Source organism: Rattus norvegicus, chromosome 5 (genome assembly GCF_021556685.1).
Source record: "Rattus norvegicus strain SHRSP/BbbUtx chromosome 5, alternate assembly SHRSP_T2T, whole genome shotgun sequence".
Taxonomy (NCBI): domain Eukaryota; kingdom Metazoa; phylum Chordata; class Mammalia; order Rodentia; family Muridae; genus Rattus; species Rattus norvegicus.
The window spans coordinates 127,212,763-127,326,474 of record NC_141538.1 but is presented as its reverse complement, the minus strand read 5'-3'; the positions used below and the strand labels follow the sequence as shown (position 1 = coordinate 127,326,474).

At 49.0% G+C, this 113,712-nt stretch overlaps 4 protein-coding genes and 1 long non-coding RNA gene across 10 annotated transcripts; 2 read left to right on the top strand and 3 right to left on the bottom strand.

Annotated features, from left to right (window-relative positions):
* Positions 1–1,804: 1,804 nt before the first annotated feature.
* On the bottom strand, positions 1,805–6,866 carry Pars2 (prolyl-tRNA synthetase 2, mitochondrial). Of its 4 annotated transcripts, none has more exon segments than NM_001014064.2 (2): positions 1,805–5,050; positions 6,816–6,861. In NM_001014064.2, a coding segment is annotated over 1 exon segment (1,443 nt). In that variant the 5' UTR covers positions 4,893–5,050; positions 6,816–6,861; the 3' UTR covers positions 1,805–3,449.
* A 7,084-nt stretch (positions 6,867–13,950) lies between these two features.
* LOC148005962 (uncharacterized) lies at positions 13,951–16,585 on the top strand. Its single transcript, XR_015621031.1, has 2 exons — positions 13,951–14,387; positions 16,339–16,585. It is a non-coding gene; the product is annotated as an uncharacterized LOC148005962 (long non-coding RNA).
* Positions 16,586–23,846: 7,261 nt separating this feature from the next.
* Positions 23,847–40,639, bottom strand: Ttc22 (tetratricopeptide repeat domain 22). 2 transcript variants are annotated; one of them, NM_001106671.1, is given in 7 exon segments: positions 23,848–25,120; positions 25,429–25,581; positions 27,115–27,276; positions 27,958–28,076; positions 29,426–29,541; positions 29,703–29,758; positions 39,966–40,639. In NM_001106671.1, coding segments are annotated over 7 exon segments (1,707 nt in total). In that variant the 5' UTR covers positions 40,533–40,639; the 3' UTR covers positions 23,848–24,586.
* Positions 40,640–45,080: 4,441 nt separating this feature from the next.
* Positions 45,081–71,026, top strand: Cimap2 (ciliary microtubule associated protein 2). Of its 2 annotated transcripts, none has more exons than XM_087550534.1 (10): positions 45,081–45,194; positions 46,495–46,582; positions 46,960–47,114; positions 47,286–47,408; positions 48,999–49,136; positions 49,253–49,396; positions 50,714–50,875; positions 51,865–51,990; positions 54,852–54,985; positions 70,241–71,026. In XM_087550534.1, the coding sequence occupies exons 5-10, from the start codon at positions 49,095–49,097 to the stop codon at positions 70,311–70,313; spliced, it is 681 nt and encodes a 226-aa protein (XP_087406660.1). In that variant the 5' UTR covers positions 45,081–45,194; positions 46,495–46,582; positions 46,960–47,114; positions 47,286–47,408; positions 48,999–49,094; the 3' UTR covers positions 70,314–71,026.
* A 4,875-nt stretch (positions 71,027–75,901) lies between these two features.
* On the bottom strand, positions 75,902–102,265 carry Dhcr24 (24-dehydrocholesterol reductase). Its single transcript, NM_001080148.2, is given in 9 exon segments — positions 75,902–78,326; positions 78,416–78,594; positions 78,926–79,123; positions 86,676–86,819; positions 91,024–91,287; positions 92,660–92,778; positions 93,484–93,589; positions 98,742–98,897; positions 101,950–102,265. Coding segments are annotated over 9 exon segments (1,551 nt in total). The 5' UTR covers positions 102,181–102,265; the 3' UTR covers positions 75,902–78,172.
* Positions 102,266–113,712: the final 11,447 nt, after the last annotated feature.

Below are 113,712 nucleotides of genomic sequence, written 5' to 3'. Positions count from 1 at the left end.
TAAGTTTACAAAAATACCTGAAATTATTTCCCCAATAAAACCAAGCCCTTGGAACCAAACAATCCACTAAAACATAGTGGCATTTAACATAGAAATGGACTGCAGGAACTCTGAAGAGCTTGCTATCCAAGCGGGTAAGACAGAGGGGGCGATTTCAGTGTATGTCTGCAAAGTTCCTTTACTGGTGGCCCAGCAGGTGTTTCTTCCATTAAAACCTAGGCTATTAGTGGAGCCCCTGACTTACATGCTAGGCTGATTTACATGATGGGTTTGTTCTGTTCCAGGCTTTGCCCCTAGGATTAATTCAGCTCTTCCCCAGTCAGTTGCCTTTGGACCTCCCCAAGGAATATGCAGTGATTCCAGCCTACACTGAATTACCCAGCCGACATCTCCAGTTCATTAGCTTATGGCAAGAGGGAAAATCCCTGGGTTCAGAAATGAGTAAGCTGTGTGCTGTGTTCGAATGTTCCAAGATGAAGCATTCTGCTGGTGTCCCATTTGTTTGAGTCCCCCAGGAAAGCTGTAGACCTCCATCTCCCCAAAATGAGATCCAGGTCTTAGGCTATCGTTGTGGCAGAGCCAAGCAGGGGGACTTCCTAAGTTAGGGGAATGCATCCTTAGGGGTAATGAGAAGGGTTTCTTGGCTGCACACTAAGAGTTAGTGTTTCACACAAGTGGCTCTGTCAAGCCCACATTGCCCTATGAGGAGGTCGCCATCCCAAGCATCTTACCAAGGAGGTGCAAAAGGACGAATTGTCTTAAGTCACAACTCCTGGGAGTGCTCAGTGGGGATTGTGCCTCTTCAAATCTCTGGTCCACTCACCAGGTCACACTGGCCCTGGCCACCGGAACAGGAGCAAGGTGATCCTGTGGTCCCAATGCCTAACATTCAAGCCTAGCCAGGGTGTACTGTGCTTTGCTCTGAGACAGAGAATGGGTACCAGTTTCAGCAGTCTGTGAGGCTTCGGCAACTCAATGACTGACTGCTACTTACCAGTCAGATGGCATGAGACACTTTGTCCCGCCTCCAGGCTGTTTCCCATCTGTAAACCAAGTACTAGAGAAGTTCCCCTGTCTCAACATGTGGGGATGTGTGGGACTGCAGCTCAGTAGAAAACTGTCTGGCGTGTGTGCAAGCCCCCTTGGTTCAACTCCTGCACCAAAACGGATAAAGAAAACACCTGTGTGTATTTGTTTGTTAGTGACAAGGGTCCCAGGCTGTCTCAGGTTTGCTGTGTAGCAAAGGATAACCTTGAACTTATTCTTCTGCTTCCATATTCTGGGATTACAGATACTACACCACCAGGCCTGGTTTATGCAGTGCTGAGGACCAATCCCAGGACTCCATGCAAGTTCTCTACCAACTGAGCTATTTCCCAGCCCCCGTGTGCATGAATTTTAATTCCTCACAATGCTAATTAGATAGACAGATTTCGTTTTGCTTACTGAAACCACTTTTCTTGGGCAGAAATCAAGCAGTGTAGTAAGAAAGGCTCAGCTTAGGGCCAGCGTCTGAATTCTAGCTGTGATCCTCAACAACCTTGTGCCCGTAGATACTTGGTTGAATGGAGCTGCAGGTTTCTCATCTGTAAAATGTAACAGCACTGGCCTTGCACAGTGTTAAGGTCTGGAAGCAGCATTCCAAGGTACCACACAGCAGTGGCACAAGGGAGGCCCTTAGTAAACTAGACCATTAGACCATTAAAAGCAGAGGGCTGACATCAGCCTGCTGGCCCATGGAATCACTCAAATAACCAACTATAATGTGGGATGGGGGTGGGGGAGATGATCTTACTCCAGCAGCTCTTGGTTCTGACTGCAGCCAGAATCTTCTGGAGGCTTTAATTTGTGTGGTTCAAGGCAACAGCCCCACTGGAACCAACTCTGTAAGGGACTCAGGGATCCCAACTGCAGTAAACTAAGAGCCTCTGTCATGCAGCCTGTCCCGAGCTTGCTCTCAGAACTCCATGTATTGCAAAGGCAGATCACATCTCATGTCACTGAGACCAAAATACCCCAAAGAAACGACCCAAAGAAGCAGTATTTGGGTTTCAGTTCAGTCACCCCGACTTGCACTCGGTTGCAGGAGCATGTGGCTGGAGGTGGCTGTTCACTTGACATCTGGCAGAAGCATGAAGGGGAATACAGGTGCTTAGCCCGCTTTCTCCTCTAAGTCTGTCCAGCTGCTGTGATTCTACAGTAACTCTACCCTTACACACAAACCATAAGGTTCCCAGTGCATATATCTGCCAAGCCCTGAAGGATCCCAGGACCAGCTTTGGAGCCCAGAGACCTTTTTATGAGGATTTACCTTCATTGGCAAGTTTTTGAATTTAGGGTCGACTAGATTTATGAGGCTCACCTCTGGAGGTGTCTCAGAGCCCATCTAGAGTGTCAACCAAGGTGGCAAGACTCACTGTTCCATGGACGAGGGATCTTCCTCATCTAGATGCTGGAGCAATGCTATGGAATCCAGTCATGACTCCGTTTCCCACAGAATCTAGTCAGCTCTCAACCAGTCGCTCTTGTAGCGACGGGAATTCAATTCTGAACCCACAACAAGGTCACTGTGGGGCTGGAGTGTGCTGCTCCTGAAGTCTGGGAGAAACTGTTTAAAGGATTTCCCAGTCCCTGCCCCTCCCCAGTGAGGCAGACGGGGAGAGCAGTCTACTGTGTGTACTACTGAAACTGGTGTTATCTTTGGTTCAAGTTAACACGCACACAAAGTTCACCCCAAAGGCTTGACTTTATTCAATCAGCAGAACATGATCTCAGTGCTGAAGTGACCCAGTACGGTCAAGTATCTGGAGGTAGCTTTGGGCCATCTGGCTTCTGGGGAAGCATAGAGGCATGAGCAACCAGACCCATGTGTCTTGTGGAGCTGCTCAGTGAGAGCCCTAGGACCTTATTGACTTAACTCCATCACCATGTTCAGATGGGAATCCCAGGCTCCAGTGGGCGTGTGGGGGTGTCAAATCACCAGTGAATTAGCAGCAACCAGGTTCTTGACTCTCTGCAGCTCGGCTCTGCAGCTCGGGGCTTCTCAGGGGAGAAGGGCAGTTAGCCCTGCTCTCTGGAATGAATGAAATGCAAGGCGTGTGCTCAGACTGTGGGTTGGGGTTGGGGAAGCATCTCCCCAGCTTTCAACCATTCTTGTCTTACACCCAGAAACTCAGCTGGAGGGAAAGTGACCTGGGTCTCTTTGTCACCTTTCAGTCCTCCTAACAGAAGTGTCTATTTGTAAAAGATATGGCATATGGTAGCACAACCAGCCCTGGGAGGGCCGAGTTAATGACTAACTATGAACCATCACAAGCAAGGAGTGGTTTTCCTAACATACTCTCACCATCCATGAGAAGCCATTTCTGGAGAAACCAGCCGGGAGGGAAGTGGAGGGAACTACAGTGTTACAGTGGACACCAAGTCTGGGGGCAGGTGTGGTTGGGCACTTAGACAACATGCACGCCAGTCAGCAGTTCCATGACTCCCTCTTTGGTGAGGAAGACCACCTCACCAGTGTTCTGGGACCAAACCTCAAAGTGCGCAGGGTCCTCCAGGGCCCTCTTGCTTGCAATGATCACAAAGGGGTAGCCGAGCTTGTTGGCATCTTTTAGTCTGTTTCCAATGGTCAGGTGGGTCCTGTCATCCAGCAGAACCTCCCCTCGGAGCTGAGGCAGAGCCTCTGTGACGTCATCATATAATCGCTCCACAATCTCTGTGGCTGCTGCCTCCTTGCTACCCTTCTTAGGGGGTATGATGCAGACTTGGTAAGGAGCCAGGAGGCTGGGCCAGCGGATGCAGTCTTCTGTAGAGAGAACTTCGATGGCAGCAGCCAGGATCCGAGTGACTCCCAGGCCGTAGCACCCCATTTCAGCCAGCAAAGATTCCCCGTGGGCATTGGTAAAGTGGGCATTGAAAATGGAAGAGTACTTGGTACCGAGGTAGAATGTGTGCCCCACCTCGATGCCTTTGGTTTCTGTCAGGGGACCCTGGCAGTCAGGGCAGATTTTTTGTGACAAGTCTACTATCTCTGTGTTGGCTGAGAAGTGGCAGCTGGGACAGACCACAAGCCGGTCCTCTCCAATGTCCACTGGCAGCTGGAATTCATGGGACATTGTGCCCCCAATGCTGCCCACATCTGCCCTGGCCTTCATCCATCGCAACCCCAGCCTGTCGAAAAGCCTACAATAAGCATCACACACCAGGCTATAGGTCTCCTGGGCAGCCTCAGAGGAGGAGTCAAAGGTGTACATGTCCTTCATATAGAACTCTCGGCCACGGAGGAGACCAAAACGGGGCCGAGGCTCATCCCGAAACTTCCTTGTAACTTGGTACAGCAGTAAGGGAAGCTGCTTGTAGGACAGTTTCTTCTGGGAGGCAACCAGGGCTGTAACTGCTTCCTCATGAGTTGGTCCCAAGCAGTACTCTTTGCCGTGCCTGTCTTTCAGTCTCAGCAGCTCCCTGCCCATCAGGTCCCAGCGGCCGGTGGCCCGCCACAGCTCAGCTGGGCTGAGGCTGGGCATGTTGATTTTCTGCCCACCGATGGCCTGCATCTCCTGGTCTATCACCCGCACAAGCTTCTCCATGGCACGAACTGTATAGGGCATGAGGTGGTAACAGCCAGGGCTCGCTGGAAGGATCAGGCCCACTTGCAGCATCAGCCGCTGACTCTTACAGGTCAGGTCACTAGCTCTGCCCTCCAGAGAAAGCACCTGGTCTTCCCGGAGGTTCTGAGGCTGGAACATGCGGGATACTACCAAGCGCTGCCCTCTCCCTGGTGCACAGTGGTAACACTTGCGGACGATGCACCTGGAGTGACGGAGGCTGCAGGTAGCCAAGGCAGACAGTGTTCTGCATCTTGTCAGCAAACCTTCCATGACACCCTGGTACATGGAGAAAAATGAGTCAGGTGGGTATGATGGTTATAGCTGGGTTCTCAGCCTGGGCTCCAAGATGTGGATCCTTCCATGTCTATTAGCTCAAGATATCACACTTAAAGAAATTCATCCGGGTATAGTGACATATGCCTTTAATCCCAGCACTCCAGCACCTGGGAGGCAGAAACAGGCAGATCCCTTTGAGTTTAAGGCCAGTCTGGTACATTGTGAGTTCCAGGACAGTAAGGGCTAGGTAGAGACCCTTTTTAAACAAACAAACAAACAAACAAACAAACAAACACAAAAAACTAATAGCAACAACAGAAATTCGTATTCTTCTGCCTACTGTGAGAGAGCATCCAGTTGTCCATGCACAAGCTCCAGATAAGGCAGCCTGGATCCTAAACCAACTTCCCACTGGCCGCTTCCTGCAGCCTGGCACATCTGGGTCTACCCGTGTGTGCTAAACTTTTATCATGACATGATATAACCATCAGATTAGCTTTGTACATTTCCTGCGAGAATTTTTTTAAAGACAGGGGAAATTCTTACAACAGTTTTGTTTTGCCACATGCTATGTGCTTGGTGATGTTTGATATTGTTACTATTTTAGGACATTGGGGAAAGACCCTGAAACTAATCAGTTGTAATCTCACAAGCAACAGCTGAGGGCAGTTTTTGTAAGCCCTTGTCTCGATCCCCACTAAGTCAATACTGCCAGGCACTGTGGCACACCCTGTAATCTCAGCACTTGGGAGCCAGAGGTAGGGGGATCAGCACAAGTTCAAGGCCAGCTAGGTTTGCACACCTGAGTTCCAGGACATCGGAGGAAATGAAAATCTGCCTCAACAAAACTCAGTGTTGTTTTTAACTGTCCTTCTCACCACACATTCCTGGTCAGTTTGCATCTTCACTGTCCAAACTGTCTGTAGAATTTCAGACCTATATATTCTCCCGTCTTGGGAGATCATAGTACACTGCTATTTGAAACTTGGTGAGTCAGAATCTCTTCAATGGTGCCCCTGCAGATTTGCGTATTATCCTGCAAAGTACCCTCTGGTCAAACCGGAAACCTGCCCGCATCTCCTCTGCTCCACAATTCTGTAACATTCTTTGGTCCTCTGGGCCTCTGCCTGCTCCACCCGACCAGCCTGCACCTCAGTCCAAGCTACTATCACCTTTGACTCGGCCTGTTAAAACTGCCATCCACTGGTCTCCTTGCAATGCTTTCACTTTCAACTTTTCAAAATATAGGCAGAGGTAGTGACAGTTTCCTGCTACCTTGGAAGTGTACCACAGATCCCACCGTGAGATGCCTTCCCTTTTCCCGTTTTCTCCCCATCCCAGGCACACAGTACATGAACACACGATCCAGTCAGAAAAGCTGCACACAAAGCGCTTACACTGCCCGGTGCCATAAAGGTTTGTGTATTATGATGCCCAATTCATAGGTTCTGGGCGATAAGTCAATTTGTATAAGGCGACAGCAAAAGGCGCAGGGCCATTTTGGAATGCAGGAATTTGCCTCCAAATACTACCAACGTCAGCGCAACCTAAAACAGCAATGAAACTTCAAACCCCGCTCTAAACTGTCTTGGCCTTTACGAGGGGTTAGCATACTGCGGTCACTTCATTCCTCTTTAAAACCCTAAAGCGGGTGAGCCACCATTCCAAAATGGGTCCTTCTAGGAACTCTGTGACTCTTAGGGCCACGCGAGGATGAGTAGGGCGGAAGTGTTGCCCTCAAACAGCGGGGGTGAGTTAAGGTGAGCAGCGACCAAGCACACGACTATCCAATAGCCTGTGGTTATGACTGACAGGATGCACACGGGAGAGCGGACACCAACCAGATCATGGATGCATGTGTCCAGAAACTGTGCCTAGATTCACCGGGCCCTCCCTAGTCACCCTTCAAGTCCAGCGGCTACCCACGCTCACCAGCAGCACTCTATACCAGCGCCGGCCTCTTCAGTCACGCGAAGCCAATGCGCCTGCGCCGGTTTGGCCCGAGCCCCGCCCCCTGTATTTCTCACCAATCGGAAAGCCACACTCACGGAAGGGGGCGGGATGCTCTGGACCCACCCTCTGGAGGGAGGCGTGAGAGGTTTTCCGGAAAGTAAACCAAAGAGCCAGGCTCTCCCGCCAAGATCAAAGATTGGCCTGTTAGACCACGGTTCCGGAAGTGCTCGCTAGGAATTAGCAGGGTGCAACTCTATGATCAAGTCCTACTTTTAAGGATTTGAGTCTTTTTTTTTTTTTTTAAAACTGCCCATGGTTAGGCCCTGTCTTATTCTTAAAGGAGAACAGGTTCATTGACAACACAAGGAAGCTATGTTTCAAATCTAGGCTATGATTAAACAAGCTACAATTTAAATGAGTTTAGGATTGTAAAACAGTTGCAAAAAGTCACCTCTATTACAATACCCAAGGATACCTTTTTTTAAAAAATGTATGAAGCAGAGATGGGGTTCAATAAAGACATTTTTATATATGCTTAGGCACTGGACTTAAAAGAGGGGAGCTCAGAAACTGGAGAGCACCGATGTGGGTTTCTCAAGACTCCCTGAGCTTGAAGATGAGAATTGAAACATCTGTTACTGTGCTGGTTAAGAGTCACTGCTGCGCTTCGGAGAATCAGTGTTCGGTTCTTGGCACTCACTTCAGACAGCTCACAATCATTCTAACTCCAGCTCCAGGGAAATACAAAACCTGCTGAGCACTGAGGATACCCACTCCCACTCCCACACATACTCACCTAAATGAAAATGAGTCTTTTCTCCATTCTCAAGATGTCCATGTTTTACATAAGTGTGTTGTGTGGTGTGAGTATGTGCTTGTTTGCATGTGTGTAGGAACATATATGTATGTGTGCACTAGTGTGTGGAGGCCCAGGGCTGACAGAGGTGTCTTCCATCTCTCTCCACCTTATATATTGAGGCTCTGAACCCCATTCATGTTTTCATAGCACCCACTGCCCTCACAAAATATTTTCTGAATAATTACAACCTATAAGCTACTGTTGCGGCTGTGGGTGAAGGACCATAGTTCTTACTGAAGTGTAAGAGTTATTAAGAAGCTTGGCCTGGGGATTTAGCTCAGTGGTAGAGAGCTTGCTTAGCAAGCGCAAGGCCCTGGGTTCAGTCACTAGCTCCGGAAAAAAAAAAAAGACAAAAAAAAAAAAGGGGGGGGGGGACAAGAATACCCTTGGGAGGGAATAGGGAGGCAAAGTTTAGAACAGAGGCAGAAGGATCACCCATTCAGAGCCTGCTCCACATGTGGTCCATACATATACAGCCACCAAACTAGATAAGATGGATGAAGCAAAGAAGTGTAGGCCAACAGGAACCGGATATAGATCTCTCCTGAGAGACACAGCCAGAATACAGCAAATACATAGGCGAATGCCAGCAGCAAACCACTGAACTGAGAACGGGATCCCCATTGAAGGAATCAGAGAAAGGACTGAAAGAGCTTGAAGGGGCTTGAGACCCCATTTGAACAACAATGACAACCAACCAGAGCTTCCAGGGACTAAGCCACTACCCAAAGACTATACATGGACTGACCCTGGGCTCCAACCTCATAAGTAGCAATGAATAGCCTAGTAAGGGCACCAGTGGAAGGGGAAGCCCTTGGTCCTGCCAAGACTGAACCCCCAGTGAACGTGACTGTTGGGGGGAGGGCGGTAATGGGGGGAGGATGGGGAGGGGAACACCCATAGAGAAGGGGAGGGAGAGGGGTTAGGGGGATGTTGGCCCAGAAACTGGGAAAGGGAATAACAATCGAAATGTAAATAAGAAATACCCAAGTTAATAAATATTTAAAAAAAAAAAGCTTGGCCTGGTAGAAAGTAGGTAGGTTATCGGGTTCCTGTGAAGGACCCTAGGGGTTTTTGCCAGCCTTACACCCACGTCTCAGGTCAAGATTAGGTCAAGTACGAGCTTCCCACCTCAGGTCAAGGCTAGGCCAAGTTCCATTCTCCACCCACAGTTCTTGGGAGGAACAGGGACATTCTTGAAAAACCACAGAATGTACTCACTGATAGTCACCTGACCCTCTGGTCCCAGATAGAGTTTGAATGTATGTCATATGCTTGCTAGCCAATAGATTCAAAGGTCAATATGCTTAGCCAATATGTTTAAACTGTAACCTTACCTTAACCTGCACCCCTAAAAAATATAAAAACTGCTTGTCATAGCCATTCGGGGTCGCCTTCTAGTCACTTGCCACAAGAGGCTAATTGAAGTTTGACCCCGATGCAACAGAAAATAAACCTCTTGTGTTTGCATCTAACTCTGTTCTTGAGTCTCACTTGTGGGGTCTCCCGGTAGTTAAGACTCACTTCAAGCCTTACATGGGGAAGAAGAGAATACAGTGAAACTTTAGCAGAGCAAGTATCTTACCCAGCTTTCTGTGGCTGTGATAAAGACCTCAACCAAAAACAACTTGGGGAGGAAAGGGTTTGTTTTAGCTTATGGGTTACAGTCCAACATTGGGGTCAGGGTGGGAGGTGAGGAGTCAAGGCAGGAACTCCAGACAGGAACCTGGAGACAGGAATTGAAGCAAACACTATGGAGGAATACCACTTACTGGCTTTTTCCTCATGGCTTGCTCAGCCACTCTTGTACAACCCTGGAACACAGGTGCAGCGGTGGCACCACCCACAATGCACTGGACCCTCCCATGTCAATCATTAATCAATTGACGTTCCTCTTCCCAGATGACTCTAGCTGCGTCAAGTCGACCAAAAAGAAAAAAAAAAAAGAAAGAAAGAAAGAAAAAAAAAGCAGGCAGCCAGGAAAACAAGATTTTGATAAAATTAATTAAAAAAACAAAATTCACACAAAAGCCCATAGAAAGAAATAACCAGTTGCCAGTCAAAGCGTATTAAATGTTCTGAAGACAAGTTAACTTAAAAATAAATGGGGAGGGGGAACTGGATGGCTCATAGGGTGTCCATGGAAAGCCACCAAGAAGGTGGCATTTTAGCAAAGACCTGAAGAAAGGAGGAGGCAGAACTTGTAGCTATCTGGGGGAGAATGTTGCAGGCTTGAAGCAGAATACAGAGGGCCCTGAGCAGAAGCTTCACTCCAGTTAGTCTATTCAACGCTGACTACACTTTATAAACTGCCTCAAGTGTGGGCACCCATGGCAAGGCCAGATGACTCAGATAATGACGCAGACAGCCCTCAGCTCCCCAGGAACTGCGTGGACAGCCTGTGATAAGCAGCAACACTGGGCTCAGCAAAGCCCTGTAGGAATCCAGGGAAGGGGGTGCTTTACTGAGGAAATTGTCTTTACCTGAGAGAAGAATGGTTGGCCAGGCAGAGGGACCAGACACTCAGAGGCCTGAGGCAGAGTGTGATGAGGTATTACATGGGTGACAGGCAGCTCTATGTGAGGGATTTTCCTTGGGGACTGGGGTCCTGCAGGGTTTTTTTTTTTGTTTTTTGGGTTTGTTTTTTTTTTTTTTTTTTGAGCTGAGGACCGAACTCAGGACCTTGCGCTTGCTAGGCAAGTGCTCTACCACTGAGCTAAATCCCCAAACCCAATCCCACAGGTTTTATTGGGGCAATATTCTTCCTGCTGGGAGAGAAATCATGTTCAGAACTTCTTGGGATCCATGTAGCCTTTTCTTCTCCCTCTGCCCTCACACATGGCTATGTCCCCTCCAATCTGGAAAACCTAGGTAGTGTTCTTTGTACCCTGAGGTATTAATTACTTCTCAATTAGCAGTTCCCAGGCTGAAGAGCCCAGGGGTCTGGAGAGGCCTAATGACCTGTAGCATTTGTGCCATCCCACACCTTCACGGCACTTACCAATGGTAACTAATTAAAGTTCATGGGTCCCTTGGGAGGCAGGCAGAGCAGTGCTAGAGCAAGCTGTGAGAGCACTAAGCATCACAGCTTGGAATGGGGACCTGGCCAGACAGCCACAGTCAGAAGAGATTTTTTCCCTGTGAGGAGTCCAGGGTGGCAGAGACCCAGTGTCTGATCTGCCATGCTAGCAAGCTTCCTGGGAGATGTTTCAATCAATAAATAGTAACTTACTGAATGCCTGGATTTATAGCGCACATTGCTAGGTTAGCCCCACAAGTTAGAAAAGTTCACTTTTTTTTGTTTTGTTTTGGTTTGTTTGTTTGTTTGTTTTTTGCTAGTTATCAAAAAGAAAGCAAATGAAAGAAACGAGCAGCTTGCCTTGTCCCACCCTCCTGGGCGCCTCCATGCCTCAGTGGCTTTCCCTGGACACGCTTGGATCCTCTTGAGGACCACAGGTCTGGTTGGTTTGTGGCTTAACCTATCAACCAATAGAGGAAGGGACAGCTTGTCTACCCCTTGGATGGCAAGTCTGACACAAGAGACATCCCTGCATCCAGAGCCCAGGACCTCGAACCAAGAGGGACTCTAAGATGGGCAGAATGAAAGATGAAGTTCATGATCGACTCCCCTTCTGAGGAGATTGCCTTTCAAAGAAGAGAGCACAGTACTTTGCAATGTCCTCGGATGTGACGTTCAAGCATCAGAGAAAACTTTAAACTGAAAGCGTGGTGTGAGTAGTGACCAGAAATGTATTCAGATCATTCTGTGTGATCATCTGTGGAATTAGGTAATGACTTGTAAGTAATTAGTGTGATCGTGTGTGGAGAGTCTTCAAAGGGCAGCAGCACCCAGTGTTTAACGGAATCTTACTTACAGTTAATGCTCCAGTATGGCTCTCCCTGTTGTTTTCCTAGCTGACAGCCACACTCCACACACACACACACAGGATTCACTCCTTCACCTCCTCAGGCCTTTACTTAACGGTCCCCTTTTCAGCCAGGGCATCTTCTTCCCCATGTGGTCCACACCCACCTGAAAGACCCCCTCCCAGAAAGGGAATTGTACAAGCCCAAGGCCCTCAACTATAGAAGTAAAAAATAAGTTTTTAGATATGTGGGACAAGCTGACCCATCATTTAGACGAAACAGACCAGAAAAGAAAACAAAATGCAGAAACTAGACTAAAATATGGACATTGCTCCATGGGCCACCTGGCGGAGAAAAAAGAAAAAGTCCCTGACCCCCCGGAAGCCCTGACCACCATGTACTTTTTGCTAACTCACTGTTATGATTATAGCCAAAATAGGTAACATACACGTATGCCTCATTTACTCCACCAATCACATCCCTGTAACCATGCATCTGCTTCTATAAGCCTGCTTCTGCTCCCCAAAATACTATAAAAAGCCCACCCTGGCTCTGCTAGGCGCGCCAGTCTTCCGAATTGACTGGGACGCCCACAGATACCTGTGTATCCTGATCAATAAAAATCCTCTTGCAGATTACAGCCTGTGGACTCGGTCTGGTCATTGGGCTTGAGGATCTCCCTCCTGAGAGAAGATTCTCTCTGAGAGTCTTACATATGGGGGCTCGTCCGGGATCGGAGATCCTCTGCCTAGAGACCACCGACCACCCACCGGGAGGTAAGCTGGCCAGTGTTAGTCTTGTCCTGTCTTGTCTTGCTTTGTGACTTGTTCTGTAAATGCTTAGTTACTTGGCTTGGGTCTAGACCATTTGTATTTGGGCGGGCCAGAGAAGGAGCTGACGAGCTCGGACTTCTCCCCCGCAGCCCTGGAAGACGTACCAAGGGTGTTTAGAGCCCGGTTTTTCGGGGCTCAGCCTGTATCGGAAGGATACGTGGTTTTGGGTTAGAGGAGAGAGGAGAGAGCCGGATCCACTGAAGGATCCGGACCCTTGTCGCCTCTGTCTGAATTTTTGGTTTCAGTTTGACACCGAAGCCGCGCGGTGCATCTGTCTGTCTGACTGTTGGAATTGTTTGTCTTCTTTGTGTCCTAATTTTCTTTGAACACCTGTGGAAATTGGTTATAGGATGCTTTGTCTTGGTCTTGTTTGTCTGGGTTGTTTTCTGTGGTATTGTTGAGTGTCTTTTTGACTTTTGTTTCATTTTTGAACTTTGGATAGACGACTGTGTTTAAAATCTTGGAATGACACTGTGTTTGAAATCATAAAACTGTTTGCTTTGTTTGTCAAGGAGTTTTACTTGGTCCTCTTGGTGCTTAACTTGAAAATAATTTGCTTGAGAAAAATTGTTTTATCTTTCTCTCTTAGCCTCCTCCCCAAGGAAAGATGCCCCTCCCTTTGCTCCCCTTGTCCAGTCTAGCTGCTGTTAACAGTTGTGTATGAAAAACTCCAGGTTAGTGAGTGACCCTGTCTGAAGCAGGTATTAACAAGAGCCTGAAAGCTTTACCTTAGATCCTGAAGAAAAATTCTCCCTGTTGCTTAAACATTCACAGCTTCTAAGGAAGGGACAGCACAGAGTAGGAAAATGTAGGGGCTGAGGGTGACAAGCATGCAGGCCTGCTAGCAAGCTGCAGGCTGCACGTGGGCAGCGGTGCAGCTCTGGCCAAGTCAGCGTAAGAGGAGTTTCAAGGTGATGAGGCCGGCCGGGGTTGATGCTTTGACAACAAGAAGATAGCGTAGAATTAGTGGTTGTTTTATGAGACTTTTGGCCCTGAAAAAAAATAATAATTCCAGTTGCTGCCTTCAGTGACCAGACCTTCAACACTTGCTCACAGAAGGAGAGTGTTCATTAAGAGAAGTTCTTTAAGGGAGCCTGCCATATCTGCTGGCCCTATTCCAAGAGAGGAGTTGATCTCCAACATTAAATAACCTTCCCTGTTAGTCATCATTGACATGGAGAGTGCCTTTGATCCTATCCCCACAGCAGCCAGTTCCTACCCCTGTGGTCAAAATGCCCCAGGTTTGGGGACAGAGAAGCCCCTAAAATAGTTTCGAAAAGAATCTACAACAAACTGTGAAGAACTTTGTTTTGCCAGTCAAAATTTAGAATTCAGGCTTTGGCTGTGGCCAAGGTCAGGATTAATGTTTTCTTTTCCATGGGCCTTTAGCCCATTGAGACAGTTTGGTAAAGGGCTGCTACTGAGGTCCTAAAAGTCCCAGGTGAACTGGTTACAATTCTTTTGTCAGCCACTTGGTATCTAGCACCCAGGTCTTAACCATCTCTCCATCCTTTTTTTTTTTTTTTTTTTTTTTTTTTTGTTCTTTTTTTCGGAGCTGGGGACCGAACCCAGGGACTTGTGCTTCCTAGGCAAGGGCTCTACCACTGAGCTAAATCCCCAACCCCCCATCTCTCCATCCTTTTGTTATTAGTTCTTAAGTCCAGAGAGATGGTCGGTAACAGATCAGCTCCCTCTGCTTGCCGTTCTGTTTCACAGACACAAAGCTTGTGCTTATTTTTACAACAGCCTTTTTGTCCCAAAAAGTCCTCCTGGTTTAGCTGTGTGACTAAATGCTATTTGTCCTCTTCAGTGGACCTCTATTCTCAAGATTCTCTTGTTTTCTCACCATCCCATTTGAGATGCTTGTTAGTAACTGTTACAGGTCTTCTTTACCACTGAGGAAAGACGGAATCCTACTGGAGGCCAGAAAGAATGTTCCAGACATAGATGGAAGACCCTCACTCTTGACTGTTGACTTGAATACCCCTAAAGGTAGGGAGTGCTCCGGGTCTGCCACCAGGCTCCAAGGGTGGGTCTCTGAGGGGCTGAAAAATGCCCCACCAATCTGGCTAAGATAAGGAAAAGATATAAAGAGAAAAAGTTACAGAAATTTAAAGGGTTAAGCTAAGTTGCTGAGAGTTAGTATAAGTTACAGAAAAAGTAAAGTTGAAGTGTAGTTACATAAGTGGACAGCATCTAATAGCTGTAGAGGAAGATGCAGAAGATATGAGAGAGAGACTGAGGAAGAGAAAGAGGAAAGAAGGTAAAAAGAGCAGGAAGCTAAGAAAGAAAAGAGACAAAAGGAAAAAGAAGCTAGAGAGCTAAAGAGAGATAAAAGACAGGAGAGAAATATATACTGGCCACAGTAGTTAGGGAACCTAGGAAGACAGTACCTGGCAACAGAAGAGAATTCCTAGCTAAAGATCAGTGTGCTTATCACAAGGAAAAAGGACAATGGGTCAGGGACTGCCCCAAGAAGAACAAGAGGGGCCTCTTCAGCAACCCGGAAGGCAAGCCTCTTGGTCCTAGAGTGCTGGCTATGCGCTAAGATAGAAGGGAAGCCCGCCCAGCTGTTTTGTGAATATGGGGGCCCAACACTCTGTGCTCCTACGCCCAAATGGGCTAGTGTCCAGCAAAAGACCTTGAGTACAGGGGACTACCGACAACAAATGATACTCATGGACTACCCGAAGAACAGTGGACCTTGGCGTGGGCCGGGTATCCCACTTGTTCCTTGTGATTCCAGACTGCCCCTACGAGTCTAAACCCTGCAACCCTGCTCCCGGACCCCGACCTAGACACCCCCCTTCATGACTGTCAGCAGGAGCTCACTAAAGGGTGGCATAAAGATCGGACTGATCAGCCAGCAGAGGGGGTAGATGCCATCTGGTTCATAGATGGGAGCAGCTTCTTACAGAAGGAAAAAGATGGGCTGGGGCAGCAGTGGTAGATGGAAACAGAGTCATATGGGCTCAGGCCCTACCAGAAGGCACTTCTACTCAGAGAGTAGAGCTCGCTCCCCTCACCAAAGCCCTTAAACTGAGAAAGAGACTTAACATCTCTGTGGACAGCAGCAGAGGGGCCTGCTGACATCTGAGGGCAAGAAAAAAAGAGATTCTGGCTCTGTTAAGGGCCCTACATGACCCAGCCAGGCCGAGGAAGAGACTCTGGTACACCTCAACGAGAAAGAAGATCCTGCTACAATTTTTACAGGCAGAGGCCATGGTAAAACAAATGCATCAATAGACTCACTTAGGGGTAAGCAAACTCATCCAGACATTTTCAAAAACTAAATATTATGTCACAGGTCTCAAGTATCTCGTGGAACAGATAGTACACTGATGTATACCATGCCAAAAGGTAACTGTTTTCAGGAAAGTTGACTGTGGTAAGAGGCTCCGTGGGGAACGGCCTGGATACTACTGAGAAGTGGACTTCACAGAGATAAAACCAGGAAAATATGGTTATAAATGTCTCCTAGTGTTTATAGATATCTTTTCAAGAATAGATAGAAGCTTTCCCCACCAAACAAGAGACGGCCTCTACAATCATCAAGAAGATACTGGAAGAAATCTTCCCCCGATTTAGAATGCCCAAGGTAATCTGGTCAGACAACAGCCCTACTTTCGTTGCCAAGGTAAGCCAGGGTGTGGCCAGGTATTTAGAGGTTGATTAAAAATTACGTTGTATTTACAGACCTCAAAGTTCAGGACAGATAGAGTAAATAAATGAAATTTTAAAAGAGACCCTGACCAAATTGACCATAGAGACTGGCGTAGACTGGGAGACACTCCTTCCCTCTTGCTCTCTTCAGAGCAAGAAATACCCCTTCCAGATTCAGCTTTACCCCCTTTGAGATCTTATATGGGGCCTCAGCTCCCCTGACTGTATTAGATGATGTTACTGAACCAACATGTCATAGTAATAATGATTTATATGCCAGGCTAAAAGACCTACAGGTGATACAGAAAGAAATTTGCTCACAGCTGACAGCAGCCTATGCCCCGGAGACCCCTGAGACATGTCATCAGTTCCAGGTTAGAGACTACAGCTACACTGAGCCCAGACACTCGAGCCTCGCTGGAAAGGACCGTACCTGGTGCTGCTGACCACCCTGACAGCCGTCAATTCTCAGCCCTCACCAGCAGCGTACTAGCTGTTGGGGCTGAGAGCTGGGACCTAGAGGGACACTCAGATCTTCAAAAAGCTCCCTAGACTTAAGTGACTGAGAGGTTGCTAACAAGAATTTCATGTTTGCCTGTTTGCCCTGGGTTCCCTCGGAATAGGTATAAGGATAGGCTTGATTTTTATTACAAATGATGTAACATTACATATGTTAGTACTCCTAACACTTCTTGGGACTGTGCCTCAGGGATCACAACCTATATAAGTTTAGAAGTTCTAAAAGACCTTGATGTATAGGTTCAGATAGTGTCCAGATTAGAATCCTGATGCTAAAGACTTAATAAGACACAAAAGAGAGTTGAGAATTATTTAAGGCTATCCAGGTGCTACAAGGGCAGCACAAGGACATCTGCTGTTGCCTTACAATGCAAGGCTTATAGAGAATTCAGAACTGCCATTGACTCAGATATAAAAAGAGTAAAAGAGACTTTTTAGCTGACCTCCAAGAATACCTAACCTCCCTCTCAGAGGTAGTCCTTCAAAATAGAAAAAGATTAGACCTGATATTCCTTAAAGAAAGAGTCTGTGTGCTACACTAAAAGAAAAATGTTGTTTCTATAAAGATCAGACAAGAATAATAAGAGATACAGACTTTCAGTCATTCAAACTTTTGTGCTGAGACAACAGTATCAGATGGTGAAAAAAAAAAAAAACAGAGGTACCTAAAACAAGTTGAGTGGAAGATTCCACTCAAAGACAAAAAAAGAAAATGGGGGAATGAAAGACCCCCTCCCAGAAAGGGAATTGTACAAGCCCAAGGCCCTCAACTATAGAAGTAAAAAATAAGTTTTTAGATATGTGGGACAAGCTGACCCATCATTTAGACGAAACAGACCAGAAAAGAAAACAAAATGCAGAAACTAGACTAAAATATGGACATTGCTCCATGGGCCACCTGGCGGAGAAAAAAGAAAAAGTCCCTGACCCCCCGGAAGCCCTGACCACCATGTACTTTTTGCTAACTCACTGTTATGATTATAGCCAAAATAGGTAACATACACGTATGCCTCATTTACTCCACCAATCACATCCCTGTAACCATGCATCTGCTTCTATAAGCCTGCTTCTGTTCCCCAAAATACTATAAAAAGCCCACCATGGCTCTGCTAGGCGCGCCAGTCTTCCGAATTGACTGGGACGCCCACAGATACCTGTGTATCCTGATCAATAAAAATCCTCTTACAGATTACAGCCTGTGGACTCGGTCTGGTCATTGGGCTTGAGGATCTCCCTCCTGAGAGAAGATTCTCTCTGAGAGTCTTACACCACCCACAGCATCAGCTGTCTTCCTCAGTTTTCTCTCTAGGACTTGTCATTGTTTAACCCAGTAGAGACTTTTGCAATTTGGTGGTTCATTTTCCCCCATCCTTCCCTTACCTTCCTCACCAGAGAATACAAGATACAGTAATGCCTGTCCCAGGAGGCACCAAACATTCTCCTTCAATAGCTGAACAGTACACTAAGTACTTAAGGCTCCGCAGGCCAGAGGGCCGTTTTCATAACTATTCAATTAGATCTAAGAGAGGTAGTCATAGGAGAATGTAAACAAATAAGCATGGCTGTGTTTCAATAAAACTTTATTTAAAAAAAAAACTGGTGGCAAGCCAGATTCAGCCTGTAGGCTATAGCTTACCCATCCACTGGGCTGGATCATTGAGTGGCACATTATAAATGCCCGACAAACCTTTGCTGAATGAATTAAACAGTGAATAAAAGAATGCATGGACAGGAGGCAAGTTCTGCAGTGCCTCACACACAGCTGGTATTCAATAAATACTCCAATACCCCTTCCTTCCTGCCTGGCACTTGGGAAATTCAACAAGATAGGTTATGATAGAGAGAGAGGTGCTAAGAAAGTGCTGTGTGAGGATTGGGATGGTGGGGTCCTTCTGAGAAGAAAGGATTTGCAGGGGCATCTGCAGGAGGGTTCTCCGGAGAAACAGAAAATCATAGGCTGTGTGTGTGTGTGTGTGTGTGTGTGTGTGTGTGTGTGTGTGTGTGCATGTGCATGTGCGTGGGGGGGTGCATGTGAGTGCACATGTGTGCATGCCTATGTGAGACATGAGTGCAGTTGGCTCAGAAGATTACAGAAGTCTGTATGCTCAAGACCCATAGACTAGGCCAGCAAGAGTAGCTGGTGTTGCAGTGTTGCAGTTGGAGTCCAAAGGCCTTGCTGAAGGGAAGTCTGTCTTTGTTCTACTTCAGCTGAATAAGGCTACACACATTGGAAGGCCGTCCACTTTACTCAGAGCCAACAGGTGTTAATACTATTCTCCCCTAAATATAGGCTCAGGGAAACATCCAGAATAGTGTCTGACAAAATATTGGGGCTCTCTGGCTAATGTTGCAGTCATCATTCCTGAAGCAAACAAGATTGGTGAAGTGGGGTGAACCCAGACATCCGTACCTCACAAAATGCTTGCGACTGGGTTAATTTCTAATTGTACTTTTTTTTTTTCTTTTTTCTTTTTTTCAGAGCTGGGGACCAAACCCAGGGCCTTGCGCTTGCTAGGCAAGTGCTCTACCGCTGAGCTAAATCCCCAACCCTTCTAATTGTACTTTTAAAAATAATGTATTTATTCTTTTATGTTATTGTTGTCTTCAGACACACCAGAAGAGGGCATCGGACCCCATTACAGATGGTTGTGAGCCACCTTGTGGTTGCTGGGAATTGAACTCAGGACCTTTGGAGGAGCAGTCAGTGCTCTTAACCGCTGAGCCATCTCTCCGGCCCCTAATTGTGCTTTTAAAGATTTGTTTTTTTTTTTTTTTTGAGGTTTATTTTTGATAGTGTGCCTATGTGTCTGTATGTTATTATGTGGAGGTGGGTACAGGGCAGAGGCATCAGATTCCCCCATGGAGCTGGAGTTACAGGCGGTTCAGAGTTGCCCAATACGGGCGCTGGGAACCAAACTCAGGCCCTCTGCAAGAGCAGTACGCGCTTTTACCTGCGAAGCCATTTCTCTGTTTCTGGGATTATTTATTTACGCATGTGTATACACACATGTGTATTTAGTGCATGCATGTGTGAGTCTCCAAGGAGGTTAGAGGAGGACATTGGATCACCTGCTGGAGCTGGAGTTATTCTGAGCCACCCCAGGGGTGCTGGGAACCAGACTCAGTCCTCTGAAAGATCAGTTAGTCTTAGCTGCTGAGTCATCTGGGCAAGTTCTGAAAAGCAGAGCTGTGCCTTACATTCCCGGGGCTGGAAGTCCACTCTCAAAGTACTGGAATTTGATTCTGGGGAAGCAGATTCGCTATTTTTCTCATCACTGTGACCAAATGCCTGAGAGATACAGTTTAAACAAGATATTAGGACGTCCTGCAAGCCAGCTCAAGTATCTATCCCCTAGGTGCCCTGCAAATATCTCCCTCTATCGCCCACCCATACACGTATTATTTTGGGCCGTCAGGGTAGGTGAAGGCAGAGTTGGGTAGTCAGTCTGTGTGCGCCATGCAATGCCATGGGCTCGGGCTTCCCCTGGCAGATAGGTAGCAGATAGCACAGGGCAATGTCACAGACTCACCCCTCACGACCTACTTCCACCATCCAGGTCCCACATCTCACCTACGAGTCCCTTCAAAACAGCACCACAGACTGAGGACTCTGTGTTAAAATAAAACGAGTCTGGTCTTGGGTCAGGGTCCAGTGGTATCCAGATTGATCTTTGCACACTGTGTAGGCCATGAATGCTCTCCAAATCACCAGGCTTTCTGCAAGGAATGTAGCAAGCTGCACTCTCTAAACACAGCCCCCACCTCCTCCACCACTCCACCCACCAGATACTTGCATTCCAGGCAGCCCTGGAGGAGGCTGGCACTAGCTGGGTGGGAGAGTGGAGGCAGAGAGGTGCTAGCTGGGGGTGGGAGTGGGAGTAGCTGTCAGGGGTTGAGGGCAGATTTAGAACAGGTGTGGAACCTGGTGTGAGCAGCTGGGAGTGGCCGAAGTTGAAAGAGGTCATTGTTTCTATTCTCATCAGCAAGCCTGCCAGTGACTTTGACCACTAAGAACTGTGGGAAGTGGGGGGCTCTAGCTGGAAGCTCGTGAGTCCACAGTTCTGGGATCCGTTTCCATCTGCTCATTTTACCGGTGAGCTGTAAAGTGCTAAACGTCAGTACCCTCCCCTTCTCTAAACAAGAGGGAAAAAAAAATTAACAGCAGAGGAGGAGATGTTTCACTTCATTTGGCATCCAGCCACCGCCAACTATGCAGGGTGCTCCCTTGGGGGCTGATTAGGGATAGAGAGAAACCCTGCTCTTCACAGCTTTTGGCTGCTTGCAGCTTCCCCGTGAGCATCCAGGCTAGGGCTGGAGGCTGGAAACCAGGTCAGAGCGCAACCTGACTGGCAATGCTCACCAATGCTCACCACGGCCCTGTAACAGGCGCCATAATAGGAAGAGAAGAGGAGCAGAGGAAAGAGTCTGCTCAAGGCTACTTGGCTTATTATGCTCCTGTGGCCCCAGAAAATGAACTCAAATTGGGGGGGTGAAGTTTCAGGAAAGAGTACAACTCAATAAAAGACAACACCTGTTGAAAAATGAATTGACTTTTTTTCTTGTGGATTTCTTGCTTTATTTTTTCCTTTTTGAAAATTTATTTCTTCTTTCGTTTGTTTGGCTTTCCAGGCGGGCTATCACTCTGTAGCCCTGGAGCTCACTATGTAACCCAGGCTGGTCTTGATCTCAAGCAGCCGTGCTTCGGCATAAGTATGAGCCACGATAGCCGTCTAGCAATTAATTCTTTTGTGATGTGGCAATCTGCCTGTCTGTTGTACGCAATTCTATAGACACTTGGAATATAGAACACACAGTGCTTGGGAGCCTTGCTTTCCATGGGAGGCTAGGGAGGATGAGAACTAGGGTTCTTTACAACTTTAGATCTTTGAAACAGAATCCTGCCCATTTTATAACTTTTGGCATCATTCGTTCATGCCTCTTAGACAGATAGTTGTTCCCAGGTGCTTAGTGGCTGAGACCCAGGAGAGGGTGGGCAATGCAAGGCCTGTAGGTTCTTATGGTTTCATCTGTATGACAGTTGTCCTCCCAGCCACCCAGTGGGCAGAGGATTCTGTGGGGCTCGTTGAAGAGCAGCAGCCAAAAGCCAGGTCCTGGGACAGCACATTCTTTATTGCACTGCAGAGGGGCTAGCTTGGGCTAGCTCGGGCTAGCTCGGGAGTTTTTCAATAACTTCCTAAGGTCTTCAGGAGCTTTGTAGATCTCAAATCCTGAAGGTGGCCCACGAGGTCTTTGCCGTATCTGGTCTAGACTGCTACCTCTCTGAAGGCAAGACAAAGACAGGCCTGGCTCAGGTCCCAAAAGTGTTCTGGAGTTTGGCAATTTGCCTGGCATTCGGCCTGTGCTTGCTAAGTATTTTATGAGAGCAGAAATGGAGGAACAGGGGGTTCTTCTGGCTTTGACAGGAGTAAACTGGACAAGGCAACGTCCCTGAAAGGACCTGAGTAGGGAGGCAGTTTTGAGCTTGACCTTGGACAAGTCTTTGGGTCTCAGTTTTCCATTCATGGAATTGGGCATGATGCCAGGCAGGAGGGAAATCGGCCATGGTTCTGGCTGAACTTTAGGCCTCAAGGGTCCCTGGGCCACAGTCCCGGACACAATATCCATGAATGTCTTGTAGCTGGGCACAGTTACAATCAACTTTCCATGTTGAAAAAGGTGGGGTTCATGAGAGATGGAGGAAAGCAAAGGGTTCCTAGGTTGGGGTGCCTCTGAGCTGAGCGCTGAGGGTGGAAATGACTGGGGAAGCCAGAGATGAAGCAAGATGTGGGAAGGCAAGAGGTTAGACAGTTTGGGAGCAGAAATGGGATCGGCAGGCTCAAAGTGCACCAGGAAAGCCTAACTCCCACCAAGGATGACAAATCTATAAACCTGGGGGTGGGGTGGTGGCTGGCCTGGGAATGGGGCTTGTCAGGCTCAGTCTTGTCTGGGACCTTGTTTGTGTCTGTGTCATCCATGAATTGAGGATGTAATGCCACCTGATCTACGTATAGCACATCATGGGCAGCCCAGGCAATAGATCCTTTTCTTCATTGACTTTGGGTTAACGAGCAGAGAATGGGTGTCTGCTGACCACTTACACAATGTGTGATGAAGTTGCCAGAAAAGTTCTTGAAAAAGCTGTGACACAGTGAGTACTGTGGTTTGAATGAATATGCTTGGCCCAGGGAGCGGCGCTATGAGAAGCTGTGGCCTTGTTGGAGTGGGTGTGGCCTTGTTGGAGTGGGCGTGGCCTTCTTTGAGGGACAGTGTCACTGTGGGGATGGGCAATGAGACCCTCCTCCTAACCTTGTGGGAGACAGTCTTCTCTTAGCTGCCTTGGAAATAAGAGGTGGAACTCTAAGCTCCTCCAGCCCCACATCTGTCTGGATGCTGCCATGCTCCTGCCATGATGTTAATGGACTGAACCTCTGAACCTGTAAGCCAGCCCCAATTAAATGCTGTCCTTATAGGAGTTGCCTTGTTCATGGTGTCTCCTCACAGCAGTAAAACCCTAAGACAATGAAGTATCATAAAGTGATAAAACAAACAAAAAAACCTAAACATGACCTAAACAAGAAAACAAATGTCACCAATTTCCAAGTCTCCGTGAAGCAGAGGGACAGGGGCTCCCGATCTAGGGGAGCCTGTAGTCATGGCCTTGGGTAGAGAAGGGAAGGATGGGTGGTGGAAGAGAAGAGGTTCTGGTCATTTGTGCTGTCCATTGATGAACCACATCCTGGCTTCCACAGCAACGAGGAGAAGAGTGAAGCAGAGAGTGTCACCGTCAAAACTGTGAGCCACCAGGAACCATGCGGTGGGAAGTAGCATGGCGAACATGTGTGACTGGCATGCTTGGAGTCTGACAAGATCTTACTGAAGAATTTTGGGCTAAATCAGCTCTTGTGTGACCCCAGCTGTTCTATGATTTAGAGAAGTGGTTCTCAACTTGTGGGTCATGACCCTCACAGGGGTTGCATTGCAGATATCCTGCATATCAGATATTTTCATTACAATTCATAACAGCAGCAAAATAAAGTGGCAATGAAATCAGGTTGGGGGGATCACAGCATTAGGAAGTTTGAGAACCATTGATTTATAGGCTTTTGGGGGGGTTGGGGAGCAAATTTCTACATTTGCAATGATGATTGTCCATGTGAAAGATTCCTAGATTTCCTCCTGTCGTTCCCAGAAGGTTTATGGCAGAGACAGGTGGAAGCTCCAAAGAGTACATCTGTAAGTCCCACCAAGAGCAAAGAAATCAAGTAAAGGTGTTTCTGATGAGTTTTATTTCAAGGACTTTGGGAAGCCTTTCAAGAAGGCTGACCAAAGCGGGGGCCTGCTGGAAGCTGATGGAGAGGTAAGGACTGTCTCTGAGTGCCTGGGTTTAAGTCAGGACCCTGCCTGCACCCAGGCGCAGTGCCACCTTGGCCTGTTTTAGCCGGGCTTTTCTGGCTGCAGGACTTGAAATCCACTTAGCTAAACTTTCGGTGTGGCCCTTGGGAATCCAGTGGTAGTCACTCAGGCATCGGGGGTAGAAAGTCACTTCTGAGACAGCTATCTTTCCTGTCAGGAGACTTGAGCCATCCTATTTTCTCTGCGTGTTTGTAAAACTCTTTCCCTCCAGTGGCAGTTTTCCAGGGGCCTCCAGGCCTGCTTCCAGACTCCTTTTCCCAGCAGAATTTCCTGCAAGTGCTCACTTTCTGCCCTTTGGGTATTTCAAATTGATAAAACGTTTCAAAATACCCATTCACAATTTTGGGAGGTGGGGGTGTCTGCTTTGATTCCTCTAGCCCCACCCACCATGTGGGAAACCAACCCAGGGCCTCATGCTTACTATGTATGAAAGCCTTCTTTTAAACTATAGCCCCAGTGCAGAAAACATTCTGGCTCTGCTCACCCTGCCGGGTGGCCTGTCTTGAGTACTGTGACGAGATCCAGTCATCCGGGTTGGACCTCTTTAGGATGGAGCCTCTTCGGGATGGTACCTCCATAGAGTATCAGCCCCTGACTCAGGAAGATGCTCGACTTTTGCATGGCACTCCAGCGTCCTCACCCTCATGCTCCATGGTCTCAAAGAGCAGCCGCACCAATGCTGGCCGTCCCTGACCTACTAAGGCCCGAGCCAGGCCCAGGACATCTTCTGTGTGGCCACGCCACACACGCTGCAGCTCTTGGCGCAGGCGTGCTGCCGGATATTTGCTCTGGGCATGTCGCAGCCAGATGTCCACCTCGTACCCCACCTCGTCATCGCTAAGCTGCGCCTGGCTCCACTGGGCAAGCAGTGCCTCGAGCAGGCAGCCGAAGCCCTCAGTATGGCTGGATCCCTCGTCATCCAGTTCTACTGCACGCTTGAAGCAGGTCGCAGCGTTGGCGTCTTCACCCTGGACTCGTAAGCATTTGCCACGCAACAGTTGCAGCTCGGGTAGCGTGTTGCCTAGCTCCAACTCACCAGCCTTCGCCAGGAAGACCAGAGCCTGGTTGAGTGCAGCCTCATCCACTGCCAGCAGCTCCCGCATGGCATCCACGCCCATGTAATAGTAAACCTGGGGGCGGGGAGAGGGACCTGAAAATGACAGGCTGTACAGGGTTCTAATCCCAACCCTCCACACCTAGCCTTACTCCCTTGAACAAGCCCTTCCATGTACAATTATATGTGGTCACCTCTGATAGTCCTTCCCTGAGCACAGCATGGACTGACTGCTAAGATGGGTAGAGAGGGTTGGAGAGGGAGGCTTCTGAACCCATACACACATTATTACATCCACTCCACAGGGCACTGGAGAGGAGGACAGGGTGGTCCCCATTTACTCCATTCTGTCCTTGGAGCCCAGGCAGCCCTTGTCTTTCTTACCTGACTGATATCTAGGTAGGTCCTGAGGCCTGGGCACACCTTGACCACTTCCTCAAGGTCAGCTTTGGCACAGGCCAGGTGGTTCCTGTCAGGCATACCCCCGAGCCCCACCTTGGCACGTTCCAGGTCATGGACATAGGCTCTGATTCGGACCTGCAGCAGAGGGGTAACTTAGAGGAAGCACTCCACACAAGACATCTGCCTTTTATTTTATCTAACGAAGAAGCTGGGTTGCTTCTCAGCAGTGACCAGGGACATCCTGAGTGGCTGCAGAAAGCCTGAGTTCTGTGTGAGCTAGGGTAACCACTCCCCGTTCTGGACCTGTCTCTCTGCTTCTTTAGTGAGGAGCTGGATGGAGAACATTCATTAATTCATCCATTTATTCAGTCCCCCCCTTCCCAATCAGCTGGAGGAAGTTTCGTATCTTCCAAACGTCATTTTCTAAGCTGAAAACTTAGCAATTCACACAACAATATGTCAGTCACTGAGGAGACAGCGGGAAACAAAAGGGCGAAGCTTCTGCTCTGGCCTTGTTGTTAGAAGGGAGAATAATAAGCACAATAAATAGTGAACAGCATGTTATGTGTTAGGAAGGGAAAATAAAACAGGAGGGAACAGAAAATCCTGGCAAGTACTTTGACAATTTCATTAAGAGGTCACTAGAAGGAAGCTGAGGTTGTGTCAGGCCCCTAGGCAGGGCCAACTGGCTATCTCTGAGGAGAGTACTAAGGTGGAGACCCAGGCCAATGAGCTGGAAGAAAGCAAGAGAGTGTTAGGCAGAGCTATCCCGCTAGATCTGGGCTCCTGGGTCACACCACAGGCTGAAGCTTCCACCTTGACCTGTCTATCCCTTCTGTCATATTCCTTCTTGCTCTGGTCATCTGAGTAGCAAGTGTGACCTTGGGAGCCACAGGGAGCAGAGGGAGGAAATATAGCTGTCATGCTCACAAAGTGAATGCCAAACCCGAGGAAGCTGGCTGCCTCCCCCTGCCACGCCGCATCTGCAGACTGGCATTTGTCTTCCCTCCCCGAGGATTCTTGGGAGGGCTAAAGCAGAGCACAGAGTGAAAGGTTTCTAGAGTACTACCTTCTGGCTTTACAGTGAGCGACCTTATGCTCAGTAACAGCTTTATCAACTGCAAGGAAGACCTTTCTGTTTTTCTCCACAGAGACCAGACTAGTAGCCCATTGACTACCAGGTCAGGTGAAAGGTAGTGAAGAAGATGAGGGGTGGGGGTAGGGGGTCCTTACTGACTTGGAGAAAAATGATTTCAAGGCTGCCGATGTGGCCTCAAGCAGCTGGGTTCTGGGGGGCAGGGGGGTGGGGATGCCAGAGGCAGAGCTGGGTCCAGCAAGGAGACCCAAGGGAGGCAACTCTCACCTCAGGGTGTGACTGCCGGCATTGAGGACACGGTGCAGCCCTTCTCTCAAGAGAGTGAAGCTGCTAAATAACCTAATTGGTCAGTCAGAAGAGATCTCGTCAGATGTGCCAGCTTCCATGTTTATGTGCAGCACCAAACTGGAGTCTCTTAGCTCAAAGCATTGTCAGGCGCTAAGACGCTTCCCAAGCCCTCCATCACGAAGGTTCCAGGGTTCTGGCACCAGGGTCTTTGCTACTCCATTTGGCCTCTTATTCCTGATGGCAGGATGGGGTGGCAGGATGGGGTGGGGCTGCAGCTGACTCACCTTGGCCCTGGTGCAGTACGCCTGCCAGTTGAGCTGTGGGTCTGTAAGCACGGCCAGGGCCATGTTGCAGGTTCCTATGGCCATATCCTGTTTTCCCAGGAAGTGGAAGATTTTGGCCAGGCGATTCAGGATGGGAGGCTGGTTCTTGGCGATCTCAATAGCCTAAGAAGGGAGGGAGGGAGGAAGGGATAAGGCATAAAGCTGTGCCACTGCAGCCATAGTTCCCACCCACCCTCGGCCAGCATCCACCTGGTTCAGTCATCCAGCAACCATGGAGGACCCTAGACTTCCAGGCAAGGATACCAGCCCCCAACCCCTTGGAGTCTAGCTCACTGGCACAAGCTCAAGCCTTTCTTCCTCTGTAATGGGGCTGGTAAGGGGTGGGAGCAGGGACAGCCTCTTTCTCTCTCCTCATGCTTATAGGGTTTCTAGCTGAGCCAAGCTCTCCTTGGCAATGTTGGAGTTGATCTAAGTGACTTGTCTCAGGGTTGCTTGGCCTGAGAGCATAGCCAGTAAGGAGACCTAGCATCTCCACTAAGCTGCTGGGGGTGAGAGAGAGGAAACAAGGCCGAGGGAAAGGTGTGGATACAGGCCCCCCAGAGGAACTGTTCTAGGCCCATTTCAAGGCTGGGGGGCAGGGGACAGGCTTTGGCCAGTTAGGCAGAACAGAGCAGGCATGGGAGAACACTTTTGCTTTGGGTAGGGAGAGATGGAGATGGAGGGCTGAAGTCCTTCCTGAGTGGGTCACACAGCGGGGTCAGCCCAGAGGGGTCAGCAGAGGGCTTTGGGGGAGATGTAGGAGATACAGTTTGCAAAGGAAGTGTACCCAGGCCACATACATACCTTGCCAAAGCAGTCCAGGGGCTCCGTGCCCGAGTACCCACATTCATGGACACCCATGGGGGTGGTGGAGAAGGTGTCTTTCCTCTCCAGTAGCATGCCAATATAGCACCAGGCCAGAGCTGGGCGAGGGCAAGAGAGGGTTTTAGGGAGCAGTCGGGGGCTGGGAGAGCCCCGGTATGGATGGGGGATCTCCTCCTCTGCAGGAATTAGCCCCCATGAAGACAAAGGGAAATAGGCAGGGACAAGGAGGAAAAAGGTGCAGGGAGGATGTAGGACACCAAGGGTGTGGCATGATTTGTTCTAGTGTGTACTCTGTGTCCTAGATGTCATACTCACGTAGGAGATGTTATTTCAGGGTTTTAGCTCTCCTGGCCTCTAGTGTGTATGTGTGTGCATATGTGTCTGTGTTTGTATGTGTGTGTCTGTGTGTCTGTCTATGTTTGTGTATGCCTGCATCTGTGTTTGTGTGTGTGTGTGTGTGTGTGTGTGTGTGTGTGTGTGTCTGTGCATGTGTCTGTTTGTGGGTATGGGTGTGTGCCTGTGTGTTTATGTGTGTGTATATATCTGTGTATATGTCTGTGTATATGTCTCTGTGTTTGTGTGTCTGTGTGTGTTCCTGTGATTACTGTTTGGCCTTAGAACAAATGACACACCTGTCTCCAACATAGCCTCTTCCCTAACCACAGGTGGGGGTGGAAGGTGGCAGGCACATGTGCTACACAATCCAAGATACGGGTCCATGTCATGGCCTGCTTGGTGGGTTTGGTTTGGTTTTGTGGCAGACTTACCATGCAGCACAGGCTAGCTTAGCACTCTGGGCCTTCCTGCCTCAGTTTCCTGACTATAGAAGCAAAAGGCTCCAACTAATAGCAAAATCCCTTTACAGTCTAGCCACAACCTTTGCAGCCTGGCCTCGAGTGACCCGTAATGGCTAATCCCCAAAGATTCCAGGGCTCCTCACATCAATGGCCACTCTCAAAAACAACTTACCGTAAAGGTTACCACTAAACCAGATGACACAAGGCACAGCCACTCCACCTACACAGGCTACCCACACAGATGGCTCATGAAACAGGCTGACTAACACACCCCTCAACTGCTAAAAAGAAACTCTCTCTCAGTGGCTAATCTGTCTGGAAGCTTCCCTGCCTTTTCCTTGAAGTATATTTCAATTGGTTCTCTCTGCCCGTTTCCGTGCCAGTGAGTTAGTTGTTTTACTGCTGGCATTCAAGCCTTCTAGATGTTGCTTCACATGCCGCTCGGCACTGGGACCAGAGTCTGGTGTCACACCAGGGACTGATATACCCTGGAGTTGCTTCATTTATTGGGGCAAGGAGCCTGGGCTTCCTTGGGTAAGCAATAGGACTGTGAGGTGAGCCAGGGTGAGGCAAAATGAGAGACAGGGCTAGAGGCAGACAGAACTATTGCCAGGTGCAGGACGGCAGGACTCCCTGCCTGGAGTGCCCACCTTGGTGTCGGGAGTCTGAGGACTTGAGGACTTCCCCAAGCAGGGTCAGAGTCCGGTTGAAGGCTGGCAGCCTCTTCTGCTCCTCACTGCCCATCTCCAGAAAGATGCCATCCAGCCTATGGGCAGGAAAGGGTTGTGGTCCCTATCTGCCCCTCCCAGCCATCCCCAGAATGTTGCAACGATGCCCATAGGTTCCTTGCCATGGGAAGGCCTGCCCACCTCTGCTTCCAGGCCACACCCCTCCCACATCCCCAACCCATCTCCAGTCAGGCCTGACCTGATGAAGAGTGTTGCCATGGTGAAGTACCAGCTCCTTTTCTCTTCTATCGGGATCTAGGAAGCAGAGAATGGCGTGCCACATGGCGGTTATTGAGATACCCAGGTTGTTGTCTGCAAGGCCCTGAGCTTGTGAGCTTGAACTTGAAGAGGCAACAGGTATAGCCAGGAGGCCTTTGACCTTCATCAGCCTGATGACAGTGCCTTGCTGGGCAGCCTTAGGCAAACTGCTTCACCTCTCTGATCAAAGGGCATTGGAGACTAGCCACATGAGTCCCCCAGTGAAGTAGTCATTCCAGAGTGGGTGTGGAATACCGTTTCCCTTCCTCAGCTAGCTCCACCATCCTGGCTCCCCCAGCCTGGGGCTCTGACCAGCTGAGACCTTCCTTCCAGTTATCCCCCACCCCCCTTCCCACACAGGGTCTCAAGAAAGCCTTCCAGGGAATGTTAAGTTGAGTCTGTTCAGCTCAGCCTCACCCGGCCTCCCTGAATATTTTCTCATTATTATTCTTGCCAACTTCACTGTGCATTTAGACTGACTTGGGCACTGGATAAAATATTTATGCTGCTATTTAAGGGAGTAGCTCCTCCTGCCTTGGGAAGGAATTTTAATGAAAACCAATAAAATCCCCAGTGCATAACGGCAACTCTGCCTCTGGCTCTTGACCCTCCCTCCACATTCATCTCCCCATCCCTTCTTCTGCCTTCCCAGCTCAGGAGCTCCCTCCCCCTCACTATCCCTACCCCCACCCCTTTACTCCAGCAGCATTCAAATCAGCTAGCATTTCTGAGTACCTCTGAGGTGCTGTAGGGATGTGGCCTCAAATGACAGTGAACCCTGACAATACCAGGCTCACAAGCTGGCTGGGGACACAGGCTGGGTATGGACAGAGCTGGTGTGTGTGCCAGGGTTCTCATGCAATTGTCTGAATCTCACAGCAAACCCAGGGCCTAGCTGATAGCCCCATTTTACAGGGGAATACAGTGAGGTGCAGAAAGGGAAAGCGATGTGTCCAGGACAGCACAGATGGAGACGGTGGAGCTGGGGATCTGATGTTTGTTTAGCTCCACAGCCCATGCTCTGGTCACCAGGCCACACTGTCAAACCCTGGAGGAGGAGTAGAGTCTGATGAAGGCCCTGAGAGTAGCCCTGGCTGTCCTGGAATTCTCTCTGTAAACCAGGCTGGCCTTGAACTCAGAGATCCACCTGCCTTTGCCTCCCAAATACTGGGATTAAAGGAGTGTGGCATTACTGCCTGGCTGGAGGATATATTTTCAAGCTGGGTTTTGAGAAGGTTGTGGCACTTTAGAGAGTGGGACAGGGACTAGGGTATCTGGTGGGAAGGAGGCTGGCTTGAGCGGATGCATGGGATGTATGGGAATGAGTCACCTGGAGAGCACAAGAACATTGTGTGTGTGTGTATGTGTGTGTGTAGGAGATATCACGAATCTGAGCTCCAGAGTGGTGTGACAACATACTGGATAGCGCCAGGAAACCTAACTCCTAGAGAGGCCTGTGTGTTTCTTAGCTTGTGTTCCCTCTGATTTTTTGCATGGTACAAGGCTGGGCAGTGAAAACAGGAGAGTGAAGGTGGGTCCCATCTTGAAGGAATTTGGCCTGGCAGGGAAGCCAGGTGTAAATACACAATTAGAGTGGAAAGGACATAGGAGCCATGGGAGACTGTGGGAGATATCCTCTCTAACCCAGAAGTTTCTCTAAGAGAAGAGGCACTAGAACAGACTCCTCAAGAAGAGAGGGAGCCATCCAGAGGGATATAGTGAGAAAAACTATTCCAGGCAGATTGAGCATTGTGGGCAGAAGTTCAGAGATGTAGGGGAGTGGTGTGTGGTGTCTACAGTGGCCAGGGCTGGAACCCCCAGCCAGGGAGTTGGGGAATCAGCGGGGAATATCAGGAAGGTCCATAATACCAGGCTTAGAATTCAGAGCTTATCTGTGGGTCAGTGGGGAGCCATAGCAGGGGTTAGAGCTGGGTAGTGCCAGCCCCACACTTCCTTCCATGACCCCGTGATAAGAGATGAGGCCAACACAAGAGCTGATGGGATGGATTCTGGCTTGGAGTGAGCAGATCAGAGGCTGGTGGCTCGCACACCTGAGTGGTCCAACTGGGTGACTCCAGGGATGAATACTTAGGGGCTGCATCCTAACTGCAAAGGAGAATAGTGCTACACACCTGTGGGGCCTGTGAGGGCGGGTCCCTCCTAGGGCAAACACTCATTCCATCTCTCCTAGTGTAGGCTGGCCTGGGGGTGCTTTGTCCAGTGTAATCTGTTTCAATATCCCTAAGAGCCATATGGTTTCAGGGCCTGGAGCCTGATGATATCCCACCTGTCCCTATTCCCCCTTATCTAGGGCTACAAGGCATCTTCCTTACTTCCATAGGACCCCAGTGTTGGGTGTGTTGTCTGTTTTGTTTTGCTTTGCTTTGAGACAGTGTCTCAGTATGTACCCTAGTCCTGGACTTGTGTAGCCCAGGGTAGCTTCAGATGAGTAATCCCAATCCCTGCCTTCGGGCAGAGCTCTTTTTGCTGAGTAGACACTCTTTTCATTGGCATTCAGGTCCAAAAAAAGTTAAACTATTCCCTCAAAGCACATGGTTTGTGAATGGCAGAGCTGAGAGTTAAACTCCTTCCATGGTCCTAGTTCCAGTCTTTCCCACAACACCGTTAGCTCCTTATTCTATATCCAGGGTCACTGAGACCAGAGAGGTGTGGTGACTCCACATGAGTTAATACCAAGGTTTACAAGTCACCGCTTGTAAACCCCACCGCTCTGCTCACTGTCAACCCCATTACTGTTTTCACGATGGAAGCAATATCACCACCTGGTGGTAGGGTCTCTGAATTGCAGGAGCAGCTTCTACGCTTTTTTTTCTCTCCTACACTCCAAATTTGGAGACTAAACTGATTTTCAAAAATGTAGCTAATCTGAATGGCACATGTGAGAGATCTCAAATGTAGCCCTAAGCAGAACATACTTGTGAGTGAACTTCAGGCTGAGGGCGGGCTTTTGAGTTACGGATAGGGTTAGTGGCCATGGGTGGAGGCCTCGGAGTGCCGCTGGGTTTTCAGCTTCTTCTGGATGCTGTTTCCGCCACAGTACAATGCCAGCTTGAAAATAGCCTGTCTCTTTAAAAATCCTGGCTGTTTTGGAAGTAGCAGCTGAAGCTGTTACCAGGGGCAACCTGGCAAGCCACAGTGCATTAAATTAAACAGGCCTGTGACTGCCGGTGTGCTCCTGCCGAGAGGAGGGGCTGCTTGCCTCTCTCCTGCAGCAGAACCTCAGCAGGCGGGCAAGGCGCAGAGCTTCAGGGTTCCCAGCTCCCAGGGGCTGTGGGTTTAGGCAGCCTGGGAGGAGTTTCTGGGACTGCCCGGTATCGGATCTGGGTGGGACACCCTGCACTCAATCATTAGTCCCCTGAAGCTCTGACAGCAGCCAGCCAGCATCAGAGCCTTGGCCACAGGCTGGACTCCATCCTGGGGCAGATTCTCAGGAAGGAATCGCAGGAGACCCAGTCCGCGTGTACAGTCACCCTGGGACTAATGAGGTACACGTGAGAGTGAGATAGACGCTGGGGCTTCCCTGAGCATCAGCCTCATGCTCCTCTGAGTCTCTTGTCATTTTGCTCCTCCTGAGATGGGGGAAGCAGGTGGAAAGCCGTGGAGGCTACAGGTCTCACCTGCTCTATCAGGCCGCTTCTCATTTCAAGTTCACATTTCCCCCACAATATCGAACCAACCGCAAAGAGCTGGGATCCAAACAGTGGCTCCCACTTGCAGAACACACTCAGCTTAGTTAGGGCTGAGTGGATGGGGGAGTGAGATTCATTACCAGCAGATGGGGAAACTGAGGCAAGATAGTGTCCTCAAAGCCTGGACTGAGACTCACTCCTGTCACTATTTAACTCCCCCAGCCCCACCCTGTTTAAGGAGAAAGGGTCTTACTGCACATTCTGGGCTAGCCTAAAGCTTGAACTCCTCCTCCATCTCCTTCAGGATTATAGGGATGCATCACCACACCAGCCTAGCTCTTTATTATATTGATGGTCAAACCAATAAGGAGCATCCCTGACCTATGGCCTCTTCCTCAGCTCCTGCCTCCAGGTTCCTGCTGTTTCAGTTCCTGTCCGGACTTCCTTTGATGCTGAACAGGGTTACGGATGTGTGAACAGAATAAACACTTTCCTCCCCAACTTGCTTTTTGGTCAAGGTGTTTCACAGCAGCGATAGAAACCCTAAGACATTTGATTTATGTTTGTTTGGTTTTTGTTTTGTTTTGAAACAGGGTTTCATACTGTAATCTAGGTTGGCTTCAAACTTGTGGCAATCCTCCTGCCTCAGTCTGGTATACTAGGATCACTGTATGAGCTACCAGGCCTGACTTAGAAAGGCAAACTCTTGACTCACTCCTCTGTGGCTTAGGGGTGTGGCTCAGGGGGCCCTGTGCTTACAGCCCTCTCTACTGTGCTAAGTTTGAAAGCCATTGGCTGGATTGGCAGGGGGTGGAGTGAAAGTGGGATGGCAGGTCTGCCCTTTTTTAATGGGCCAAAGGATCAGACCCTTTCTCCTCCAGGAAGCCTGAAGATCTTGCCTCTGTGGTTCGTGGGTAAGGGACATAGACAGGTGACCTGGCAGTAGGGGAATAGGATTCACTGTCCCAGGGCAGGTTTGTGTTAACTCAGGCCTGTCCATTTGTGGTACCTCAGGGGTCCAGAGACAAAAATGGATTCTGTTGTTTTGTTTTGTTTTTTTTTTCTCACTAACCCCACAGTTTACAGAACCACAGGCTTCTGATTAGAATGGGTGGTCAGCTGGTTTCTCAGATAGTATTTGCCTGGCAGGGTGAACTTTGTCCTGGCAGCTGCTCCTACATTCCAGGGAGGCCCCTGAGCTGACTAATGGTCTCCTGGGAGGGGACTGATGGAACGCTTCCGGGTCACTGGGTACAGTGGTACCTGCTTCTCACAGCAGCCTCAGAAGGTATAGTGTCTTCCTCACAGGAGTTAGAAAACAGCCTAAGAGCCACAGCTCAACACCACAGCCAAGGCAGAAGAGCCAGGATTCAGGTTCTGATCTACCTCTTTCAAAAACCGGTCTTTCAGCTGCTGGAAATAGTTGCAAGGTGTCGGACCTGCCTAGGAATGTGTCCTTTCAGCAGAAGTGGAATGTTTTCCACGGTGACAGACAGGGCCAGAGCATGGGGGACAGGAAGAGGTTCTTCCAGCCCTGCCGGGGTACTAGTGTTCTCATTTCCCTGCCTCAACAGGTATATGGAGTAACAGAAATGTGAGGTCCCCTGCTCCAACTAGGGAACCCAGGTCACTGAGCCAGCCTCTGTATCTGTGAGTGTCTACGAAGCTTGAGGCAGGGGTAGCCAATGGGCTGGTGGGAGAGGTTTAGGATTGGGCGTGATGCCTTGGAATGGGTGTCTGTCATCATCCTGGATTCCCCAGAGAATTGCCCAGGGAGGACTTCAAGCTCCCTGCTCTCCCTTAGTCTGTCAAATCTTCAGGCCCTGTGGGTCGTCTTTGCTTCACAAGGTCCCCACACTGAACTGTGAGGAACCACATTTCTATTTCATTGCTGTGTATCTAAGGCAGACTCCACGGTCTGCAGTGGCTGTGGGCCCGAGCGAGTCCTGTGCCCTCTCAGAGAAGAACTGTAAGCCAACTCTCCCCAGCTCCCCAGTGGCTTCACTGTGGATACCGTTTCTTCTGTCAGACATAATTGAGTCAGATGATGCTGAAAACAACTGACCCCTAGGGTCCTGTGTCTTCGGGACTGTGGAGACCCAGCCCTCAAGGTTACCAGATGGGTGGGAAGAGAAGGCGGCGGCAGCCCCAGGAGCAATGAGCAGCAAAGGTGAGTGACTTTTGCTGTCACTGAGGCAGGAATGCTGTACTCTGAGCCCACACACCTGACTTTGGTCCCTCCCTGTCACTCATGGCTGTGTACCTTTGGGTTAGCCTCCACCTCTCAGAGCCTCTGTTCCCTCATGTATGGAACGGTGCTAATAACATGGCATTGCCAGCATTTCTATGAGATCAAGCGAGATGATGATGCGGAAAACCACAAGCATGCTGTGTACCCAGCTCATCAGCCCCTGGCCTGGCTTCCTCCTCCTCTGTTTCTGAACTGAGTCAGAGCACTCAGAACGGTGGAGGTGCGTGTTCCCAACTGTGGCCAAGTGCACACAGGGGTCCTGTGGAAATGTGTGCGCCAGGGATCCAGTGGAGCTGTGTGTGTGCGCCCAACTGCACCCATGTGCACTAGGGATCCTGTAGAGATGTGTGTGTGTGTGTGTGTGTGTGTGTGTGTGTGTGTGTGTGTGTGTGTGTGTGTAGATGATCTTCAGAAGAAGGCAGGAGTGATAAAAGCTACCCGTCTCTTTATAATTTTGTCAAGAAAGAGGAGCCAGCCTAAGAAAGCTAGCTCATCAGTAGAATACTTTGTCTAATACAGTAGCGAGACCCAGCTTCCATCCCCAGGACCACAACCCCAAACCTCGCGACAGGGAGTGAAGAGCAGAGTGCAGACATCCCAAAGACGCTCCTTCTAACACAGGGTTTATGAGTTGACTGACCAGCCCCGCTGTTTTCCTTTGAAGTAAAGGTCAGTAGATGAGCAGACACCACTTTCCAGCAGTCATTTGTCCTCTGGGCTCAAGGAGCTTCCCACTCACCCTGCCTGTCTGCCACAGCCCCTCTTATCAGCGAGTAAACCTACTGTATTACACTAGCTTCGGTAGCCATGGGCTCCCTCCGCTGCTCCTGCAAATGGTGGTGACTCTTAGAGCTGGGGAGTCCTTCTCTCTACTTACCACCCTGAGTACCTCCATCTCCTACCTTCAGTGATTTTCCCAACAAATGGTACTTGGTACTCGCTTATCTGAGATCTCTCAGCACTCCCCAAACCAGATTTTTGAGAGTGCCCATGAGGGGTCTCCCTCTGCCCTACTTTTCTGATTCCAGAGAAAAGCAAAGGCCTTTAGACAAGTTAGCATGGGACTATTCGACTCCCCCTCACTAGCTCAGTACCCTGAGGCAAAATGCTAGCCATGCAAGCCTCAGCTCCAAGTCCCTCAAGTGAACCACAGGGTTCTGCTCGGATGCAGTTGGAAGGTGCCCAAAGTGGGCGGCTATGTGAGGAGGTTCCCAGAAGCAGGTGACATTAGGGTTCTGATGGATGTATTTGCTTTCTAGGCAGAGGGCGGTCGGACTCTGCAAGGGATAAAGCTACATGGGACATCTGGAGAATTATGTTAGAACTGCCATGAAAATCGTGGGAAAACATGGCTAATATGGAGGGTGGGAGCCAGTTTCAGAGGCCTTGTCAGTAGCTCCTGAATCTTCCTGTGATTGCTACAAAATCTCAGGCTGCCTCTTTCTAGCCCCCTTCTCCTGCCGCAGGCCGACTGTCTCTGAAGTCCTCCTGCTCTGTGGGCTCCTGCTGTCGGGCCTTTGTGGATACCATGCTGGCAGTGCCCTCTGCCTACTCCTGTCCGCAGACTGCCATCTCTTCCAGAAGCTTCCACCAGTTACTTCTGTTGGAAAGTAGTACTTCTCTGGAACTTGCTCACTGCTTCTCTATTCCACAGAACCTGGATTTTCCGGGTCACTACTGATGCCAACACTGGGTCTGCACGTGCCACTGAAGTCCACTTCCATTGTCAGGCCCTGGGGAATTGGTTCTGTTTTAGAAAGTGTGCTCTCCTGTGCTCAGTATTTAGAGACTGTCCTGTGCCATGGGACTGGGACCCTAAGCAGCTGTAGAGACATCACTAATTTATTCCTTTGGCTTCTGCTCCTAGAGGAAGGGCTTGGATAAGGTGATTAATGATGGATCTAACATTTGCTTTCTCTGTTGTTCAGGGTCTTCTTAATGTGAGGGCTTCTTCACACAAGGCCTGGTGCACAGCAGGAACCAGATAAATGCAGAGAAATCCAGGAACCACCTTTTGGGCTCCCCGGGGTCTCTCTATTATTTGACAGGATAACCACAAGACATCTCAGGCAGAGATCCAGATCCAGTACTGGCATCTGTGAAGTCTGCATGGAGGCCAGAGACAAGCAGCTTGCTAAAGCCACGCAGCAAACACCAGTATCAGAGCCTCTTAAGCCCAAGGCCCTGCCTGACTCTGATTGCTGCAATCATCACTGTTATCCTATTTACTGAGCACCTATGCCGTCCCGGGTACCTGTGGTGACTATACAGACAGAGAAGAGCTGGTCTCCGTTTGCTACTCCCAAACCTTTGCCCCCCTGACCACCTCTTCTAGGAAGCCTTCCTTCCCCAAACACCTCCTGAGGTCAGCAAAAGACCTTGGTAGCCATAAGACTCCCTTCCAGTGTTATTCCACAGAAACAGCATTGTGGAGAGAGATCTCCCCTGTGGGTGGCCCTGACACTGAGGTTCTGAGCCTTAAACTCCCTCCAGACCTTTTAAGCACCACACTGTTGCTGTGACCTCTGACCATAACCACACTCAACACGCACAGCACTGGCTATACTACCCATGCCCAGTGGCCTGGCATTTGACTTCAAAACTGGTGGTCCCAGCTCACAGCTGTGTTCATGGCTACACCTAGCTTGTGGGTGGAGGAGGCTTCGTAGGTGAGAAAATGGAGGTTCACCTATGGCTATCTCTGTGCAGGCCCTTTCTAGGAACTTTGTAAGCATTGGCTCTTAATTATGTCATCAACCAAATGGTACCACCATTATACTAACGAGAAAAACCTATGACACACATGACGTCATCGTCTCATTTCCCTGAGAGGGAAAGGGTACTTGGAGAGCCCTGTATCGGTTGAGTGGAGCTGGAGAGCTCAGAGAGCCCTAAGCCCAGACTCCCAGCCTAAGGGCCCTCTTGACTTGTACCCTGCACTGCTGTCCTGAGGTCAAGTCCATGCCCTCCAGTGTGGCCTCGCTAAAGTCACCATACCAACATTTCTCTTTAAAGGACTTGCAGGTTTTGGTGGAAAGACACTCAGAATGTGTGTGGGGGCTTCGTGAATGGTGTCATGCCAGAGCATCTCAAGAGAACAATAACATTCCCACATCACTCCCAGCCTCAGTGACAGGCAGCCTCCAGGATGCCCACAGGGAGCCCACCTGCTGGTATTTCTGACCTGTACAACCCCCTTTCTTGCAGTGTAGGCCAGACACAGCGACATGTTTCTAAGAAACAGAAAACAGCCAAAGTATCAACAACCAACTAGGAACCCTACACTGCTGATTATGAACTGATGTGGCTGGAAATGGTCCCAGTCAGGCCAACCTTCAGAGGACACCGGAGCCCCAAGTACTGAGTAGAGCCACACTTAGATCCCATACCCACGGCGCTGCTCAGTCGTAAGTGCTTATTGTATAAGCCGCTTGAGCATAGGACCCTTCATCTGCAGGATAAAGGACAAGTACGCCAGGATCTATTAAGTGCCAGGACCTTTGAGTATCACTGTGTACCCATGACACTGGTTTACGGTGAGAAATCAGATGACCACTGTGCCCCCTCTCAAAACTGTTGAGACTGAGCCGGAGGGACAGGCTAGAGGGACAATTGGAACACTGCTGGGGAAGCTGAGAGGGTGCTGTGACCAGCCTGGAACCACAGAGGCTTCCTTGGAAGGGAAATTTTGAAGCAAGGTACTGCAGGAAGAGGCAGATAAGACAGAGGAAGGAAGAGAGCTATATGGAGCCTGCCCACAGTGGACGGAGTGGTTGTAGGATGAGGTGAAAGCCTGAATGGAGGATGGAGGGCCTTGGATGTCACTCAAACCTAGGAGTCGGGGGTGGGATGGGGTGGTTGGGAGCCGAGTTGAGGATGTAGTCAGTGAGCTGCAGCGACTGTATCAGCAGCATAGTGAAACATGGGGCAGGAGAGCCGAGCTGAGGGTGACCACAAAGTTCAGGCAGGACGTTTCAGAGGCTGGGCTGGCAGAGGAAGGCTAGGGAGGAGAGGGAAGCTCTTATAAACTGAGGCAGTGGCAAATTTTGGGGACTAAACAGAGAGGAGAGAGGAGGAAGAAAAATCCGCCAAGGTTTTGGTGTCTGATTGTACCTCTTACTTGCTGGCAGAGGAGGGAGAAGAAGGGATGTGTTAGCCTGGTTGGAGGATTTGTCTTGGGGCTGAAACAGAAAGCTAGGTAGGCAGCACCCAGGAACGCAAAGCTACCCGGTGACCTGGGCAGGAAATGGTGGCGGGCATCCCAGCAAAGGAAATGAATGACTACAGTCCTTTCAGCACCCACCTGCTGACCGTAGCCCAGCGCTTTGTCGTAGAGTGCGATGCCCGCCTCCAGCACCTGAGCACGCTCCTCTGGACTGGCACAGCCCACGTCGAAGCCATGTGCATATCCCTGCTCCGCCAGGCAGCGGGCAGCGCGGAGCCGGGGGTCTCGGGCATCCTCGGGGTCCCCTGCCAGGCCCATAAGGCTGGCCAGTCGCCCGGCGGACGCTTCCTCCTCTTCCTCCTGGCCCAGCTGCCCGTAGACGTGTGCCAGATTGGCCCAGGCGTTGAGGTTGCCAGGGTCTTTGCGGGCCACTTCCAGGAAATGCTCGCGGGCATCACCCAGCTCCTCCAGGTAGAAGGAAAAGGCTCCCAAGAGGTGACGCACAGCAGGCAGCTGCGGGGTGGCCACCAGCTCCAGTTCCTGCCGCAGACCCTCTCGCTGGAGCTTCAGGTCCCGGGCGCGCAGCTGGGCGGGTGAGCGCGGCTCGAAGTTGAGCTGCATCTCCAAGTGGAAGTGGCCAGGCAGATAGTCCAGTTCGTCGAGAAGTGTGTCCAGGTCCTCAGCTCCGGCCTCAAGCTCCGTCATGGCTGCCCCTGGCTGCCCTGGCCTCCTCTAACTCCCAAGGACAGTGGATGGGGCAGCCCCGGAGGGAGCCCCGCACGCACGGCGGTCCTGGGCACCTCTTGCAAGTGGGTGGCTCCCAGAGCAGACGAAGGGCTCGCCCTGTAGCTGTTTCCGCTTTCGCTGCTAGACAGCAGCATTGCACAAGCAGGTGTGCCTGAAAAACAGGTGTGGTGCATTGCCAAGTGCGAGGCTCACAAACCCAGTAAGTGGCAAAGGCAGATTTCAGCTACTCAGCAGATGAAGAGAGGTTCAGAAAAGAAAGGTGTCAACGTCACAGAACCAGGTAATGCCCAAGGAGACCTGGAACCTCAGGTTGCCCAGGCCGGCCAAGTCCTTCCTCCATTGGCATTGCTCCACCCTCCACACGGAGCTGTCAGGACAGGCCCTTCCAGCTAAGCAAGCCTTGCTCACTCCAGAGCTGTGTGTGTTCTGGAGCCCTTCTGCCAAGCACAGCGGGCCACCGCCCTCCCGTCTTTCTCCAGACTGTGCATCTGGCTTCTCAACTGAATATCTCGGCTCTCCTCTGCTCAGCAGTGGGCCGAGACTGCAAAACTAAGGCGCCTAGATCTACGTTTGTTTCTCCGTCCCTAATAAAGCACAATCCCTTATACTTCGGCTTTTCCTCCTCTGTGACATGCCACAGTTCCCTGTGAAGGACCAGGAGATACATAGGTAAAACTGATGGATGCCTGCCCTGGATATGCGTGGCTTCACTTGTCTGGATCAGTGCCCAGCTGGTCCCACTCCCTGCTCAGAGACTGCTGTCTTCCTGCTCTATGCTATCTCCCTCAGGGGCCATCTGGCTTCTAGCGTCCAGGTTGAACTGGGGTGCCCTGTAGACTAGGCTTTCCAGCATGTCTGACCTTGGACTCTTCCTAACTCATCCTGAGGCTGGGCTCTTGCGGCACCATCCCCCCAACCCCCCCCCCCCCCAGCTCGTCAGAAGGAGACCGGCGTTTTCACCAGAGAAAATAGAGTCAGTTAGTGAATTTGAAGAAACCATGACTTCAGCAATATTTTCAAGTCAAAACAATTGGATGCTGTTTGTACTGATTTTAAATTTGAATGTAATACATTTAATACTTTTTGAAAGCCTTTTAGAATTTGTTTTGATGGTTCCTTTTTTTTATTTGCATTGGTGTTTCACCTGCATATGTGTCTGCGTGAGGGTGTGTTGGATCCCCTGGAACTAGAATTACAGACAATTGTGAGTTGCCATGTGAGTGCTGGGAAATGAACCAAGGTTCCCCTGGTTCCCAGTGCTCTTAACCGCTGAGCCATTGCTCCAGCCCCCATTTAATAGTTTTGAATGCAAAACTTATCATAAGCTGCTGTCCATATCGAGATGAAGCAACCTCTCATTGCATTGAAGTATCAGGAAGGGATTTCCAGAGAGCTTAACTTTCTGACTTTTTTCAGGCTGTGACAGCATATAGTTAATACAAAAATTTCCATTTTGTCCAAAAAAAAAAACCCCCATATTTATTGTGTGTTTGTGTGGTGGGGGAACATCTTGGCGCCCCTATGTAGATCAGAGGACAACTTTCAGAAGTCAGTTTTCGTCCCGTTGCTTTTTTTTTTTTTTTTTTATGCCTGGCTTATCATTTAGCATAATGACTTAAAGCTTCATCCATGATGTATTGTAAGAACTTCTATTTTTAATTTTGTACTTTTTTTCAGACAGGGTCTCTATGTAGTTCAGTTGGCTTCCTAGTTACTATGTAGCCAGAGCTGGTCTAAAATTCTCCTACTGACTCAGGCAGGCAAGTGTTGGGATCACAATGTACACAACCATTGTTGGACAGCATTTCCTCCTTTTTTTTTTTTCTTTTCTTTTTTGTGGAGCTGGGGACCAAACCCAGGGCCTTGCACTTGCTAGGCAAGCACTCTACCACTGAGCCAAATCCCCAACCCCACATTTCCTCCTTTTTAAAGGGTGAGCAACATCTCAAGGTCTGTATTGTCTGTATCTATCAGTCCTGTTTATCCACCATTTCCCCATGGTAAATGCATGGGTTATGGTTATTGTGAATGATGTTGTTACAAGCAGGGCTACAATATACAAATATGTGTTGGCACATCCTAAGGGGGATTGGTGGGTCCTGTGGTAATTCTACATTTAATTCTTTGAGGACCCCCTGTACTGTTCCATAGCAGTAGAACCATTACATCTTCCCATCACCAAAGCTCAAAGTTTCCAACTTCTCTACATCCTTGCCAAGACAAGTCATTTTCTCTAATTTTGTTCATATTAACCATCCTGGTGGGTGGGCTAAGCCTTTCATCTGACTCTAGGAAGATGAGTAAGGGTTGGGAGGGAAGGGAGTAAGCAGGTGGGCATGCGTATCGCAGAAGCTGGGAAAATTGAAAAGGCCAGCAGTTTCTCAATACAACTTAGGGTATCCCTCGGGTAGGCCAGAGCCGTCCATAGGTGGAGCTCACAGAGAGTGGGAAAGAGGTTGCAAAAGATAAGACCTAAAGGCAGTGGCAAAAGCCCCCTCACAGACTCCATCCTGGCTGAGAAGCTTGCCGTAATTGCATTGACAATGGAGTCTGGGTAAGTTGAGCTCTCTTGGGTGTTGAGTCCTGGGTGGGTTGTGTGACCCCGTGCTTTACTAGATGTGACCAGGACCCTTTAGTCTGTCTGAGTCTTAGATTTCTTTCCTGCAGTAATTAGAGTGGGGACAGAGGGGTTGTGGTAGCACCTACAGAAGAGAATGAATTAGCCAGACAAAGAAGTTCTATGACAGGGAGGAGCTGGACTGCTCATGGCAGATGGCCTCAGTACAGAGCTGACTCACCCTGGCCTACTATGGCTTCTCTTGCAGCCAGGACTCTGGCCCATGGACTTTGGCTTGTGTCTTCCACCACTCCTTCAGCTGTCCTGCAGCCAAGGAGATCACTGTAGAAGAGAAGATACAAACAGCTGCAGGCAGGTCTGTGCCAGCTTCCCAAGACAGTCTGAGGAGACCCAGGCTGGTAGAAGGGCCTCCTGCTTAGGGCGAGGACAGCCACAACTCCATGATATTTCAGTATTGCTCTCCAAGGAAACTCTAGTCACATGTCCTGTTCAAGGTGGGGAAATGAAGGCCTCGAGAGCATACCGTGTCCAGGGTCACCAGCTAGGATCCAGAGAAATCAAGCTTTAAAGTTATGGGCTCCTGACAAATCTTACTACATTCATTTATTCACTCATTTATCACCCAACAAACATTTGCTACAGGTTTGCTATATGGCAAGCACTGTGTCAGGATCCAACAAGACAGGCTCTTTCTGTGGGCCTTTGAGAGGCCCTTTCCAAGGGCCAGGAACTGTCTACTGTAGGCTGTTTAATCCTCCCAGGAGCCTGGAGATAAGAGTATTGTATTGCTTCATTTTCCAGGTAAGCATGCGGGGACTCAGAGAGGAACTACTTTCTCGAGACGCTGGTGCTGGGGAGGGATGGAGGCCACAGCCGATGCCTCTGATCCCCAGCTCAGTGGTGTGCTGTGGGGGCTCTATCGGCTGTGACTATGTGACTACCAGGCCTAGAGCCAGAAGCCTGGCCTTCCATTTAAATACCAACCTTGGTGAGGTTGGCTGTAGGAGGCTGCTGTGCCTCTGGTGTGCTCTGCCCCGGGTTGGATGCAGGACTTAATATATCTTCCATCGGCCTCCAGTTATCTTGTCACAGCAGTGGGGTGTATTGAGATGTCTGTTCTGTTCATCTCTGCTGAAAGCCCTTGGAGGGCTCCGAGGTAGTGAAGGAGACATCAGCACAGTCAGAGGATGCTATCTGTAGGGAAGGGAGGAGGAGGAGGGAGAGCTGGTCATGCCAGGTTGGGGCACACCCTTCCCTCTTTCTTCATCTAGCAAGTGCTTCATTTGGGATTCTGCCTGTCCACAGGCTGGGTCCCACCCCATACACCATCGCTAGCCTGGCTGAGATGGTTGTCAGAGTCGCTTTCCCCACTATGCTCAGAGGACGGGGACCACATTTGGGTTGCAGATTTTCTTCAGTGTCTGCTTGGAGTGGATGGCTGAGGTTCTGATGCCACTGCATCCCCTCAGATGTCCCTGAGTCCCTTCACCTATCTCTCCACTTGTCCTCCACGTTCCACCTTCCTCATTCTCCCCCGCACTCCCCCCCCCCGTTCCATCTAGTAGAAAAGGACCAGAATTCCCAAGTCTGCTCTCCCCTCCATTTCCCTCAGCACAAGATGAACATGAAAGCAATTTCTGAGCCTGGGCTCTCCCTGGTATAAGCAGAAATAAACAGATTCTCAGCAAGTGACAAGAACACTCTTATTAAACCTCAGGGGGATCCTAAGGTCTGCAGGAGCCCCGAAAGGGTCTCAGGCAAGGCAGCATTGGGAATATAAAATGAATGAAAACGTCAGGGGGTAGCCAGCACGCTGGAAAGCTCCCACGTGGCACGAAGCAGGTCTGTACTTGCTGAATCATAACGCCCTGGTTGTGGGTTGCCTTGGCAGCGCGCAGTGTCAAGGGGTTGTTGCGCGGGGGTGGGGGCAGGCTGGAGGCTAGGCTCAGTGAGACCTCGCACCCACGGCGCCCCCTGCACAACAGAATGTCTACCATCCGCAAGTGGTTCAAAGGGGCGCCCTTTGGGGTGCAGAGCCACAGGTGGGGCCCAACTGCTACCTGGCCTGGCACCCAGGATCCAAGGGAGTTCCCATGGGCCCTACCAGCGCATCTGCCTCCACAAGGAAGGCTAACCCAGAGGGCTGGAGCAGGGGGAGGAAGGGAAGAGGGCTGGTTCGCCCATCCCCCACTGCTCACTTCCTCTCTTTCTTCTTCCTCCTCCTCCTTCCTCCTCCTCCTCCTTCCTCCTCTATTCTCCTTCCTCCTCCTTCATTGTCGTCGTCGTCGTCGTCGTCGTAGTCGTCGTAGTCGTCGTCGTCGTCGTCGTCGTCGTCCTCCTCCTCCTCCTCCTCCTCCTCCTCCTCCTCTTCCTCCTCCTCCTCCTCCTTCTCCCCCTTTTCCCCTTTTCCTATGTAGTCCTGGCTGGCATTGAACTCACACCGTTGCTCTCTATGAACTGGGTGGGATTAAAGTCTCCAAGTTCTTTTGTTTTCTGTTCCATTTCTGTAGTAAGTTCTTGCAAACTATTTCCAAACCATCCAATGTAAAGTATTCAGAGAGGCCACACGGTCTGTCCATCCCATGAAACTTAGCTAAAAAGTTCTGAGTAAGTTTGCAGCAGCCCAGATGTCCTCTCTCTCTCTCTCTCTCTCTCTCTCTCTCTCTCTCTCTCTCTCTCTCTCTCTCTCTTTCTCTTCTTTCGAGACAGTCTTTCTCTCTCTCTCCCTCTCTCTCTCTCCCTCCCTCTCTCTCTCTCTCTCTCTCTCTCTCTCTCTCTCTTTCTCTTCTTTCGAGACAGTCTTTCTACATAACCCTAGCTGTATTGAAACCCACTCTGTAGACCAGGCTGGCCTCAAAGTCATAGAGATCCACCTGTCTCTGCCTCCCAAGTGCTAGAATTAAAGGTGTGCACCATTATGCCCAACTGTCGTATTTTTTATGTCCTATTTTGTAATACAATTGCATATGAATGACCTACTAAGTGCCACACATGGTTCTAGGAGCTGAGGTCGTGTGGTGGTCTGGCTAATAGCCCTATATATAGTTAAACGTATATGGAAGAGTGTATGAAGTATCCACCATGTGGTGTAGCATCTATCTGTCTACTTAGAGGTGGGAAGGATAATGGTAAGAATTGAAGAGGATGAAGCTGTGAGGAGAAACAGAGCATAGGGTGTGGAGGCAGAGCACCTCTGGAACCCTCAAAATGATGAAGCAGACCCAAAGTGACTTTCATGGGTCAGCTTCAAAGTCATCTGTCCTGGGACACCAACTGCCTGTCTCCCAAGGCTGCCCCAGTCAGGATCAGATGGGCCCTCACTTGACTGTATACCTCCCTTAGGTTTGATGTCTCTGCTGTCCATCCCAACCAGAAGAAATTCAGCACCTTCACTGAGGCCCCATACTCCAGGCATCATTCCGTGGAACTGGTGAGCCTGCTTCCTGTCAGGTGGTCTGTGTCTCTCCCCTGTACACCCATGCATGCTCCAACCCAAGCTTGCCTCATGCACCACTTCAGATATGTTGAGAAACTCAGGACTGTGGTAAAAACCTAGGAGTTTAAGGGCCGCAAGCTTCTTCGTTCACAGCTCACCCATCGGCCTGACTCTGTTCTGTATTTCCCTGAAGTAGAACAAGGCCAGTCACAGAGTTGATCAGGACTCCATCTTGAGTGCTAAGTCCCTGGGTGTCGGGCTGGGGAAGAGTTTAGTTCCATTCCTAGGCCAGGGGTGACTTGCACATGCAGGGGTCAGGAGTAGGTGGTTATGGCTGACTCAGCTCAGAGCCTGCTCTTAGTCCCACATAGGACCTGGAACCTATAACTCGAAGGAGACCTGCTTCAGCAAGAAGTTCCTGGAACAGAAGTTGGGCGCAGGATGGGCCCGGGCCCAAGAAGCCAGCCGGCTGACCCAACTTCCCCACTTCCATTTCCAGGCCATCAAGAAGGAAAGAGAGCAGCAGGTGAACTCCGGGTCATACCCTTCCCTACCTCCAGGAGCGAGGTTTCCTGTCCACATGGCTATTCCTCCAGAGTCCTAGTGGATATAGCCTCCTCTTGGGGAACACCATCACCTTTGGGCTGGACCTTCCCCAGGTTCCTTTTTCATCCTGCCTTCTTTTCTTTGGGGGCAGGCGAACAAGCGGGGGCCTGGCTCCTACAACATCAAAGACTTCTTGACTGAGCTGCAGAAGAAACCACAGAGCAAACGGGGTCTGCTCAGCTCTGGGGAGACTCGCTTCCGAGGACTCATCGGAGTATGTGATCTTGTCTCTTCCACCCTCTGTCCTTTGAGGGAAGGCTGCTGCCTCTTGGATAGTTTGAAAGGCACCCTTCTCTGAACCTGTCTCCTCCCTAGGTTTGGCCAAGCCTTCCTGGCTTTCTTGTTGACTCTTCTGCTCTCCTGTGTCTCAGCCTTGAGCCCAGTGACTGAGAAGGGATGAGTGTGGTTCATCTCTATGTTTCAGGGGAAACCTAGAGTCTATTAGAAAGCCAACAAACATTCATTTAGTTAGCCCACCAGGAAATAACAATTAAGCAGCAACAGAAAGCTGTGTACTGAGCTAGGCTTTGAGGGAGCTGGGTGTCTGGCAGTGACAAGCCTAAGAGCCGGCATCTTAGTGACACACACCTCAGCATGAAGAAGGAAATGCATATCTCTTCAGAGTTTGAGGGGAAATGGCACAGGGAAGGAGAGTGCTGTGGGGGTGAATTACAGCGAGCAGTCTGGGAAGGCCTCACTGGAACAAGATCTGCAGGTCGAGAGCAAAGGGGACTCATGACTTCTGAGCCATGGAAGGAAGCAAGACCCAGTTTCATTCTTTGGGGGACAGATCTGATCCTCACAGTGGCCTGATTTTCCTAGCACTGGCCCCACCCCCTCTGCCAGGGTCTGGCTCCCCAAAGGTCTGGTTGCAAGACCCAGAGAGGCGGAGGATTGCATTATCTATGGGACAGCAGTGCCCCCATGTGGCTAAAAGGGGCATAGGCACATCAGCCACAGAAATCGGGCCAAGACAACACCCACCTCTCCACACCACAGGTTAGCTATGCTCACGGTACTTCAAAGACCAACTTTGGGTTCAGGCTCTTAGCCACAGTTCTTCTGACCTCAAGATTTCCTGTCACCTCACCCTGATTTGTGTGATGGGACCTACCAAGTGCTGGCCCCTGGGCTTTGCAGACATTCAACTCTACCACTATTCCTTGAAGGAAAGTACTGATATCTTGGTGGAGTCCCGTGGACCATGATGCTCTGAGGCCCGAGTTCCCCCAGCTAGGAAGTAGCAGAGCCAGGGTCCCAACCTAGGATTCCGGTGCTCATTCTTCCCAACCTGTTCACAGTATAGTGAGGAAGTCAGTCAGAGTTGTAGTTGTAAAGAGTAGATCTACAGAGGCTGTGGCGGAACAGCCCGGGAGGAAGGTGGGTCTCAGGAGAGATGGTGTCTGGGGATCTTAGTGGGGTTGTGATTGACAAACCAGAGGGTAGAAAAGGCATGTGAGGGATGGAAGAAATCATTGTAAGCAAGTATGATCAGGGAGACCAGGCTGAATAGGAGGTGCTGAGTCAGAAGTGCTGAGTCAGAGGTACTGAGTCAGAGGTGCTGAGTCAGAAGTGCTGAGTCAGAGGTGCTGGGTCAGAAGTGTAGCTAGCTGGACTTGGAGTTGAAGCAGTGAGCAGTGGAGGAGGTTCACGGGTGATGCTGTGTGGTGGGGTAGGTAACACGCTCAACCCGAAGACCTTGTTTCCCCTCTTGAGATATGAAACCCCAGACGTCCCTTCTTTAGCTGAACCAGCACAAAGACGGAGACTGATAGACTCTGTGTTTCCATCTCCTGCCCTGCAGAATTATTATCCCGGCCCTGGAAATTATGGGGAGAAGGGGAACCCCTACACACAGCTGGAGAAGAATTCCTGGAACCGCTCACACTCCGACGGCCTTATGTGTAGATTGTCCAGCAAGCCACCACCCTTGTCTCATCAGGTACCCCCTCAGCAACCTCATCTTGCATAGTCCTATGGGAAGACCTCAGGGGTAGGGAGGCTGAAACCTCACCTTGGCCACTCCCCTTCAGGCAACCTTACCACTTTTGTCTCTAGGGCAGTGGCCTGGGACCTGGAACCTATACCATCAAAAGCGATATTGAGACCTTTGTGGAAAAGTCCACCGGTACTCGTGGCCCCTACGACATTTTCTCTGGCGAGAGGAGCAGTCCTGTGCCCTATGGGCATTATTCAGTTCAGGTATGTGCCTGGGTGGGGGGAGGTCTAAGTCCCGGCAGGCTAATCGGTGATTAGCCACAGGAATGCAGCCCTGTGTGCCAAGGGCTGCTGGAGAGGGGGTGTACTCTGTGCCCCCGCCAGGGTGGGATGTGGTTCCCTTTGTTAGGTGAGGAACCTGAGGTCGGTCACACAGACGGTGATGGGTCAGAGCCACGGTTTGGACATCGGACTCTGTGGCTATTTCTCTCTGCAGTAACATGAACTGTACTGATACACAGGTGGCCCAACATGCACCACGGGGCCTACGGGGACCCCAAGGGTACAGGTGCAGTGTCTGGCTGTAAACATTTCCCAGCTTCATGGACTCAGCTGTGTTGATGGCCATACCCTGGGTAATGGAGCCCTAAATTGGAAGGGAGGTGGGAGAGGAGACTGGGCAAGAAATTTAGCTTACCAGACTCGTTCTCATCCCGTTAAAATCCTTTACAGGATTCTGTGGCTTTCTCAGCGTTGCTCTCTTCCTGCCTGTGGCTGTGGGGACCAAGTGTGTGTCCAGACTTGTTTGGACAACACCGAGTCACTGCATGAGAGGGATCAGTCCAGTTCACAGTCTAGGTGCAGGGAAATGGACCGTGTGGAATTTCCAGTCTCGGGGAAAGAAAAGTGCAATCAGTGGAATAAAAGCTGCGGTTTTGGGGCTGGGGATTTAGCTCAGTGGTAGAGCGCTTACCTAGGAAGCTCAAGGCCCTGGGTTCGATTCCCAGCTCCGAAAAAAAAGAACCAAAAAAAAAAAAAAAAAAAAAGCTGCGGCTTTAGTGGGAGAGCATTGTGAACGCTGGGGAGAAGGTGGCTGAGGTGGGAGCTACTGGGTAGTCGCTGTCCTATGACTGATCCTAGGGTCTCCTGCCTGCCACTAAGGCCACTGCCCAGCACAGCAGAGGCCCTGGGACCCCCTCCCCATTGTTGGTATCAGGGCTGAACCTCTTCGCTTGAACTTTTTTGTTACAGATTTTATTTTTTTTTAAAGAGCGATTTTAGGTTCTCAGAAGAGCTGAGAGACAAACACAGGAGTTTCTGCATCCGACACTACATACAGATTCTCCCCACTATAAAGCTCTTAAAATTTATATTCTTTTTCTTATTGGGGTGTGCAGGGTTGTTTCGTGGTGTGTTTGTGGAGGACAGAGGAGAGCTCGCAGGAGTCAGCGCTCTCCTTCCACCAGGCAGGGCCTGGGCGCCTCTGTTCATCAAGGTGCCCCATCATACATTTGATTTCCTGTGAGGGCTCGTGAACCTGTGATCCTCCTCAGCAGTTTTTTCTCTCTTCCTGTTCCTCAGAAAAAGAAGCCCAGGGAATTGACGAGTTTCAAGAGCTTTGTGGATGAACTGAACGCACCACACAAGAAGAAACAAGGGGGTTTCTCAAAATATCCCCGGGATCCGAAACACCCTACAGAGAGAATTTACTGGACAACCCTTAGTCAGTGCCCCAAAGATGTGGTCAGTGTTTGTTTTCTCTTCTGGCACATAGTTCCAGTAGGGAGGCAGGGTTCAGTGGTCAGGGGGGTGAGGGAGGCAGGGTGCAGTGGTCAGGGAGGTTGAGGGAGGTGGGTGCAGTGGTCAGGGGATGAGGGAGGTGGGTGCAGTGGTCAGGTAGGGGGAAGCTGTCTTAGGGACCAGCTGGTGGCCAGTCTGGCCTTGTACTGTTAGTCACTTTCTGAGCCTCTCTTCCCACACCTGGCCTGTTATTGTAGCCAGCACTTACAACCATGATTAGGATTGTCCTCGTAGAACCCATAGCTGAGCCAGGCCACCAGGAAATCCCAGCCAATGAGTCTTTCTTCCTGCTCTTCCTCCTCTGGTCATACAGATGTGGAGAGTGGGCCAAAAAGGCTGGAGAGGAGAGGTTGTGATAGGTGTTTATCCTCAAGTTTGCCTACCTGATCTTCCCAGGGAGGGACCAGGCTCTGCCGGCCTCATGGCAGTCCTCTCTGGGAGACAGTGACTAGTTCTTTGAGTGGCTCTTGGCTTTTGTCACCACCATCCCCACAACCCAGCAGGGCCTGCCACAAATGCCATGGGAAGAAATGAAGTAGGGAGGCAAAGAGTATGGACAGTCTGACCGCCTGCTAACCACTGCCGTCCCCCTCCCAAGAGAGGTCATCACTTGTATTTAAAGGGAAACTGGGCCGCAGATTAAAAGGGGTTCACTGGGCCCCCTGGTACTCAGAAGATTCTATATAGGGCTCAGCTCTCTGACTCCAGGGCCAGTATGCCTTAGTCCCAGGCTGCACTTCTCTGGGCCCCTGGAAACCTGTAAAGAGGCGTCTGGTTGGGGGTATGTAGAGTGGGTGGTATGGGACACTTCCCTTCCCTTTGATGACATGTGCAGTAGTACTGGACAGGTGAGGTCAGCTGCTGTTAATCTTCAGTTGCCCAGCCTGGGCTGAGATTGCTAGGCCTCATCAGTCTTCCCTCTTTATTCTTAGAATGTAGCTGGCCCTGGTTCTTGGCTTCCTCATGAGACAGAACAGAAACATGTCAACCGGCCACCGTTCCTCCTGGCCTCCAAGCGGTCAGGCCTAAAGGCCTGCCAGATGCTTTTGGGAACCTGGGTGAGTGGGTCTGGGTTGGGGAAGCCTGGTGGTAGGCAGGAGACTCGATCCTGCCTCTACAGACAGCCCTAACGCTTTGTGGCCCTGGCACGGATGCTCCTTGGGCCCAAGGCTATCTCTCTCTTTCATCCACTTGCTTTCCTAGGTTCCTGTTTTCTAGGTCTCCAACTTGAGCAGGGCTTCTTAAAGGCTAGCTAGTCAATGGACCACATACCAGGGCTTCTGACTCAGTATGCCTTGGGGAGGAGGGCTGGACATTACATTTCTAACAAGTTTCCTTCCCCATTGCTGTGATCAAATAACCCTGACAAAGGCACCTTTAAAGGGGAAGGGGGTTTTACCTTTAAAGGGGAAAGGGGTTTTACCTTTAAAGGGGAAAGGGGTTTTACCTTTAAAGGGGAAGGAATTTTTACCTTTAAAGGGGAAGGAATTTTTACCTTTAAAGGGGAAGGAGTTTTTTACCTATAAAGGGAAAGGGTTTTTACCTTTAAAGGGGAAAGGTTTTTTTTTTAGCTTTAAAGAGGAAGGGTTTTACCTTTAAAGGGGAAGGATTTTTTTTTTTTAACCTTTAAAGGGGAAGGAGTTTTACCTTTAAAGGGGAAGGGTATTTTTGGCTTATAATCCCAGGTGACAGTCCATCATTGCAGGGAAGTCAAGGCAGGAACCAGAAGGAGCTAGTCACACTGCAGCCACAGTCAAGAGCAGAAAGGAATGAACTAATTGGCACATGGATGCGTGTTTGCGTCCAGCCCCCTCCCACTCTATACTTTACATGGTCTACGACCCAAACATGGAAAGGTGACACTGACAATGGGTGAGCCCACCCACCTCAATTAATGTAAACAAAACAATATACTCCGCAGACATGCACACATGCTGACCCACTTTAGACAGTTCCTCCTTGAGCTTCTCCTCCTGTGTGGCTGGCTCTAGGCTGTTGACAGTTGAAACTGATTATCACAGAGACAACACTTGGAGAATCAAGGAGCTACGAGGCTCCACTGCACGCTCTCTCATCTTCTTACCCTCCCTGGGGAAAGCTTCTCCCTTCTCTCAGTCCTGGGGCTTCGAGATCAGAGATGTTAGCCCATTTTCTTCTGCCTGAATGAACAGGTCTTTCGTCCCTTTCCCGTCCCGGCTCTTTTTCATTATCCCCAGGTGTGTGATGACATCCTTGGTAATGTTCTACCGGAACAGGCTAGTCCTAGCATTTGTGAACACTTCGTTGTTGTTTGTGTTGGTTTTTCAAGACAGGAGTTCTCTGTGTAGCCCTGGCTGTCCTGGAACTCATTCTGTAGACCAGGCTGGCCTTGTCTACAAGACCGAGATCCACCTGCCGCAACCTTACAACCATACACAAGTCCTAAGTGAGCAATTCCATGAATCACACAATCAGCTTACACCTCCTCTACTTTGTCTGTGACAATCACAGACTTTTTTTTTTTTCTTTTTTTGCCATTGTGGAAAAAAAATCCTTGAAAAAAGTCAACTGAGAGGAGGAGTAATTTTATTTTGATTCTGGTTCTCAGAAGTTTCAATCCACAGCTAAACTGAACCATCAGCTGGGGACCGAGTTTTCATATCCAAACTATATTTAAACCAAATGCTTCATGTCCATAATAGTCTCTCTGAGACACACTTTGCTTGTAATTTACCTGCCTTTGCATTATTATCCTGCTCCCTGCCTCAGTCTGCACCCCAACATGTGAGCTCCAGACATCTCAGGTAAAATGCTGGAGATTAGACTGGAGGCAGATGGCCATGATGCTGTCCCAGGGCCAGTGCCTAAGGTAGGTTCATTTCCGTCACTGTCATAGAAACGTCCTGACACAGAGCAGCTTGGAGGGAAAAGTTTATTTTAGCTCATGGATCCAGATTGCAGTCCACCATCTCAGGGAAGCTAAGATTGCATGCAGGGTTTAAAACAGCTATTCCATCACATGCACGGAGAGCTTGTGCTCTGCTCTCATCCAATCCAGGACCCAAACCCAGAATGATACCGGCCAGCTGGATTGTCCCACATCAACTAATAAAATGAAGACCACCCCACCATGGCCACACCCAGAGGCCAGCCTGATCCAGAAAATCTCTTGTTGAGACTCTCTTTCTAGATGGTTCTAGGCTGTGTCTAGTTGACAATTAAAACTAGTTCTCACAGCCAGCTATGCGAAGGGGAAGGGCTATGGTAGGGCCAGTTCCTAAGGAAGGGCAGGAAGGCTCCCTGGACATGCCTACTGGACAAAATCCCAGACTCTGATGGTAGGACGCCCTTGCCTGTGCTCTGTTGTGACTTTATTTTGTCATCTTGTCTTGTTCCTGAGCCTCTCTTATGTCAGACACATGGGTAGGGTGGCCAGGGCAGCCTACAAAGGACCACAAACCAGCTGGTTTAGTGAATGAAGCTGTACTCTTACAGCTCTGGATGGCAGAAGACGAGTCCACGCTCCCTATGAAGCGGATGGTAGAGAATCCTTCCTTGCCTCTTTACAGCTTTTGGTGGTGGCCAGAGACCCTCGGCTTTGCCAGCTTATGACCGTGCCACTCTAATCTCTGCCTCTGCATATGACCATCTCCCCCACTGAGCGCCTTTTTCTTATAAGCACACGAGTTGTATTAGACCGGGGTTCCCCGTGCTCTGCCATAGCCTCATCTCATCCCATTATACTCATCATAGTTCCCCAGTAAAGGTCACAGTGGGAAGCACCGTGTTAGCACTTCAGTACATTTTTGGGTGGAGTGGGTGACACGATTTGATTCCTAACAGCTGGCGTGGTGGTGGTGTCAGGGGCCCAACAGAGGGATAGAAAGCCTGAGGGCCAGGCTCACTAACCATCCTGAGGTCTCTCTTCTCCCTGCCACAGAACCCAGTCGGGGTAGGCCGCTATCTCAACACCACACTGATGGAGAAAATAGACCGGAGGCAGAGATACCGCTCTCTGTTCATGAGTGAACCCAAGCGCTACCTGCACGACCTAAACCGAGACAAACTCCTGCAGTGAGTATAGCTGGAGGTCTGGGCGGGGCTAAGAGGAGGCAGGAGGATTCTTTGGTGGCCTGGAGAAGAGGCTTGCTTAGCTCCCATGCTAACCACTCCACAGACAGCCTGGAGATACTCAGTTTAGATCTTGGTTCGGCCTCTTACTGGCTGTGTGAAGAGGGACATGATGCTCTCCCTTGAGCTTCCTGTCTGTCAGCTATCAAGCGAGTGGCTGGCCCATACAAATGGGTGATCAGTTGAAAAGCAAGGAAGAGAAGACAAAGATGACTCGTTCAGTCCAGCACCGTGCGAGCTCTAGGTACCTACACCTCCCAGGACCTCAGGTTCTTGGTATTGCTCAAGGGTTGGCAAAAGTCATTTCAGGACACCGTGAAGCCTAAGCACGAAAGCCCCACCACAAACTACGAAGAGGTTGCAGATATCAGCTACTGCCGTATTTTATTGACGTAAGAAGCCATTGGCTAAAGTACAATTTTTATTCTAAACAAGCTTATATTTGAGGGAACGTGCACTTTAGAATCGAGTTTTTTCTCTCTGGAAAATTATGGAGTGAGCATTGTGAGGACCCAGGCTGGAGACCAGATGGTTTATTCACGCATGCGTTTCGCGTGTGTGTGTGTGACCACAAATGTGGAGGGCTAAGGTTGATATTTGTTCGTGAGCGTTCTTCCACCTTATTCGTCGAGGCAGGGCCTGTCAGTCAAACCCAGAGCTCACTGATTATTCTTGCTGGCAACCTCGCTCTGGGGGATCTGTGGTCTCCACTTCCCTAGGTGAGAATCAGAGGTGGGCTGCCACACCCACTCCGTGTTTACATGGGATTGTGGGGATCCAAACTCTGGTCCCCATGCTTTTCTGGCAAGCAAGCCCTTTAACGGCTGAGCCATCTGTAGTTTTTGAATGCAATTTTAAGATAGTTTTATTTGTATAAAAATAGTCTTGTATCTTCCTCTTCCTTAATCCGTTATTTGGGAGTTCTTGAGACAGGGTAGTGGGAAGTAAGGATTTGAATAGATTACATATGAGAAAATGCCATTCCCTTCTCTTGCCTTCTCGGCTGGTTCAGTCTGGTTGGAAATAACCAAATTAGGATTCATTTTCCTTGAAGATTTGTACACTTCCTAACTCCAAGCTTGGTTTTAAACTGTGATGTCACTCTGGCTGGTGCTTGTGAGCTGCATATTTCTTTCTGGAAGCTTCCCGGACCGTCTTTGTCCCTGGTATCCAGGATCTTCATGGTGATGTGCCACACTGTGGTCTGTTCTCAAGTGTTGTGCCAGGCACTGAGAGTGCTTCTGTCATCTGGAAGCTCCCCTCCTTCTCTTCTGGGGAAGTTTGATTTGGGGGCGGAGCTTAGACAACATCAGTTAAGCCATCTCTCCAGCCTGTCACATGTCATTAAGGTACACTGACACTTCTCCCCTTTCTGGCCAAGGTGTTCAGTCTTATTTTACACATATTGAACCAAGACCAGAGAGGGAAGCAAGGAGATATGTTGCCTGAAGTCACACAGCTGGTGAGCAGCAGAGTAAGGACTAGAAGCCAGATCTTCCTCCTCTAGGTCGGCGACTATTCTCCCATGCCAGGCCCTTGGGAAGATTTAGGAAGGGTCATGCCTGGGTGCTCAGAGGGCTCCGTTTGTGTGTGTATGCATGTGGGGTCTGGGTATGAGTGCATGCATGTGTAAGTGTGTGTGAGTGCACATGTGTGTGTACGTGGGGTCTGGGGGTGAGTGCACAAGCATGCACATGCATGTAGGGATGCGGGTGTGAGTACACACGCATATGTGGCAAGTGCCTTCTGCAGAGCCACTTCACTGCTTAGGCTAACCTGAGCATAGTTACGTCAGGGAGAAAGGCTATGGGTTCACCTTTCACCACAAACTTAGTTTGTTTCTGAATTGTTTGATTTCTATCGAAACTTTTGTATGTGCTTTTTACTTGTTTTTGTTGTTGTTTTGAGATAAGGTTTCACGAAGCGGAGTTAGTCTCAAACTCTGTATGTAGCTGAGAGTGTTTTGAACAGCCGATCCTTCTGCATCTGTCTCCCGAGTACTGGGATATAGATTATTTTTATAGCAAAAAGCAAGCAAACAAACAAAACCTTTAAATGAGCAGGACAAGGGCTCTTGAGATAGAGAACACAACTTAAGAGTTCTTTTTTTTTTCAGGGCCATCTCTAACCAGGACTCCCTGGCTTTTCTCCCAATCCTCAGTTTTCCAGTCTGTAAAAGGGGAATAATTGATAGCCTACAGGGACATGATGTGTAACTTAATTAGTGCTGGTGAATGCTACTTAAAGGGTCCCTGTGGGGGTCACATCTCTGAGAAGTTTCTCTCTGGGGAGCTATGGTGTTGCTCAGGAAGCCCTGGCCCCATCTGGGCTCCTGGGACAGCAGGCTGTGCCCCAACAGGAGGGAGGCCAGGAGGTGTGAGAGATCCCAAAGCCATTGTGCACCTCCATCACCCGGCCGTTTTCAAAGCTTGCTTCGGCTTCTTCCGCTTTCGGGTGGGTGGAAATGTCAATTTTGCCTTCCTACTTTACCCTCCATGTTTTTGTTTTCTCGGTGTTTCTGTTGGCAGCAGCGTGCTCTCGTTTCCTGGAAGCAGTGTTTTCTCATCCTGGACAAGTGTGAGGATGAATCTGTTAGACGCAGTCTCTCTTTTTACCCACTCTCTTTTGTTCATTGTTGTTGTCTGTAGGTGACTTCCCACACTGTCTGGTTAACCCCACCTTGGCATGTCTGTCCCTCAGGAGATCCCTCTGTACTCTCTGATAGTTGGTGGTGCCACAGAAGAACAAGTATTAGTGCTCTTGTTGGGGTGTCTTCTAGTGTCACTGTCTAGATCTGTGTTCTTGGCCTAGGCCTGAGAAAGCTTTGTTGGGCAACTCGGCCTGGCTGCCCAATCTCTTCCATGTAGGAGAAGGGGAAGAGGCTAGAATATCAGTCAATGATTCAATTGCCATTCAATTGGAATTTTACACCACGGTGTTCACTGGACTGCAGAGAGGTCTCAGCCGTTAAGAGCATTTGCTGCTCTTGCAGAGGACCTGGTTTTGTTTCCCACACCCATGGAATCCAACACTGTCTTCTGGATTTCCTGGGCACCAGGCACGCACACAGTACACAGACATGTAGGCAAGGCTCTCGTACACGTAAAGTAAAAACAAATTTTTAAAAGAACAACAAAACCAATATGGTATACATGGACTGTGCATGCTTGTGCGTGCCAGCAGTGAGAAGGCTGAGGCAGGAGGACCACAAGTTCAAGGTCATCTTAGGCTACTTAGTGAGCTAATTACAACCTAATTGCACTTCAAGATCTTGCCACTGAATGAACGGGTGAACGAAGGAAAAGATAGACGTCTAGATATCGAGACAGAGCATTCAGCTGGTGTCCCTGTGAGCAGGGAACCCCAGTTTCCAAGAATAAATCTCCAGTCTTCAGCAGGCCGAGAGCCAGCACTCATCTCTGTGTCCTGACCGGGGATACAGTGTGAGCAGGCGCCCGCCGCACACTCCTGCTGCCACAGAAGCTGCTCTTACTACCATCTTCTCCCTGTGATGGTGACGCACGAACTCTGGGTCACCGTAAGTCCTTCCTTCCTTGTGTTGCTCTTGCCAGGCACGTTCTCACAGCACCCAGAAAAGAAACTGTATAAAATCACATGTGCCAGCGTGCTCCAGGCACCTCTCCGGCTGCTGAGGGGGGGCAGGGAGGCCGATGCTGTTCCTGTTTGCACTTTCAACTTCATCCCATTTTCAGTGGCCCCGAATGCTGCCAGCTCTTTAGTCTTTCCCAGCAGGAGATTCCTTAGCTTTACCCTCTACTGCCGTGGGGCTTAGACTCGTGGACCTGCCCTGGTGCCGGTCTCCCACCCACGTTCCCACTTACAGAGGACATTTTTGCAAATGATTCTTCCATCTGTTTGCTCGCATGGGTCTATGGTCTAAGAGTCTTGTTTTATTTTTAGAGAAACGTTTATTATAGACTCATAGGGGGGAGCTCCAGTGGGGGAGAAAACTCCATGCCGTTTGAGTTAAGCTGGCACGCAGGTCAGCCACATGCTGGAAGGGAAGCTTTAGAGAAAGACTAAGGCCAATGTACAAGGAACAGTGAACTTCAGCTCTGGCCAGAGTTAGCTTTAAGACTCATTCCTTTACTTTTATTTCAGTGCATTTCCAGGAGAGAAAGAGGCTAATGCATTGTGTTAAGTTACTTTTCTACTGCCATGACAAAACGCCAGGACCAGGGCAACATTTCTTTTAAAAGATTTATTTATGCCTATGAGTACACTAGACACACCAGAAGAGGGCATCAGATCCCATTACAGATGGTTGTGAGCCACCATGTGGTTGCTGGGATTTGAACTCAGGGCCTCTGGAAGAGCAGTCGGAGCTCTTAACCGCTGAGCCATCTCTCCAGCCCCAGGAAACTTATAAAAGAAATTATAATATAAAATTAGTTTGGAGGCGCAAAGTTCCACTGGGTTAAGAGTCCCTGACCTGTACAATGGGGAACTTGGCAGCAGGTCAGTAGGCAAGGCTCTGGAGCAAAAGTTGAGAGCTCACATCTTATCCACAAGCATGAGAAACATGAGGCAGAGAGCTAACTGTTGATGGTGTAGGCTTTGAAAATTCAAAGCCAGGCCCAAGAGACACACCTCCTCCAGCTAGACCACACCTCTTACTCCTTCCTAAATAGTTCCACCAACTGTGGACCAAATATTCAAATATATGAGCTTATGGGGGGAGGATGGAGTTCATGTGAAGTATGGTATAATTTCTTTTTTTTAAAGATTTATTTATTTATTTTATCTATGTGAGTACACTGTAGTTGTCCTCAGACACACCAGAAGAGGGGCATCAGATCCCATTACAGATGGTTGTGAGCCACCATGTGGTTGCTGGGATTTGAACTCAGGACCTCTGGAAGAGCAGTCAGTGGGCTTAAAGGCTTGTATCACCACTGCCTAGCAAAAGACAATATAAATTTTTTTGCATTTACCTTTGTTGTTGCCCTTTTAACTTTTTCTTTCTTTAAACTTTTAATTAATTTGCATGTGTGCATGCATAGACATCCATGTGTACAAGTGCCACGGCACATATATTGTCACAGACGACAGTCAGTAGTTAGTTACAGTTGACAGCAGTCCGGTCTCTTCGACCATGTGGGTCCCTGGACTTAACGGTGTCTTTACCCTCTGAGCCATCTCATTGGCTCAAGACAGCTAATCTTCAATCAAATCAAAGCAGTCAGGCATATTCTAGGTTTCTCTTCTGAAACATACATGGTAGAACACATGATTTACGCAATTCTCAAAGAAGAGAATCGGATCATAAATCATTTCTTGTAGTCAAAGTATCATTTGTTTTCATACAAGACAAATGAGATCTGCATGAGGATTGAAGATGTATCCCAAACACATCCCTCCTGAAAATATTAAGGGATCTTCTCTAGTCAGACAAAGATTGAATTAAGGCAAAGGGCTCAGGAGTGGGAGGGATATAAAAATATTTCTGGGTACAATATGTAAACAACAATAAAAGACAAACTAATAGTCCAAACTTCGAGCTGCTGGGGTGATCTTCCTGTGCACTGCATAAAGCTTGTCTTTGTGTTACTCAAATGTTGTTTCTGTACCAGCAGAGAGCTGAGTAATGTCTGGACTTTAGTATTGTTATTTTTACAAAACACAGAGACTCTGAGGCTGGTGATGCTTGATAAAAATAATAATACCAAAATCCAGACAGTGCTCAGCTCTCTGCTGGTACAGAAATCAACATTTGAAACAAGACAAAGACAAGCTTTATGCGGTACACAAGAAGTCTATCCCAGCATCCAGCAAAGAGGAACTGAAGATAAAATATTAAACAGACCAAAGATGGATACTTTTGTTGTGTTTGACAAGCTCTTGCTATGTAGCCTATGTAGCCCAGAGTGGCCTAGAACCCCCAGTGCAGCTCTAAGCTCCCACGGGCTGAGATTACTTGAGTGCACCACCATACTCCGCTACAAGATGAACACTTAATCCTGAGAAACAAAATCATGAAGAAATCCCAGTAACCATGATCTTTCCCATACCCAAATACGTGACAAAGTCCCTCATAATAATGACAGGAATTCTCAGGAGATTTGTCTGAAAATATGGCAGACGAGGGCATGTAGTAATTATTTGGAGGCTTCGGATAGATAAATTTTACCCTGCCATTTCAGACACTTAAGCAACATTTATAAGAGGGCTGGAGAGATGGCTCCGTGGTTAAGAGCACTGACTGCTCTTCCAGAGATCATGAGTTCAATTCCCAGCAACCACATGGTGGCTCACAACCATCTGTAATGGGATCTGATGCCCTCTTCTGGTGTGTCTGCGGACAGCTACAGTGTACTCACATATGTAAAACAGATAATCAATTTTTTAAAAAGGACACATTTATAAAAACTGATTTTCTAGGAAAATCTCAATATAAGTGTCTAAGCCAAAATGTCATCATAGAAAAATTTATGTCCATTTTTCTAAATGTAATATAATAAGGCAAGAAGTTAACATCAAAAGAATGATTCCCCAAACCAGGAACCTAGAAATTAGAAACTTCTTTTTAAATTAAACTTTCAGGGGGTTGGGGATTTAGCTCAGTGGTAGAGCGCTTGCCTAGCAAGCACAAGGCCCTGGGTTCGGTCCCCAGCTCCGAAAAAAAAGAAAAGAAAAAAAATTAAACTTTCAGTTAGTGCACAAGCAATGGTCTTAGGTAAGGGAGCTTGCACATACCTGGTATTACCATGCCACTGACCTCCCCTGCCCTCTCTTATCCCTTGACTTCTGCTTTCAAGAAAGGCCTCTTCTGGCTGGGTGTGCTGATACATGTCTCTAAGCCCATAAGAGGCAGGGGGATATCTGTACATTCCCGGCCAGCCTGGATTACATAGCAAGTTTCAGGCAGCCATGGGCCACATAGTTAGACCCGGTTTAAAACAAACAAGCAAGCAAATACCCCTTAAGTGCTTAAGTTTAAGAGAATAATTGAGTTTGAAATTTTAACTACTTAGAAAAGAATTACAATGAAGACTGTAGATACAAACTGTAAAATGCAGCAAAGCCCAGGAAACCCTCAGCTTTAAGTGAGCTGCTGGAGGCCTGGCTCGGCAGTTAAGGGCAGGTGCGATCGCAGTGGGGTCAAGTCTTGGTCCCAGCACCCATGTCAGGGGCTTACAACTAGTTACCTGTAACTCGAGCTCTGGTGGTCTGACGCCCTCTTCTGGATACTGACACATGCACATACCCCATGCAAACACACACTTATACTTAATTTAAAAACAAAATAATTTTTTAAAAAAAAAGTGGGTTGGGGTTTGGGGATTTAGCTCAGTGGTAGAGCGCTTGCCTAGGAAGCGCAAGGCCCTGGGTTCGGTCCCCAGCTCCGATAAAAAGAACCAAAAAAAAAAAAAAAAAAGTGGGTTGAAGAGATGGCTTAGTAATTAGGAACACTTGTTGCTCTTGCAGAGGTCAGACTTGTAGATCACAATCTTCTGTAGCCCCAGCTCCAGGGATCTGACACCTTCTTCTGCTGCCTTCAACATACAGTTATAGCCATGTACATGTACTGTACACACACACACACACACACACACACACACACACACACACACACACACACACACACACACACGTTGGGATTTAGGAATTGCCACCCAAACCATATGAATACTGATTTCATTTAATCAAGAATAGTTTATCGAATGCACAACCTAACAAAACCCACAAAAAGGAACCGAGAACCTAATTGTGGTGCCAGTTTGTTCTTAAGACAGGCTTATAAAGGAGAAAACTACAATGACCACAATGAGCTCATACAAAGGTGCAGGAAATGATGCCCAGTGGTCAGCTCTGACTCAAGATACTTTAGACATAACAGTTCATATTGACCTTTGATTTGATGGGTCCTACGCAAATCTTTGTGGACTGTCTTAAGATTAACAAACCTCATGCAGAACACTCAGAACATAACGGGAGATGTGGTCAGCATGACCCTGCTCTGAGTCAAGCTATTTTTCTGTGTCAGTGACTGGCAGGCATATTACGGCAACAATATGAAATAGCTGGGGTGCATGGAACAAGATGGCTACAGCTGTGCTGGGGGTAGGGGAGCGGCCTCAACAACAACGACGACAACAACATACAATTTATTTTTAATTTAAAAACAGCTGGAATAAACAGTAAAAGTGAATAGAGACAGTGTTGGGGAGGGATTCTCACTGGATCCTTCCTACCCTTTGATGTTGGTGTCTGCCATTTTCCAGGGTGGTGGCTATGGTCCCATGGACTTGTGGCTGTAAAATGTGTAAAAGTCACAGGTTACAGAGGTGCCGTGGCAGTGACTGGTCTGCCATTTTCCTGTCTCTTTATATGGGTATACATGGTTTGAAGAGGGATTTGAGGGGATTTGCCACATCTCACAGGAGGGCAGAGAATGCAGGGAACAGGATCTGTGGCTCTGACTCTGAGCTTGTGCTTCATTTCATCTCCTGGGTCAAGACAGAATGAGGCCATGGGTGGTGAGACATGCCCTTTCCCAGCATGCCGTCTGTCTCTAATCCAGGCGAGGACGAGCATATGTCAGAGGTGCAGAACCTCCTGGAGTGTGTGAGTCCACTGACTTTTTCTTAGTCTTAGTTCCAAATCTCACCTGCTTTCTTTTGGGCTTCTAACCTCTGCTGTGAGTATGGGAAAGCCTTCTTTTTATTTTACTGTGTATACAGTAGGTACTCTATGTATGTTCACTGGACAGCAGATCTCCATCTTGTTACCTTTCTAGATCTTTTGACTAGGACATTTTATTTTATTTTGTTACAGATCCCCAGACCTTAGTAGGCCCCAGACCTTAGTTTAACTGTCCCCATAATGGAAATACCAGTGAGGCCTTGGAACCCAGCATGTAGGCAGCACCACCTGCAAATTGAAAATACAGACCTACACCATCAAGGCCCATAGTTCTGGGAAAGCCCCCAGATGTACTTATTTTGCTTTTTGGTTTCTGTAGTCCCACTTCTGAATAACTGACCTTACTCACTGAGGTATGTCAATACAGCGTGTGGGTTTGTATTTAAAAGTTCACCCTGAGGGACTGCCCTTGGATACTGAACACCCAATGTAGTCAATGGCTTGGCTTGAACCCGTGACTGAGCAGCCTTGTCTGGAGGACCCACTATGACACCTCTGTTTTCAAGACAGAATCTTCCTATTGGCCCTAACTGTCTTGGAACTGTGTAGACTGGGGCTGACCTCAGACTCAGAGAGATACCACCTCTGCCCCGAGTGCTGGGATTAAAGGCATGTGTTGTCACACCCAGCCCTAACTGGGATTTTAAAATTCTGTTTGGGTGTGATGGTGTGCACCTTCAATCCCAGCACCGGGGAGGGGTATCTCTCTAAATTTGAGACCAACCTGGTCTTCATATCAAGCTCCAGACCATCCAAGGCTGCATAGTAAGACACTGACTCAAAACCACAAAGGAAGCAGAAACTCTAGCTGGCCTACTCTTTGGCCGTGTGGACCAGTGCCAGCCTGGCAGCTCCCTTCCTGGCCTCGTCCTAGGTCCACTGACTGTACGTGGTTGTTCTAGTGTTTATCTGGGAGCCTCCTATGTATAGTCAGTCACAGCTCTGCCTAAATACAGAAGCTTCCCTGATTTTCTGGACAGTGTCTCTTTATCCTCAGCCTCTTGCACACCCCAGGGTGGCACATGCTTCCCCGTGGTACTGTGGCTTCCTCACAGAGCGTCTCTGTTCCCCTGCTCCAGGGCCTTGCTGATTTGTAGAGGAGGAACTCATGAACACTTGTCAAATGAGGAGCTCATTTATGTGTTCATTAATGAAATGGGCCAGCGACTAAAGAAGGCCATGAAAGGAACACTTGAGAAGCTTCTGGGCTTACTTGGCAGAAATTTACACCTTTTATTTTTTTGCGTAATGTTTTATTATGAGAAAAATTGAACATGTAGAAAAGGTGACAGGATTTTACACCACCCATTCATCATTTAGACTTCGTTACCACGGCCTAGCCAGTTGGCTCATGGGATAAAAGCACTCGTTGCCAATCCTGGTGACCTGAGTTCAATCCCTAGAGCTCACATGGTGGGATTAGAAACCACTGTCGGAAAACTGTCCTTTGACACACAACACGACATTCGTGTATCTGCACTCTCTTTTATAAACAAAATTATTATTACACATAATTATCACATTACTAATTCTAATGCTTAATTATATCTTCTATCTGCCACTCTATTAGACATCTTTATACAAGATTTAAATTACGTGTGTTTGTATATTTGCATGTGGGTATGTACACATGGATGCAGTGCCTAGAGAGGCCAGAAGAGGGCGTCTGATCTCCTGGATGGAGTTGCAAGTGGTTGTGAGTTACTGGATGTGGGTGCTGGGAGCTAAACTCAAGTCCCCTGCAAGAGTAGTGTATGTTTTCAACCACTGAGCCTTCTCTTCTGTGCCTCTTAATCATCTTTTATTTTTGATAAATCTCAAAGGAAATGGCAGGCATTAATACACTTCTGCCCAAACACTTCCTTCCGCACTGTCCTTTCAGCATTTTAGTTAAAATGCATATTTATCTAAACCTCTCAAATTGGGATCATAAATTTTCAGTGCTCAAAGTAATATTAAATTCTTATATTCTTGAAGTATGTTTACAGTATACACAGAGACCTTAAATTTACATGTTTTTATATGGTTACTTTTCTCATTACTGTAAGAAGATACCTAACCAAACTAATTTGAGGAGGAAGGATTTCTTGTGGCTCTGGGTTGGTGGGCATAGTTCATCAAGGTAGAGAAGATGGCTGTGGGAACAGCTCTTCTGTGGCAGCAGGAGTGTGAAGCACCTGGTCGCATTGCGTCCCCAATCAGGAAGCAGGGAGAGAGGAACGCTAGTTGGAGTGGTTTGAATAGGACTCCATAGACTCATGTGTTTGAATGCTTGGCCCATAGGGAGTGGCGCTATTAGGAGGTGTGGCCTTGTTGGAGGAAGTGTGTCACTGTGGGGGTGGGCTTTGAGGCCTTCTATGCTCAGGCTATGCCCAGTGTGAAATCCAGTCTCTTTCTGCTGCCTGTGGATCAAGATGTAGAGCTGTTGGCTCCTCCAGCACCATGTCTGCCTGCACACTGTCATGGTTCCCATCATGATGATAATGGACTGAACCTCTGAAACTGTAAGCCAGCCCCAATGAAATGTTTTCCTTTGTAAGAGTTGCCTGAGTCATGGTTTCTTTTCACAGCAATGAAACCCTAAGACACTAGTGCCCAGCTTGCTTCCTCTGTTGTGTTCAGTCCTGCATCCCAGCTAATGAGGATGGGTCACATTCAGGAGGGTCAGAAGATGAGTTAAACATCTCTGGGGTTACCCTCACAGGCATGCCCAGAAGTGTACTTCCTACCTGATTCTAAAGCATGCCAAGTTGACAAAGTTAACCACCACAGTAGTACATCCTCTGTGAGATAACTGAGCATTGATTTCAGTGTTTCTCAGTTGAGACTACTGAAGTTTTAAGAGAGCATGAATTCCCAAAGTTACTGTTAGTGCGTGGTGTTGATGCCTCCTCAGAAATTCACTGAGCACCTACTCTGTGCAGGCACTGGCCTGGCTCCTGGGACAGCGTAGCAGAGAAGACAGCAGGTCAGAGCCTCTAGCTTTTTGGGGACATACCCTACTCCCCACCACTGCAAGATAGCATGAGATCTGGAGGAGGCAGGGAGCACTTAGAATCCCTCCCCCCCCTCCCTCCCTCCCTCCCTCCCTCCCTCCCTCCTCCCTCTCTCCTCTCTCTCTTCTCTCCCCTCCCCTCCTCTCCCCTTTCCTCTCCTCCTCCTCCTTCTTCTCTCTCTCATTCTCTCTCTCTCTCTCTCTCTCTCTCTCTCTCTCTCTCTCTCTCTCTCTCTCTCTCCGTGTAATCTGTCCCCCACTTCTCTCCCCAGAGTTCCTAAAATATAGACCAGGATGGATTCTTTGGGCTCAGGAAGGCTGAGAAAGAATCCAGCATCTTCTTGTTCTCACCCTGTCTACTTCCACCCCATCCCCTCTATTCACTTTCCTACACTTCCTGGACTTTTGTATATCCTATTTGCTGAAAGATTGGGGTGTTGGTGTCAGAAAGAGGGACTCTAGGAGCCCCCTCCCTGACCTTCAGCCTAATATGAACTGGAGAGTGTCACTGGGAATGGTGTATAGAGGCTGTGAGTGACAGCAAGAACAGGGTGGCCGGTCACTAAAGGCCTTAGACACCAAGCTGAAGTCTTGGACTTGGTTCTGTTAGAAGTCATAGGTTTTCCTAAAGGTCAGCTCTAATTGTTTATATTTTTTATTTACTTATTTGTTTTTGAGACAAGGTCTCACCAGGTAGCCTTGACTAACCTGGAACTCACTATGTAAAGCAGGTCTTCATATCAAGCTCCAGACCATCCAAGGCTGCATAGTAAGACACTGACTCAAAGCCACAAAGGAAGCAGAAACTCTAGCTGGCCTACTCTTCATAGAGATTGACCTGTCTCTGCTTTCTGAATATTAGGAATAAAGGTCTGTGTCACCAAATCCAGCCTTAAAAGTAAGATTTAGAATAGTATAATCTGGGCTGGAGAGATGGCTCAATGGTTAAGAGCACTGACTGCTCTTCCAGAGGTCCTGAGTTCAATTCCCAGCAACCACATGGTGGCTCACAACCATCTGTAATGAGATCTGATGCCTTCTTCTGGTGTATCCGAAGACAGCAACAGTGTACTCACATATATAAAATAAACAAATCTTAAAAAAGGAATAGGATAATCTACCTACATAAAAATCATTTTTTTCTCAGGCATGCACTTTATAAGATCTAAACATATATTTTGTGTGTGTGAATGCAGTGCCCACAGAGGCCAGAAGAGGGTGTTTGATCCATGGAGCTGAAGTTAAAGGTGTCTGTGAGCTGCTCAAGGTGGATGCTAGAAACTGAACTCCAGGCACTGTGTGTGCTTTCAACCACTAAGTCATCCTCCAGGCCCTAGAATTTTAATGTATTTATGCATGTGGAAGCTAGAAGACAGGCTGAGGTGTCATTTCTCAGGAATGCTGTCCACCTTATTAAGCGGTGGGATCTGTCTTCAGTCTGGAGCTCACCCACTAGGCTAGGCTGACTGACCAGTAAGCCCAGATCTACTTGTCTCCACCTTCCCTGTTCTGGGATTACAGCACACGCTATATTCCTACCTTGTCATGTGGGCACTGGAGAGCAAACCCAAGTTGTCATGTATACATAGCGGACGCTTTGCTAACTGAGCCATCTCCCCAGCTTCCAGTTTCTGAGTTTGACAGATGCATACAGTCATGAAACCACAAGCAAGAAAGTTTCTTCGTGCTTCCTGCACCAATGCACTGTGTCCATGCTGGCAACAAACATGTCCGACATCTCAAACCGAATCAACCCTGCACGGACACACCTTCCCCGTGTTTTTGAGGCCACCCATGTTGCAGAGATAGCTTGGTTCCTTTGAGGCCAAAGCGTATCAGCGAGTGCATGGGCTGCCCTTGCTCACATCTCAGTCTTCAGTAAAGCTGCTGTAGAGAGCTGTGTAGAGCTCTCTAGATAGCCAGGTTTCCATTTCTTTTAGTAACTATCCCAGAATAGGTTATGTAAGTCATTTGGTAAAATGCACATACAGCGGCCTAAGACACTCTCAGAGTATTCAGTGATGCTGAGCGGTTTGTATTGCCCCAGTGACCTTTACTTGATCCACGTCCTGGGTTTGTTTCCATACTTTGTTGGTGATGCCGGGGATAGAACCTGTGTCTTGCATGTGCTAGACAAGCACTCTGCCCTGAGCTACATTCCCAGCCCCACCACATCGTTGTTATGTGAGACCTTTGTGTTTGCATTTTTGTCGTTCTAATTGTGTTTCACTACAGTTTGAATTTGCATCGCCCATGTTGAACTCCACCCCTCCCCTTCTTCTTTTTTTTTTTTTTTTTTGGTTCTTTTTTTCGGAGCTGGGGACCGAACCCAGGGCCTTGCGCTTCCTAGGTAAGTGCTCTACCACTGAGCTAAATCCCCAGCCCCACCCCTCCCCTTCTTATCTGAAGTATTTTCAAAGCTTTTTATTCATCTTGAAGAGCAGGTTGCTCACTTCCTTACATGACCCTTGGAGAATTCTTTCTTTTATTTTTCATTTGTACTTACCTGTCTGTGTCTGTTTGTGGGTATGTGCGCATGACTGCAGATGCCCGCAGAGGCTGGAGGCTTCGGATCTCTCTGGGCTGGGGTTATAGGTGGTGGGGAGCCTCCCGGTGTGACTGCAGGGAGTTGGCCCGTGGATCCTCTCTGCTTAGCCATTTCCACAGCCCCCATCTTTTGAGAATGCATTCAATATTATTAGCGTAAGCTATTTCTTAGACATTGTATTTACAAACAGGAGTAAATATTTACTCCAAGGTGATCAGAAGGGTTTTAAAAGGAAGTAACTGTGGTGTCTTAGAAGCGACTCTCTGGCGTTTTAGGTAGGTAGATGGTGTTGGGAAGGACAGAGACAAGAGTCTGTCTCATCTAGATGAAAGCAGAGGCTCTAGCAGAGACCTAAGACACAAGTCCACTGGATGGCACGGGACGCCTCTTCACTCCCTTCTCTCCTGAGCCTTCTCTCCTGCCTCCGTCCTTTGACTAGTTTTGTGGCATCTCCACTCTAGATCATGACTGAGGGTTAGGGGCCAAGAGCAGGAAACAACCATAGCTCCGTCTTCATGGAGACCCTGCCACAGTTGGAGAAAACAGGCAGTAACTGAGAGTAAGCCAGCTTGCTCTGTTTTTTTCCCTATGTGTCTGTTTCTCATGTGTATAAAATGTAGTAGTGCATGTGTGTGTGCGTGCATACGTGCGTGCGTGTGCACACGTGTGTGGATGCCTGGCATGTGTGTTTATATGTGTGTAGAAGCCTTAAGTTTACTTAGGGTGCCTTCTTGGTCACGTTCTGCTTTACTTGTTGAGGCATGGTCTCTTGCTGAAGCTGGTCCTCACCGATTCTGCTAGTTTAGCTAGCCTTCTTGTGGTTTTTCTCTGACCTCTTATAAGACAGCCTGGCTATGATAAAACGGGTATAAAGTAGAGAACTTTCCCTTAGAAAGGACCCTTTGCTGTAAGAGGTCTGGAGGCCATGGGTGGGGAGCTCACTCCCTTGCAAGAGATTGTGCCCATTTTACCTTCTCTCTTTTTACAGGGAACGGATTACACCTTTTACGAAGGGCAAGTGCCGTCCAACTGTGGACTACAATTCAGATCCGACTCCTTAAAGCCACACGGAAAGAACATCCAGAGAGCCCAAGGCCGGAAGAGAGACCTTGGGATGGCAGGATGGGAAGGGGAGCAGGGGTCTTGGAGAATGCCTGGGAGAGAGGAGAAGGCGGGAGGGAGGGTCATCTTTGCTGTAGCCCTATGGTCAAAAGTCACAGTGTCTGATGGGACAGCAGGGGGGCCAGGTATCTTTTGTTACAAGAGATCCATTGTTCTAAGCATTCTAGTCAGCTGGTGATGTGAATCTGGGAGCCAGACAGCAGATGGATGGAAGAGGGGACCATGGGTGACTCCCCGCAACCCCTTGCACTATAAAGCCAGAGCGTGGGTACCTAACTCATTATTGTCCCAGAATGAGGCTGGGAGAGAGCATTTGTTATGCAGCAGTTTGGGCCTCCTAGGAAAACCCCATCTCCACACTAGGATGCTTCCGGAAGCTCAACAAAGTCTCATGTTGAGAGGAGACTGCTGACTTCCAGTGTCCAGCAGTTGAAACAGCCTCTGCACCCTACTTTAGCACTGTGGGCCGACCAGCGTAGTCGGAGGTGGGTCTGTGGGGGTGAGTGACAACATCCTGTGACATTCCCCTCACGGTTTACATCGATGACAGTTGAGTGTGGTGGCAGGAGCCAGCTGTCCCCAGAGAAGAGGATGCAGAGACCCGACAGACTCAGCCACAGAACTTACATAATAAAACAATTTCAGACACGTTTTCAGAGTGGGTTTTACCAATTGCTTCCTCACTTGGATCCAAGTCGTGGTTGTGGAAGAAATGGAACCGTTTCTAGTCACAGAGATAACAAATTCCTCTATGTAACAACTGACTCACAGACTCTTCAAATTGGCCCAGCAGTCGACTTAGCAAAATAAAGGAAACATGATCAGTCTATCCAACGAGTTTTCCATAGACTAGAAACATACCACTGCAAATGGGAAGTCTAAGATAGCATCTGAGAGAGATAAGGGTTATAAGAGCTAGCCTCTTGGGGTTAGAGACACATATCAAATCATTTAGTTTTTATGTGGACCCTGGGGTTCATATAAAATAAAAAATAAATCCTCTTTTTAAAAGTTAAAAAAATAACTGCAATAAAACCTTTAAAAGGCCGTTTACCTTATAGAATGAGTACATTTAAGAAATATTTTTGTCACCTATTGTATTTCCGACAGTCACTGTCACCACAGAGCACCCCGAGGAATTCATTTACATGCTTTGCCCGGAGATAACCGAGGAGCTTGTGTGTATTGGAAGTCACGTGTGCTGTAGGATTTTCCCCTCTGTGTGACAGGTGTGTCTGACTGCCACTGTGGGCTTTACTGCCCATGAGGGCAGAAGTGCCAGAGACAGATGGGCGCCACACCCTGTAGGAACTCCTTACTGGGTGGAAGCTGGTATATAAATTCCTCAGCTTCTCAGTGCTCTGCAGAACTGAAGTGTGACTTTCGTTGCCCATTGGACAAGCTGCCTACTCCGCCCCTGCCACATTACCTCCTTGTACTCAAAGTTCTTAGCTCAGGGTTGGCTTCTAGGGAAAGACATGCCAAGAGGAGCGCTGATGTAATTTTTTCTGACATCCATGGGTCATCTAGTCTGGTTTGGATACCTCAGTTCAGAGACTCCTCTTTCACTTACTGACAATAGTTACAGCCGTCTGATTCTAAAAGGCTCCTTTGGGCTGTGAAGCAGATTCGAAGTTTCCTATGCCTTTTGGATTCTACCCGGGCAGGGCCTTGAGCGAACACTGAGAGCCGAGGTTTGTAACCTTGGCCTTTCTGAGGCCTCCAGCAACCTGTGGCGAAGGGTGGTGTGGAGGTGACCATGAGGCTGGCTCCTGGCTCTGCCCACTGAACTCCAAGCAGCTCCATGTTGAGCACATGCTGGACTTGTCCTTAAATGAGGACCTGGGTCGAATGGATGTCGGACGTACACGTCTTACAGGTTACATCAGGTTCTAGCACCTCTCTAATTGTCCAGCAATTTCCATCACTCAGGTGTGGAATCCCACCAGGTTGCGGGAAGTTCTGAGCAGGCAGAAAGTGCCCCTTTCAAGCCATGGTATCAGACCCCACAGTGTGGACCACCTCTGACAGTGAGTGGGCATCAGACAAAAGCAATCCTGTCTAAACCCTGGTGACCAGGTAGTGCACAGGGACAGGAGGGCACTGGCAGTGCTTTGGTAGAGATGGGTGTGACTAGTAGGACAAACTGAGGTTCAGACTGGAGCGTACTCACGAGGATGCCTGGCACCTTTTCTTTTGTTTTTTTCTTTCTTTTTACCAACTGAGGATGATGGGTTTATAACTTTGAACCCTCTACGTTGCTTCCTTTAGGGATGTACAGCATCAATGGGGCTGAAATCCAAGGTTTTGAACATGCAAAGCCAATACTCTCCCTAGTTTTTGTTTCAACTTGACATGTGCTAGAATCATCTGAGAGAAGAGAACCTCAATTAAGAGAACACTTCCATAAGACGGCTATAGTCAAGCATGTAAGCAGTTTCTTAGTGATCAATGTGGAAGGGTCCAGCCCACTGTGGGCGGTGTCTCCTCTGGGCTAGTAGTCCCGGGTTTCCTAAGAAAGCAGGCTTGAAGCCTGGCCTGGTGGCACATGATTTAATCACAGCACTTGGGAAGTAGGGACAGGTGGATCTCTGAGTTCTAAGCCAGCCTGGTATACAGAGTGAGTTCCAGGACAGCCAGGGCCACACAGAGAAACCCTGTGTCTTGGTTGTGGTTTTATTGCTGTGAAGAGAGACAACTACTGCAACTCATCTAAAGGGAAACATTTACTTGGGGCTGGCTTACAGTTAGAGATTATCACCATGGGGGGAAGCACGGCAGTGTGCAGGAAGACATGGTGCTGGAGAAGGAGCTGAGAGAGTTATACACCTTGATCTGCAGGCAGAAGGAAGATAATTCAAGACAAACTTCAACAATGCCACATGTACTCCAACAAGGCCACACCTCCTAATATCGCCACTCCCTATGGGCCTAGCATTCACTCATGTAAGTTTATGGAGGCCATTCCTATTCAAACCAACTCACCCTGTCTTGACCTCTCCTCCTCAAATCCATCTCCGCCCTCCACTGTGGTCTTTACATCAGCTCCTGCCTCTGTGAGATCCTGTCCTCACTGTTTTCAATGATCCAAGAAAGACTTTTTTTTAAATGGGGCACTTCCCGTCTAGGTTAATGCCGATGGTAGCTAGGCTCAGAGCTACTTGGTTTCTTGAACCAGGACTCTAGGGAGTCATTCTACCTAGGGCTGCTTCTCCCCATTCCTCAGTTTTAGTTCTGGGCCTGGAGCCAAGGACTGTGCCTGGGACCTGGGAGAGGCAGTCAGAGAAGGGAGCAAGGAATCTTAGCTTGCTGTCAACTGGGCCATGCGCAGCAGTGTGGAGTGTAGGAGTAAGACATTCAATATCACTTTTTTTTTTTTTTCCCGGAGCTGGGGACCGAACCCAGGGCCTTGCACTTGCTAGGCAAGCGCTCTACCACTGAGCTAAATCCCCAACTCCTCAATATCACTCTTGAGATACTCCCTTGTTTGGGTGATTTTTTCTTACATTGGTTTTGAAAAAAAAATCATTGAGAGTTAGGCAGTTGTACAGAGGGCAGGAGTTCCTCTTCATGGGACATATGACTCACTGAACACCGGTGGCCTCCTAAGCCAGTTTCGGCACAGTGACTCTGCCCCTCTTAATACTGCCTTCCTTGGCTTCTGGGGTGGGGTGGGCTCCGGAGGCACTTGGGTGTGACTAGACAGCTTGTACCCTTGTCAGCCTCCATACAACTTGTTTGACCTTTCTCTGAGCCTCACTTTCCTTATCTGTATAATGGGGAAATGACCCCATGGGCTGGCTAATTGTATGTCAACTTGAAACAAGTGGAGTTATCTGAAAGGAAAGAACCTCAGTTGAGAAATGCCTCCATAATAACCAGTAGTATGGCATTTCCTCAATGATTAAATAGGGCGGGCCCAGCCCCTGTGGGTGGTGCCACCTCTGGGCTGGTGGTCCTGGGTTCTAGGACAGGTTTAGCAAGCCAGGATGAGCAAGCCAGCAAGCAGCACTCCTCCATAGCCTCTGCATCAGCGCCTGCCTCCAGGTCCCCACCTGTTCTGCCCTGACTGCTTTTGATGATGAACTGTCTGTCATATGGAAGTGAGAACAAAAATAAACCCTTTGCTCCCCCAAGTTGCTTTTGGCTACGGTGTCTCACCAAGATGCCCACTCCCTTTTCTTTGTTACAAGACTGAGAATTGAAGACACCATGTGGTGAAGACTCATCCAAATCTAAGGCGATGTGTAAGACTGAAGTGCAAAAACTATTTTAATGGTGTCTCCAGAAGCCTTGTGTCAAGGGCTGGTTCTCTTGGGAAGGGCCTAGGAGGTCTTTGGTTGGAGGCGTGCCTCTTAAGGGTACTGAAGGACCGCCAACTCTGCTCTCTCCTTGCTCCCTGGTTTGTGACCATTTCCTCTGGCACATCCACCCATTACGATACAGGGCCTCACCACAGGCCCAACTGATCACGGATTGGAACCTCTAGAACTTTGAGTTGAAATAAAGCTCTCCTCTTGGCTAACTGATCATTTCAGTTACAGAAAGAATGCTGGGCAGCAGAGGGAATATTACAGATTTAAAATCCGATTTATAAAATTGGAGAAGGGACTTCCTAGAAGGTCCCATGAAGCCAACTTCAGAAGGAAATCCACCCATTGCAGGTTCTAGTAAAATGCCCATCAGGTACACCTTTTTGCAAAACTTTATTGAGTTAAAACTTGTTTCTCCCATCTCTGGGCATTTAAGCACCTGAGGTGAGCCAGACTGTTAAAAAGATACAGGTCCGGGGTTGGGGAGTTAGTTCAGTGGTAGAGCGCTTGCCTAGCAAGCGCAAGGCCCTGGGTTCGGTCCCCAGCTCTGAAAAAAAGAAAGAGAAAGAAAAAAAAAAAGATACAGGTCCATAGTGGCTCAATCCTAACAAGCTTATCGCTTGCCTCAGTAGTAATCCAGGGCGGCTGAGCAGTTCTCAGTTCTCTAATGACTCTAGACCTGGCTCTTTCCAGCCGAGGCTTTCCTGACCCCTGACCTTTTGGCCATCGTATCCCACTCCACAGCTTCCCACAGCTTGGGGAAGACCCAGCGCTAATGTACTTCTGCTCACACTCACTGCGAACCCCCAGTTAACCTGAGGACACTGGCTGACGGGAAGGCTGGTAGTGTGCAGAGGAAGGCGCTCTGTTCCAATGGAGAGGCAGTTGTTTCCTTCAGTTTTTAGATGAGGAAGTCTACATGGGAGCCATGAGTTTGTCAAGATTACTTGGTCACAACCAATCGACAAAGCAAGGACCCCAGCCAGACCTCCTGATGAGTGTGCATTAGGACAGAGCCCATCCCTCCTGAGCCGCCATCATTTCCTTACTGGACTGTCAGGAATTCATTTGCTACCCGCTGCCCCCATGTTTTTAGCCCCTGTCCGTGGGTACTTGTGCTCAGACTGGACATTGGAGCCGAGTGGTACCAGCTGCTGCTGAGTCCTTGTCTGACTCCACACTGATCCTCTGAATAAAAAAAAAAAGACAAAAGACATCGTCCAGGCCATACTTTATTTTACACAAGTGGTGGCCCCAGAGCCACAGGGACGTGTTCTGGAGAGTAGGCACAGTGCCCAAGGCTGCAGGAGCCTGACAAGGGGAATTCATGCCTTCTCCTTGGTCCCCATGACCAAATTAAAAAATATCACACAGCACACACTGCCACACCCATCCCCCTCTTCCCTTTCAGCATCAGCCAATTCAGCTTTCTAGCCAGACAGTGGCTATAACTGGATTTACAGAGAACCATGCAGCCAAGAAACCAGAGCCATGAAGGGGAGAGGCTTTGCATTGACTTCCTACACGCACTGTCCCACAGGAGCAAAGTGACTCCACCAAGCCACTGCGTGGCTGGATGATGACAGGACAGGCTTTAAGACAAGGCTGGGACCCCGTACACCATGCCTGGAAGACCACCACTTTTCAGGCAAGATATTACCAGAGCCAAACACGAACCTGAGGCTACTGTGATGCAAAGTCCCTTCCCTCCCCAGGTCCTAGGCAGTGCCCGTGGAGGGCTGGATAATTTTGGGTGACACAGGTTGCTGGCATCACTGCCACAGCCTCAGTTGCTTTGGGATGGAGGCTTACTGGAGGAATGATGGCGCCTTATACACCACACTAACTAAGCTAGCTCGCACTGACCAGTCACCTGCAGCAAGCAGGGTCATCGGTCTGCGAGCGCAAGGATGCACACGGACCACGAGGAGAGCCCATGCCAGGAACGCATGCTGCTCAGACAGCAAAGTGAGGTTACTTCCTTCACAGGTCAAATGGATGAGGTGATTCTTCTGCCTTCCAACTGCCCCGAGTGCACCGGCCTTCACAGGACTGCAGTAGCACTGACCAGGATCCCCACCCCCACAGCAGCATCAGTGAGCATCCTTCGACTATGACTCTAAGGGTTCTGGCCCTTGCCAGATGGATGAAAATCATGGATGGGAGCTGGCTTGGTGGAGGAGGGAAGGGCTACTGATGAACGGTCCCTAACCGCCATCTGGTAGAAAGGTTTCAGGAGCTCTTATGTTCCGACATGACGGGTGAGAAAATTGCAGCTTTTGGAGCGGGGAGCAGGGGTGGCGGGGTGGGGGAGACTGCAACCAGCTCAGTGCTTGAGTTCTGGCTTTCCTTCCAGAACTTGATTCCCCCTCAGACTCTGGGTTCTCAGCTGGGCCAGGCAGTTCTGAAGGTGGGGGCTGCACAACCAACCACACTTCTTTAACAAGGCAGGAGGACCTCAGAGGCCCCTCCCTCAGGAACGGAAATGGAGCTAACTTTCTCTGAGCTTAGGATTTGTAAGGCACTGAAATTAACTAGAGCCGGGGGAGTGGGAACGAAATGGGAGAGGGGGATGAGTGACCCTGGATGCTTTCTCTCCAACCCCAGGGAGGGTCCTCACAGTAACAACAGGGCGGTTGCCCCTTTCTCACTCAGTGTGGGAACCACCCCTAGGTGACACAGTAATGAGCATGTGCCCCCATTGTGACTCAGTGGACTCTAGAGGAGGCCTGGATGCCGGAAGTCAAGAAAGGAAAGCCCAGGAAGGCTAGGCTTCCCATCTTGAGATGTCTTCCAGGAACAGTCTTGAGTGGGCTCAGTGATGGCTGGGGTGGCCCGAGGGCCTGAGCACACAAGTAGGGGCAGGACGGTCCGAAGATGGCAGAGAGCACTTTGGAGCAGACCTGGCTTTGGCACAGCACATCCTGGGCCTGCCTGCCAATCAGATGACCCTCAATCCCCGAGACCCAGGGGAAGGCCCTCTTGGGGCTGATGCAGGTTATGCAGGTGAAACTCCAAGGAATCCCCTTCATGGTGCCAGCCAAACCCGTGCACAGGTGACCGGTGGGGAACCTGTCTGGACTCAGCTGTTGAATCCAAAGCATGAGCCGGGTGTGAGGTTACATGGAAGCAGCGGTGTTGGCTACCACTTACGAAGCCCCTCCCACACGATGGGCCCTTTGTGTGAATGACGTCCAGCAGGTAGGGATTTATACCTCCTTTCACAGATGAACACGGGGCACACAGGGTCAGGTGACTAGCCCAGACTCAGTCACACAGATAATGAGTGGCTAATCTGGGACTGGGACTTAGCTCTGTCTGACTCCAAATCCCACGTGCTTCCACTTGCTTGAGCTGCCCTGGAGGCCGTCGGGCTACCTCGGGGATTTCTGAAGGGGTTTCTCTCTGAAATCTGGGAAAGCAGAGAAGTTGGAGCGAGGGAGAGCGAGTCCATTCCCATGCAGCTGGCTCCCCAGGGGCCCTGCTCAGTGCCTCGCAGCCTTGCAGATCTTGTCATACACCTCAGGGAAGGCGTCCTGGCAGCCAAGCTGCTTGCGCAGCTTGTGGTACAAGGAGCCATCGAACATCTCCCAGAATTCCTCCCGGTTCATATAGCAATCGGCGTATAACATCTGGAACCTGCGTTGGGAAGGAGGGAGTGCGGCTGTGAGGATGGACAGGATGGGTGAGAGGACCCTCAGTCCCCAAACTTAGGGCCACTCACTCACCCGTGCACGCTCCGCACAAACTTCTCCAGCTGCCTCATGCAGGACCTGGCCTCGAAGTGCTTCACCCGTGGCTCCCCATATGCCCCGATGTCCACGTAGAGCTCAGCCTCATCTCCCTTGGGATGCACAAGTCCTGGCTGGCTGGGCAGGATGAACGGGCACAGCCAGATGGGGTAGACCTGGGAGGTCAGAGAAACAGGTTGGTCTATTTTTTCTCAGCAGGCAGCAGACACAGGACTAAATCATCCACATCCCACAAAGGAACTTTGTAACTCACTAGAGGCTCCTAGCTTCAGCTCCCCCTGCAGTCCTGCTAGATACCCCCATATCATGGGGCCACTCAGAAGCAGCTTATCAGGGCACTATGGTCCCAGAGCAGGCAAGACCCTAATCATACAGCTGGAGAAACTGAGGCCCAGAGGGCGGATACACAAAGATGGGTGGGTGACACAGCTCAAGGGAGAAGGCCTGGGTTCCATGGGACCATGCCCACTTGGACACTCAGCTTACGTGGATGTCATTTTGGAAGGTATGCAGGGCCTGAGACAGGCATTTCATGGGCACCAGCATGTCCTGTACCACATGATGCTGTTCATACAGTTTACGCAGAGTCTCGCCCTGGGTCAGCTTCAGGAGGGAGATCTTGGGAGGCACCATCCAGCCAAAGAGGTAGCGGAAGATGGGGTTGTTGCCAAAAGGGATGATGTCCTGAAAGACAGAGATGGGGATGGGAAGAAGGAGGCCGGGTCAGGGCATCAATCCACAGAAACAAATAACTCAGGGTGTAAGCCCCTCTGTGTGGGAGGAGACCTAGGACTTTACCCGATGGGTCTGGGTTTGAGTCCCACCTCACAATTTACCAACTACAATGGCCTTGGGCTAGTTACATAACTTCTCTCTGAGCTCAGCTTCTGTATTTGTGAAAAGTGATGTGAGGCAAACAGATATTGTGACCAGTGCCAGCAACACAATTATGTGACTACCATTCCCGCTCTCAAGAGGAGTCAGCGGTTGGCATCTCATAAATACTTGCCAAGTGAATGTTGTCCAGTGAGAAGAAGAATTCTTAGAGAGCTTGAGCACTTTTTCTAAGGTCTGCAGCAAGGACTGGGTGGATGGAGTCGAGTTCCACAAAGAGTCTACCGGTTAGTTTGTACACAGCCAACCATTTCTTCACCTGCTTCCCCTGGTCTTCCTGGAGATCCTGACAGGCAGATGCCTCTAATGCCTTGGGTCTTGCTGCTGCTTTCTCACCACACCCTTAGCTTACAACATTTCTCCCAGCTCTAGGCCTGGCTACCTTGCTAAGTCGCCAACATGCAGAGGGTGGGTACCACAGCCTCTGGAGCCTTGACACCAAGGGTGGGTGTCAGAAACAAGACATTTAAACAAGGAAACAAGACATGGTTCCTGCCCTGAGATACTCACTGTGGTGGTCTGAATATGCTAGGCCCAGAGAGTGGCACTGTTAGGAGGTGTGGCTTTATTGGAGGAAGTGTGTCACTGTGGGGGTGGTCTTTGAGACCCCCTCTCCTAGCCACGTGGGAGACAGTCTGCTCCTGGCTTCCTTTGGATGAAGATGTAGAACTCTCAGCTCCTTCTCCGGCACCGTATCTGCCTGGAAGTTGCCATGCTCCCACCTTGATAGTGAACTGAACCTCTAACCCTGTAAGCCAGCCTCAATTAAATAAATGTCCTTTTTAAGAGTTGCCTTGGTCACGGTTTCTCTTCATAGAAATGGAAACCCTAACTAGGACGCTCACTGTCTCTGGAGTGTAGGGTATAGGACTCTAGACTGCCGTGGAGCTGGGACAGAGGTCAGAGGGAGCTCCCAAAGGTTCTCTCAGAATGGGAGCCCAAAGCGGTGTTGGTGCCAACAGCGAAAAGCCCAGTGCACCTAGTAACATCCCTGGGGTCAGAGCTCTCCCGTGAGGGCACCTAGCCACTGTCCATCCACTTGATCCACACTGCAGACAGAGCTTAACCAGCATTTCGGCTCCCACTGTGGTGTGCTGTCCATCGAATACAGCAGTGCATCCAATGGTGCCACAGAGCTAGCCACTGTGGCTATGCCTGCTCATCTTTATGAGTCTATGGCTTCCGTCTGACTCGGAGGAGAGAAGATTACCGGAAGGGACTGAATATCCCACAAGACACCTCTCCATCCATTCCCACAGGCTGCACAGATGTAGAACCATTTATTTAAGCAGCTCTCCATCTATGAACACGTAGATCACTCAAAGCTTATCAGCCAAGATCCTCGACACATGGCTTTCCCCATCAACGCGTACATGTGATGTTAAGTTCCTGGACACGGACAAGTCTGGGTTAAACGTTATGAGCATCTTTGTGGGATCCTAGTTTAGATCCTTGCATCGTCTTGTACTCTGAAGCTAGAGGTAACACTGCCCCCTAAACACCCGATGGCAATGTGCTGTCCCAGGTCTCCGATGTTTCCAAGATGAACAGCAAGACACCTTGAGATGAGACACCAGATTCCTGGTTCTGTATCAGATGAAACTGTCAGCCACAGAAAGCCAGAGATAAACACTGCTCTTCTTCCCACCACCCCTTACACATTCTTTGGCCCCTTAGTGACCTGGGGTCCCATGGCCCTGGCTTTACTTCTGTCCTGTCCTGTCAATATGCTGAGGTCATTCGACGGTTACCTCCCTCCTGGGCTTTTACCACCTCAACGGTGGCTTGCATCTGGCCTGCTACTGGCAACCTCTGTTCCGATGGGCTGGCTGCAGAGTCCCAGGGACGACCAAGGATCCCAGGATCTCTTTTCTTATCTATGTTAACCCCACTCACCATACCACACACTGACTGACAACTGCTATGACAAATGGCAACCCCTAAGGGACCGGAGAGATGAGGTAGGGCTGCGTCCCCAGAACCTCTCTTACCTAACGGAAAGGAAAAGGTCAGAATGTTCATGTACCAAAAATAGTCTCCGTGTGTGTGTGTGTGTGTGTGTGTGTGTGTGTGTGTGTGTGTGCGTGCGCGCATGTCTGTGGAGGTCACATATGGAGGTCAGAGGACAACTCTGGGCATTGTCCTTGCCTTCTACCTTGTATGAGGTAGGGTCTCTGTTGTTATGCCAGGCTAACTCGATGGGAAGCATCCAGAAATTCTCCTGCCTCATCTCCCATTGGAAGCTCTGGGATTATAGCTGTGTATGCCTTCATGCCTAGCTTTAAGTGGGTTCTGGGGATTCAAACTCCGGCCCTCATGCCTGAACAGCAACTGCTTTAATCACAGAACCATCTCTCTAGAGTGAAAAGTACTGAGGAGACAGTGGTCTGTCTCTCTGTCAACACTGCTATGACAGGGATTGAATGTAGGGCCTCATATAAGCACCCTAAAACTGAGCCCTGGCTGTCCTAGAACTCACTCTGAGATGAGGCTAACCCTGAATTCAGAGAACTGCATACCTCTGCCTCCTGAGTGTTGGATTAAAGGCATGCACCACCACTGCCTGGCCTAGTGCTATCTTCTTGGGAACATCATCAACAACAAAATAAAACACAGGAGGAGGTAAATGCTCTTAGATAAACTGCATGCTAATAACTTAGGATTAATTTGTACTTATTCAAACATCTAGGACAGGACAAAGGGAAAGGCGTTATGTTTTACTACTTTAAGAGGCACTCTAAAGCCTGCTTTGTGCATGGGCCCCACAGGATACCTAGCTGGCCCTGAACTTTGGTGTTGCTCAGTGACCCAAGTAGGGGAAGCTGGGAGGTGTCTGGGCCAGTCAGGTTAGTTCCCGGTGAGGGATGGGCTGGCTTATCACCCAGATTGCAGGTCCAGCCAGTTCTTTCAAAGGCTTTTTTTTTTTTTTTTTTTTTTTACAGGGAGGAAGGTGAAGAAGACAGCCAATGAGAAGGATGGTGCCTTGAGAAAGCCTGCATTCTGAGATTGTGTGTGTGTTCCTTACCAGAAAGGTCTCAGCTTCCATAACTTCTTTAACTCCTCCTAGCTGGGTGTTCCACCCACTTCCCCACACGACAGGGACACCCAGAATTGGGTCCTTTCTCAGAAACTACCCGTGGGAGAAGGAAGTTGCTTCATTGATGAGGAAGGGAGAAAGGCCTGGTCTGGGGCAGAGGTGTGGGCAAAGTCCATGGATCTCAAGGGGCACACTATTCTGAAGTCAACCCTTCTTGGAGCTCCTGCGGGCCAGCTGAAACCTTCCTTGTGAAGGTTTCCACAGCGAAGCCTCTCCTGCTGCCGTTTCCCTACTGCCCTGCATTTCTAAGGCCCCAGTGTAAACTCCAGGTAAGCACACACAGGTTTAAACACCTGTCCTCCCGTTCCGTCCTGTAAATGAAGGTGACTTAGGACACTGTTCACTTGCTAGCACAAAGCTACGACAAGCCTCATTTTATAGCAGGCTGAAGTGGTTTGAAATCTATCTCCTCATGAGATGGGGGCTCAGCACCCCTCAGCTGGAGCAGGTTCAACTAAATGAAACGCGGTGCTAACACGTGGGGTGTAGCAGGAGGGCTGGGAAACCATGATGCAACAGGTACACTGCAGCATCTGCAGAGTCTCTTGGGTGACCTGTCAAGGGAAAACCACCACTTTGCCGTGATGTATGTAGTTCAAGGAGCCCATGTAGTCACAGGCAAGGGCTTCCTCCATCCATCACCCTCCTATCCCCTCATTCTCATGAACTCCTCACTGGAGCTCGAATCACTGCAATCTGCTTGCCCTACTTCATGGCCCCCCTCAACGAGGCCCAGACCACGGCACCATCCTCTCACTCACACTCACGGCTACCCCTCAGCTCACATTCGCATTTGTGGTTCTCATCGCTGAGGTGTGTGCCTCTGTATCCCCTCACAGCACCCTGTACGCTGCAGCTCTGCCTTACGGAGTCCGGGACCAGCAATGCCTTCACTTGCACTCACACTTGGTGATTTTAACCCTCACAGGCATGATCTACTCACGCTTCAGTAGCCCCGGCTCCCTGGCTCCCCAGCTCGGTTGGCCTATCTTCTAGCAGTCTTATCTTTCACTGAGCTGGAATAATGCTCTTAGGTCATACCTCAGGCAACATTGTCACCATGGTGATCCAACCTCGGAGCCAAACCAGTCCAAGTGTATCTTTTCCCAGAGCCAGTTGAGCCACATGGGATTACCTCAGCAGCAGAGCTCAGTAGTTGGAGTAGAAGAGCTTAAAATATCAGCTAGTTGGCCCTTCAAGAATGTTCCGGGGCCCCAGACGGCCAGTGTCTATATTTATTGACTCCAGAGTTCCTACTGTCCAACCTCCCCTAAGAGGTGGCCCACTCTACCCCCTGGAGTCACTCACAGTGTGAAAACCCACAGCCCCACACTGGCCTCGACATAGACTCATGGTCGCCAGTCTCAGGAGGCTGAATCCCGTGGTCATTCCTGGACAATAAGTTTCCTGTTGCCTAAGGGACAATTTGCATGTCACCCCTCTCAAGCTGTGACCATGCTCTGGCTGAAATTCCTACTTCTGATTTCATTGAGAAATTACAGGCAACCAGAAGGGGACGTCCTCAACCTTCCACTTCCCAGCTGTCCCCAACTTCAAGCGCCTGTTCCCTCTCCGCATGCCACCAAGAGACCACCTCCTTGGCTGAGCCAAGGTGCCACCCCACTCTTTAAACAGCCCCCACACTGCTATCAGCTCCAGGACACATAACCATGATGTCATCTCTCCTGAAAATAATGACAAGAAACGAGATTCTTTCTCAGCTCCAGCTTTGGTTCTGGCTCCTGTGCCGAGTCTGTTCGTTAGGGGTAGCTTCTGAGAGAGACTGGTTTTCACCAGCCCAGTCTTCCACTGCTAGTCAAAGCTGAATATATCCCTTTGTCTCACTTAGCACTTAACAGGCCCTGAAGGTCTCCACAGGGCTATGCTAAGGGCACCTTCTCTTCCGCTGGCTCCTGCTCTCCAGGGCTGTGGGCACCCAGGGCTGGGCATATGTATGTGCCTACTATCTTGGCTTTAAAGATTATTTGCCAGAAAGAAGAAAAGGCCGGGTGTGGCTGAGCAGGCCATGTGCTTAGCATCTGGGGGGGGTGGAGGCCGGAGACCAAGGTCAGTCTCGGCTACAAGAGACCTTATCTCAAACACAAACAACCAAACCCAAACGTTTCCCCTACAAACCCAGTAACATTTCTCTGCCACTGGCCCATATTTAAACGCATGGCCTTTACCTCTGCTCAGACCCTCTGGTCCTCAAACACACAGTTGAGGGCCCAGCCTGCGTCCCCAATGGAGTACCTTCAACAGATGTGCTCTGGGTAGAATTTCCAGTGTCCTTCACTGTACGCCACCTCCACCCACCCCCAGCTTCCTGTCATAATTAGGGGACCTCTTTCACCTAGCTCTTGGGTCTCCAACCTTGATCTCATGCCAATGTGTCGGGCTATCCTGCAGATCTGCTGAACAGCCGGTCCTTCCTGGCCTCAGTCCAGCTTTCTTCTCTGTTGCTTCCCAAACAGAAATCTCTCATATCCTCTTCCATGATCACCCAGCCCTCAACCTACCCAGCTCTCCACCCAGCTACCAAAGACAGTCATTAAAGAGAGCGGGACAGACCACCTTCCTGCTCCAAACCCCCACTGGCTTCCAATCGCACCTACAGTAAGCGAAAGTGCTCACTTGACTGACAAGGAGCCATGTGATCCAGCCTCTGGCTGCTCTGTGACCTCATTCTGTGCCTCGGCTCTAGCCCAGCAACCTTGCTGTGTTTCAGACACACGCAGCTTGCAGGGACAATTGGACAGAGGTGTGCAGGAGACTGCAGCTGACTCTTGCCTCACACAGTAGGTGCGAAATGTTCAGCCCAATGAACGCGTTGAAGCTCCCGGAGGCAGGCATAGACTGGGGGATGGAGAGAAGGCTCTTCGTGATCTTGTGTTTGTTAATACACTCCTAGGTCTGACACTGATACACTGGCTGAGTCGGGCTTCCCTGACATGAGTGTGCATCGTCACACACTGCCAAAACCGAGAAAAGCCACGTGCAGGACGGGAGAAATACTGTGAATCATGAATCTGCTAATGGCTTAGTATCTTCTGTGAAGATGGGTAAGTATGTGGAAAGCACACACGAGTCAATGACAAAGCACAAACAGATCAGGAAAAATGAACAAAGGAGCTCGGGAGATGGCTTGGTGGATAAAGACTGCTTGCCACCAAGCCTGAAGACTCGAGTTTAATCCCTGGGACCCACAAGGTAGAGGAGAGAATGGATTTTTTAAGTTGTCCTCTGACCCCCACACGTACATCCTGGTATATGTGTGTTACACACACACACACACACACACACACACACACACACACACACACACAAAAGGAATGAATGAACTAAAAATAAAAACCAACCAAAGACCCCACAAGCCCTTGACACAACGTTCAATGTGAAGGGATCGATAAGGAACTACAATCAAACACCACCAGGAAGCCATCTGAGGATAACTGTAATAACAATAGCTTATCAGAAAGTAAGTATTAGCCAGGACACGAAGACTGGGACGCTGCCAGATGAAATGTAAGCCACACAGTAACTGTGGGAGACACTGTGGCAGGACCTCCTCCAGTTAGACACACGATTACCATTCTCCAACAACTACACGTTGTGTCTCTGTGTGTGTGTCCCCTAAAGAATGTGCAAAATGCTTAATTGCTCAGTGGGCATGAGGTTTCCTTATGGTACAAAGAAAACATCGGGGGGCCCTATGAAGGTGAAGCTTCATGTATGCACTGAGCTCCCTGAACTATGCACCAGACATTGATTAATTCTCTTGGTCCGCCTCTGGCTGTTCCTCTGCCCAGACTCCTGGAGATTCTGTGTGGCCTGTCCTTTCTTCAAGTCCAAGTGCCACTTGTCCACTCATCCCTCCAACATAATGACAGACAGACTTATGCTCACCTCAAGGCACACCTTGACCTCCCACCCCTCTTTCTTTTGCACAGCCTTTCCCACCTCTTGCTCTGGCCCCACACGGAGCTAGAGTCTCTCTGTTCAGCAATGGTAATGCTTCCAGGAAGATAAAGGTCTACCTTTTCCAAAGTAAGGCCCCACTCTCAGTGTCAATGGTGAGAGCCAACTTCTCACTGTGGCCGGCTGTCCCAGCCTAAAACACAGCAACTGCCCTGCTGGACCACAAGGACAAGACCATTTCTTTCAACAGAGAGACAGAGAACTGTGGCCACAATGTGAATGACCTGCTGTCCCAAGAGCCAGGGCCTTGAGAGAGCAAAGCCTCACCTGGAGCTCCCAGAAGATGCTGCGCGTGTGGCGGTGGTAGTAGTGCCTCAGGGGAATGTATTCAAGGCCCTCTCGGTTTGTCTTCAGGTAGTTCTCCACATGCTTGAAGAACCACGGCTTGTAGTAACTGCCAATGCTATTCAGCTGAAATGACAAGAGGGCATTGTGATCAGGCCACAGGGGAGTCACTGGGGAGCCACCAGGGAGCAACAGCGATCCAGCCGCTCGCTGTCTAATGCGCTTGGCCTTTGCTAAGCTCTGACATGTCAATTGTGGCCTTGGAGAATCTTCAAAGCCAGGCAGGTTGGGCACAGCGGGCCCTCTCACACAGAGAGCAGACACTCAGTGAACCTCAGAGCTGTGCACAGGGCTATGCAGTTGGCTCTGCAGTCTGGGGGTGGTTAGTGGCTCGTGTCCTGACCAGAACAGAGTCAATGTGTCAGTGGTAATTCAGGGCTCTGCACAGGTTAGCTCCCTGCTGCCCTTCCTGAGCCAATGCAGATCATCCTGACTGCAATCTATTGCTAAGCTCCAGCCAACCATGGCACTTTCCCGCTGTTCCCCGGCCTGGCACCAGCCCTCTGGGATCAGCACTTTCCCTCTATGTTCCCTCTCCTGGAGGGAATGTCATAGGTGGCTAATGTCCTGACCATGGGCTCTGTGTCCTCTAATGCCTAAATGACATACTGAACTATTGCCTCACAGCCCTCCGGGTCAGACCTTGATCTGCCTGGTGCCGATATGACCTAGCTGCTCAGCCCTCAGCCCTCTGAACTGAATTCTGGGCAAGTTCTCTTGGGAAAAGAGCAGCTTCCAGACCTGGGAGGCTGGGCCAAATATGACCTAGCCACACTCTATTGTGTGAACTGGTGTAGGCTACTCCCTAACCCTGTTTTGTATATTTTCAGGGCTTTAGCCCTCTCTGTGTGTCAAAAACAAAACAGTAAAGTCAAAGCTAAGACCATACTGTACACACTATACTGTTCTATATGCCAGTCTGCTCCTCCCATGTATGAGGGTGATCCTTTAGCCTGTGTGCCTCGCTTTCTATAGGGTAAGATGGAGACGCTGCTGACTGAAATGTCTGTGGAGGTCACAACACGTAACACAGGGCACACCTAGCATGGGCTTGGTCTACAGTGGGCTACAACATCTGTTCTTTGGCCTCCCGATAGCCTTCAGCCTTTCCCTCTGCAGCCTGCACTTGCAACCTCTCTGGGTGCTACCTTCTTAAGGTGGGCGCCTCCTTTGCTGCCAGGCACTCTGCAGGGAGGAGAGTGGGAGCTCCAGTTTTGCACAAGTGCAAGAGTCTGTTTGCCCAAGCTGGCTTCCCTGTGGACAGAAGTAACGGAAGGGGACCGAAACCAGCAGCAAACAGAGCAACTTGATCTAAGGCAGTGGGAGCCAGGCCACTTCACTTGCCTGGCAGTGGCATCCACTGTGTAATTAAGTCGAAACTTGGGGTGTCTGGGTCCAAGATCTTCAGGAAGCACTGTGCCAGCGAAACCCAGAAATGGTAAATAAGCCAGCTGGCCATCACTCAGGATACTGAGCTGCAGGGAAGCCCAGACGATTGCAGAGGCTCAAGATGGCTTTAACATATCCATAGAAAGCCACCTCCAGCCTGGCTCTGAAGTGGGTTACATCCTCATAGAGAGCCTCATGCTGGATGGTGCCACCAGAAGGTCCTTTGCCTTTCACAGTGCTTGGCTGTCTGTCTGTCTGCTTCTTCTTCTTCTTCTTCTTCTTCTTCTTTTTTTTTTAAAGATTTATTTATTTTATGTATGTGAGTACACTGTTGCTCTCTTCATACACACCAGAAGAGGGCATTGGATTCCATTACAGATGGTTGTGAGCCACCATATGGTTGCTGGGAATTGAACTCAGGACCTCAGTGCTCTTAACTGCTGAGCCATCACTCCAGCCTCTTGGCTGGCTTCTAACCTGGGATGCTTGGCCCATCTGATAGCATTTACTACTCTTCTGTCCCAGTTCCACTCGCACTTGGTGTCCTGGTCTTATGTGCTAGGACAAATGGCAAGACTCTTTAGCCTCTGGCCCTTTCTACCACCTGGTGTGGAAGAGCTCCTGGGAAGGTCTTGGGACATTGTTCCCTCCTCAGGAAGTACAAGGGTTGAGCAAATTCTCTTAAGCAGTCATCATGCTGATGGCATCTAATCTCAGACCACAGTGAAATTATTTTGTCCCTCAGCTTTACGCTGTGGACAGCCTCTAAGGAAATGCCCCAGAAAAGCTGCAACACCTCTGGACCAGACACCCCATAGGTGATTAGGGGTGGGGGACTCACAGCAACTAGGCTTGAGGCTAGCGTCTCTATCTCTCACTGGGTCTCGTTTCCTAACATGAAGAAGGGATTGCTCCCCATGATCTGAGTCTTTTTCAAAATATTGGATTTTACTGAAGCCAGAGCCTCATATATATTAGGTAAGCTCACAGTCACTGGGATAAACCTTAAGCCTTCCTTTTAATTAGACAAAAACATTTAATTTGGAGTGTGTGTGTGTGTGTGTGTGTGTGTGTGTGTGTGTGTGTGTGTGTGTGTAACAGAGGACAACTTGGGATTAGTTCTTTCCCTCTGTCACATAGGTCCCAGGGACCAAATCCAGATGATCAGCCTTGGTGAGAAGTATCTACATTTCCTGAGCTCTCTTGGGGGCCCCAATTTTCTAACATTTTAAGTATATAGATAGAGACCAACAGCCTTAGGAGGTGCCTTTGATGAAGAGCAAGTTTTCTCATGGCTTCACTAATTAAATAAAAACAAAACTGGAAGCAACTTAAATTGCCAATTACGGACGGAAAGGGCATTCGCTCAATGCACTGTTCTGAAGACATTAAATTGACCAAGGCACCATAGCACCGGACAATGCTTACCCACTTGTACAAGGCAAATTTGAAGAGACAGTCACAGATAAGGGCAGCCAAGCTAGAAAACTCTGTAAAGATACGTCCGACCTCAAAAGTAACAAGAGAGCTACAAAACAAAGAGGGACTATTTTTAACCTTATCAGATTGGCAAAAATCAAAGTGTGATACTCTCTCTACTGCTGGCAGGAGACGCAGGGGAAAGGCCTCCCGTCACCTGCCACTGGACACAGGCACGAGCACGGCTGCTCCACTGAGAGGACTGTATGGCCTCGCACCCACATCTAGGGTGCTCACACCTTGGCTCAGGATTCCATTTCATTCATCAACACATTGGTAGGAAAAGGACAAGAAGACAGCCTTAAGTGTTCAGTGAAATTAAGTGCTTTTCAGTGAACGATGGGTCAGGCCAAGTACTTACACACAACAAGTGGCCTGTATAGGATAAAACCAGGACATGTACAGCCACATACATTGATAAATGTAGAGAAAACTGTGCAAGTGATTACCCCGGGGGTGAAGGGAGTCACCTTAGCTTTCTTTCATGTTCAATGCTAACATCCTAGTTTATAATTTAACAACTTGAAAAAGGTTTTCTGTATGCACAATGGGGAAATAAATGAGGAACAATTCTGGGTCACATGTGTGGGTGGGGTCTTTTTATTTTGTTTATATTTCCAGGTCTCTTACCATAAGCATGCATCCTGTCTGAATGGAGGGAAAAAGAACCCTGTTATCACAAATTACTTGGCTGCTGGGTATAGTGGCACATGCCTTTAATCCCGCACTTGGTGGGCAGAGGCAGGCAGTTCTGAGTTTGAGGATAGCCTAGTGTACATAGTAAGATCTAGACCAGCCAGGACTCTACAGTGAGACCCTATCTAAAACAAAACAAACACAAAACCAGAACAAAACCAAAAACATTAGTGATTCACACCTATAATTCCAGAACTCACTCACACTCATGAGACTAAAGCAAGATGATAGCTCTAAGTTGGGAGGTTAGCCTGGACTACACAGTAAGTTCTCCAGGACAGCCTGAGCTAATAGGTAACCCTGTCTGAAAAAAAAAAAAAGATTAAAACATTACTTGCTTGATATGTATAATTAAAATATGCTAATAAAACATTAAGCAGTGTATGGTGAAAGCCGAGGGTGTGCCCATTAGGTCTCGAGGAAGTATCTAGGCAATTACTCAATCTTGGCTCTGCCACCTTGTAGAAATTTAAATTAGCCCTAGGAACATCAGTTTCTTCATCTAGGACATGGGCTGTCTGTCATTAGACAACAGGTTCTGTCTGTAAGGGAAGCCCATGACTAGCGGGTGGCAGCAGTGGAGGAGGCAGGCCTCTTGTGGCTCCTCACGTCTCTGAGGGAGCCTGTTACCCGCATCCGGGTGGACCATACCACATGAAGCAGTCTATAGGCCCAGCCCCTGCCCACCTTTCCTCCCCTGGCCTACCTTGCTGGGCTCTACATCATCCGTCATGACCCCTGTCATGATGACAGCCTCATCCAAGGAATACAGCAACCCTTCCACGAAGTGGTTCTCCAGCCGCTGGGACTCATGGGTGAATTTCTCACAGATGGCCTCCAGGCCCCGCACTGGCTCAAACCGCAGTTTGACATACTTCTTGGCAGGGATGATGCGGATCTCGGCAGCCACCAGGAAGCCCAGGGTCCCACAGGACCAGGGTACGGCATAGAACAGGTCTGAGTTTTCAGACTGCGAGAGAGAATTGGTACAGGCTGAGAGCTTGACTTCTTATGGTCAGTGAGGGGGCATAGGGCCTAGACTGGATCCTTGCCTGTTGCTATCTCACCTTTACTCAATGTTCCCTCTGCAATTTCTACTTCATATTTAACCTCCTACTGTTCCGTACGTCAGGGACGCTTAACTCAACAGCATCCACTTCCTGCTGCTGCTGAGGCCTAGGTCCTGAACTGCCCAGTAAGGTCATGACCTGAACTGACCAAAGACCCCAGGGCAAGGAGGGGCACAGTGCAGGATAAATGAGCTGGGTCCCTACTAGAGTCAGCGTAGCCAGGAGGCATGAAAATGTACAAATGCCCCTCCTGAGTGGGCACTAAAACTGACAATACCTTTTCTGGTCCACTTTACCGTACACTCAAGAGTCCAGCAGGACACTGCCCACATTTGACATTACCCACATTTGATAGGATCATGAGTTGACCTGTCTCAGGCAAGGTTCCCTGGAAAGTCAGCTGCACCAGCTGGGCTCAGGTAGGCTCTCCCAACTCTGAAGCAGGGTTGGCCGTTATAAGTTAGATTTTCTATGTCTAAAAGAGCCTCTTTCTAAAAATAAGTCCAGCCTCGGGCTGGTGTACCAATAGGCTAATGCTGTGCCAGCACAACCAACACACATTGCGTTGGTGGTAGGCAGAATGGGGAGTGGTGGGATAGGGGCCTAGATGAGGATGTCCTGAGGAAGGCAGCGGAAGCCTCTGGCACAGCAGGGCTCTGTCAACCACTCCAGCCCCTGGGCTATTAGCTCATCTCACTGCCCAAACTGCACCCCTACTCTATGCCAGGACTCCCCTAATGCCCCTGATAGCACCTTCCTCCTCCAGTTCACATAGCTGTCAGGAGAAACTGGCCTCAGAAACCTGTCTTCCTTTCTTCTCCTGATAATGAACGGAAGACAGGGCTCAGATGAGTCTGTGGGAAGATGTACTGAGCCAAAGTGACAGTTCTGGGCTGACTGGGGTCTTTTTATCCCAGACCCGAACTCCTGAGCTAGTCATCCTTCGTCAGGTTCTCTTCTAGTGGTTGTGATGTACCCACCTTGAACCCAATTACCCAGGTTTCAGTTAGTGGTGTAGGATTTACATTGTGTGACCCTGGGTTATTAGCCTCTCTGTGCTTTAGCTTCCTGACTCTGGGTAATCTTAGTAGTTACCTCCTAGGCTGGTGAAGAACATAAACACCATAATACATATGAAATGTTCTTAACAGTGTCTAAGCTCACTTAAGGGGTTGTACAGACCAATAGATGTATCGACAATGAAGCAATCTAAGGAGAGCTTCCGCCTTGACTCCACGGTCGGTCCCTAAATGACCCCATCTTTGAGCTTACCGGTGTGCAGCGCACAAAGCTGCCATCTGCCAGGATTAGCTCGTAGGCCGTACAGATGTGTTGGAATAGGCCATACTTGTGGGACGATGACTCGATGCCGGTGCCCATGATCAGGCCCCCTGCGGAGACATGTATGTCAGAGGGAAAGCTGTAGTGTGCTGATGGGGCTGGCGGAATAGGATATCCCTTATCAGTCAGTTTGAGAAGCAGGAGTGAAAAGGTATCAAGGATGGTCACCACCCTCACCTCTAACCAGCCTTAGAGGTTAAAAAAAAATCTGTGTGTGGAAGGGCAGTAGTGGTTGATGCCTTCAATCCTAGCACTCAGGAGGTAGAGGCAAGGGATCCATGTGAGTTTAAGGTGCCAGCCTGGTCTAACAGGGAGTTCCAGAATAGCCAGGGATGGACACACACACACACACACACACACACACACACACACACACCAAAACAAACAAACAAAACCTAAAAACCTGTCTTAAAAAAAAAAATCTGTGCGTGATGCACTTTAAGAGAAACTTGACTGAAGAGAGGTTACTGAGTGGCAGGGAGCTTGACCTATAGGAGGTGCTGGCCTTGGACAAGAACTTTGATGGTCACAGACCCTACTGGGAGAGGGACCAAACTCATTCTGTGTTTGAGAGCGGTATAACTGGAGTACGGACAGTCACGAGGAAGCAGATGGGATCAGAATATCTGAACCACTCAGAATGGAGCACGGCCATTTCTGGCCCAAACAGGAGAACAGCCAGCAGGATGATCTGCTGTATGGAATGGGGCCCGTATTCCTCTGCTGTGATCCCGCCGTGAACGTGGAGTACTCACCCACTGTGAGGTCATCGAGTTCAGGCAACACAGGCAGAGTCCAGCCAATGGAGTTCAGCAAAGCTGTCACCTGACCCATAGACACCAAGGGCTCCACTCGCACAATCTGTAAACAGAAGAGAGGCTGGGTCTAAGGGAAACAGGAATGCGTGCACAGTGTCCTCTCAGCATTCCCAAGCACTCAGGCTGGACAGTCCTCCACAGTCTCTATGGACCTTTCCAGAACACTGTCCTGCCTTTAATCTCAGAGAATACAGAGAATACGATCTCTGGTTCTGAGTCCACCAGTGCTGAATGCCATCCCCTTGAAGATCTCATAACAGCTGCGGGTGGTCACACACACTTGTAATGCCAGCACTTGGGGAACTGAGGCAGAAGAACTGCCACAATTTGAGGCCAATTGGGGCTATATAGCAAGATCTTGTTAAAAACAAAACAACAACCAAAACCCAAACCAAATAAAAAAAAAAGGTCCTAAACAAACAGTGAAACAACAAATGTTCAGTTAATGCTTCCTAGATTATAGGAGAAATATTAATTTGGCATTTATAGCAAAGACGAGGAAGAGGACAAGAACCATCCACCTTAGCGGTTCACTTCCCAGAGACAATCACAAAGTAGATCTGTCCTGCTCTCCCATGTCTATGCTGCTCTCGTATACTTCGATACAAGACACGCGCGCGCGCGCGCGCGCGCGCACACACACACACACACACACACACACACACACACAAACCCACACATACACATACTGAATATTTAGCACTAGTGGGGGTTGGAAAGACGGCTCAACAGTTAAAAGGGCTAAATGCTCTTTCAGAACATTTGGCTTTGGCCTTGAACCCGGCATCCACGTGGCAGCTCACGCCTCTGGTAACTCCAGTTCAAAAGGTGGCCTCTGCAGGCACCAAGCATGCAAGTGATACACAAACATATACGTAGGCGAAACACCCATATACATGAAAATAAATTAACATTTAAGATCTGGGGACCACTCAGTGATACCACAGGTATTACGACAGAAGTTCAGACTCCCGGCACCCATGCAAATGCCTGGGTGTAACAATCTGCCCAGCGCAGGAGAGGCAGAGACAGGGGGGTCCTTAGACAAGTTGGCTAGCTAGACCTGCCAAGTGGTAAGCTCTGGACTCAAGTGAGAGACCTTGCCTCAATATATGTGGTGGAGAGCAATTAAAGACATCCAATTTAACCTCTGACCTCTACAAATATGCACACACACACACACACACACACACACACACACACACACACACACACACAGCTTCTCACAGCAGTTAAGAGCACATGCTTCTTCAGAGGACCTGAGTTCAGTTCCCAGCACCCACATGCTTGCTCGTAACCATCCAGTTCCAGGGGGACACCCTCCTCTGGCTTCTTCGGGTACTGCACACAAACATACATGAAGTCAAAATGTTCACACACATAAAATAAAAATAAATAAATGAAAATTAGCATTAAACTATGACCACTGTCTTTCATCATTAAGGTTTTTTGTTGTCAGGGACACGCTATCGAGCAGCCACACGCACATCTACTTCATACTGAGACAAAAGCACTGGGGACCAGAGCTACCTGCCGTGAGAAGGAAAAAGCAAAGTATAATACGTGGAATAGAAGTTGTCACGAAATAAACCTAACTGATTTGGCAATCAATATTGGAGATAGTTAACATCATCTGTGGGAAGTTATAAAACGGCTTTTCATTTTATTTATATTTCATAGTTCTTGTAGTAAAAAATTATAATATAAGATTAAAAAAAAAAAAGAAGTTGTCACGAAAGTAGACAGGGGCCACAACAATTTACCATATCTGGGAGACTGGACAAACAAGGCGAGATCTGAGATTATCCTCATCTGCCCAGAGTGAGGGAAACCTGGGTGGAGCCTGTATCATGATTTGCAGAAGACTAACGTTCCAGAGGACCAATCAGAAAGAGTTGGCAGCACAGTGCAAGAGAATACAGTTTTGCCCAGAGCCAAGAGAGGAAAGACTTTGCAAAGGGAGCCCACCTCAGTGTATTCAACCAGGTATGGACTGGTATGTGCGATTCAGCTATTGCCTGAGGCTGAGGCCAGGAAACATAGCCCAAAGGGAAGATTACAGGTAAAAAATGCCAAGATGTCATCCAGGGCAGGACATAGTACCTATCCCCATAAGCCAGCCTGGAAAAATTGATTCATGGGGTCTTGGGTAGGTCCTGAGAATGGCTTGTTCCCTCAGTAGCAGGGAACAATTAACCCAGATTAAATAGTACTCTGGTCTATTTCAAGAAAATCAAGACCCAACAGAATCAAATTGTTTCCAAGGAACTTAGCCGCCTCCTGGAAATATAACCTCAAGATATGTAGGAATGCAATACCCAATACCCCCTAGGAAAAGGTCAGAATGTCCCAACAGTTCAGTTAAAAGTCATAGGCAGGAAAATACAGCCATAATGATGAGGAAAACCCATCAAGCAAGACAGACCTAGAACTGACAGACAATAGAATTATCAATCAGGGACATCAACTGAATTCTCCTTATTCAAAGAGTTAAAACTTCAGAGCCAGCAAGAGGCTCAGCTAATAAAAGAACTTGCCTTGCAAGCCAGAAAACCTGAGGTCAGTCTCCAGAAATTCAGACTTTTGTTTTTCATTTCTTTTTTTCTTTTTTTTTTTTTCCTGGAGCTGGGGACCGAACCCAGGGCCTTGTGCTTGCTAGGCAAGCGCTCTACCACTGAGCTAAATCCCCAACCCCCAAATTCAGACTTTTGAAAATGGTTCTCTTACCTCAACATATATGCATGTGCACACAATACACACACACACACACACACACACACACACACACACACACACACAAAATCACCCATTTTTTTTTTCCCTTGAAAAGTTGAAAGCATTCAATTATTTTTGGCAACAGCTAAATCCAAGACAGAAAGATATTGCTAACTATTCGGAAACTAAAGATCCTTGTAATTAACCTTTGGTCAAAACACATAGCAAAAGGGAAATGGAGAATTAGTTTAGGGAGGGTGACAAGGCTCAGTAGATAGACACCTGTCACCAAGCCTGACCCCGTAAGAGGCATTCATTCCCACAGCCGTCTTCTGACCTCCACACTCTTGGCATGGGTGGTAAAACTCTGGTTTTCGAAAGATAAGCCACGCACAGGCTAGGAGGCAATATGGGATGATTTTGGATTTTAAAAAATTAGCAAAAGATATGAATGGGCCTCACCAAAGACATGCCAGTGGCCAGTATGCACATGGGACGGTGGCCAGGGTCTTCAGTCACCACAAAGAGACGCCACCCCAACACACCATGAGAACGGGTAAAATCAAGACTGGCTACAGCCGGTTCAGCAATATGCAGCAGCAGGCACACACTACCCACGGGGCTATAAAGCAAAGCTACTCCTTAGGGAAACAACCTGCCCGTTTCCTTAAACATAGGTAAACATCTGCCCGTCATGTGACTCGGCCATTTCCTCCTAGGCATTTGCCCAAGGAAAGGCTTCTAAAGATTTACTTTTATTTTTATTTTTTTTTAGGTTTCTTATTTTAAACTATGTGTATGTGTGTGTAGACGCATGTGTGCAGGTGCCCTGGGAAGCCGGAAGCTTTATGTCCCTCAGAGCTGGAGTTATAGGTGGTTGTGAACCCCCGAGGTAGGTGCCAGGAATCACACTTGGGTGCTCCACATGCAGAGTACACATGCTCTAACTGATGAGTCACCTCCATGGCCTCTGTTTTATTTTTATGGGTTTAAACTATGTGTCTATGTGTGGTAGAACTCAGGGGTATCCGCTGGGCCCCCTGGGGCTGGAGTCATAAGCGCTGTGAGCTGCCTGACGAGGATGATGGGAACTGAACTCGGGTCCTCTGGAACAGTCGAGCCAGCTCTCCAGCCCCAAAGAAACACCTTACATCTTTATAGAAAGCCTGTTCGAAAACATGCTGACCACTTAATAACGGCTTCAAAAAGTGGAAACAGCAGGGACGTCCGTCAGCAGGTAAATGACTAAGCAGACTGATCACGCAGAGGATACCATGTAGCAGCAAAACCGTATGTACCAGGGACATCAATATGGAGGCATTTTAAAATATCCATTAGAGAACCCAGGCCAAAAAAGTACGCACTGAATTATTTCTTTCCATAGTACCCCAAAGTCTTAACACTCACTTATAAGGACAGAAGCAGAACACTGCTAACTGGAGGCCGTGGGTGGAACAGGCAGGGAGGGGTTTGGGAAAGAATTACAAGGAGGTGTAAACTTTTAAGGCTGTGGGGTATGTTCTGTATTTTGATAAGGATTTCCCTGGTGCAATTATGTCAAAACTCATGTCAAGATTTATTATCCAACTGCACCCTTTAAATCCGCACGTTTATTGTGCCAGGCAATGTCAACGAAGTTGTCTCAGGGAAGGCACAGTGAGTACTTCAGCCGGGGTCTCACACTGATGAAATGCCATCAGGTGGACACACTGCGGTCAACGCCTCTCCTGTCGCTGGATATGGCCATGTTCTATTAAAATAAAAGTGTAATCTGAATCTCTGTGCTGGAGATCTCTGATTACACGTAAGCCGGATTTCCCGTCTCCTTAAGCTAGGTTGTGAGAAGAGGAATGTCTATACTTTATCCTAGCTAAAAGGCCTAGAAACATTAAGAAGTAAAATTGAGTGTTTGTGTGGTGGGGGTGGGTGGGAGGGCAGCGGGTGGCAGTGGCAAAGACTTGTGTGTACTTTTGGGCTCTCCAACCAACAAGCCTATACCAAGTTCCCCTCTCCTGCTATCTCTGTAGCCAACCACCATGCTTTCTTACCAGGAAGGGATAAAAAGGGCCCCTTTGTCTCTCATTTTTTGCCTGTGATTTCTCCATCCCTATTTTTTTTTCTTACAGAACTAAGACAATCAAAAAATTCTCTGGAGTTCTCAGCTTGCATGGCTGGCTCTGGGCAGATGCCATGTGGTGCTTGAGAGGACAGCAATGGGAGGTAGAGCCTTTCTGGATGGCCTTGGACCCATCCACTCTGGGATATCATTGAACTCATTTCCCTGTGAGTCAATTACACCAGGGGCAGTGTTCACCTATTCCCAGAGCCAGAGTACAGTATGTGCTTGCTTGGTTTTGAGCCTTTTTTGTGGGGGCAGGGCGGGGCGGGGGGAGAGAGTACTTGGGATTGAACCTAGGTCTTGCACAATGCTGGGTAAACATAAACGCTCTACCACTGAGCTCTGACGCCAGCCCCCTCACCTGTTTCTTGGTGTCCACCTCCAGAATGTCCATCAGGTTGATCATGATGTTCTTATGCGTCTTCTTGTACTTCCCAACCCGCAGTGAGACAGTGAGCCATCCAGGACGCCCCGTGCACATGAAGGTCTTACTGCCCTGCTCCTTCCACTCCCGTACCTGCAACCACAGGACAAGACTCAGCTGGCTCCACCTCGGATTCCCAGAGGGGCCCACAACCCTTCTTTCAGGAGGAGGGAGCTGGGGGAAATGCCTTTACCCAGGCACCACTGGGTAAAGCTCTGAAGGCTTTCTCCTGTGCCTAATTCACAAGGTCAACAGAATAGCCAACGTGTGGTTCCTGCATAAGGAAGAATGCAAAAGTGAACTCCAAAGGCATCATGCAGAAAGTTCAGGAAAGGCTTTCTAGCAGTAACAGAGCAATTGCAACCATGATTATCATCTCCACTGTACAACCACCCAATGAGGCACCTACTGTACGTTGTCTTGTTAGATCTCTCAATCTCAGGAGGTTGGGTGACCCCCACCACCTTGCAGATGAGGAAACCTGGGCAAGATAGTGTGTATAAGGTCATATGCCCCATGACTGGCCCAAATTCATAGCCAGGATTGAACACCACAGGGTCAGACAGACAGACAGCTGGACGACAGCTGGGCTTAGTCCACGGAAGAAGAGCCACTTATGAAGCGTACTCCGTGCCAAGGGGATGCCTGTCATTAGCATCCACACACGCTAACTCATGTACCAATGTGACGGGGGTGGGGGGGCAAGGAAGGAGGAGTCAGCCAATGGGAGGAATGACTTTGGCAAAACTTCCACACCGGAGCAGGAAGGGTGCAGAAGGTGACGCGCTGGTGAGGGACAGAGGAGACTGTCTTGTCCCTGCAGATGAGCAAGGCAGGCACGGTGCATGGCTGTGGTTGGTATCCAAGCACTAGCCGTCTCCTCCTCTGCTTCTAGTGATTCCTTTCCCCTCCACCCAGGCTGACTGTACCCTGCTGGCCACAGTGACATTTTCAGGAACCGGACTGAGATCCCAGCAGGCAAGCTCCTGGGTCTGGTTACAGGACGGGCACCCTCTCTCTACTGAGGTGATGGCAACGCCGGTTGGATCTAAGCCAGAAAGTGTTGGGGATTCCACAGGAAAACAGCACCCCACGAGAATGGAGCCAACTCAGGGGAAGGAAGAGCTAAGAAAAACATGGCAGGCTGGATGAAGATACATGGGGGAGAGGTCCTGGACTCAGTTATGCCTCAGTCAGCTGTATGTAAGGTGTACGTACTCCTAATATAACAGGATTCACTAAGGTACTCTGGCCCCAAGAGGAACGAACTGTGGGATAACAGTCCTGTCTTGGAGAACTCACAGGGCATCCAGCAGCTGAGTGCTGTCCAGGATACAAGCGAGTATCCTTTTTACTCAAACCAGCTTCAACCAAGTTTTGCAAGTGTCTGGTCAAGGGTCAGAGGCTGCCCTGGAGCTGTAAGACAGAGGGCTCAGGATGGGGAGGGGCTTCCCCCTTATTCAATGTGGCAGAAAGGCACTGCTGAGTGAGAGAGTTGGTGGTGGGAAGACAAAAGGTGAATTCCAAGACCACCCAGCTCTTCCTGACCCCGGCAGTGGGAGTCTCTATGTAAACAGCGTGCCAGGGAGTGGATTAGCGGGTGCTGCTGGATCACACAGGCAGGAACTATCAAGCCTGCAATGTAGATTGGATCTGGGGCAGAGAAGCAAAGCCTGGGAGGAAAAAGTTCTTTGTTGAGTTCTCCAGAGACAGGAAGGGTCCAGAAAGCCGGTAACGGCTCAGGAAGCTATGGTAGGAAACTAGGCATGAGGCAGCAAAATCAGAGCATGGGATGGGATGGAGACACGAGGCTGAGGGAGCTGAGAGTTCAGACTCTTACAGAAGCCAAAGTTGAGTACCTGCCTTATTTGCCGGTTGTGATGTCCTGGGCATATAACTCACAATTTGAACCTCATTTTAGTAAAGCAGGTACCAGGCACCAGGTGGCTGCGGACTGTAAATTGCACACACGAATGGCACGGGTACAGCATGACCAGCCCCATTGTTCCCGGCTCCCTGCACATCCTTCCCTTTAGTTTAGGTTAACAAGCACTCACTAATATACTCTTGCCCCAAGGGGAGCTGTCAGATAACAGTCTGTCTTCTGGAGCTCACCGGGCATCCAGCAGGTAAATGGTAAATAGAACCTGCAGATAAACCGGGCAGGTAAAACGGTGCGGGTGAGCGGTGGAGGGCAGCAGGCACTGCGAACTACATAACCCAGGGTGGCCGTGCAAAGCGCTTCTGATCGCTGCACCCTCTGGATCTCCTCTCACTTTGGTCCGGAGGTCAGTCTGCCTGCACCTTCAGGCTAAGCCTGCGGTTGTTCCGTCTGCAGCATCCAGCATTAAGTAAATAGAACAAGAGGGTGGTTGCCATGAGGGCAGCAGCAGGAAGCAGACATTCTCTGCAGCCTGATGCAAGTTAGAGACGAATATAAGGAGGGGCAGAGGGAGCCCGTGCTAGCCCTGGATGGGGGAAGAAGCTTCACTGTGAAGAAGTCCTAGCCTACGTGCCGGCTGGCCTATGTAAACTCATCTACTTACTGGGACGACTACATCTGGTGGCAGAATCACTGCCCATCACCAGAGCCCGAGACTCCACACGGGTTCTGCCTTCTCTTTTTAATCCTCGATTGTAAAGGGGTTCGAAGCACCTCGGACCACAAAACAAACTTTCACCTCTTTCCTAGCATAACGCTCCTCCAAACTGACTTTCTAACCCTTTTTCTCTCATGACTGTGCTCTCCAGCTTCGCTACCTCTGCTCAACCAATCTCTCCACTTGGATCTCCCCCCCAACCCCATTTCCCAGCACCACCTCCTAGAGGCCATTCCTCCGCTGGAATGCGGGGGCCTGATGAGTTACCTGACTGTTGCACACCTCCCGAGGGTTTAGGGCCCCTCGTTTTCCAGGCACTGCGCATGCCCTGCACCTAGCGGACACTCTATAAGCCTAGGGGTAGGGTTGTGTTTGTAGCCCCGGTGCTTTTGCTGATTCCGTTTCATCCTCGGACAATCCCTTCCCCCATCACACGCCGGGTCCTTCGCGATCCCCCTCCCACGCCTGTTCCTCCGGCCCCACACACGCCCCCGTCGCCCGGCGAACCGCTACCCCGGCGCACAGCCGCGCCCCGCGCCGCTCACCTGTTTCTGGATGTCCTGCACGCGCTGCTCGTGCAAGCGCGGCGCACTGCTCAGCTTGAACACCACCCAGGCGCGCACGTAGTAGTAGATGTCGAAGATGAGGGAGAGCGGTAGCAGGAAGAGGCACACAAACACCCAGCGTTGGTGGATGAGAACGAACTCCAACCCCTTCACTCGCACCCAGAGCAGAAAGAGCAGCGCGCACACGGCCAGCGACACGGCGGGCTCCATGGTGTCGCGGCGCGCCGCGCGGGAGGGTGCGGGCTCGCGCCGCCCGTCACCGTAGCCCGCTCCGCGCTCCGCCGGCTCTGCGCCTGCCGCCACCGCCCCGGGAGCCTGTAAGTCGGACCCGCCGCCTCGCGATTGGCTTGGGTCGCCAAGGTTCGGTGGGCCGAGACCCAGGCGGCGACCAATGGTGAGCCGCGCCGGGGATCGGACCAGGGAGCCGCTGCGTTCATTGGCTGCGGGCGCCGGGATGCTCCACCCTCTTCTAGTCCGCGCGCGAGGAGGGGCTGACCTGGGCTGGGGGCTCTGGTAGGGTCGGCCAGGGGCGGGCTTGGCAGCACTTAGGGTTCTCGCTCTGGAGGCAGCGGGACCACCCTTGATCTCCCCTTTAGGTGGCGTCTCCCGTGGACACACGTCAAACAGTCGTTCATTGGATTACCTCTTCAGGGTGGGAGGCGCTCCAGACAACCACCCTGCAGCCCGGGCGGGAGAGTCTCTGGCCTTGACCCGGGCAGGGCAGGTCATGTCACTCTGAAGGCACAAGGCCAGGAGGGGGATCCTTTCAATTTTCAAGGCGTTTACCATGAATGCATTTGAACTACCCCCTTAGCGTTCTGGGCCGTGGGTAGTTGGGACCCCTTTTTTTTAAATACACGATGGCGAATTCCACCTGTCGAGTAATTTAAAAAGCACAAAGGTGTTGATGGCATTCTTCCATGCTGAAGCCAAAGTGGATGGAGGCCTGGAGACAGAAAGAAAGCTTCAAGGCAGCATGGCAGCCCTAGATTAAGAGTGAGAACCTAGCACACGGCTCCAGCCTTGCGGAGCAACCAGGCCCGGGCTACGAACAGCCTCTGACCTTGCCAGAAGCTTAAGTCCAATGGTATTTGCACTTTCCCTGAACAGGAAGAAGCTCTGAAGATTTATTTTTCAAACCCGTCGTCACATCCCAGGCCATTCTCTTCTTCACGAGTCTTCCTGATTCTCTTTCCACCTTTGTCCAGACACATACCCGGGCACTCCATTCTGCCATCTTTTATAGCGCCGCCTTCCGTGAATCTGTCCCTAGCATGCTCTTTCCCTATCACCGAGCTAAACCACCCACCACACAGCCTACTGCGAGGTGCCACCTCTAAAACCAAGTTTATGTACTTCCTTCAGAGGCTCACGATTCTTTCCATTTTTGTATAATTGTTCCTTTGTGTGTGTCTCTCCCTCCTACAGATGGAGCTGTAGGGCAAACAACGCCTTGTTATTACAGCACTTTTGTATTTCCAGTTTGTGGCATAATGACTAGAGCATTGTAGACACACCGTGTATTGACCAATAGATAAATGAAGAATGTGTGTGGGAGTTCAGATATCCAATAGAAATCAAAGTTCAAAGTGAGAGGTTGTTTATCCTAAGCTTCAAAATGGAGTAGCCCAGACTAGAACCGACCTACCCAGCTATGACAGCTACCCATAGACTTATCAGTACTTACCCAAATTGAAATGGTCTTTAAATGTAAAACACATGCTCATAATATCCATATTAACTTTTGTCAAAATGATTATATTATCTTGGGTTAGTATTAAAATGTTGCTTTATTTCTTGGTCTGCACATTATATGTGCAGACATAACTGAGACCTCACACACACCTGTGCCTGCAAGGGAGGGTGTGCATGCTTGTGTGCTCGATCACACACGTGTGTCTGTGTAAACAGAAGTGCAGTGTCCACTCTCCTGTTTGAAACAGTGACTCTCAATGAACCTGGAGCTTGCTAGACTGGCAGGCCAGTAGTTCCTAAGGGATCCACCCACCTTTTCCATCCCAGGGCTATTTCAGGTGTGCATGGACACACCAAGCTTTGGAAATAAAATTTTTTATTGTCTTTGTGTGTACGTGTGTGCTTATGTGTGTTCACGTGTCCCATTTGAGTACAGAAACGTCTGAAGGTTGGAAGAGGGCAGTGAATTCCCTGGAATGGGAGTTACAGGCAGCTGAGAGCCACCATGGGGGTCCTAGGGTCCACAGATTTGGTTCTTGACTGTGGAGCTATGTCACCTGCCCCCAGTGTCTGGCTCTTAAGGTGGATGCTGGGGACCTGAAATCAAATCCTCATGCTTGCATGGTAAGCCCTTTACTGTCTGAGCCGTCTCCTCAGCTCCAACTTCATGTTTAAAGGTAGTTTCTAGAAAATTAAAAAAATGACAGGTTTGTGTCATGCTATTTACGTAGAAGCTACAATCCAGACAGGCTGTCGGAGGAGAACCTGTTCAGAGCATGTCTTGCCCTGGGCCTGTCTGAAGCAGGTGTTCAAACCAACACTTTATTTCGGAGGTTAAGTGTTCCGAGAAAAGTTCAAGTATATTGTAATGTGAACAGCGATTTTAACTTAAAAATTAGCTAGCGATGAGTATTTTGTAGAAGAAGCAGTGACAGTGACTAATTAGGATAGTCTTCTCCTTGGGAAGAGAAGAAGGAAGCCCATAAAGGTCGATAAAAAATTTATTTTCAGGAAGCAACTATCAGAAAAAAGGAATGAAAAAGTACTCATAGCAATTGCCTACCTGCCGAGTGTATTCCCACTCTGTCCTGCTTGCCTCTGCATGTCTGACTCCTCCTTTGTCCCTTCATAAACTATAGTCCTTTGGGTCACTGTCCTCTAAACAAGGAAAGTCCCCCGGAGCTGGGCCAGTTAATCTGTGCTTTAAGTGAATGCAAGGAGGGCAGCTTACCTTAGTGCATGGTGGACTTCCTGAAGTCACCATTGCAAGGACACAGAATGGCCACGCACTCCAAAACCTCCATCCTGGGCCTCTTTGGAATCACATACTCCTTATCCTGAACCCCTGGCATTACTTCCTTGTGCTCTCTCTCTCTCTCTCTCTCTCTCTCTCTCTCTCTCTCTCACACACACACACACACACACACACACACACACACACAGGGAGAGAGAGAGAGAGAGAGGGAGGGAGAGAGAGGGAGGGAGGGAGGGAGGGAGGGAGGGAGAGAGAGAGAGAGAGAGAGAGAGAGAGAGAGAGAGAGAGAGGGAGGGAGGAGAGGAAGTGACATCATAGAAGAAATAATCTTGAGCCATTCATTAATTTGTCCTAGAGTCAAAGTGACTGCTTTGAATCAGGGATCTGCTCATAACCACACATTAGTTACAGAGTTGACAAAGCATGAAAACAGGTCAGTCAGAATGTGGGACGAGGTGCTTTGGGCAGCCCTTCGCAGGCTAACCAGAAATTAAGGACAATCCTGAAAATGGCTGGACCACAAACACTCTTCCTAACGTGTAGTTCTCCATTTCTTTTCCTGATAAACACAAGCCTAATCCACACAGCCCCCCACCCATTAAAGAGTTTAATAAACGCCAGAGTCCTGGCACTTCTTAGATCCTTTGGTCTTTAAGCCAGGGGTTATTCTAAGGAAATGGAGACGTTCAGAGCCAGAGATCAAGTTAACTTGTGTTATTCTTAGTCAGGCAAACAGTGAAGTTGGAGTTTGGCTCTCGCTGTCTGGATTTTTCCAGCATTTGAATCTTCTCCCTTGGTTAGGTGGGTGATCATTTCCTGTTTCCTCCATTAAACAGATATAAAGTGTAAGCAATTTTTTTTCCTTTTTTTTCGGAGCTGGGGACTGAACCCAGGGCCATGTGCTTGCTAGGCAAGCGCTCTACCACTGAGCTAAATCCCCAACCCCGCATTTTTTTTTTAAAAAGACATTTATTTCACATGAATATACTGTCGCTGTCTTCAGACACACCAGAAGAGGGCATCAGATCTCATTACAGATGGTTATGAGCCACCATGTAGGTGCTGGGAATTGAACTCAGGAGGAGCAGTCAGTGCTCTTAACCACTGAGCCATCTCTCCAGCTCAAGTGTAAACATTCTTTTTTTTTTTTTTTCTTTTTCTTTTTTTCGGAGCTGGGGACCGAACCCAGGGCCTTGCGTTTGCCAGGCAAGCGCTCTACCACTGAGCTAAATCCCCAACCCCAAGTGTAAACATTCTTAAAGTGTAGATTGAAGATTATTTACACGCTTGCTAAATTATACTCTAGACTGTCACAGCTCACTGAGTCTAGACTTTCAGCAATGACCCTTTCTTTCTTCCTTTCTTTCTTTCTTTCCTCCTTCTTTCCCTCCCTCCCTTCCTTCCTTCTTTTCCTCCCTCTTCCCTTCCCCTCCCTCCATCCCCCCCTTTGGTTCTGGACATCAAACATAGACTTTGTGTTTGCTAAGCACGTACTATGTCATTGAGCTATATCCCCAGCATCTTCGTAGGAACAGCAGTAACATTAGTTCTCTTCTGCCCTAGGCCCCGCCTTCTCCCCTTGTCTTCCTCATTCTTTTTCTACATTCAAGGTCAGTATTCATCTTATTATAACATCAACATTGGTGAGAATTTAATATTTTTTTCTAATCTTCAAATACCCACTGGTTTGCATAAAAATGCAAACCACCATCAGCAGAACTAGTCCTGGAATCATGGGACTGTCTCGGGACTGAATGGAGAACTCCACTATCATCATCTCTTTATGACAGAGGAGGAAGAAGGAGACTGAGGACACAGCATATCAAGGGATTAGAAGGGGACTAAGGAAACTCCTGGCAGTAATCGGGCATGTCCATGTATTTGTAACCCCAGCATCAAGGGAGGAGATGGTGGATTCCAAGAGTTTGCTGGACAGACAGTCTAACTAGAAGTGGGGGCTGTCTGGTCCAATGAGGCATCCTGTCTCAAGTCAATAAAGTTCTGCTCTGGCCTCCACATGTGAGTACATGGTTGGGAGCACACTCATGTATGTAACACACATGGAGGCATATACACACAAAGACCTGTACACATACACACACAGAGGGATGTATGCACACACACAGGCATGCACACACACCTTCATGTACAGGTGTGCACACAGAGGCACATACATACACAGAGGAATGTATGCACACACACAGGCATGCACACACGCAGAGGCATGTATGCGTGCACACACACACTCATGTATGCATGCACACATGCACAGATGCAGTGCTGGAAGACTTCCATTTTGTGTAGCAAGAACTAGCATTAGTGGACAGGAAGACTTGTCATATAAAGTCTTTATAAATAAGCTTAAAACGGATAACTGACTGAGTGTGTTTGGGGCTCTTCAAGATGTCCTCTTTAATGTTTACAGGGCTGCAGAAGGTGTCTTCCCCAGAAGGAACCAGATTGCCTCCTCACAGCAGGAGGAAAGACACTGGAATGAGTGACTTGGTGATTGGGATGCAGCTGCTGGGATGGAGGCAGGCTTTCTGGATGGCCTGTCTTTTGCCACTGGCACACCTCCCTTTGGCCTGAACTCAAGAGGGATTCTTTTGTTTGTTTTGACTTTGGAAGATTGAAAAAGAAAGGAAGGGCTGGGCATGGTGGCGCACACCTTTAGTCCCAGGAATAGATGCTAACACTCAGTTTAGTCTCCTTTGTGTATTGTCCAGCATCCCAGTACTGGAAACGGTACCTCCCACAATGGGTGAGTCTTCCCACCCCAGTTAAGTGAAGGTAACCCTTCGTAGGCATGCCCTATGAGATCCCGGAATGACTCCATGTCTCAGCGCTTTGACAATAGAGATTACAAACAGAGGTACTCAGGGTACTCAGTCTGTCTGGAGACCAGTCACGGGGGAGACCTGAGAACAACTAGCTAAGCCAGACCATAGGGAGCATGTCAAAACCTGGAACAAATAGAATCTTCACTAAAAAATGGCAGCAATAGCACACACCTCCCCATAACTACCTAAGGTAGCAATCCATTCCATAAAAATGCAGGCAGTGACTGCTCTGTGTCTGACGCTGATGAAGAATGAGGGGTAGGCGCAATGTTCTTGCACACATTCTATAGGGTGGAGCTCACTGAGAAGTTGGCTCTGGATGCAGCCTTGCCCCCGTATCCTGTATTTCAGAATCAAATAGGTTTGTCTCAAAATGTCCTTCTTGATCCCTAGTCTTGGGATGGGTTGCCTCCTAACTCTGTGACAGGAAAGGAAAAGAACAACAGAACAGCCCAAGAATGACAACTGTGTCCTGGAGAACAGCTGGAAGGTGAGACCCTTCCAACCGAGGTGCAATTGTGAGTCCCATGCCCACAACGGGACGGAGAGGCTGGAAGTTCAGTTTTGGGGAGCTCGGCTACAGAGAGAAAGCTCAACCCTCAGCTCTGACTACCTCTGCTTCCTGGGTGTTTTTTGCTAGATGCTGTGAGCTGACTTGATGGTGTATCATTAGGAGTCACTATCTGTTCTTTGACTTGGGAGGCTTACCCAAGGGGACGCTGGCTCAGCTCTGCCTGGATCTCTTTCTATTGGGGACTCCACTGGGCTGCCTTAACTGGCTTCCCTAGGTGGTTTCTGCCCACTGTTTTGAGCATCTGTTTGTTGGTTTATTTCGTTCTTAATAAACCCTCTCATTTAAAGCCCAAAGATGAAACTGTGCACCTAAATTCTTCAGGACTTCTGTGCCACAGTCATGCTTCTGTAGGTGATGTGCCAATCATGAGAAGTGCTAATATTTACTGAATATGTTTTATAGGTCAGCCCCTGTGATAGTCAGCTTCAGATGTCAACTCGACCCGATTAAGGAACATCCAGAAGTTGGCAAAGCATTATTTCTGGGTGTTGCATGAGGGAAGAGACTGGCTCCTACATAACCTAAGGAGCTCTCTGTGCCTAGCACACCCTGGGCTTTGATCTCTCTATAGAGCTCAGGCTGACCTGAAACCCCCAATTCTCCTAGGTGCCAGGACTATTATGATCAGGCACCAATGTGGTGTTTGAATAGGTGCAATAAGGAAGGGAAATTTACCCTTACCTCATGTGGGGCGGCCACCATGGCAGACACCATGGTCTCGGGCAAATCGAAATGATGGCGAGATTCATTTCTTTTCTGCAGCAGTCATAGCCTCCCCTTGCTGCAAATCAAAACCACGTTCTTAGGCCTTCTGACTCAGCCCTGAACTGACCTCAGTTTTCACCTTGCCGATAGCCTGTCATGGTCTTTCCCACCCACTGTGACCACAACTCTCACGATAAACATTCATCTCCTGCTAGCTGGAGTTTCTGCGGAGAAGGCTAAGGAGCACAGGTATAATTATAGATGCTTTCCCTGTAACTGTAACACAACTGTGACAGTATGAAGTAGAGCGTGGTCCAGCAGTGTGGAAGGACTTAAAGTGGACTCAATAATGATTACTCTCAAGAGCCTGTCGTGCTCTGGGGGTGATCATAGCCATTGTCCAATACAGCTCTCAAAACAGGATGTCAGAGCCTGAGTGTTGGAAGTCTCCCAAAGACTGATTTCAGAGGCTTGATGATCTCCAAGGTGATACCATCAGGAGGTGCGGGAATCTTTGAGAGGTGGGGCTTTGTGAGAGATCTTTCAGTTTTTGGTTTTGGTGGCACGTCCTTAGTGAGTGTTCTGAGACTCTGACCTTGCCTGTTTTCATTTTTCCCCCTCCCTTCCTGGCTCGTGAGTCAATGGCTTTTTCTGATGCTTACTCTTTCTATAATGTGCTGTTTTACCACAGACTCAGAGGAATGGGAGCCACTTACTGTGGAATGGATCCTTAAAAATGGGAAGGTGTCTGATAGGAGCTGAGACAGAGAGCATAGCCAAACATTAGGCAGAGGGCCCAGGTTTGACGTCTCCATCAGGTCCTTCCCCTGAATGGTACTAAAGAGGGGAAGAGAAGCTGTGGTGGGCCGAGGGGCATAGACCATCATAGCAGGGTTCATAGGGGCTCACAGAGACTGAAGTGGTGACTGCAGAGTCTGCATGGGTCTACATGTTATGGCTGTTGGCTTAATGTTTTTGTGGGAGTTCTGACAGCGGGAGTGTGGTGTCTCTGACTCTTTTACCTGCTCTTGGGACCCTTTTCTCCTATTTAGTTGCCTCGCCTCACCTTCAGGTGAGAATCTGTGCAGAGACTACATCCTTATCTCCATGGATCTGTGCACTGTGCACAATGCCAGTGCCCACAAGGACACTAGGCCCTGTCTTGGTTTTTGCCTTTGTTTTTCTGAGACAGCGTCTCATCCTATAGTCCAGGGCCTCACATTTGCTACGTATCCTGGACTGGCTTTGAATACACTGTGTAGCCCACACTGGCCTTGAACTTGTGGCGTTTCATTCCTTACCTCTGGGGTGCTAGAATTACAGGTGTGCACTGCCACAGCTGGCCTCCAGCTTGGGTTTTTGCTCTGTTTGTTGTCGTTGGTGTTGGTGGTGGTTTTTCTTTTTCAAACAAGGTTTCTTTATATGGTCTTGGGTAGTAACCTGGACCTCACTATGTAGACCAGGCTGGCCTCAAATTTAGATCTTCGTGCGTCTGCCTCCCAAGCACTGGGATTAAAGGCATGTGCTACCTTTGCCCATCATCCAGCTTGGTTTTTAAAGCGGAATCACATCATCAATAAGACTAGCGTACATCTAGGAATAGTATATCTGTATTCATTATCTGTCTTTCCTTACCTATTGATTGTATTTCTAACAGTTCACTTTGGAAGATGCTAGCAAAGCTATAGTAATGGCTAAATCTGGGAGTTCCTGGTTTGAAATCCTTACTTTTTAATCTAGGGCAAGCAACTCAGCGGTCATGACTATGTTCTTCCCCCTCCTAAGTCAGGACAATGCTGTCATCATCAATTCCTATCAGAAGAGGCAAATCACTGTACTTACCAAACCTATGCCTCATTTCTTGATACAAATAAAATAGTACCCAGGTCACAGCCCATTGATTTAAATGGATTTGTACAATGACAGGGCATTGATTTAATGTGCTTGGTGGCCTGGCATTCTGCAGGCATGGGTGGAGAAACTTGCACAAGGAGAAGTGACAGAAAATGGGTTGAGCATGAACTGTAGATACAGCAAAATAGTTACCCACAAAACAAGACGGCAGCCGCCTGCTTTAGTGAGGGACAGACCGTCCTCTTTCTGTAAGTAGCCTCCTAGAGGGCATGGCTGCAGGTTTGATAGCCGTTAATAGAAATATATAATGATATAGAAGCATTCATAAAGGGCCCAATTTGTTCAGAGCAATCACTTGTCCCCACACAAAGGACAAGTAATACATTTTAGAAAGACAATGGAGGGCAGGAGGTGTATCTCAGTGGTAGTGCACTGACCTAGTATACTCAAGGGCCCGGGTTCAATTCCTAATATTGTAAAGAATAAAATAAAAGACACTTGAGGGCCTCAGAAAAACTGCTCTCTGCAGATGCCCACATACAGAAAAACAGGGTTTCCAAGATTTCTATGAATCTCTCTGTCTCTGTCTCTGTCTCTGTCTCTGTCTCTCTGTCTCTGTCTCTGTCTCTCTCTCTCTCTTGCGCGCGCGTGCGCAGGTGTGTGTGTGTGTGTGTGTGTGTGTGTGTGTGTGTGTGTGTGTAAATTATGCACTACCATGTGGCTGCCAACTTATTTTAACATGTTATTATTTAACATGCTGTGTCAGGCATGTTGTCTGAAGACTTTAATCCTAACACAGAAAAGGCAGAGGATCTTTGTGAGTTCAAAGCCAGCCCTGTGTACATGGTGGGTTCTATGCCAGACAGGGCTACATAGAAAGACTTAAAAAAAAAAATCAAAACCAACCAAATCACCAAAAACCCAAAGCCCACCCAAACTCTGAGAAACAAATTAGCAAAAGAGCTGCCACTTGCACTGAGCAGTGGTGGCCCGTACCTTTAGTTCCAGCACTCGGGGCCTGCAGAGACAGGAGGATCTCTGAGACCAGCCTCGTCTACAGAACAGCCAGGGTTACACAGAGAAACCTGTCTTGGAAAACGAAAAGAACAAAAACCAAGCAAACAAAAATTTACCATCATCTTTTCATAAAAGAAAAGAGACTACAATTCCAGCAACAAAGACTTGGGACAACTCATAATTTTCCAGTTCTTTACAACTTCTGGAAGGGTTGTCACGGCTCATCTAACGGCCCTGCACTTAGGAGCTGCTGTACAAAGGTTCCCGGGTTGTGGACTGTGACCAACAGCAGGAGCTGGGAAGCAGCCAGAGACACAGACACTGTGGCTCCACCCCCAGAAGGATGAAGCCAGGCTCTCGGGCTCCGAGCCAGGCTTTTATGCCCTATAGGTGATTCTGGCATGCCTAAGCTTGGGAGTGATTGCTGCAGCCCTGCTCTTCTCATGACTCTCACAGGACTCGTCTGGAAAGCCTGAGAGACAGTATCTCACCATCTCCCAGAGAAACCCTCTCTAACATGGGCTATCTCTGGCGGCCGGATCTTCTATAGCCTTCTTCCTATGTGTTCTGCTGCCCTGAGCTGCACTGAATGGGTCTCTCTCCCCTACCTGACAATACTGTGGGCTTGTGAAGATGACTCTTATGACTCTTCTCACAGTACACAATAACTGCCCCTTATCCGGCTTGATCTTTAGTCATCCCTTAGCCTGCCCTGAATGCCTCTTGTTAACAAGATTTTTGTTGTCATTAACTACCACTTATTGACTCTCTGAGGAGATGCTCTATAGGCTCTTGAATTCTTTGCACCAGGCCTAGAGGACGGACCTGTCAGCTCTGAGTTACAGACACAAAATAAGCTCACATCCAACAACCCCTGGTTGGTGAGTGAGCCTGGATTCTACTTCGGCGCTGTGGCACCTCAGGGCCTTCTGCTATTTCCATGGTAGCAGATTGTCCTGAAATCTCTTCCTGAGCCAGGAAGCTATTTGCAGGAGTGAGAATACAGCATAATAGGGAGAATATGAACCCTGGGGTGAAGTAAATCTAGGTTAGGTTCCGTCCATGCTACTACTAACAGTGTGAAATATGACCCTGGGTGGGTTGCCAATCTCTCCAGGCCTGGGTTTCCTTTTCTGTAGCTATTTAATAGCATCCCTCTCATGAGGTCCATACAAAGCACTGTGCTAGCTAGTTTTTATGTCACTTGACACAAGAAAGAATCCCTGGGCAAGAGGAAATTCTGACAGAGAAAATGCTTCTGTCATATTTACGTGTATGCATGTTCGTGGGACGTTTTCTTTTTTTTTTTTTTTGGTTCTTTTTTTCGGAGCTGGGGACCGAACCCAGGGCCTTGCGCTTCCTAGGTAAGCGCTCTACCACTGAGCTAAATCCCCAGCCCCCGTGGGACGTTTTCTTGATTGGTAATTGATGTGGGGACTCTCAGCTCACTTTAGGTAATGTCACTCCTGGACAGGTTGTCCTGGATGCTGTAAGAAAGCAGATTGAGAAAGCCAGGAGGAGCAAGCCAGGAACTGGTGTTCCGCCATGGTCTCTGCTTCTGCTCCTGCCTCCAGGTTCCTGCCTTGAGTTCTTGCCCTGTCTTCCCTTCTTGCTGGACAGTGATTTGAATCTGTAAGCTGAAACACACTCTTTTTTCCCCCAAGTTGTTTTTTGGTTGTGTCCTTAATCACAGCAATACAAACCCTAACAGAAACACTTAGAAAGAGTGTCAGGTTCAGATCAAATACCTGGCAAAGACGTGTTAGCACTATCACCAGTACACTCAGTGGTTACATGATCAT

Excerpts from the sequence above, each read along its gene's own strand:
- Ttc22 (XM_087548135.1), bottom strand. The coding sequence starts at position 40,532 with ATGACGGAGCTTGAGGCCGGAGCTGAGGACCTGGACACACTTCTCGAC. Across the intron at positions 25,582-27,114 it reads CGTACTGCACCAGGGCCAAG|GTCCGAATCAGAGCCTATGT; the intron begins GTGAGTCAGCTG and ends CCTCTGCTGCAG. Across the intron at positions 25,121-25,428 it reads CCTACCTAGATATCAGTCAG|GTTTACTATTACATGGGCGT; the intron begins GTAAGAAAGACA and ends CCCCGCCCCCAG.
- Pars2 (XM_087549161.1), bottom strand. The coding sequence starts at position 4,892 with ATGTACCAGGGTGTCATGGAAGGTTTGCTGACAAGATGCAGAACACTG.
- Cimap2 (XM_087550534.1), top strand. The coding sequence starts at position 49,095 with ATGTGTAGATTGTCCAGCAAGCCACCACCCTTGTCTCATCAG. Across the intron at positions 49,397-50,713 it reads ATGGGCATTATTCAGTTCAG|AAAAAGAAGCCCAGGGAATT; the intron begins GTATGTGCCTGG and ends CCTGTTCCTCAG. Across the intron at positions 51,991-54,851 it reads AGATGCTTTTGGGAACCTGG|AACCCAGTCGGGGTAGGCCG; the intron begins GTGAGTGGGTCT and ends TCCCTGCCACAG.